Here is a 144,179-nt window from a genome sequence, read left to right as displayed (position 1 = left end):
CTACGCCAGCAAAAACAGTCAAAACTGGGAGGGCAAAAAGCAGAAACTCAGGGGAAACACGCCAAAGATGCCAAGTTTAACACAGGTGCACAGGGGTTCTGGTTGCATGGTCCCCACAAGGGATTCTGGTCTCAGAATTGCTGAGAGGACAGATCAACCTGAGGGACGCTTGTGAACCCACCTCCTGTGTTGCAGAAATCTCCAGAGTCCTCAGGAGCTCGGGAGATGCAAACTGGTCAGATATGTTTAGGTGCCTGCTGCTGCAGGGGAATAACTCCTTTACTCCAAGGGGGATTCTTCAGTCATCCAGCGTAGTGTAGATCATTGAAGTACTTGGTTTCTGTAGCAGAGTTTAGTCCAGGTAAAATATAAGTTCCTGTAGTCAGGGTTCCTACTTAATACCCAAGGAAGAGGTGGGACAAACTCTGGGGACCCAACTATGGGAGGGTCAGGACATAGGGGTGGCTACACACATGTCCTTTGTCAAGTTTAGCACCAGAGCAGGAGCAAATGGCTTCTGCAACCGGTTTGTACTGGACTATGCACAGGGACACCAAATTTGCCCTTGTGCAGTCTTCAAACACTCTCTGAGTGCAACCACCTAGCCCTAAAACACTAAATCCTGTCTGGGAGGTGATCACACCTCCCTGTGACAGGAAACCTATTGTCAAGTCTGCCCTTGCTCGATCTTGGCTCAGCAGCAGGATGGCAGACTCGTGTCTGTGGCTGGCAGCATCCATTTTGTGATGCCCAGGTCGAGAAAGCTGGTACCGGGTGTACTGGTGTTTCATATAAATCCCTCTAGAAGGGTGGATTCATACCTCCCCCGCCAGTTACTGGCGGGGGATATGATTCCAAGGTGTTTTACACTAAACACAACATGTGTCTAAGCAGCCGTTTTAAAGTTAGCATTTACCGCAAGGTTAGAAGGTAATTAAATATATATGGTTGGCTGCATCACAGACAACCCTGGAAAATAGGTTCCGAAGGCTGCAGAGGGGCTCATGCATGGGCACTCTCTCACATAAAACCCAGCAACCTACCTTCAGGATTGATAAGGCCTGCCATAGGGGAAACTGATAGGTTTATATGTGCAGTTATGTAGAATAGATATAGTGAGCCTATATTTAAGTAAGGGGTGCCTGCACCACCTTACACAGGCAGCAGTAGCAGACCTGTGGTCTCAGTTTGAATGGTCTCTCAGGGGTAGCATAATACATGCTGCAGCCCCTGGGAGGCCTCTGGGGTACCACTGCCCTGGGGACATAGTATACCATACACTAGGGACTGATAAGGGTACCCCAGTATCCGATCTGGAGTGTACCTAAAGTACATGCAATCAATTTAGAGGAGAAATCAGCTAGACTGGGGTCCTGGATAGCAGGATCCCAGTCAATCTAAGTCGAAAACAGTGATACATCATCAAAAAGTGGGGGTAACCATCGGAAGCAGATCCTACTCTCCTACAATCACCAACTACCGGAATGGTTACAAAAAGGAATGTTATGTTCACTTAAGTGGTAGGTATATTTAGATGGAAATTCCTTAGTTAAGGGGGTGCTGTCTTTATTAGCATTAACAACAGCTGTAATATCAGTGTCTATTCTCGTTTAAGAACAAGTAATTGCAGCAACAATGGCAGTAGGAACTAAACATTTGGCTGCTTCATCAGCTAGAGAATTCTTTGCAATGTGTGTCCCACACGCTGATTACTCAAGGTATGTGTAAAATGAGCCTGTGGCAACCTATCTTTGATGTCTGACACTTTAACCCAAAGTATTTTATGCTTGATTGTATTGCCTTTAGAGTCTTTGAATACATTCTATTGTCAATAATATAAATTATCATTAAAGGACTGAACAAATTAATACGAATCACGCACAGTAAGTGTGGGAAATTTGGGATCCGTATGTTCGAGTGCAAGAAGTAAAGCTTTCATATGAGCTAACTGAGCAGTGTGTACGTTTTATGTGGTTGAAACTTTCCATCCAACATCACACCAACAACAGTGGCACATGCAGGTAAATAATGTTCTTTAGAACCTATAGGAGATTGGCCTGAACCATCAATGTAAATGAAATATTCATACTGATAAAGAGGGAACAGAGAAGTTGGCATGAGATATACATGCTCATACTGTAAGAATTCTTGTGTCTGTAAAGACGGGTAAAAGACACAGTCTATATCAACAGCTTATAAGGATGTTGCCCATTGTATGCATGTATGATGAAAGGCTTTAGCATTAGGAATCTAAGCTTTGTGACAGCCTCTAAAGCAGGCACTAGAATGATGACAATAATGTGTTTCACTTGTACAAGTGGCCTTTCTTTAAGGATTACCATCTGTATTGCAGTCAGTATTTTATTCAATGGAAGCAAACTCATTTCCACACTGGAATATAAATGTCATGTACATGCAATCGGCACATTTTCACCTTAATTAAAAGTGATATAGGTAAATCCAATTTCACCCGGTAAAATCCAGATGAGCAGGTTTGTGGTATTTACACATGTATGACTTGTGACTAGTAAATCAGATTGTAATGATCTGAGTGTATCTGTGTGTTCTGATGTCCAATGTGTAGTGGAAAAATCAGAATGAATTAATTTGTGAAGAGGCTTATTGCATTGTGCATAATCTGGTATATATGTTCAGGCATAATTAAGAAATCGTAGCAGGGACTGTAATTGCAATTGTGTACATTTCTCCAAACAATTAGGTGCAGGACTCTTTCCCTCATGTGTAAGTTCATGTCTTAGGAAAAGATACTCATAAAAGTTATATTTGACTTTATAAAAATTGAATTTATAGCCAAGTTCAGCAAATCCCAATAGTATGTGATCTACCCTGGCTAAGTGTGGACTCAATTCATCATCCGTGAGGTAGAGATCGTCTACATAAGACTATTGGCTCCATGTTGGCGGTGGCGATCCGCCCAACAAAAATGCCCAGCCGCCGCCCTTTTCCCCCTGCCACATTACAATGGCAGAGGGGACCGCAACGGAGGGAAACACCGCCGACCACCATTGGGAGCCTGGTGTTTTTAATTTGAAAACCAAATGCGGAAAACACGGTCCAATCTCAACTTGCAGGCACTAGCTTATGGCTTAAAAAAACACGTTGGAAACATCCACGCATGATTTATATTTTAACGGATTATATTGTTTATAAGTGCTATCTTATGTTTGATTTTGTATCACAAAAGTATGTGTATGGCTATTTAAATGTCTACTGTTTAAGACTATATGATAGAAATGATCCGGTTTCAAAACAGGAAAAAGCAGATTATTCATCTGATAGAGGCAGGGTTCAATTCCTCCCTTGTACTTCAACTGGGACAATTTCCCTTTTAACAGGAGCTTTTGCACCCCTTTTAATATAGAATTGTGGGTGCACTTGTGGGCTGGACCTTGTGGGTATGATAAGGGGAGTGCTTATACCAGCTGACATGATTGCTATATAGCACAGGGGATAGTTCAAGAGCCCCTTCTGTTGCATAAGCATGTTTGACTTGGCACCCCGGAAAACAGCACTCTAGACCTTCTCAGGGATTGTGGTAATAGGCCATCACCTTTTGTTCTCTCACACTTAAAAGTCCACGATCAAAATAAAAGACACATGAAGGACACTTACAATATTTATTTTAACTATAGTGCTCTATTTTGTTAGAGTTGCATGTAGAAAAACAACAGCTGAAGTTGTCAATTAAGTGTAGGTGTTAGTGTCCGAGCACAGAAAAAACACAGCCCAGTGTTTATTGACCTTGTGTAAAATGTTCCACCTGAATTCCAGCAAACAAAGTGAATAACAAAACATATGCAGCTCATTTTTAAAATAAATGTGTAGAACATAAACAAGTGTGCTCTTTTGTTGCATGTGTAAAGCAAAAGCAGCCTACTACTTGCTAACATAAGGGGGAAAACACAGTTGGGCTATAGGATATAGATGACATGCTTGTATGAGTAAGTAAGAGGGTGCATGAGTGGCTGTATCAGTGAGTAAGTGAATGCATGAGTGGGTGTACAGGTGAGGGAGTGGGTGTGTGAGTGCCTGTGTGTCTGAGTGAGCGTGTGTGTGAGTGGCTACATGAGCGAGTAAGTCAGTATGTGAGTACTTGTATAAGTGAGTGAGAGGGTACAGGAGTGCCTGTATGGGAGAGTGAGTGGATGCATCAGTGGCTGTATGGGTGAGTGAGTGGGTGAATGCCTGTATATCTGAGTGAGTGGGCATGTGAGTGGGTGTATGAGTGCATGAGTCAGTGTGTGAATACTTATATGATTGATTAGGAGGATGCATAAGTTGCTGTATGGGTAAGGGAATTGGTGTGCGAGTGCCTATATGTCTATATGTCTGAGTGAGTGGTTGCATGAGTGAGTGTGTCAGTGTGTGTGTATTTGTATAAGTGAGTGAGAGGGTGCATGAGTACCTGTATGGGTGAGTGAGTGGATATATCAGTGGCTGTATGGGTATATAAGTGGGTCTGTGAGTGCATGAGTCAGTATGTGAATACTTGTATGAGTAATAGGGTGCATAAATGGCTGTATGGATGAGTGAGGAGATGAATCAGTGGTTGTTTGGGTGAGTGAGGGTGTGTGTGAGTGCCTACAATCTAACACAGAATAAAGGTGCACTCACTTTTTTTTAAATGTGTATGTGTGGTATATCTTTAAATTAGGCAATTAAACAGGTGCTACAGTACTGTATCCGCTGTCAGTCCGGATAGCAGAAACAAAAGAGAAATGGAAGCAGGAAAACCTACTAGGTACTGTGCACTGTTCACAGGTTACGAATCTAGCAAACCAAAATAATGAATGATTCATCATAAATCAGCATATACTTTTACTGTCAGTATATTTTCCAATTTTGTGCATCAGAATTTACATGTACATAAATCCAACTTGCAGTACAGTTTCAAAAAAGAGAACAAAACAGAGTATATCAACTTGTTCTGTTTCAATAGAATATCATATGTAAATCATATACACTAAATTAACAATTTGAACATATAAATTTCAAGTCTTCATCTGTTAATTGTGTGTGGCCTGATGCATTTCGGGACTATACAGTCCCCTCGTCAGGGGAGCCTACAAATGAAAATTAGTCAAATTACTCAGAATCAGCATGACATTATGTATGAAGATCGCAGTGGATCATGTGTAACACGACAAATGGGTGTTGGTAACATGCCAGATGTAAGAAAATGTGAATGCCACATGCTTAGTATGTGTTGAAGATATGGAAAATGAAGTTACCCCAGTGAAAAAGGAAAAGACCATGATGCCAGAAGCCCTAATACAAAATAATCAGGCACGCGTGTGTGTATATCGAGTATCACTGACATACAAGATGCTAAAAACTATAAGGGACTCACCATGACACATAAAAACACATGGGGTTGAACAGGTCGGAGGAGTAATCGGCAGTACACGCTAAAAATACAATAACGTAGCTGTATGATAAAGTCATCAGGTGAAAGAAAACTAAAAGTAAGCCCAATCTTATATATTAGTAGTTAACCATTGGTTAATGCTAATATATTTCATTCTACTCATTAGTGAGTCTTTATTGGATGTTAATTTCTGTAAGATTGAGCTTACTTTTAGTTTTCTTCCACCTGAATACGTTATCACACAGCTACGTTCTTGTATTTTTTAGTGGAGCCTATTCGGTTGAATTCTTTTTTTTCTTTCAGTTTTTTTATTTGAACATAACCATAGTGCTTAAAGGACTGCTTTAAGATACAGGGTGTTATGTTGTGCTTCCTTATCTTGCATCTTCCTCATTACATTCTAACCCCACTTGCTTAGAATAGGAATGATTCCATGTTCTTAGAATAGGAATGTACGTGATATTCTAGGTCAGTTACGACCTGAAGCTGTTGGTGGATGAGGCGATTAAACTGGACTCCTGAACATCTACCGTTTCCCATTTGTTTTATTACAAATACACCACATTAATACTGGCGACGATCCTACCTCGGGAAGCCTCCACACGCAGCTGTCTCCAACTTGATTTACCTCCCCAGCGGCTGTACTTCAAAGAAAGGAAGCGAAGTCTTCCCAGCGGCTGATGAGTGTGGGAGAAGAGGTCAGAAGAGGGATGAGTCTGTGGAAGACTATGTATCTGCCCTAAGGAAACTGGCTTCTTCGTGTAAATTTGGACAAACATTAGAGGAAAGAATAAGAGATCAGTTTGTTTTAAGGTGTGCTCATGACAGTATTCGAAAGGAGCTATGGCTAAAGGATGAACCACCATTAGAAGAAGTGCTTGTGATAGCAAAACAAGTAGAACACATGACCAAATGTGTAGATGAACTGAAAGGAGAAAAAGAAAAGATGGTGGAACCTGAGAAGAAAACTGAGTCCAAAGTAGAAGAAGTTGTGTGTCAAGTTCAGAAAGAGGGAAAAGAAGACAATGGGAAAAATGACAATGGGATGAATAGGTTTAACCCGAGTTTTAATATGTCTAACAAATTTTCTTGTTTCAGATGTGCAAATCCTGGTCATTTAGCTAATTCACCCAACTGTCCTGCACTGAAATCTATTTGCAATGAGTGTGGGAGAAGAGGTCACTTTTCAAAATGTTGTAGGACAAAAGGTAATAAAAGGGATAATACGTACAAGAAATGGTCACAACCACAAGTGAAAACAGTTACGTTTCAAATTAGCAGTGGGGTATTAGAACATCCCACACATTTAGTTAAAGTGGATGATGCCATGATTGAATTTAAATTTGATTCATGTTCACAAATCACTATGATTGATGAGGAGTTATTGCACAAAACTTTTGGGAAAAATGTAAAGTTGTTCAAGAGTGACATCTTACCGTTAGGGTATGGCAGTAAACCCATTAAGATTTTAGGTTATTTTATGGCCACTATGGAATTAGGATGCAGAATCATTCCTGGGAAAATTTATGTTACCAACTTTGGGGATGCACTAGTTAGTTGGAGGGACCAACGTGACCTTGGAGTTACACTTGATCCAAATGCCACACCTCAGGTGAGAATTCAGGAAGTAGAAAATCTTGCTGACATGTTTGCTGAAAAGTTTCCCTCTGTGTTTAAGGATAAGTTAGGATGTTTAATTGGCTATAACCATTGTATCAAGCTTAAGAAAAATGCAATCCCTGTAGTAGCGAAGGTTAGAAGGATTCCACTTGCAGAACAGGTAAAGGTACAAGAAGAGATAGAGAAGTTAATTGCAAATAACATTATAGAACCTGTAGAAGCCACAGAATGGTTGGCTCCCATTGTGGTTGCAAAGAAGCCAACTGGTGAGATTCGTTTGTGCATTGATCTAAGAGCGTTAAACAAGGAGGTGGTGGTAGACAGATTTCCGTTACCCAACATAGATGAAATTGTAGGCACATTAGAGGGAGCGAGATACTTTACCACTCTGGATCTGGCATCTGCCTACCACCAAGTTGAACTGGATACTTCTTGTCAAGACTTAACTGCATTTGTAACACCGATGGGTACCTTTAGGTTCAAAAGAATGCCATTTGGATTGATATCAGCTGCCTCGGTATTCCAGCGAATCATGACACACATACTTAAGGGTCTTCAAGGGGTAAAATGTTACCAGGATGATCTTCTAATATATGGGTCAGACTTGCAGGAACACAATGAACGTGTGTGTGATGTTTTGAGAAGATTGGCTGACTCTGGTTTGACTCTTAAGAAGGAGAAGTGTAAATTTGGCTTAGAAGAAGTAAATTACCTAGGGCACTGTATTAAGAGTCAAGGGGTTTTTCCAAAATCTGATCTAGTTGCTTCCATCAGTAATGTTGCAGAACCTATCAATAGAGAGGAGTTGTTATCCTTTCTAGTGATGGTAGAATTTTATGGGAAATGTATCATACATTTTGCGGACAAGACAAAGAACATGAGGAGACTCACTGGGAAAAGTGTCACTTTTGTCCGGTCGGATGAGTGTAAGAAGGAATTTGAGGGCATAAAAGAGGAATTGAAGAAAGCTCCATGCTTGCATGCATTTGTTCCTGGTTTACCTACGTTCATATTCACTGATGCAAGTGAAAAGGGATTAGGAGCTGTGTTAGTGCAAAATAAACATGACCATGACTCTTTAATTGCATGTGCTTCCAGGTGTCTTCGTGGTCCGGAGTTAAACTATTCTGTAATTGAAAAGGAGTCATTAGCGATATATTGGGCGCTAAAAAAGTTCAACATTTTAGTTTGGGGGACTAAATTTATTGTCAAATCTGACCATAAGCCATTAAAAGAAGTGTTTAGTAAAAAGGGACTAGATTCTATCTCTTCTCGAATTAGAAGGTGGATCATATCTTTACAGGAATTTGACTTTGAAGTGCAATATTTACCTGGTGTGTCAAACAAGGCTGCTGATTGCTTTTCTAGGTTGGTGAAAAGCGATGATACGGGGTGTGAAGATGACTATGTTGATGAAGATGATTATTTTAATGTTTGTGAGGTTACAGAGGGTGTAGTAAGTAAAGAAGAGTGGAAAGAGGAATTGTTAAAGGATGAGGAGTTGGTTAAGGTAATGTCTCTATTAAAAGATAACAAGCGTCTGGACAAACCTTGGTCCCTGGTTTCTCAGGAGCTTTCAATTTCAGATGACATGCTAACTCGTGGGTTGAGGCTTATACCTCCTTTCTCTTTAAGAAAAAAGTTGTTGTCACATGCACGCTCTGGACATTTGGGAATAGTAAAAACCAAGGAGATGGTTCGTACTCAGTTTTGGTGGCCAGGAATGGACTTAGAAATAGAACGCTTGGTTAGAGAATGTGTTGAATGCTGTGCAAGTGACAAGATTCTAAAAGTCAGGCAAATGCCTATGGTATGTAGAGAGTTACCCAATCATCCTTGGGATGAATTAGCCATTGACATTTTAGGGCCTCTTACTGGAGTTTCTGATACCCCCTACCTGATAGTTTTAATTGACTTGTATTCACGGTGGATCGAGGTTCGCGCAGTTAGTGAAATTACATCAAGTTCTGTCATCAAATTTTTATCTGATATATTCTTGAGAGAGAGTTTCCCAAATAGCTTACTATCAGATAACGGTCCACAGTTCTGTTCTAGCTTCTTTGAGGATTATCTTAAAAAATGTGGAATATTACACAAGAGAACATCCCTATATCACCCTGAAACTAATGGTGCAGTTGAGAGGGTCAACCGTACATTGAAAGAATGCATTCAGCTCGCAAGAGCTAGTGGCTTGAATTGGAAAGATGCACTAAGAGAAAGAATAGACGCTTATCGTTGCTCCCCTCACTCAACCACTGGAAAATCTCCCTTTGAGCTATTTAGGGGTAGAGTTCCGACCACGATGTGGTGTCCAGGTTGGATGAATCTGAAGAAGGGGTTTGTGGACAATCGTGTGGGTGCTTGGAGGGAGAGAGAAATAGAAAAACAAACTTGCAGGAAAGCATATTTTGACAAAGTTAAATGTGTTAAATTTCATGAGGTAAAGGTAGGTGACCTTATAAGAATAAAGGCACCTGTAGGGAGAAGGCCTTGGTCCAAGTATACCAATGTTAGGCCTGTCATTAAAGTTTTTGGTAATGCCGTCAAAACACAAGATGGGAGGATTTGGAACAAAAGTCGAGTAGTAGTTGTTAGATCGAAGAACCTTACTCGCTCTGACTCTGATACCATATCTAATCTTTTTGGCATAAGCAACTCTTCTCGCTCTTGTGTCAACTCTTCACCCAACTCTCGCGTGAGGAGTCAAAGGTTACGCAGTGCTCCAATGTACATGAAAGATTATGTGTAAGCAATGTTCATTTTTTCCTGCTTATTTATTAATTTCTTTTATCCCTCTCTTTTGCTTATTCTTCTGTTCACTACTTTTTGTAAAGAAGGGAGATGTGTTATGTTGTGCTTCCTTATTTTGCATCTTCCTCATTACATTCTAACCCCACTTGCTTAGAATAGGAATGATTCCATGTTCTTAGAATAGGAATGTACGTGATATTCTAGGTCAGTTACGACCTGAAGCTGTTGGTGGATGAGGCGATTAAACTGGACTCCTGAACATCTACCGTTTCCCATTTGCTTTATTACAAATACACCACACAGGGCTTTTTATGTCACAATGACTTTTGCTTCCAACTTTTCAATTTTTAATCTTCAACTGCTAGATTGGTCTCTAGTGTCTTCTTTAGATCAGACTGTCATGACGTTTTCAAATACCAATGGAAGTTGGGGGCCGGATCTAGCTTGCGACTAAGATGGCTGCTTGATCCCGGCTCTCCGCTGCATCGGTAATATATCCTTCATTTATCTGTCAGTATTCCCCGGCCTAAACGCCCCATACCTGTGGAGACACTTGCGGAAGGTGTACGGGTGCAGCGGAGCCGTTCTGCCTGGAAATCCGTAGCCCACAACTGAAGTTGCAGCATGGAAGGGTGCGTCACTTGACGGGCCGAGCACTGGGCTCGATTACATGCTGAGGCGGAGCGACGTTGTCCGACGTGCGGAGTCTAGCGGCACGTGCGGCTGGAGGCTGCTGCGCTCTAGGACAGACTACTGCGGGACACTTCAACACAGGCTGGAGCGAGAGGTACGGTTGCTGGCAACAGCCTGGAGGGGTTCGGACATGCAGCAGTGGCTGTGCGCGAGGTCCGATCGCTGAATCCTGGGCGGAGTTCCCCTGTGCAGCGAGTCCCCTTATGGTGAGGACAGCGCTGGCCGGCCAAACGAGGGCAGTATGGAGGTGGATAATGCTGTGCACGCCTGGAAGACTCCCTGAGCCCAAGGCGGCGGCCTGCAGCTGTCTGGGCGCTGACAACGGAGGTCCCATACCCTGCGACCAGGGAATGAAACGATAGGTACCTGGAGCCCCCTAGGAAATAGCTAGAGACAGGTGTGCGTGACAGAGACTGGGAGAGGCGCACAAGGCCCTTATCACAGTTACAGCGCCCCAGAGGCCTCCTAGAAAGCTGGCATAGATCGTGAAATCGTAGGCCCTGGCGCGCGCGTGTCCAGAAGCAAGGCACTGAGAAGTGACAGCCACTGCGGTAGGACACAGTTACGAGGGAACGAGTGGAGGACACAGGAGTGATTGCTGACTCACCAGGTGGAGTGAATACAAGTGCGCCTGCCTGCCTGCGCTGCATAATGTACACAGTGGATTTTTGTCACGCTGTGGGGGACAAATAAAGACGTAGGATTCGACTGAGGGTGGTCACGCTGTACTCCCAAGAAGGTGTATCGGGTCGCTAGGACAGACTCCCGGTGCTGTACTGACGTTCATTGCTGAGGGGGTGCAGTAACGCCCACATCGAACCGCATATAGCTACCGCAGGCCCAGCCCGATGTTGAGAAGAGAACTCTGGATACCCCTTTACGGGTAGGGCAACTCCACAGTAACGATGGGCAGGGGTGATAAGACCCAATCCAAACTTACTTTAGAACAGAAGAGATCGAAACCCCTCAACGCTATTCCAAGCGATGACGCTAGATCATTACCCCCAACAAGTATGTACAGAATGGACAGAATGGTGGACCATCTCGATAAACACGCGGATAGGCTTGACATGTCGGAAAGGCAAATAACAGAGGTGGAAGAAACACACACCTCCCTAGATGCGGATCAAAAACAGCTTGGGAAGGTGTTGCGTGCACTGCAAGACAAGACGGACGACTTGGAAGCGCGTTCGCGACGATGCAACCTGCAAATCACGGGCTTAGGGGAAACAAACTCCACGGGCAACATGGAGCAAATTGTGGAGAAGCTGTTTGTGTCTTTTTGGGGTGAAGGAGTCTTTTCCACAATGTTCGTGGTGGAGAGGGCGCATTGCTCTCTGGGACCCCGGCCGCCAGAGGGTACCCCTCCAAGGCGGATAATTGTTAAGATACTTAACTACCGCGACAGAGATGTGGCCCTCCGCATAGCCCGAGAGAAGAAAGTTCTGAGATTTGAGGGCTCTGAACTGTCACTCTACCCGGATTTCACTGCCCGTGTCCAGGAGGCACGCAGACACTTTGGGACATATATATGAACAAGCCCTTTTGCGATTCCTTAATAGCGAATTGCTATTAAGGAATCGCAAAATGCTATGTATGTAGGAATCGCAATAATAATTGCAAATCCTTAATATTCCTTATTTGCGAATAGCAAATTGTGAATCGCAATTAAAGAATACCTTCCCATTCATTCCTATGGGCTAGGAGGCCCATAGGAATGAATAGGAAGACATTCTCAATTTGCGATTCACAATTAGACAATCGCAAATTGAGAATGCAATTTCAAGGGTACCAGGGTGTCAAAAGGACACCCTGTTCCACCCCTGAAATATGTATGTGTACACATGTGGCGCACATACATGCCCTAAGGACATGTATGTGTGCCACATGGCACTTTGAAAAATACAAAAAAGTGTATTTTTCACAGAAATCGCAAATTACCACCAACTTGAAGTTGGTGGTAATTTCCGATTTCTTAAGGCCAAATTGCACTTTTTCTGTGCATCATACATTCCTTTCAATGCAATTGCAAAACAGAGAATCGCAAATTTTGCGATTCTCTAATTTACGATGCCCTTTGGGATGAAGGCCTTTTCCCATTCGCAAACGGGCCGATTCTCGGCCCGTTTGCGAATGGGAAAAGGGCTTGATACTTATGCCCCTTTGTCCCCCTGAAGAAACAGCATTGAGACCTGGACGTTGATTACGCCATGCTCTATCCTGCAAAGCTAAGAGTAAACAGACAGGGTTGCTCGAACATCTTTACTGAACCCAAATTGCTGCAGCAGGCAATCAAGTCCAGGGTGAAGGAACACCGAAGCAGTCCGGAGAGACGGCAGTTGGACGCAGCTACAGGCGGCGCACTGGAGGAACAGGACTGACACAGGAAGACTATGAACACAAGATGAGAAAGAAGGTAAAGGCGGGTGGAGGCGGGTAGGGAGGTTGGGGGTTCCTCTGTGCAGCTCACAAGTGTCTATAGCAGGGACTGACAGCCTGGTGAGTGCCGGGGATTACTACCATGAGGGAGAATAGACATTGTGGACTGGACCGAGTCAAGTGTCTGGAAGGCCTGCCTATACGTATGGTGATGCTCGGGCGCAAGGGATGTCAGTCCTTGCATACCATCACAGTGGGGGAACTCATTCTGTGGGAATGGAGAAGTGAGCGGCGAACTGATGAGTACAGTCCTTAGTGGAATACTGTTAACTAGAACTGACGACGCTTGTGTGTCAAGGCTGGGTTGATGTGCGCATTGTTTGGCAATTGAGTTTGGCATACGGAGCTACCTCTGCCCACGAGTGCCTTGCACAATGGTTGTTCTTGGGGAAGGGATGGGGGGAGTGAAGGGAAGGGGGGTTGCTTCTGGATTTTCATGCAGCCAAGTTGGGCGTGGTTTGCTGTGGGCGGGAGTGACGACGCAGGGGGGGAAGTTTAAGACAATCGGATGTTTGGGAGGTTGTTTTTCTGGATTATTTCCTTTGGTACACCGTGCACGCACACGCAACGCATCACGATACACGATGAGGGCAGACATCAGTGACAAAGGCACATGATGCAACCACCACCCGTAGCCCGATAAATTCTTTGCGAGCCATCTCATGGAATGTTAGGGGGCTGAATGATCACCCCAAACTACGTAAAGTGCTCAGTTATTTGAACAGACAGACCATTGATGTGGCCCTGTTACAAGAGACTCGCCTCCTACAATCGAGCCCAATGGTACGCAGTAGTGGACTGCTGGGGAACATCAACTCAGTGGGGTTCACTTTGCATTCCAGAGGGGTACTGACTTGGGTTAACCACAGATCACAATTCAGACTTGCGCTACTTCACACAGGTGTAGAGGGGCGTTTTGTAATGTCTAACTGCCAGGGACATGGCCTAGACCTAACCATAGTGAATGTGTACGGTCCCAACTATGATAGCCCTGACTTCTTTTCAGCGTTGGCTGACACCGCTAAACAGTATCGTAACACGCAGTTTATATGGGGGAGTGACTTCAATCTGATACGCAATCCAGAGCTTGATAGGTCGCTGGGCCCCCCAGAAAGCCGTTGGCAGCAGCGAGAATGCTGGACAGCATAATGATCCGTCTGGACCTCTGCGATGTTTGGCGAGTACGTAACAGTGGTAGGAACGGCTTCACGCATTACTCGGCTTTTCACAACATTTATACACTTATTGACTACTGGATGATTTCCTCCCCCTTACTTGATCAGGTTTGCAACTGTGTGATACTACCTCGTACGCTTTCTGACCACTCCCCATTTCTGTTGGTGCTGACCACTCCGAAGACGACTATACCCCCGTTCACGTGGCGCTTTTCTTCCTACTCTCTGCTTGATCCGTTATTAAAGGTGGAATTAGCAGAAGCCATAGAAACGTTTTTTGACACTAATGTGGGCTCCGTAGATAGCTTCCAGACAGTTTGGGAACCATTTAAAGTATACATAAGAGGCATTGCCATGTCAAAGCATTCAGGGGTACTTAGAGCCATAAGGAAGAGGTTGTAGGATCTAGAGCAGAGCTGACAGTGAAGTGAAGCACATGGGCAAGTATGCGTTAGCACGTACGTATGGGGAGTGTGAGAGACTGGGCTTGCTGCTAGCCCAGATAAGGAAGCAGAGGCAGGGGAAGACGCAGATTTCAGAGATCAGGTCTGCGGAGAGTGCGGTGTTAACGGATGAGGCAGACATTGCAGACTGCTTTAAACAATTCTACTCTGGGCTGTATACCTCCCGCTTAGGCGGGCAGACAAGCAGATACTTGATTACCTGGAACATATCAAATTGCTGGTACTCTCTGATACTCACAGGGAGTTCCTAATGCACCCCATCAAAAAGGATGAAACTTCGGAGGCCCTAGCGGGAATGAGAGCCACGAGTGACCCACAGACGGACGGATTAACTCTAGCTTTCTATAAAACCTTTCTAGACCTACTGCTGTCACATCTATCTGCCCTATTTGATGATATGTGTGTTACAGGTTCCAAGCCCCCAACTAAGAGAGAGAGGATTTATTGGTCGCCATCCCCACACAGGGAAAAACCCCAGATGAGTGTGGTTCGTACCGTCCCTTGTCCCTGCTAAACGTCGATACCAAGATATACGTTAAAGTACTGGCTAACAGACTAGCCCTACTGTCCACAGTCTTGGTGGCCCCGGAACAAGCCGGATTCATTCCAAGCAGGAATCTTACATATAATGTGAGACTGTGTTCTGTACTTTGCAGCATGTGAAACAAGAAAACAAGGCTATAGCGGTTTTCCTGGACATGGAGAAGCCTTTCGACTCGGTGGAATGGGCCTTCATGCGGCAGGTGCTGAAGAATATGGGACTGGGGATAGTTTTCTTACAACTAATAGGGGTATTATATCACCGACCCACGGCACGCATTCGCCTAGGTGACTTGATCACGGAGCCAATTTCCATCTCTTGGTGAACCAGGCAAGGCTGCTCCCTGTTGCCTCTACTATATGCCCTGGTGGCGGAACCGCTGGCGTGTGCGTTGAGTGAGTATCATGCCAACAAGGGAATTGGGTTCCCGACGTACTGGATAGTGGTGTCCACCTATGCGGACGACACACTGCTGTATGTGCATGACCCGGAAAATAATTTAAACTCAGTCATTAGAGAGGTTTTACATTTTGGATCTCTGTCGGGGCTGAAAGTGAACTGGGCAAAGTCAATAGTATTCCCCCTTACTCCCATTACGTCGGAATATACGAAATGGAGTGCCCATTACAATGGACTACTGACTCTATTAGATATTTGGGTGTTAAACTGCATACGGATTCAGAGATAGTGTTTAGGGAGAACTATGGCACTGCCGCATCCAGACTTGAGGACGACGTGGAGCGATGGTCTAACCTCCCACTGTCATTAATGGGACGCATCTCTATTATGAAGATGGTGGTTCTACCCAGGATGCTGTTCCTATTCATTAATATCCCAATAGTCTTGCCCCGCACCTTCTTTCACAGGCTCCAACAGTCTATGATAAAACTGGCATGGGCTGGTAAGCAAGCGAGAGTACAATGGAAGGCCCTTACACTGCCGTATCATATGGGCGGACTGGGTGCCCCAGATTTTGAATTATATTATAGGGTAGCGCAGGGGGTCCAGGTCCACTAATGGATTCATGTTGGAGCAGATGTCCTGTTTCTTCGAATGGAACACCTGTTCTCAGACCCGAACCCGCTCCCAGCCACAATATTTGAACCTGTAGACCGCAGGACAGGCATCTCAGACTCTATAAATTCGACCCATCACGCCTGGCACTGTATTCTGCAACAACAGGTGGGTGCATTACTATATTCACCGGACATGCCGATTGAATGGACACTGTGGCTAGGTCCATGCAGGGACGAAGGGGTTATGCAGGCATTTCGTTCATTGTCAAAAGAAAAGACAGGGGACCTATTCCATGAGGGGGTGGTGAAGACATGGGAACAAGTTGAAGAAAAGGTGAGCGCAAGCACCATGTTGGGTAGATTCCAGTATCACAGAGTGCGTAGGGCTCTACGAGAACAGCTGGGGGAAGACTTATCAGAACCCCCTGAAGTGCGGGAATGAACCCACGTGATTGGGACTGATTTCCCACACAAGTTGATTACGGCCCTCTACAAACTTACCATTTCACACAGGGAACATAGCTACACTACGGCTCAACTAGCCTGGCAAAGGGACTTACAGATTACAATAGACGACTCCATGTGGCCATACTGCTGTCTGAATACTATAAAGATCTCACTCCACAGCAGGCACCGGCTCATTCACTTTGAATACATTAACAGGACTTACTACACCCCAGAGCAGCTCTGCAGGTATGGTCTCCATGAGGAGGCAACTTGTGAGAGATGCCAAGCTCCGTCGGCGGATTTTCTGCATTTGGCATGGTTATGCCCGGGTATCTGCACTTTGAGTGGATATTTTTAGAGAGATGGGGTCGATGATAGAGACGGAACTCACGTCAGATCCTGCGATGGCTTTGCTGGGTTTTTCCAAGAAGCTGCCTAAAGAGGTACATCGAAGGGTGGATATGGGGCTCCTTATGGCCAAACGCAGAGTGGCATTGTGTTGGATGAGATGCCCTGTGCCGACACTTAGGCAATGGTCGCACGATATGCTGTATTGCTGCATACAATCCGAACTTTACAGTGAGTTGCTCTCGCCCCGGAATCGTCCCAAAATTTTCTGCCAACTATACACAGCATACAGGTTGGGCAATGCCATCGAGCTGGAATGGGAGGGGGGATAGCCTCTGAGGAGGCGGGGACTCAGGCCACTGATACTGTAGGGGGAACAGGGGATTCATGATAGCAGGCGATTTCTTTATTGACATAAACAAAGTAGAATCCACTCTAGTGGTGGTAGTGATCCCTACAGTGGTGGGGAGCACACAGTGTTGTGTAGAATACCCCTCACACACCAACATGCCCCTTGGTGTCATGCTTCATCATCGGGGTCTTCACACCCCTCTACGGGATGCGGCGTGCTGCGACTTACGACTACGTAGGAGCACTTGAAGTGAACTATGTGTTAGTGAGTGTGGGGGGGTTTATTGTGTGAGTAGTGAAGTGGTGAGAGGTGAAAGTTAAAAAATACCTGTCTCGTAGGGTAAAAATAAAATGTATTAAGCCCTCGGCTGGTATTGTTAAAAGGGTGCAGGGTGAGGTTGTTACTGTATTTTAATGTACATCAACCTCAAAAAGTGCGTCGACATGACATGTTTCGGAGTGTGGAAACTCCTTCTTACTCACATGCAGTGTAGATGTTAAAGTGTTAGTTACGAAAATAAAATCTACAAAAAAAAAATAATAATTAGGTGTAATGTTCCTAATTATGTTTTTATGATCCAGAGGTCTGTTGCACCCAATTGGCGGTAATAGAACAAGACCTGTGAAGATAAAGCGCATAATAAATCAAAACATCACATTAGGATATAGATTATCATCAGAAATGTCTGTTCAAAAGATAGGGTAATCTGTGACCTATTGTGGTCTGGAACCCTGTAAGAAAAGGACAAGGACACACATGTAGACTGATACACACACATTTACAAATGGTAAGTCATAAGCTTCTCCTAAGTTGTTGTATTCTGCGGCTACCTAGAGGACATAGGAAGCTAGAGTCAGGATTCGTAGTTTTTACTCGTGGGAAAAAAATGGGGTAGGTTCCCTGCATAACAAACTCACGGTTACAGCATGCTTAGATGGACTGTCATCCCCTCAATGCGGCTCCGACGGTATGCCGTGTGTTCAGAGGTTCGTACCTAATATACTACCCAGAGTGCCCTGAATTGTAGCCTGATTGGAATCGGATAATGCCCATAGAAGGAGAGAAACCCCAATTGATTCTCCGGTTGTGCGCGGAAGAGATGGGCCTAGTTGCTAGTGAAACGCGCATTCGTGCGGGAGTAGTGACAACAGCGCCTCTCGGTGCAGAGAGGGCGTGTTGCCGATCAGCGCGCATGCGCCAAGAAGTAGCGTAGGACCCTGTGTGAGTTCAGCGCGCTAGTTGCATATCGTCCTGTGGACCTCTTTAAATTATGAGAGTCGCGCTGATGCCCTGCTCGTTTGTAAAATGAATATGATGTTCTGGTATGGGCCATAGTTTTATCGTTCAAAAATTTTTGCAACAACTGCCTGGATGGGTTTTATGAACCTATTTGGCATGCACAGGGTCACTAGATTACGAATGGGACATGGATAAAGAAGGTTATTGTTCAATCAGATATGCTGGGATAGAATGACAACCCCTGCATATATTCATCCATTACATACATGCTCCTCAACCAAGCCCCAACTTTAGTTGATAAATAGGGGGTTATGAACTGCGTTTTTTGTGAAACATATGAACCGATAAGTCAACGTAGTTGGCCCCATAGGATAGAGTCATTGAGTCCGTTGGTGCCGGTGCCCAAACGGAAGACCCACCTCTGTTCCTTCTCAAATAGTCCCACATCAGTGGGGAGCTGTTCAATTACAGTCCAGTGCAGTTCATTGACACAATGTTGTAACTCCAAAAAATGTGCTGCCATTTTTGTGGTAGATTTTTTGCATCTCACGTTACTTTTATGTTCGTTTATTCTGGTTTTAACTGCCCGGGTGGTCATACCCACATATTCCAAGTTACAAGGGCAGGTGATTAGATAAACAACATTTGAGGAGGTACTACATTCAAAACCATGGAAATATCAAACCCCACGAGGAGTGGTGATGGAGTGCATTTCAACAGCACTTACTAAAAACTTTTTTGAATACGAAGGCACCATATATTTACAACAGCATGGAACCAGCATGGGGAGCACTTTCTCTATGGAACTTTTGAAAATTCTATGCCTAATAACTTTGGTTTGTGGACGGAATTGGCTGAAATTTTCAGGAAAATGGCACATTTTGTTTCTGAGCAGCTCCTGGAAATTTGGGGGGGTTCGTCAAGGGGGGGCCGAGAAAAAAGGGGGGTCCCAAAACGCGTTTTTCCCATGTTAATTTCCATAGGGCGGTTGGCCTCACTTTTAGCCCGAACGGCTGAATGGATTTCCACGAAACTTGGCAAAATTGTAGGGACTGTTAGCCCGATGTGCCTTTGCTAGGTCTCAATATATGTGCTTCAGTGGATTTTGAGAAATTAACGTTTAAAACAAGATATATATCTGTAACAGCGCTCCGGGTAGCGCTCCGGTTAGCGAACTTTTCGCGTTTCGGAACTTTGCGAAGCGAAGCTGATTGGTTCTCCGGTGTCTGTCAACATTCTAAACAGTCCGGAGCGGCCGCCATCTTGTCTCTCGGTAGGATCGAGAGACAAGAGGAGGCCAAAACAAAGGGGGAAATGAAGGAAAGGGGGCAAGGTAGACCCCTTCTGACCCCCTAGGATTGATGAGGGGGATATTATAGAGCCACGCGGGGCCCCAAAAAAAAAAAAAATCTGATTTTTCGCCGTAGAGACGCGTCTTGGTAAGCGAACCGGGCAGCTAACCGGGCAGCTAACCGGGAAGCTAACCGGCAGTGTAACGGGAGTCTGAGGAGTAGCTGATTGGCTGTCAACATTGTAAACAGTCCGGAGCGGCCGCCATCTTGTCTCTCGGTAGGATCAAGAGACAAGAGGAGACCAAAACAAAGGGGGAAATGAAGGAAAGAGGGCAAGGTAGACCCCTTCTGACCCCATAGGATTGATGAGGGGGATATTATAAAGCCACGCGGGGCCAAAAAAAAAAAAAAAAAAAAATCCGATTTTTTCGCCGTAGAGACGCGTCTTAGTACGCACGCGAACCGGGCAGCTAACCGGACAGCTAACCGGGAAGCTAACCGGCAGTGTAACGGGAGTCTGAGGAGTAGCTGATTGGCTGTCAACATTGTAAACAGTCCGGAGCGGCCGCCATCTTGTCTCTCGGTAGGATCGAGAGACAAGAGGTGGAAAAAAAAAAGGTGTAAATGAATGAAAGGGGTAAGGCAGACCCCTCCTGAACCCCTAGGATTGATGAGGGGGCTATTAAAGTTCCCTGCGGGGCAAAAGAAAAAAAAAATTGCGATTTTTCGCGGTAAAGGTGCTTCCTGGTACGTTAACCGGGCAGCTAACCGGCAGAGTAACGGGAGTCCGACATATTGTGTTTTTTGAACGTTTGTGATATGTGCACGTGTGGATTTTGTCTAATTAAGGTTAAAAGAATATATATATATCTTTAAGCGTGTTCTGGCGTGCTTACGTTTTGGGTTTGGTTTGCGCTGCAGAGACGATACGTCACGGTTATGCGATGCATCATGAGGCGTCTCACGGGCTACGTGATACGTCACTTAATAAAGAATATATTTTACAGCTATAGATATTAGCTTTTAACAAACCATTGAAATTCACAGAAAAAAACATAGGTTATAGACCATATATAGTTAGGAATTTGCATTTACAAAACCTTGAAAATTCACTGAAAAAACCATAGGTTATAGACCATATATAGTTAGGGATTAGCATTTAAAAAACCTTATTTTATTTGCACAAAACCATTGAAATTCCATATATAGTTAGTTGCACTAACTATATATCGCGGACCCGCAATCCACTGCTAATGATGTCACATATTACATCATTCATGACATGGTCAGTGACATCACTGATGACATCACTGATGACATCTCAAATGACATCACTGATGACATCACTGATGACATCTCAAATGACATCACTGATGACATCACTGACATCTCATTTGACATTACTGATTACATCACTGATGATATCATTTATGTGATAATACATCTTCAGACTCTAATATAACCTTAGATACACTCAGTGTAAACAGGCACTCACAGACTGTCACACATCCATGGAGTTACTCACACACCTAGTCAGTCATGCAAAGAATCAATCACATCTCCATTTCCTCAACTATACAGTTATACACACCTTACTTATTCAAACATATAGTAACACATATTTACTCTCTTATACAATCCTTGATACAAGTTCACAATGATTCATACAGCCACTCACACATTCACTGGCTCTTATGTTCAGTTATTTATATATGTCAACTCTCACATGGAGTGTGTTTTACATATGTACTTACTTTGACATGTAGCACTGAGATATCCATTCACTCACCAATATACTCATGCACACAGTCAACTGTCCATACAGCTGTTTCTACATGCACTTTTGAACCCATACACCTAGGGAATCAACTGCTCACACATCTATGCACAGAGTTATACACCTCCCAGCCACCCACACACATACTCAGTCTCCCATACAAATACTTGGGCAACCATTCAATAACCCATATAGTTACTGATATAGCTACTGATTTAAACATGCAGCAGTTTACAGAACAACATAAATAATGATTTCCAAATTAAGACACTTTAATCACTAACCCATACACTCAGTGAGACACATTTAATCATTCTCTCATACAGTCAGTCATGCACCTACTAAATCCTTCATCCAGACACTTATACATCCACTCATTCTTCAATATGTAAGACATATTTTAACTTTACAGAAACATACAGTCACTGGGTGTTGTCATCAGTGATGTCATCAGTGATGTCATCAGTGATGTCATTTGAGATGTCTTCAGTGATGTCATCAGTGATGTCACTGACCATGTCATGAATGATGTAATATGTGACATCATTAGCAGTGGATTGCGGGTCCGCGATATATAGTTAGTGCAACTAACTATATATGGAATTTCAATGGTTTTGTGCAAATAAAATAAGGTTTTTTAAATGCTAATCCCTAACTATATATGGTCTATAACCTATGGTTTTTTCAGTGAATATATATATATATACATATTATTAACAAAATATATACAATATTTTTTCCGGAGGATAGCGAGAGGGTTAAATTTACTATTCACATTCCAGAGAGTGCAACAGTAGGGAAAGGGTTGGATAGCCTAGGAGTAAAAATTACAATTCCCACTCCAGTGAGTGCAACAGTAGGGAAAGCGTTGGATAGTGTAGGGGTAAAAATTACTATTCCAACTCCAGAGAGTGCATTAGTAGGGAAAGTGTTGCATAGCGTAGGGGTAAAAATTACTATTCCTACTCCAGTGAGTGCAACAGTAGGGAAAGTGTTGGATAGCGTAGGAGTAAGAAATAGTATTCCCACTCCAGTGAGTGCAACAGTAGGGAAAATATTGGATAGCGAAGGGATAAAAGTTACTATTCCTATTCCAGAGAGTGCAACAGTAGGGAAAGCATTGTATAGTGTAGGGGTAAAAATTGCTATTCCCACTCCAGTGAGTGCAAAAGTAGGGAAAGCGTTGGATAGCGTAGGGATAAAAATTACTATTCCTACTCCAGAGAGTGCAACAGTAGGGAAAGCGTTGGATAGCGTAGAGATAATAATTACTACTCCCACTCCAGTGAGTGCAACAGTAAGGAAAGCGTTGGATAGCGTAGCGGTAAAAATTACTATTCCAACTCCAGAGAGTGCAACAGTAGGGAAAGCGTTGGATAGCGTAGCGGTAAAAATTACTATTCCCACTCCAGTAAGTGCAACAGTAGGGAAAGCATTGGATATCGTAGGGATAAAAATTACTATTCCCACTCCAGTGAGTGCAACAGTAGGGAAAGCGTTGGATAGCGTAGGGGTAAAAATTACTATTCCTACTCCAGTGAGTGCAACAGTAGGTAAAGTGTTGATAGCATAGGAGTAAAAATTACCATTCCCACTCCAGTGAGTGCAACAGTAGGGAAAGCATTGGATAGCGTAGGGATAAAAATTACTATTCCTACTCCAGAGAGTGCAACAGTATGGAAAGCGTTGGATAGCGTAGAGATAAAAATTACTATTCCCAGTCCACTGAGTGCAACAGTAGGGAAAGCGTTGGATAGCGTAGGGGTAAAAATTACTATTCCAACTCCAGAGAGTGCAACAGTAGGGAAAGCGTTTGGATAGCGTAGGGGTAAAAATTACTATTCCCACTCCAGTGATTGCAACAGTAGGGAAAGCGTTGGATAGCGTAGGGGTAAAATTTACTATTCCTACTCCAGAGAGTGCAACAGTAGGGAAAGCATTGTATAGTGTAGGGGTAAAAATTACTATTCCCACTCCAGTGAGTGCAAAAGTAGGGAAAGCGTTGGATAGCGTAGGGATAAAAAATTACTATTCCTACTCCAGAGAGTGCAACAGTAGGGAAAGCGTTGGATAGCGTAGAGATAATAATTACTATTCCCACTCCAGTGAGTGCAACAGTAGGGAAAGCGTTGGATAGCGTAGGGGTAAAAATTACTATTCCAACTCCAGAGAGTGCAACAGTAGGGAAAGCGTTGGATAGCGTAGCGGTAAAAATTACTATTCCCACTCCAGTAAGTGCAACAGTAGGGAAAGCGTTGGATAGCGTAGGGGTAAAATTTACTATTCCCACTCCAGTGAGTGCAATAGTAGGGAAAGTAAATACTTCATATATAAATATAAATAACATAAATATTAATACCAATTACAAAATAATTAAAATATTTTACAATTTTATCAAATATATTAATTAATCAATTAAATTTACAAATAAAAATTAACTAATATTAAAAATTATCTACTAATACTAATTATTTACCAATTACCAATAAATTAATTTACATTATAAAAATAAATAAAAATAAGACACAAAAAATATTTAAAAAATGAAATTACCTACAATTAAATTACTTCCCAAACTATTCCCCTATAAACACACAACCCACTACAGAAAATAATGTTATAAAAGTAACATATTTATCAATGAATCAATTACAATAAATTACAATTTATATTTCAATTAATTACCAAATTAATAATTAATTAACAATAATTCTAAATAAATAACAATAAATAAAATAACATATTTAATTAATTATAATTAAATTACTTCCCACCCTATTCCCCTATAAACCCCCAACCCGCTACAGAAAATAAATTACTAAAATTACCATATTTATCAATTAATTAATTAAAATTAATTACCAATTATATTTTAATTAATTACAGATTAATAATTAATTGACAACTAATTCTAAATAAATACAAATAAATAAAATAACATATTTAATTAATTATAATTAAATTACTTCCTACCCTATTCCCCTATGAGCCCACAACCCGCAACAGAGAATACATTACTAAAATTAACATATTTATCAATTAATCAATTAACATTAATTACCAATTATATTTCAATTAGATACCAATTAATAATTAATTCTAAATAAATACCAATAAATAAAATACCATATTTAATTAATTATAATTAAATTACTTCCCACCCTATTCCCCTATAAACCCACAACCCGCTACAGAAAAATAAATTACTAAAATTAACGTATTTATCAATTAATCATTTAAAATTAATTACCAATTATATTTTAATTAATTACCAATTAATAATTAATTAACAATTAATTCTAAATACAAAACAATAAATAAAATAACATATTTAATTAATTATTATAAAATTACTTCCCACCCTATTCCCCTATAAACCCACAACCCGCTACAGAATTATACTACACAAAAATTAAAAATTATTATTAACTTACCTTAAAATCGATATTTTTGTTGTCTGTATTCTGTCTAGTCGATATTATGTCCATTCTATATTTTTGATTCGATATTATGTCCATTCTATTGGATATTAAAATTTTCTAGTCGATATTTTGGTAGTCTATATTATGTCTAGTTGATATTATGTCTATTCTATATTTTTTACTCGATATTATGTCTAGTCGATAATTAAAACTCGATATTTTGACTCTATACCTATGGTTGAATGGTTGAATGAGTATCTGTGTTTGTGGCTGTATTGGTGACTGCCAGTGCAAGTGATTGTATGGGTGAGTTAGTGGCTGTGTAGTTGGCTCTATGGGTCTGTGAGTACATATGTGAGTGGCAGAATTGGTTAGTAAGTGACTCTGACCTACTGTTTTGGTGAGTGAGTGGGTGTACCAGTGGGTATATAGGTTAGTAAGTGGGTATGAGACTGACTCTGTATGTGAGTAAATGGGTACATAATGCACTGTATTAGTAACCAAGTGTATATGTGAGTGAACTATGGGTGAGTGAATGGGTGTGTCAGTGACTGAGTAAATGAGTGGGAATGTGATCTACTTTATTAAAAAAATAGTAGGTATGTGAGTGGCTGAATGAATAAGTGCCTGAATGATTGAGTGAGTTGTTGTGTAGCTGACTATAAATCTGCTGTATTACACTGAAAGTTTTAATGTAGAGGATGTAGCCTTATGGGTAGAGTGGTTGACTTTGAAGCGGAGGAACTGGGTTTGCGGCAACAACGCTCAACATTCTGTCATTCTGGGCAAATCACTTAATCTCCATGTGCCTAACAAAAATGAATGTGTCCATCTGTAACGAAACTGGTGTTCATGTGAAGTGCTCTGATACCCGATTTCTTTGGTCTAGTTCGCGCTGTACAAAAAAAACTCTGAGAATTACAAAATAGACAAAATAAACTTATGAGAAGCTATGGCAAGAGCATTTTACATTAAAAAGATCTCATTGGATATCTCTAACCAATATGTCTGCGGTAGAAAAAATGTTTTGAGACATCTAACAACATTCAACCACAGTCGCTGTTCAAAAAGAAGAACATAAAGATATGTTAGTATTTAATCTTCAAAATGACAAAATCATTATACACAATACTTATACTATGACACTGTATTAAAATGTAGTAAAATATAATTTCCATTCTTTATTGTTCTCAGCTTTCATACTTCTTCACCATGAATGGTAGTCTGAAGAAGCACCATCCTCGAACAGTGGGAAAAAAAATCAATTGATGGCAAAAAAAAAAGGTGCACTGTAGATCACTACAATTAAGTGATACTATGCATTGCACTCACTAAAATTCATTATTCAGTTGTTTTTTCTGCAGTTAATACAGTAATCTAAACAAACGTGTGTGAAAAATACCCCTTAAATTATTATATCTGTTACAATACTACCAATAGATATAAAGCACTCTTGAATTTTGGAGATCTTTTTGAAAACATCACCCCTGGGAGGCCAAATGATGGTTAACATGCTGAGGGTCCAATACGGTATTTTTTCCACAAATAGTACATAGACATTTGGTTGATGAAACAAAAGGGGTCATTTTTTGTTTCAAAGGCAGTTTTGGGTTTCAAGTTAAGGTTGCTGTAATTTGATTGTGCCCATCCAGTTTCATACTTTAATTAAAGACTGTAGTATTTAGATGTAGCAGCACTCCTTTCTGAAAAATAAAAGGATTCTTACATTTTGAAGATTTGTTTTAAAGACATTACCCCCAATAGTCCAAAATATGTCTAAAACACTGATCAACCATGTAGAAAAAACATGATACACCACTTTTTATCCAGAATTCCTCCTTAGAACTTTAGTTGAAGAAAGAAAATATCAGAGTTTGGTAGTTTGAAAGGAAGTTTTGGTTTAAATTTTATCTTGATGTCATTAGATTCTGTCCATCCAGTTTAACTCTTTAAATAGACAGTGTAGTATCCAGAGGTTGTATTAATTACTTCATGAAAGAAGTGGAGTAGTGAACTAGGAACCGTTCTTCTTGAAATAGATATTCTCCAGCTTCACTTTGGAACCCTTGCTTTGCATTGGTGTAGGATTAGTATAAGGTATTTTCCAGTTGTTCTTAGGAGTATTGTAGACATAACATCTGATCTACAGTTTTTGCAGGTCATATTTTTCTTCAACAATTTCTCAGAAGGCACAGTTTTGAAATCTGGTAATGTTAAATTTAGAAAACGCTCAGAATTTATTTGAGTGGTAGATAAATAATCAAAGTCTTCACTGTCCTGGTTCCATATGGAACTCAGTTTGAATAAATCAGCAATATTTATATCTTCTTCTGCTACAACTCCAAACATAAAAAAATTCTTGTGAGCATGTTGAGTGATGAGAGTAAACATTACTGATCTGGCACATATATCTAAAAGATCTTGAATACCTGAATCAGAATGTATCACCGTTCTGTCAGTCAGTAGACACTGGAGCAAGTGATACCGTGCAGAACACAATCTCTTATCTGTTTTTTGTTTAATTTGGTTCACTAGATGTGGCAAATGAAACAGTACATTGAGATCAACATTTGCATAATCAAATCAAATCAAATCCACTTTATTCGATTATTTTAAAATCATAAAAGTATGCTATACAAATACATGATGAGATCAGAATAAATTAATACAGGAAGAATAAAAAACAAATTACACAAAATGTAGATGTATACAAAATACACAGTGGTGTCAAAATATTAAATTTCGTAGAAGCTTACAAATTGCACATGGAAGTCCGCAAGTCAATGCAGGTTTAAAAACAGCAAAATTTACTTCATGTGCGATCTCCATTAATTGGTGGTGTCAATTACAATTTAAGATAGTACATAATCCGAGGATGTTTGCCCCAATAATCTGTTCTTCTTATTGCGGATGGATGCAACCAGGAAGTTTGCTACCCTAAACATGACGGAAGGGGATTTCATTAATTGGAGGTAGAGTAATGCAGGTTTTACCTGCAAGAAACCCCTGTCTTTTAATAGTAGGATGATAAACTTAATCCTGCTTCCCATATAAAATGGGCAAAAAAACTAAAAATGCATTGAGTCCTGATATGAATGGTCTTCACACTTGCAAGGAGCAGCGTCCCCAGGTTTGCACCACCCGCTAAAAATTCCCAATAACAAATGCAACTGATTAAAACGAAATTTTGTTATCAACCATCGGTGGAAAGGTTTGGTGACAATTGTCAAGTAAGGTTGAATGGATATGGACAATATCAACATATAATGAGCCCTCACAGTTGGTTTACCTATTTCTGTGACTTCATGATCCAGTTCTCTGGTCCTTAAAAAGTTTGTTTTGACCCAGCTGATGTCAGCTTTGGTTAGACCTTCTGGGTTGGTGTAAATCTCTGGTCGTCCCAAATAATTAGATGTAGATTTAATAAAGGACAGCCATTGTATTTCCTTCGCTTTATTAAGTAACATACAGTCCCTGATGATTTTATGGTTCAGTGTGAGATGGGGGTTCAGCCAGGTTCTGTGATCCATAGTAGGATGGGGGCCATGTTTAATATATCAGAGATGTATCCCATCCCAAGCTCCAGGTGTACTGCATGTGTAGCAGTAGATTGGGGGAGACCTAATAGGGGTCACAGGAATTTGTTTTCTTCTCTCTGGATGAGAGCTGTATCTTTATAGCCCCATATTGCTGCCCCATACCTTGCAATGGCCATAGTTTTGGCTTTGTAGATGGACAGTATTGCCTCTCCTGGTTTGCCTCCCATTCTCTTAGCGAACCCTAAAATAGCAGCTGAAGATCTTCTCACGGCTGCTACTTTATTCAAAACTTGGGGGACCCATGAGCCTATATCGTCAAACACGACCCCTAAGTACGTGAAGACTTTTACTCTAGATATTAATGAGTCATAACAAAAGGAGGTTTTGAAGCTATTCCTCCTTTTCCCTAGAGACATGACATGCGATTTCTCAATGTTAATAACTAGGTCCAGTTTTTTCATAAAGTCCCCGAAAGAGTTGAGAAGACGTTGTAGGCCAATGGGGGTCCTTGCCAATAACACAGTGTCATCCGCGTATAGGAGTACAGGAATGGACGTTCCTCCCATACGCGGAATATCCGCTGTTGCAGTTACCAAAGCATTTTTCAGGGAGTTTATATATAATGTAAATAACATTGGGGCCAAAATGCACCCTTGGTGCACCCCTATCAGATTTAAACCCAGCCGTACATCTTCCCTCCTGCGTCATCCTTATAGATGCAGTCAGGTCTCTATGTAATTTAGCCAAAAAGTTCACCAGGGCCTGGTCAAGTCCTAGCTCCAGGAGCATAATCCACAGCTATGACCTGTTTACTTGATCAAAGGCTGTGGATAAGTCCATAAAAGCCAGAAAGATTGAACCCTTAGCCGCAACCGTGTATTTGTTAATTATAAGATGTAAATTTAGGCACTGACCTTCGGTGCCTCTCCCGGCTCTAAAGCCGCATTGTGCGTTACTTAGGATGCCAATTTCAGTGGCCCAGGCTGTTATCCTGGCTAAGATTACTTTCCCCAATATTTTAATTGAGGAATCAATTAAAGAAATTGGCCTGTAGCATCTTGGGTCCCCCCTTTGTCCCTTTTTAAATACGGGGATTATAATGAAGCGGACCCAGGAGGCGGGGAAGATGACAGGGGTAGAGAAAGCTGCTCCGTTAAAAACATTAGTAAGGATTACTGACCAATAGTTGGGGTTAGCTTTATACACGTACCCCATCTGGCCGGGTGCTTTTTGTCCAGCCGTATCTACTATAGCTTTCTGCACTTCCTTTAAAGTGAATCTCAGGGAGGACTCCGATGGCTCACTGTTAAGTGGCTCATAAGTAACAGGCTCTAGGTTACTCCCATATATGTTTTCAAAATGATTTAGCCAATCCCTTTCTGTAATGTTAACTTCTAACGGGGCATTCTCCTTACCGTTGAACAATGGGGTATTAACAATTGACCAAAATTTGGTGCTATCCCTCAGGGTGGCTTTCTCATATAGCGAGTCCCATGCCTCTTTTTTAACTTCGTTTTTAGGTGTCTGCAGGTTGGTTTTATGTTTTTTCCTTAACAAGGACACTTCTTGCTTATCTCTGGGGTTCTTATTGAGTGCCTTCAGGAGCTCACTATGAATTTTAGTGCATTTGTGGTCAAACCATCCCTACGCTGGTTTTACTCACTGTAAGATCACTTGAGACCTGGTAGCAAATTGCTTTGTATGAGGTGATGACATCCCCACCATATCTGAGCGGATCCCTTCAGGTATTAAGTTCTTTCTCGACCTTAGTTCCAATTGTGTTAAGAAAGTCCTCAGGGGTAATGTTGTTCCATTTTAGTCTTCTCCCCTGATCCTTTGTTACAACCTCAACTACAGCTTCTGTGGTTACTGATTTATTAAAACAAAGGAAGTTATTATCAAGTTCCAGCACCACTGGATTATGATCACTAAAAATTGATTGTATAGCATTATAAAAAATAACTGAGCTTAACAAGCCAGAAGATATAACCATATAGTCTATAATGGTTTCACTGTCCCTAGCACTATACATGGCAACCCGTTCCTTCTTGTCAGCGAACCCTGGCTCGAACAGGTCAGTGTCCGAGAGCAGGTCTTCCAGGGCAGCCCCCTTTGCGCTGTGTTCAAAGTGTTGGTAAGACGAGTGATCCGGGTAATTATAATCTCTATACTGGCAAGTTTGGTCACATAGATGAACGTTAAAATCTCCTATCAAGATGAGGTGAAAAAAGTGGTTTGAGCTTCCTTATAAGTGATTACAAATGTGACTAATGATTGGCGGTGCTCATTTGAGTGCTCTCCCTGCATTGCATTATAAAAGTTAATATATAGGATTTTGTTATTGTTGGGCAGGGTTACTTCAAGTACTAAGTAGTTTGGGGAGGTAGTGTTAAGCACCTTCACTGTGCCCTTTACATTAAGAGAGATCAGAAACATAAGCCCTCCTCTGTCTCTCCCTGACGTGGACATGCGGGCAGCTACAAAATGCATAACAATTGACACCTGTGCTGATTTCCTACTGGTAACCTACAATATCTCCGTCATTTTCCAGCTTTCTCTTCTTAACAGTGTCTACATTGTCTTTGTGTCCTTTCTTTTCTTCACCATACGTACACTCTTTTGTAATCTTCCATTTTAGAATTATTATTAATTTATCGTAAACAGGGTATTGGCCTAAATGAGGAGTGTATAAACTTTTTAACTGATAATACTCTCTTACACAGCTTGCATCGGCACTAACGTTCTAATCATCAAAATCAATCCCCAAAAAACTGGACAATATTCTTAATCGTGACAATGCTACATATGGCATTCCGTCTTTAAAGATAGTACCACCAATGTTAACAAAAGCTGCATCTACACTTAAACCTCGCATATAAGTCTTTCACTAGCGAAAGACGTACAACACATCAGCTAATCAATCTGCTTCACTCCATTAATCCAATCACATTTTATGGCCAAGTATTCAACCTCATCTGTGTTTGGATAATTAATAAAATCAATAACTTCCCATTGCACCATTTACTAACCCTTCTTTAACATTTAAATTGCACAGTAAAATTACTTGACACTTCTTGCACACACGTAAATGCTTTTCTAATCCTGCAGGTCTGGATATATGTTTCTCCAAAGTATTTAATTTGGCTTGTAGTTTTTCTGTTAACAGTATTGTTACTCCCCTATGTTCCATTTTATCGACTGCTGTAATTTCCAAAATCTCTTCTTTCTCCAGTTTTAGTAATTGTTTGTTGAAGTTAGAACACTCTTTCAATGTAAGTATTATACAGACTATAGATTTCTCTTTTTCAATGAAATTGTACAATACATCTGCTTCAGTAATGTTATATGCAAATACTTTCTTGAGGAGTTGACTTTCCAACGCATATTTCCTCTCTTTTTCCAGAACTCATACTCGAATATCCTTAAGATATCTGCATAATCCACATCAGATGCTTGATGCAAATGTTTCACTGGTGCTTTGTATTGAAAGTGTAACAATATATTGACATTGTGTTTTGAAACCAGGTTGTCCTTTTATGGGGGAAAGCTGCAGTAGATCACCAAATATAATCAAATGCTTCCTTATAAAGAGCACAAGGTAGTTTGTTCTTATAATATGCTGCAGTCTTAAGTGTATGGAAGCAAGCATAAAGTTGGATACCATGCTGACCTTATCAATGATTAAAAGCTTCAGTGTCTTCAATACGTTTGATACCTCATGGCAAGTGATTGTCATGATCAACAGGTAGTATGAGTAGGACATGTAAAGTAATACCTTTAATGTTATGAGCAGCTAATCCAGTTGGTGCTGTTGCTACATATGACAAATTTGACTGTGTAGCCTTCTTTAGATAAACAGTAAGAACTTTAATTAGGAAGATTTTTTCAGTACCGTCTTGACCACTGATGTATAGTAATATTGGTTTGTACAAAGCACAATCACACTGGTTCTGCCCGTGGAGGAATCCATGCTCTATTTTGTTATTTGCTATTTGCTATTTGGTTTATTGTTTGGTTGTTCTCTGGAGTGTTTGAAATCCACAGTTTCCTCTCTTGCTACCTGCATTGCAGTCTTTGCTTCATTCATAGTTATAGTTGCTTCATTTTGCATATTTGGTTCTCCAAGAGGATCTTTACTCGTTGGTGCACAACTTTGGCTGCTTTGTTAATATGGCCGGGATACCCGTCACCCCCTCCCAACACAATCCCCAAGAATGGGAAGACAGAAACGGTTCTGGAACTTTTGGAAGGCGGGAGGGAGTTACCCTCCCGGCCGTATTTATTAAAAATATGAAACAAAATTAAAACATTAAAATAACATTACGATGTTTATTGGCTAACCTTAACATATCTCTAATACAAATGTTCTCCTAGCCGATTCTAAAACATCCTGTAAATGCATTTCTCAAAATTCAAATTGTACATCCTAACATTACGGGCCAACGGCAAGGTCGTAACCGGTGTCAGATCCATAATACCAGAACTCCCCCCCTTACTTGTGAGGGGCGGGCGCACAGAGGACTGTACCTCTGTGACAACTTCCAATTTCCCTTGTCTTAGCGGGGGCCCCATATTTACTCGACGCCATCTTGGTGGTCGTCCGAGGACTCGTGTGAGGTGTCTAGAAGGTAGCGTAGACCCCCCTCCCACCCCACACTGCTTACCACATCCGCCGTCGCAGATGTCCTGGCCCCGGGAAATTCCCAGGAGGGGCCCGTAGCCCCTCCTCCCCAGGGAGGGGCCTATGACCGCCTTCCCTTTCGGCGGCCCCATCCTTAGAGGGTACCGCCTCCCCGTGTGAGGGGCCAATGGCCGCCTCCCCCCGGGCGCTCCCATCCATAATGGGTGGCGCCCCACCTCTAGGGATCTACCAATTACTGCTCACCGATCATGACCTTACCGCCCGACCAAAAATAAATACGACATTTTTTAACCTAATGAGAACGGAATAAACAGTTATACTGGGCATTTCAAAGTATAAACTTCTAACTATGCAATAACACCTCTTTCAACTCAGCTGCGATACTTCGCCTAAAAAGAGCAACCATTTTATTGTCACATCAAACAATCCCAACTTTATTAGAAACAACCTGAAAAAGAGATAATATCCTCGTTAATCGACTTTATTGCAATACAAATCGCTGCCATCAGGGGCTGGTGGGTGGGTCAAAATTGGCTCCTTGTTCCGTCTCGGGCTCACGTGCAACGAGGAGGTGCAGCTTCCAAGCACAGGAACAAGAGGATGCTTCTTTGGATTGTTGCTCCTTTTATTCTTCCTCGGGAGGGCGTGGACCCTCCTCCAACCGCCTACGGGGCGTGTCCAACGGTGTAGGTGTCTAGGACAACCCCTCTTGGGCGGGAAAAGGCGCGCCCCGGCTACGCCACTTCGGGCATACCAGCCGAGACACGCCTCCCGCCCAAAATGGTTTCCCGGGGGGATCGGGGCACCCAACCATACGTTCCGGGGGACCGAGTGGTCACCCCTTTCCATATGGCCAGGATACCCGTCACCCCCTCCCAACACAATCCCCAAGAATGGGAAGACGGAAACGGATCTTGAACTTTTGGAAGGCGGGAGGGAGTTACCCTCCCGGCCGTATTTATTAAAAATATGAAACAAAATTAAAACATTAAAATAACAGTTTCATATCATGTACAATTTAATTTACACATTACGATGTTTATTGGCTAACCTTAACATATCTCTAATACAAAGGTTCTCCTAGCCGATTCTAAAACATCCTGTAAATGCATTTCTCAAAATTCAAATTGTACATCCTAACATTACGGGCCAACGGCAAGGTCGTAACCGGTGTCAGATCCCTAATACCAGAATTTCCCCCCTTACTTGTGAGGGGAGGGCGCACAGAGGACTGTACCTCTGTGCCAACTTCCAATTTCCCTTGTCTTAGCGGGGGCCCCATATTTACTCAACGCCATCTTGGTGGTCGTCCGAGGACTTGTGTGAGGTGTCTAGAAGGTAGCGTAGACCCCCTCCCACCCCACACTGCTTACCACATCCGCCGTCGCGGATGTCCTGGCCCCGGGAAATTCCCAGGAGGGGCCCGTAGCCCCTCCTCCCCAGGGAGGGGCCTATGACCGCCTTCCCTTTCGGCGGCCCCATCCTTAGAGGGTACCGCCTCCCCGTGTGAGGGGCCAATGGCCGCCTCCCCCCGGGCGCTCCCATCCATAATGGGTGGCGCCCCACCTCTAGGGATCTACCAATTACTGCTCACCGATCATGACCTTACCGCCACAGGCCAGATAGTTGACCGGCTATCCGGACCCCCTCCCGGGTCAAATGGACCCCATCCTCCAGATACATATGGTCCCCCCGGATACATCCATGTGGAATACAATGCAATTTTCCTGTACGAAACAACCTACCCAGTTTGTTATTAACCTTCTTTACCGACTGATTCAAGGCTGACACAGAGAGGGCCCCCCGCCACACCTTCCGAGGAATCATGTGTGACCATGCAATCGTGCACCCCGGAACCCTTCTCGCCACCCACCTTACTGCGGATAAAATTAACTCGAGAAGTACTCGTCGACCAATGGTCACCAAATCATTGCCCCCAAGATGCACTATGATTACAGATGGCGGTGACCTCGTCCGCCCTAACAGTCCCTCCATAAAACTTTGAAACTGGTCAATACAGAGCCCGTCCCTTCCGTGGAAGGTCACCCTGTACCCGTATTCCCCAGCCACGTGAATCATGTCACCTGCTTTGAATACGTCTGCGGCGCGCCTCACGTATGAGTGGCCAACGACCCACACCACTCTTCCCTCAGCCGGTGACCTTTGACCGCTGGTCCCCAGGTGTCGGGTCAACTGCACAGTCCGTCCCGCAAAGCCTGCTCGCGAAACTGTAAACCAAACAGAAAACAAGAAGCGTGAGTGCATGACATTAGCTTCACAACATGTGCAACCGCACATACCTTTTATAACAATTCGAGGACCAACGCCCCAGCTGTTTCACCTTTTCAACACTCAGACCCCTGGCTGTAGCCTCTGTAGCAGCCCCTATCCAGAAGGAATGGGTCCCAAAATCGCTCGGGTTCAAGCCCGCTGCCGCGATTGCCATTGTTAACACCTGCTGAAACTGAAACCTAGTCAGTGGGGTGGCGTCGGTGTGCCTCAGCAAGCTTCCCCCCCATGATGCCGCCCTCTGCGCTAAATACTCCTCCACGCATTTTACCGGGCACATGGGAGACCCCGGAATCCGCTGGACTACCACACTGTCCCCGATCGCTCCCTGATCGGTCTTGGACCTGGCTATTGAGACTACCATCGTCTCCCCTTTAATTTGAATGTGTTCTCGACACAGACCTCCCCCCGTATCCTGCTTATTCCTCGCTACCAGCTCGCTTACCCGCATAGCCCCATGGAATGCTAATGCGAAAGCGGCCCGGAACAGCACCGTCTCTGATTGAGATGAACATGTCGCAGGGAGTACGGACATTAGCAGGGACAACCTTGCTAGACCTATCGGGTGCCTCTCATCCACTCTACGACCCTCAAGGCATTGCCACCCACGCAGTGCCTTCCTTACGAGAAAGGATGATGTGGGGTCCTGGATGCCATGAGCCTGCGCCATGAAGGCAATGGCGGCCCTGTGCCTATTGGCTGTTGCCAGTGATCGGCCTGCCTGATGTAGTGATACCAGAAATTTCAGGACATACTTCTCCTGCCCCCAATGCTCCCCCCTAGCTGAACCCAAAATTGACCAATAGGAACGGAACGCTCCTTCATATGCCTTCCTTGTCCTGGGTGCTAGACTCTCTCCCACGAGGTTTTGTAATCCGGGGCACCGAGAGACCAGAGAGCTTCGGGAAATGGTGCCGCCACCAAGTCCGCTGAGGGCAGAAAACCCCGGAAGGCCTGCATATGGGAACGAGAGAGTGCATCAGCTGCCTGGTTCAGTACCCCCGGCACGTGTCTTGCCCTAAAGTGGACGTTTAGTCTCATACATAGCAGGACCATTTCTTTCAGTAATCTCAAAATCCATTTGCAGCGTGCTGCCTGATTATTGATACATTCAACAACGGTCATATTATCAGACCAGAACACCACAGAGCGATCTCGAAACCCCTCTGGCCATGTTTTCAAGGCCACCAAAATGGGGAACAGCTCAAGAAACCCAATGTTACCTGTGAGCCCACTATCGTGCCACCACGCCGGCCATGTTCGTGCCGACCATTGATTACCAAAGATGGCGCCAAAACCCACACTCCCTGCCGAGTCGGTCCACAACCCCAGCTCCTCGGAGGAAGCTGGCGGTTTGTTCCACACGACGCGACCGTTGAAATCCGCCAGAAATGCCAGCCATATGCGCATATCCTGGCGAACCTCTGCTGACAGTCTTGTGGGGTGGTGCCCTTCCTTGAGGCCAACCATGGCTTCTGCGATAGAGCGGGAAAAGGGGCGAGCCATCGGTATCACTCTAAGGGCAAAGTTAAGCTGACCCACAGCTTGTTGCAACTGATGGAGAGTTACTTTTCTCTCGCCGAGGCACATTTCAAGCGAGGCCTTAAATTTCATTACCTTCTCCTTGGGCAAACGGAAGCACCCTTCTACAGAATCGAGCTCAATTCCCAGAAACTCGAGTGAAGTAGATGGCCCCACTGTCTTGCCTGGTGCCAGTGGCACTCCAAATCTTTTCATGAGTTTACAGAATTCCCTCAAAGCCTGTGCACATTCCGTGTCCCCGGCTGCCCCCAGAAACAGAAAATCATCAAGGTAATGCATAACCTGCGTGAAGCCCGTGGCTCTGGTGAACGCCCATTGCAAAAAAGTACTGAACTTCTCAAAATACGCACAAGAGATGGAGCAACCCATCGGCATACATTTATCCATGTAGTAGCGTCCTTGAAACACAAAACCTAAGAGACACTGATCCTGTGGGTGTACCGGGAGCAACCGGAACGCTGACTCGATATCTGATTTAGCCATCAGCGCTCCGGGCCCCAGGCGATTCAACATGGCGACGGCCTCATCAAAGGATACATACCGCACCGAACAAACTCCCGGGTCAATCGCATCGTTCACCGAAAGACCCCTAGGAGCGGACAAATTATGGATTAACCGAAACTCACCTGGGTCCTTCTTGGGGACCACTCCCAACGGTGAACAAACAAAGTTAACAACTGGCGGGTTCCCATATGGTCCCGCAACCCGACCTCGGGCACCTCCTTTGCAATCTTTGCCTGTACCACCGCCGTATTTTGTTGAACCGATAGTTGGTTTTTACACTGTGCTTCCCCCCGAAAATCCCCCGCCGGGAGGTGGAAACCATATGAGAAACCGTCTCGCAACACCCTGGCGGAGACATGATCAGGGTATTCGTTCAGCCAAGGGATCAATGCCATGATGTCAACGGGAGTAGGTAATGGTGCCCCTCGGTCGATATTAGACCTGTTTGGCCCCTCATCTACCTCCTGTATCACCATTCTTGGCTCTGCACGAACTCTCGGGGTGTGAAGACTGTCCGCACCCTGCACACTCATGCCTGAACTTGCATGCCCCTTGTGGCCTAGTGCACTTGCCTCTGTTAAAGCTCCAACAGACCCCTTTTCAACCCGAGTTCCCATTATTCTTTGTGTGCTGATCACCGTTGGCGCCCGCCCGAAAGGGCGCCGCCAAATAATGGCGGGAAGGCTCCGCCCCATTCCCGCCAAGAGAAGACGACTTCGTTGTGTTCGGCATAACCTGCTTCTGCCAGGAAATGGAGTCCAAACAATCCCACGTCAGGGATGAGTCGTGCTCCTTGGCCTTACGAAATTTGTTATCATAACCCATCCATTGATTGCCTTCATACGTTTCATAAAATTCCATAATACGTGTCTGGTAACAGGCTAATTCCGACAACACTTCAGGCCTACGTTCCCCCATGATTGCAGTGAACATTCCAAATGCCCTGGCCCAATTAGCGATCGTTTCATCTACTCTGAAACCCGCCATTTTGGCACGCCATACACTCGGATGCAACAACTCCTTCTGATTTTTAACGTGCTCTATCTCATAGTGATCGGTCAACAGTGAAAACATGTTCACATATTTATCCGCCCAAATCCTTTCTTTCACATTCATCGGGATATGTTGGACCACCTTTTCCCTCCCTGAGGGTAACGATCCCTCCCCCGCCATTGGCAACGGCTGCTTACCCGAACCAGTAGCTGGATCTGTTATCGCTGCTGTTCCAACGCTCGACGCCGGTTTTTCCGAGGGAACCTGCGGGGACACAAGAGGACAAGGTGCCTTCGCAGCATCTCTCGATTGCCGCAACTGCTTCATTATTAACCTGGCCTCCTCGGCCGTGTCTCCCGGTGCCACAGCACCCTCGTTGTTCTTGCCTAACCACGCCGCCAACTGGGCGGCCAGCTCGGGAGGCATATCCCCCTCGTTAACAGGTGTAACTACCACAGGGATCAACTGTCCCGCGTTCGGGATCGGAACTGGGGCCTCCACCGGACTGACCGGGCTCGCCAGAGGTGACTCGGGAACCGGGGCCTCCCCTCCTGCCGCCCTATTCCTGGCCCTTTTACCTCTCCCGGCAGGGACTACTCCCGGCAATGCTGGTCCGATGACTTTCTTCGGTCTACCCGTACCATTCATTGCCGCCATCTGCTTCTTCATGTTCGCCATGTCCTTCACCAGCATGCAAAGCATTTGTTCGGTCCCAACCTTCTTTCCGACCTTCTTGCCAGGCATCGTTCACGGATATTCGACTCGAGGTCCTGGATCCAAAGCTTCGGAATCACTGAAAGGAGAAACAGAAAAAATTACAAGTTCTCAAAATTGGCTCCTTGTTCCGTCTCGGGCTCACGTGCAACGAGGAGGTGCAGCTTCCAAGCACAGGAACAAGTGTATGCTTCCTTGGATTGTTGCTCCTTTTATTCTTCCTCGGGAGGGCGTGGACCCTCCTCCAACCACCTACGGGGCGTGTCCAACGGTGTAGGTGTCTAGGACAACCCCTCTTGGGCGGGAAAAGGCGCGCCCCGGCTACGCCACTTCGGGCATACCAGCCGAGACACGCCTCCAGCCCAAAATGGTTTCCCGGGGGGATCGGGGCACCCAACCATACGTTCGGGGGGACCGAGTGGTCGCCCCTTTCCACTCTCCTTGGCTATCTCAGCAGCAATGATTTCTTCCTGTTCAATCTCAATCTTTTTAAATTTGCAAGTAGGCTGGAAAGACTGAAAACTTAATGCTGTCTTTCACAGCGTTGAAAGAGTATTTGTAAAAGCCAAAGTGTCCAAGAAAATCCATTTCAGCACGTCATTGGTTGAACAACTGCAAAAATGCTAGGTAGAAAAACTCTGTTATCTCTGAGGTTTTACTACTAAGCTTTCAGTGGTTAATTAGATTAACTTTGTTGCATCTCACTAAACAACCATCACATCGAAGTACTGCATATATTCCTTCATCTATGTTTTCAGTTAAATTACTTCTATATCTGTAGTGCTGAAGTGCTTCAAAGAGACATATGTTTTGAAAATGAGGACTCATTCTTGGGTAGTATGTATCCAGCATGTTAGTTTTCAGAATGTTTTCAGAATGTCTCTACCTTGAGGATCAAATTCTGAGAGGTACTATGTTTCTGGGAAAGACTTTACAACTCTATTTAGACTGCTTGCAAGGCCTAGGCTTACCCACACAATTCATCTTGACTTGGAGAACAAACTAGCCAAGCTCAACCTGTCCGAGCATTCATATGATCCTATGTCTCTGTGGGAAAGCATTTTCAAACGAAAACTGTACAATTTCTTCTTAAAACTCTTTTCTAAATAAATCTTCTCCCACATCTCTTTCCTCTCTCTTCTCTGAATTAAGTATATATGAAGACACATAGCAAGCAGCAGCAATTGAATTGTCTGCAACAAATTGTAGATCCATATTTGCATTCCACATCTTCAGGCTGACATGATTGTAGTCACCCTTCTTACTCTTGTTGTTGCTGCAGGAAAACCCGTGTGGAGTACTGGCCGGGAGGAGTTTGGAAATTGCCGGGATTCACTGCCACTGCTTGCCGCACCCGCAGCGTGGGTGGCCCGTCGCCGTTTGACATCCCGTGGAGACCGGAGGAGCTGTGTGTTTGCGAGGCCAGGCAGGCAGGTAGAGCAACGCTGCAGGGACTCGCTCTCCCAGGAGTCCCTGCTTGACCTGCTACACCTGGTCGGCGCTCCCTGCCCACCAAGCCCACGGCACACTGAGGTGATAAAACTCCGCCCTTTATTTCAATCAGTGGGACTCCCTTCTTACTCTTGTTGCTGCAGGAAAACCCGTGTGGAGTACTGGCCGGGAGGAGTTTGGAAATTGCCGGGATTCACTGCCACTGCTTGCCGCACCCGCAGCGTGGGTGCCGCAACGCTGTTTGACATCCCGAGGAGACCGGAGGAGCTGTGTGTTCGCGAGGCCAGGCAGGCAGGTAGAACAACGCTGCAGGGACTCGCTCTCCCAGGAGTCCCTGCTTGACCTGATACACCTGGTCGGCGCTCCCCGACCGCCACGCCCACAGCACGGCACACACCCTATTTATTGATCCCAGCCTACCGGGAGCACCCGGGGCTTCGCCCGGGCAAAGGGCGGGCCCTCTGAGGCCCTCAGAGACTGTATAAGACTGGGCTGGGCACCCCGTATCGCCGAACAATCCTTTAATGACTCCTTGCGTAACACTGTAGTACGCTGGTTTACTCATAACATTCTCCTTGGCTGCCTAAAGTGTATAAGAACTGACCTGCATGAGATAACTTTTGTAAGGGTAGTTCAAACACGTCCCTACAGTGATTAGTTACCATCAAGATGTCGTCTCTGCCTAAGGAAAGGTCTTTACTGGCAGCAGGAGCGAATCGAGGTACACTCGATAATTATGTTATTAGGGCCACTACAGGAACGGATAGGGAAATTACGCTTGCAGAAAGGCGGGCGGAGAGACGTCGCTCTATGGAAATTTTTAAGAACAAACGCTCATCTTTGGGCATGCTACAACTAGCAATTTCACCACTAGCTACTATTCATTGTGAAAATGAGGGCTGTGAGGCATCCTTTAACGATAGTATTCCGTTACTCTTGCAAGATAGTACCCCTCCACCAGTGGCAAACAACGACTTAACTATACATGACGTGGCCTCTTTTTGTAACCTGACACCAGAGGTAGAAGTCTTGTCGAAAACTCAATCACCACGAGTAGATCCAGTCCACAAACTAAAGGAAACTCTTAATAGCCCCCGAGCTCAAGGCCCACTACTGAAAAAAAGGAGAAAGAGGTGGAATGCGTCACAGAAAAATAAGATTACACATATTAACTCTGGGCACCCCAAAAGTTCCTCACCTAATGCACTTATAAGACCCTCAATAGTTATTTCGCCACACCCATCAACAATAGACTCACCTAGCACTGATCTAATGGGCATTATGGAAAAATTAATGAGATCACTCACACTGCCTTTAGTAGAGAGGCTAAAAAGAATATCTCATCAATTAGGGAATTTAGAACAGGCTATCGGGGAAATTAAAGGGGCACTTAATGACTTACCAAAGTCAATATCATTGCCTCCAAACCCTGCATCTCCCAAACACTCCAAACCCTGCATCTCGAGATAGCCTTCCAAAACTTAAAGAAATACATAGAAGGACCAAGCCACCAACAAAAATTGTCATTACCAGATGACACACTTGAAACTAATGACCCTAATACGAGAGACACCATTCGAATGGAGGACCAGATCAACAAAATCGATAACACCGGAGATTCAACTGAAAACGCGAAGGCAATACCAGAGAACAAGATAGGAAGGACAGCGCTGACCACTAACCCTCGAAATAAAGAAAAGAACCAGGCCCCAAGGAAAGAGCCGTTGCCGCTAACGCACAACTCCGCCGCGCTTGAAGATGGTACCCCAGCTCCAATCGAGTCCCCTTATGAAGTTAACAAAATGAATAAGGTTGATGATATTGACCCTCTCCATCCTACTCCCTCGAAGATGAGACTTGAGCCCCAGAGACCTCTAGCCACAAAAACACCCCTTACATCCCATAACATTAGAATTAATGGGGACACCTCTCTTAGAACCTCTCATAGAACCAGAACCCATAACCAAACCAAGGTTACTAAGAAAAGATTTGGGGCAATCAGAACTAATTATTCACGAAGAAGAGCATACACTAATACCAATCCAGCCACGGCTATCTCACATACAAAACCATCCCGAACACAGAAACAATTCAATGAACTTCAGAAACTCGTAGACAACCTGGGACAAGACTCGTTGAAAATCTCACAGACAATCGGAAAAATCTGGGAGATGGCGATAAGTACGCACACCAAGGTCTCACACATCCAGAATCTGGTACTCAGACCCAACAGACCGAACAGGACCAAGCCCGTGTCAAATGAAGAAGCTCTGGCTTTACTCCGATCCTATGAACAACCGGCCCGGAGTAAAGAAGAGAATATCAAAGTAGTACCTACTGACCCTAATAGAACATCCAGAAAGAATGACAGGATAGCAATTCACCAAAATTTACAACAAATTCAGCTAACCGCACCCGAATCTGATAATGGAAAAGGCGTAAAATCACAGAAACCCCTGAACTGTCTACTACTTAACTGTCGTTCGGCAACTAAACATGCATCAGACATAGCTGCCTTCATCATCAATAAGGAAATTGACTTGGCCATCCTCACGGAAACATGGCTCAATGAATCATCATCTCCTACCATGGACCTCTTAATACCACCACAATATAACATCGTCAGATTAGACAGACCAAGGAATGTGGGAGGAGGCATAGCTTGCATCCACCGCTCAGAGATCGAGGTCTGCCAATTCCAATCTGACCCCCTAGACTCCTGTGAATACCTTGGTATCAAGGTAAGAACACCAAATAATCAAAGCTGCGCCTTGCATGCATTCTACCATCCACCAGGTGAAAATGCAAAATTCACAGAGCAACTGATGGAGATCATAACGACCAACTCTAACGCGGATGCCAATAACATATTCCTAGGCGATTTTAACCTCCACTGGGATGACGGGAATGACAAACTGGTCAACTCGCTTAAAGAATTCCTCAGTGAGTTAAAACTTATACAAGCATGCAACCAACCCACTCACTCACAAGGAGCGACCTTAGACTGGATTATTGCAAGAAAAGATGAGGCATCAATCCTCGCTATAGACCCATGTGACTGGTCCGACCATCACGCCATAACATTTACGATACCGACAATGAAAAAGGGTAGGACCGTGCAACCACGCAAGCTCAAAAAACTGATCCGAGACACAAAAGAGGCTAATATTGAACTACTGGTTGAAAGGTGTGAGAAAGATCTGAAACCACCCTACAATAAGCAAAATGTAAATGAGCTGACGGATCACTACATAACCGCGATTGGTAATATTGTCAATGACACCATGCCCCAAAGAATGAAAAAAGTCTCAGAGAAACCAAAAAATCCTTGGTTTAATGAGTCATTGAACGAGGACAGGCGCAAACTGAGAATGGCTGAAAGGAAATGGAGACAACATCCCTCCTCCCCGGAGTTGAAAGCCCTCAGAAAAACTAGAAACGAATACAATAAAAAGATACTCAGGTCCAAAAAAGAATTTATCAGATCGGAATTGGACAGTGCCACAAACAGACCACGAAAACTTTTTGAGATTTTAAAACAACAATCAAACAAACTAGCCAAAACGGTTCAAGAGAGTACAAAAACTCCTATAGGCTGCGAGGAATTCTCCTCATTTTTTACGGAAAAATCCAAACTGCTTGAGGTTGAACTCTCAAATGCAGCAACAAACCTCATTACCCTTCCTCCACCTAAAAATGAGTCCAATGTCTCAACAGAAAGTCTCCAAACAAAAAATAAGGCAAAATGGGACACATTTGAATTATATGACCAGGGAAAGATCGCCAAAACACTGGCGGAACTCAGATCGAATAACCATTTTCAAGACCCTCTACCGGGAAAGTGTGTAAGAAAAATCAGTCACACTCTAGTTCCGATCTGGACCGAGATAATAAATGCCTCTCTTGCACAAGGAACCCTCCCGGATTGCCTAAAAACAGGACAGGTAGTACCCATCATCAAAAAAACGACAGCTGATGTAACAGACCCGAACAACTATCGACCAGTGACCAACATCCCTCTACTGGCCAAACTCATTGAGAAATGCGTACAGGGTCAACTAAGCCAACATATCGCTAAATTCTCGCTACTTGACGATTGCCAATCAGGATTCAGAACAGGACACAGTACGGAGACCGCGATCCTGCATATTGTTGATGACGCCCTACAAGCCTTAGACCAAAATCAAACATGCCTACTAATCCTCCTAGACCTGTCATCAGCATTTGACACTGTAAAGCACGAAGTGCTAATTACCAGGCTACAAAACAGGATGGGTCTGTCCGGAAACGTGCTGAAATGGTTCAAATCCTTCTTACAAAATAGGACTCAGAGATTCTTGGTGAATCAAGCAATCTCTTCCCCGAGCCCCAACGTAATCGGGGTCCCACAAGGCTCAACGTTATCCCCAGATCTATTCAACTTGTATGTCGAACCTCTCACCGAGATTCTTCAACAATCACAGATATCCTACCACATGTATGCAGACGACACCCAATTATACATAAAGATCGCCTCCCTTGAGGACATTGACCTAATGAACAAAACACTAAAGAGAGCTCTGCAATGGTTAACAATGAACCATCTGAAACTAAATGCTCAGAAAACAGAATTCCTGCTAATCTCACCGACAAGGAGCCAATCGGATGTTAAGGAATGGATTAAATTGGTGACGGCGCTAAATTGCGCCCCGACACTAGTCAACTCAGCCAAATCTCTAGGAATTACGCTAGATGAAAACCTCGACATGAAAGACCATATTAACTCAATGGCCAAGAGCGCCCGCTTCCACTTAAATTACCTAAGAAAACTGAAACCCTTTATCTCAGAATCGGATCTAAAACTGGCTATCCAATCACTTGTTATCTCGAGGATTGAATACGGCTGCACCACATTAGCTGGCCTACCGAAAACATCCACAGCGCCACTAAAAGCCTGCCTCAATGCAGCGGCAAGACTCATCACGGGAACGAAGAAATTCGATCATATATCTCCTCACCTGAAAGCTCTAAACTGGCTACCCTACGAAGCCAGAATTCAAATGAAGATGGCATGTATTACACATAAAGCGGTTCACCACAACACGCCTAGATACCTAGCCAAGAAACTTATGATATCAGGAGGTAACAGAACAACCAGAAGCGCAAGAGAGCTTCTATTGCGACCAGCCTTTTTCCGCAAGAAAAAGACCTACAACAGAGCATTCTCTGGAGCTGCCCCCAGAATCTGGAACTCACTCCCGCCAAGCATCAGGAAGATTCAAAATTCATTATCATTCAAACGAGAACTTAAGAGCCACTTGATGAGTAAATTCCCTACATAGATAAACTTACGGACTACTGAGACAATAATTTACGCTCACAGAGGATTGTCCACTTCATGAATATTAGAAGATCATCTCCTGACATCTGATTGTGTCCATGTTCAAGCCCAGGCTAGATACATACTGCTACCTCATATACTTGTGAATTGATAACTATATCTCACAGATAAGACTTATAACCTCTACCTCACCTTATTTATTACCCACACTATTCTGATATGCACTGGAATACCTTATAACCCTACCTCACAGAGCTTGGTTTGAGACCAATGCTAATTGCACAGACATTAAGTTCTTATATCTCTAAGCATGTACATTCATTATTTTGCCTTCTACCTCATATATATTTTGTTGTTATTACTGCTATTACAATTATCTATTTGTTATTCTCTCCTGTTAAGCGCTCTGATACCCAAGGGTCTTGTACGCGCTATACAAAACACTATAAATAAATAAATAAATAAATAATAAATCAACTATCGCCCAAAAAGTAACAAAAACCACTAATTTGGCCAAACCAAAACCTTTGAAACCATTGCCCCCCAAAACAGCTGCGCTAAACACAAAAAATAAAGAAAAGGAGGTACAGGAGGGTGGAAAATTGAACCCCCCAGGAAAAACCCTCAAACCCAATGGCCAGGAAAAAACTGTTAGGGCACTTCCACCCAAGAGGCACAGAGTAGAACTGCCTCAGGAAGCAGTTCCGTTTGTGGTGGTTCTCACAGGCGTGCCAGTTTTAAAGGAGGATAGCAGAGAACATCAGCTCCAGCTGAAAAATAAAGTTATATTTTGGCTCAGGCAGAATAGTCCATTACAACCAAACATAAATGGAGAAATTCTTCATGTCAGGCGCCTTCAATGGTTGGGACAAAGAATAAAGGATATAATGGGCGACATTATCATAATAAACTTTAGAGATGATAGAGAAGTCAGACACATTGTAAATTGGATCCCTCAAAATGGCAGTAATACAATCGCTGTACGTGATTTGACTTATTTCTATCCCAGAGGTTTAGTGGCCCCGGCACCCAGTTTTAGATTTCCGCTCCATTATCGGAGCAATCCTATTGGGCTCCCACTCCGACACCACAATGCTGGTTTTGGGTTTCAATTTCAAAACCAGGCAGGTCACCTTAGGCCACCCTTTCATTACCAGGCTGAACCCTCCATTCCCGTTTATAACCGCTTTGCGGCTTTAGCGGGCATGGAGGGCGTTGATTGACTCCCTTCCGGGGTCACAGTAGACAAAGATGCTGCTGGTACACAAAAGGGGTCCCCAATGATGATAATAGAATCAGCCCATAATGGTAATGTACATGTCCCCCACCCAAAGCATATAAGTTCCTAAGATAAACCAATTGACCCTGTGGCTGCGGACGACGGGCAAACTGAATCCGCACAATGTTAGGGACTGGGAGGCAAGATAGGGGAGGCAGATGATGACATGGTTAGAATAGTGTCCTGGAATATAGCTGGTCTGGCATCAAAATTTAAGAATAAAGAATGGCGCCAATATATAAGCAGGTTCCATATAATTTGCTTACAAGAAACATGGGTGGTTGAAAATAGCTCCTTTCAACACCAAAGGTTTAAAAGCTTTTTTGTCCCCGCAAAGAATTCTAGATCAGGCAGGGCCATGGGAGGATTGACCTTATATGTAGATCTGAACCTCCAAGGCAAATGGTCAACCTTGAATTGCAACTCACACAATATTCAAGAGGTAGAATTTAATGGCAAGGGTTTAAAATTGACCATCTTTAATGTTTATAATAATGTAGCAGGAGGTGGATGTAGTGAACTAATAAGTGTATTAGAGTTCAGATTGTGCCAGGACTCTGTTGGGGGGATGGGGACCCACGCCCAAAATGTTCTGGTCATGGGGGACTTTAATTGTCACCTCTGTCCGGCTCTCTTCCCAATAAATGTGGACTGGTCACGCTGCCCAGTGGATAATGGGGCTCATTTTGAGCACTCAGTGGAGGGACATGCTTTTACTAAGCTCATGCATAATCTGGACCTGGTTCACACTATTGATATGGTGGATATGCTGCAGGATGGTACCCTCCCACCAACATTTAAGGGTAGAGGGTGTTCCTCATATATTGATTACATTTTAGCCTCCAGGGCTTTTAAAAATAGAATCACCAGAGTTGGGATTGATTGGATTACGTTTAGTGGTCATAATCCCCTAGTGCTAGATGTATTTTACCGAGCTTGCACCAGAGGGGGAAAGCCCGGTGTGGTAATCGAGAGGGTCACCGACCAGGGCAGACGCCTTAGGTGGTCCAAAATAGATGGAGTAAGGTTTTATAGATCCTTGATGGAGAGTGGGAAATCAGCTATTGAGGCGTGTTTAGATATGTCTGTAGAAGGGCCACCGTTACTTCTAGCATTTGAGCAGATTGCCAGTCTGGTAGATGGGCTCTTAAAATCTAGTGCCCCTGAAAAAAGAACTTGCTGTCACCCACGTTGGTTCAACCGGGATTGTTCTAAGGCCTTGAGGGAACTTAAAAAGTGTATAAAAAAAGGCCAAGGGACGCACTACAAGTTGCCTCATGCAGGAAAAAATATAAGTGTGAGCTGAGAAGGAGGAAACTAGCTTTGCAATCAGAAGGATGGGCAGATCTAAGAGAAGCCGGGGGAAAAGAGGGACATGTCAGCGTTCTGGAGACCTACATTCCAGGACGACAAAACCCCTGTAATAGGAACGAACATCATGCCCGAAATGTGGGTGACTCATTATAGGGGTCTGTATAATCACGAAGTGGGAACATCTGACGAACAGGTAGGGAATGCTGACCAGGACCAGCCCGTAGTTTTCTCAATTAAGGAAATTAAGGTCGGGATAGAGAGTTTGACTGAAAATAAAGCCCCTGGTCCAGATGGTATCCCGCCGGACCTGTTCCTAAGCTCTGTAGAATTGTGGGCCCCCATAATGACTAGGGTTATAAACACAGCGATTTGCTGTGGTTTACCACACTCCTGGTCCACGGCCATTATTGTCCCTATTTTTAAAAAGGGTAACAGGGATGACCCCATGTGTTATCGACCGATCTCACTGATTGATGTATCTGCCAAAAATTTGGGTAGGGGGATACGAAACCGGCTGACTGAGTGGACAGAGGCAAATAATATTATCTCAGACACTCAGTACGGTTTTAGGACGGGCCGATCCACGAGTGACCAATGTCTGAATCTCTATATGCTGGCAGCCAAATATACTAAGGCTAGTAATGAAGCTATGTATATGGGGTTCATGGATTTGGCAGCCGCTTTTGATCATGTAAATAGGGACAAGCTTTGGGACATGATGATTAGAATGGGGATAGAGGTCGGGCTCATTAATAACTTAAGAGAGTTGCATAGTTGTACGTGTGGACGCACTGACTCATTCCCCTGCAGAAGTGGGGTGCGCCAAGGATGTATCCTGGCACCTTTTTTATTCTCACTCTATTTTAACAATTTGGAGCAGTACCTCCTACAGTTGAGGTCTGATTGCCCACGAGTAGGGTCGCGTCATGTTCCTGTGTTACTCTACGCAGATGATGCGGTCCTCCTCGCACATACACCAAAGAGTCTACAGATTTTAATTGACGGTTTTGTATCTTTTACGGGCTCATTAGACCTGTCTGTTAATTTGGGTAAATCCTATGTGCTGTTAGCCGGCAATAAATCCTGCACTAAATGCACCTTCATGATAGGGAGCCACAAAATAGAGAAAGTTAAATCATTCTCGTACCTAGGCCTACTATTTGATGGGTCACTAAACTTTAATAGTCTGGTGGAGGAACGTTGCTGTAAGATGAATGTTACTAACGGCGCAATTGCAGGTTATGGGCGCAGGTTGGGGAGATGGTGTCCCGAACAGGTGTTGAACCTGTACAAATCTATGTGTTGTTCTAAAGTCATTTACGGGGCAGAGGTATGGGGCTTCGTGAATATATGCCAACTGCAACGGGAGGAGAACAAATATTTACGATCCGTTTTGAAAGCCCCACAAAGTCTGGCTGCAGTAATCGCACACAGGGAGTTAGGGGTTCCCTAACTTGAAGATCTGGTAAAGGTCAGGCCAATTTTAGCTTCGCTAAAAATGTGGGTTAATCCTGAGGTGACCTTAAGTAGGGAAATCCTGAATGATTGCCTGAGTAGAGATAAATGGATGCGAATCCCGTGGCTCAGTCATGTTATGAACGCACTAGAAAATCTGGGCTTCGGGAATCTCTTTGCTGAACCGGCAGCGATTATCCTCCAGCATAAATTGATTGTAAAAAAAGCGTTCTTGGCACATAAAGTGACACAGAGAATAGAGTTAGAAAGGGCTTAAACCACGGTGTGTGCTTATAACCTCGTTAAACTTTCAGAGGGAATGGAGCCATATTTATACCTAATGTACAATGTGCAGGACAGGTTTTTAATGTCCCGTTTTAGGCGCAATTTATTACCTTATTTATTGGCATCACCACTAGGGTTTTCCAACACAATTGAGCAGAAGGGAACCTGCGGCTGCGACAATAGGTCTCCGCAGGATTCCCTTCATTTTGTATTGTTATGTACATTGTATTCAATGCCTAAGCGTAGATTCTTGGTTGATATTTTAAAACAAGCTAATATGAAATGTGCTCAAGAGGCCCTGGTCTATCTCCGACAAGCGACTGACCCTCTTACACTGTGTTGTATTATTAATTTCATTAAAGTGGCGGCTCGATTAAGGGCAACTAGGGGAGGGGGTGGAATGTAATTTCTTAGTGATAAGTTTTGATGATCACGAATCATATTTTTTAAAATATTTAGTGACCTGATTGTATTATTAATGATCACGTTTGTCACTTTAATATTCAGTGATTTGATTGTATTAAGTTTGGGATTCGTACGCTAATTTAATTGTTCTTTTTTTAAAAACAATGTTGTATGTTTGTACTTTTATGGTGATTTTTAATCATACAATAAAGAATCCAATGAAAATGATTGTAGTCATTGATATACTCAAAAGGTTCTTTTCTTCTGAGGTTGTATGTATTTCTCTGTGATTTCCATGTCAGGGTATATTTGACTGTAGACAAAAAGATGTTGACTCTTACTTCTGAGATGACAGGCCATGGGAACCCAAAATGATATCTCATGAAAAATTATCCATTGAATCTGTATTTTTGTCAACAGCATTTTCCACATCAATGAGTTTAAAACTGTAGAACTTGTTGTCTCAAGCACTTGTCTCCACCATCTTTTGGAATGGCACATGCGACATACTGCTCTAGGAAAGACAAGACAGAGTCATCACTGCCTGGTCCAAATTTCTGTGCATCTTTAACCCATAACAGCATGTGAATATGTGGAGCACCTCTTGTTTGGTACTCTTTGCGCCAAAAGAAATCAGTTACCTCACCAAATGAGGGGTCTAGTTTTGAAACCTGTGGTTGAAATATCTGCAAGCATTTTCATTGACACCTTTTATGTTTAAGTTTGCCTCTCACAGGAATTCAAGCAGGTCATCCCCTGCATACTCAGCACAACTGATTGTTAGAAACCAAGTAGGTGCTCCTAGGTTTCTCAACATGCATTTCAGCTCACCATAATAACAATACCAATACTCTTTGGTACCAGGTTTTCATATTTTCCTTGACGTTACTCCACAAATTCCCTTGCTGGGTGATTTTGTAAATTCACTCCTGTTTTGAGAATGTGGTTTACTGCATAAGATAGCCATGAAAAGTTACTTTAAACTAGATGAAATTTGTAGGGAATACACTGGCTAAATGTAGGATCTTCTGAATAAAGTGTAGTTGGTCTGTACTTGGCTGCTTGAATTTGTACTACCTGGTCATATACCACCTACTCCAGTAGGAAACAGATGCAGAAAACAGCGAACTTCTAACCTATTCTCCGAAACACTCAAGGGAGCTCCTATCGCTTTTTTCATTTGAAAGATATCAAGAACATCACCAATAATCTCTTTAGAATGCAGAGGTTGAATATTGCATTGTTCATAAATTTCTTCTGACCTGGATTGATCCACCTTTTCAATCTGACCTCCTAAGGATGATGTGTCATCCTCCATATGTGTTATATCTTATAGAAGATCTATATTTCTATGATAATTATTATTTGTACCAGATGCAATGTTGTTTTTTGAACTTTACTAACATCCACTAACTCTTGCCATGTTTTAACTCTTTGGGCCATAGTACACATAATGCCCTGTGGTGTAACGGGTATTTGTGCTTGCTTTGCACACCCCAGGCCACTTTGATATTACAGAAGGGGCACCAACGCTTTCTTAAGAGTGCTTTTGCTTTTTTGCATGGGGCATGGACGATGCAAATAAGGGAATCCCTTTGCCTATACCCCCATCCCTACTTTAAATGTGCAACAAAAATGACAAAGATGCCAATACTGGTACGCTATTATTACCTTACAGCCCGGTGCATTGAAATAAAACAATGCTACCAAAAAACCTCTTTTTCTGTTTGACCTAGCCAAAATTTATTATAAACTTTACATAGATAAATCACCAACAAAGTACATAATCTTTAAAAGTTCTGAAAACTTCCAAGCTCCCCTTACTCACACACTTTCTTCTAATCCATCTTTTCACCCATTCAAACTTTTCTTCATATACCCCTCTCTGCCAGTCACAACCATTCAGTCATACATTCATTGCAAAACCCTCACATACCAGCATACCCACCCCCATATCCCGATATGAGAAATAAAAGAATTTCTGATAAACAAAAATGGTCAATAAGATCGAGTTCTCAAAATACAAGGCTTTCAAATTTTTAACAATAGTTTTTATTGATGGAGCAGAGTGAAGAGCAAAATTTAGTTTTAACCTGTGAAGTTAATTTCCACAAATATATAACCTGACTAATAAGCATGTGGTGAAAAGTATTAATCAACTTAGTTTAAAATTGCAAACATTATACGCAGGATTATCTAATGTGCTTTATGTTGCATACGCGAAGAAGAAAATAATAAACTAACTTTGTCTATTGTCTTTGTCAGTATTAAATGCGGCTGTTTAACTAATGGCATGTGCTTATTATGTGTGCTTAAGTTATGTCTTTTGTGACAAAAGCCTTTGGAGTTCGTGCAGATCCTGAAGACAAAAAGTAAATATATCACTGCATAAATGTGCTTCGGCTAGGTAACATAATAATCTGGTTAATTATTAGAAGGGGGCCGGGTAACAGAATGGGTCTCAATTCTTTAATTAATTGATGTCTTGTGTTTGTTTAATAATAGTTTCCAAAGTGAGGCCTAAAAAGTGGCTCGGAAAAATATGGCTGACAGAGATGCAGACGTGAAAGAAACCTTGTCCAGAGTGGAGCCTTGTATTTACGCATTGAGATTTTTGCTGCATAAAACATTATTTAAAAAAGGAAGGAAAAAGTCTTCTGCTAGAATAAAATGTGCTCTCGGAGAAAAGGCCCAAGGACAGGATCCGTGATTGTCTGCCAAGGTTAGGAAGTAGAAAGTTCAGTGCTCCATGAGGAAAGATACATATTTGAGGAAGCCAAATGTCACAGAAGAAAAGACAATGGGCTTATGTGAAGGCCGGACTTGGTAAAATTCAAAGATGACCTAATGGTGTACTGACATGGCTCAGCCAATGGAAGACCTGAATTTTGTTGAAGGAATGTAGAATGTAGTGAGTTTTAGATAGGGAAAAGGTATAAAACCTGACATCATGAGCAGGGCAAAACCACTTGCTTCCCGATTCCTGAATGACGTGCTGATGGACTTTTGGCGCACGTAAGGACAGCTGACAATAATTAATTATTTTCTTTTCAGGTTAAGTGAGAAATAGACAGGGAAATAGAATTAGGGTATGGAAACTGTTATTTGCTGATACTTCATGTTTCTGATCTTGCTTCAATAAATGTCAGTTCAATAATTCAATTTGCCTAATAAAATGCTGCTTTCTTATTTGCTTTAAAATAAAGATTTTCTAAACGTAATTGCTCTTTCTTTATGAAGAATAAAGTCAATAAAATTAGATTCGAAAAGACAAGCTGGACTTGTTTATTCATGGTCTACTTACTATCAGTTGATTTAATCGCCATAATTGGTTTGGTTTAATAAATGACAAATGCTTAAATCCAAGGTAAGAGATGAAAACTGCAGTTGTAAATAATATTGTAGAAATAATGTGAATAGTTTATAAATCAAACCATTTTATTCAGTTGCTCAAAAATTGTCTCATTGGTGTTATGGGCCTTTTTGAGTGTTTCATAATAATGGTGAGTATTGAGGTAATAGATAGCGTTGGTGAGACAGTTTTTCTATATGAGCGCTGGATCAATTACTTGGTAGCAGAGGATGGTTACTATGGTAACTGACATGTTACATGAGAATACATTGAATACATGTCTAAAACATGTTAAGTTTGTTCAGTCGTTACATATAGTCGAAAGGTTTTTTCCAGCAGTGTGAAAACTCCTAGTTGTGCCGGCCTGAGTAGTGTGACATGTGAAGTTACACAGTGCATTTGTTCTGTTTCAAAATAGTGGTATAGTCGTATATCACAAGTGTTGTGGACGTACAGCTCAAGTTTATGGATTTTAGGTGCGTAAGGTAGAATGCATAGCAGGATTGTCCATGAAATTGTAGCTTTTGAGTATAGGGATACTTTGATCCTGTTTTCAAACTCACTGTGAAAAGAGTAGTAGAATTTATCTAAGCTTGAGTGAAGGGTAAGGAAGCGTTGTCTATCTTACTGGCGAATGAGTATTTCTGTTAGCAGGTTAAAGTCCTACTAAAGATTTATGTATGAATGGTTAGGGATTATTTTCCGTATGAATGTGCGTGAATCAATGGGTAAAGTAGCCTTACTTTTTCGACGAATTTAAATATTCTGTGAAAATAGTGTAGTCCATTTCACGCAAAAGAATACTTGATTGTTTGAGAAAGCTATCACTTTATTTAGAGAAACAGACAAATGGTTTGTTTTTTGTGGTGTTTCTAACTGAATTAATTCGAAAGGTTTGTAAATATGGCGCTGTGAAATTTTTTTGTAAAGGAGGTGTCAGTGTAAGGAGCGAAGAGAGAAACAGAAGCTGCAGCGGTAGCATACGTCACAAGAGTCGCGCTGTGATTGGCTAACATACGTCACAGTATTCACGCACAGATTGGTTCATGTGACAAGTCGAGCTTACAACTGATTGGCTCATTCTGAAATACAGTAATTCTACTGGTTGAGCAGAACAGTGAAGTGGCTTAACCTGATTGGTTAGTTAGTGAGTTTGGCGCACTGATTGGTTAGTGTGGCGGAATAACAAGGAAACTGCTACGATCTTTACTAAAGCAGGAAAATTTGTTTAAAAGACAAGGATTATTATTATTTGAAAGAGAAAAAGAAACTAACATGGTTTCAGAAGTTGAAAAATAAAATTAAACCTGACAAGAAAATTTCAACGCGAAACGGAAGATTAATTCATAAGTACAAAACACCAGCAGCTAATATGTTAGGTGAATATGGTTATCATACTTGTCTTTGGATTGAAAATTGGATGAAATATACTGAGAATGATGGTATTTTAGCATGGCCGGAAGATGGATCGTTTAACATAGCGGTCTTGAGAAACTTGAGAGAAAGGATGACGGAGCTTGTACCAAAGCCTAGACCTACTCAATTTAAAGCTTTAGTTGAATGGGAGGATGAAATGTTTGAATTAGACCGAGAAAGTAGAGACATACCAAAGGGAATAGGAATTTATGATAGAGAAACACATGAGGATAGAATGGTTTGTACTCAGTGAGACTAATTGATGAGACTTCTGGTAAAAAGGGTTCCCAAAAGAAAAAACATGTTAGAGAGGAAAGTTATTCAGAAGATGCAGTATTAGAAGAAATCTATACCAGAAAGCCACCACCTTATCAACCAGTTTGTACATGGACTTCTCCAAGTTGTGCTCCAAGTGCCCCTCCAAGGGAATTAATTAATGAAACATCTCCCGAAATAAATTCGAATTTTAAAAGAATACCTGAAAGAGTAGAGACATCTCCAGAGATAAATCAAAGCTTCAGAAAAACACCTGAGAGGGTAGAAACAGGATGTAATTAGAGTATAGCGGGAGAAAATAGTAATTTCACTGAAACTCCTATTCAAAGAAAAGAAACCCCAAGAAATGGAAATAGAACAGAAAGATATGAAGGATTGCCAGATACTTCAGAATACATTCGTTCTGCAAATGAAATAATACAATAGTTAACAAAAAGCATGGAAGCAGTAACAGTGCCTGTAACAATTAGACCTGTTCTCCTAGTGTTTGATCAAACAGAAATTAGACACTCAGCTTTAACTGTCCCATTAAATTCAGAAATACAAAAAGTGACTGAAAAATTGTATTCAGATTTAAGTGAAATACATCGAGAAAAGTTGATGTCGGACTTAACTTTTAATCAAAGTTTGTCATGTAAAACCCCAACTGTTGCAGATTCTGATTATGGATCTCCAGTAAAAAGTTTAATGCAAAGCCCAGAATGTAAATCATTTGATGTTGCAAAATTGAAAGCAGACATAGAGGTATTAATAATTGGAACAATTGGAACTGACAGATTAAAAGCATATCAGGATGATGAATTATTATTCATTTGGAAAAGCATAACATGGAAAACGAAAAACAAATATGACCAATTAGAGGAAATGGCTTTTGAATTAGAAATAGATTTAAGCAAGCAAAGGAGTTTGCAAAGAAATGATTTAGTGGATTTTTCTGAAAAGGACATTGAAAATTTGAACACTGCAGGAAGAATCACTCATATAAAAGATTTAATTGTGATCCTGAGAAAATGGGGTGACTTAAGTAAATGGAGAGCAAAGTGGGCAAAGAAAAAAGATGAAGACTCAATAACCTCAGCTTATCCTATCAGAGAAAAAGAAAAAAGAGGCAAACGAGTTTCCTTTTTTTTTTTTTTAAATCTTTTTATTGACAGATTTTTAGATATATTTCCACCCTCTGGAACCCAGAGGGGGGGAGGAACAAATGAAAGTATATAAAAAAAGACAATAATACATAATCACAAAGCATACTCAACATATGGCACGTTATAACCTAAAAATATCCTTCTTCATATCTAAATATTTACAACAACCAATCTTAGAGGAATGAAGTCACTTTCATTAGACTTACGTATTGAAAACAAATATATTACCCTTCTTTATATTTCTTAATAGTACCCTTCCTCCTCCCTTACATCTCGATAATTCTTATACCATTTATACACAATATATACATTATATACACATTATGTACATTATATATACAGTTCACACTTCTTCCTTCCATTTCGTTATTGGCTCCCATATTTCCAATCCTAATTTCCTTGCATTTTTCCCTCTCCTTGAGTAGATCGCTCTTTCTAAATTATATATACTCAACAGCCTGGCTAACCATTGCTGGAATGATGGTGCCAATTGATCTAACCATGCTGAGGCAATACATAGTCTATAGACTGCCATGGCAACAAAGATAAAGTAGTTTCCTGCCTCATTTTCGTTGCTCACGTCTACCCCTAGCAGAATAGTTGCAGATGTTAAGTTAATAGATAGTTTTAATGCCCTTTGTAAGAACATTTCTATCTCCTTCCGTATTGTCAATAAGCATGGACATGTTGCAAAAATATGGATAGCATCTGCGTCTAAACTCATACACCTAGGGCAGTTTATACCGGTAGTCGCCCCCCATTGTGCAAGTTTCGCTGGGGTGTAGTATAGCCAATAGATGGTTTTATAGTGCTGGGCCTGTAAAGACGCGGAGCATAAAATATTCTTCCCTAATTCTACTGATATATTAAAACATTCCTGTTCTATGCCCTGCTTCGCCGACCAAGTTTCCCCCCACTTAACCATATCATCTAGTCTAGAATCAATTAGCTCAGCATAAAACCTTTTAATTGTGCAATCTACTCCAGTATGTATTGTCTCTAGTATATTGTTTTTCTCAAATCCTCTTAATCCCCCCCTTTTATTTTGTAGGAAACTTCTTACTTGTAAATATTTGAAGAAGTGTCTTGTTGACAGATCGAATTCTGTCTGTAAATTTACAAATTGTTTCACCCCTTGTGGAACCATAAAATCCCCCAATTTTATTATCCCTTTTCGATGCCACTCTATATATACTGAATCGGAGAATATATCTTCCGGAAATAACGTGTTCTCATATATCCTCGTGTACCTATTAAACTTCCCCAGTCCAAATTTCTTCATGAAAGCCTTCCATATATTGTGTGCACCAAAAATAGTCTTAAAACGTGTTCTTTTAAAGTAAGCTGTATCAAAATTTTTCAAAAAAATATTTTTAACTTCTTCTCCCATCAGTATGCCATATATCGCTAATGATCCCAAATGATCTTCTCCTTCCACTTCTGCTCCACCTATTAATCCTACCATATATTGCAGGGCTGCAGCCCAATAATAGAGCTTTAGAGAAAAGTTGATGTCTGACTTAACTTTTAATCAAAGTTTGTCATGTAAAACCCCAACTGGTGCCGATTCTGATTATGGATCTCCAGTAAAAACTTTAATGCAAAGCCCAGAATGTAAATCATTTGATGTTGCAAAATTGAAAGCAGACATAGAGGTATTAATAATTGGAACAATTGGAACTGACAGATTAAAAGCATATCAGGATGATGAATTATTATTCATTTGGAAAAGCATAACATGGAAAACGAAAAACAAATATGACCAATTAGAGGAAATGGCTTTTGAATTAGAAATAGATTTAAGCAAGCAAAAGAGTTTGCAAAGAAATTATTTAGTGGATTTTTCCGAAAAGGACATTGAAAATTTGAACACTGCAGGAAGAATCACTCATATAAAAGATTTAATTGTGATCCTGAGAAAATGGGGTGACTTAAGTAAATGGAGAGCAAAGTGGGCAAAGAAAAAAGATGAAGGCTCAATAACCTCAGCTTATCCTATCAGAGAAAAAGAAAAAAGAGGCAAAAAAGTTTCCAATGAGAGAAATAGCAGGAGGAGGCTATGTGTATGTTCCTTGGACAAGGCAAGACATCCTAATGTTCACCAATGATTTTCCCCGATTAAGAGAAAAACCTGTAGAATGGTATCGACAAGTAGACAGATTTGGGAAAGTTTCAAAAGTCCTGTGGGTTGATCTTGATGGATTCTTTGATATAGTTGTCCCATCAGATCTGTGGACAGAATGTAAAATTTCCATAGATTGGCCTAGAGAAGAACCTTCTCGAGATAAGGTAACAGGTGCCCCTTCATCAGATGTAATGAAAATGTATGATAAAGTAAACGTGTTTTTGAAAAACAAGATTTCCCCAAAAGAAGTGGATTAGGTTAAAATAGAAAGAACAACCTAAGAGCCAAAAGAATCAGTGCATTCATTCTATGAAAGATTACTGCTGGCATTTAAACAATACAGTGGTTATGAGCACCTGAGTGAGAAAGATATGAGCCTTTTCATATACAGATTTTTATATGGCTTAAGACCTGAAATTGGTGAGATGATAAGATCTGGAATTGTTGGTTGCAGTCACTCACAGTGGATGATATTTTGAGAAAAGTAAAATACTGTAGTGATGAATTAGATGCGAAACAAAAGAAGCTGAAAGAAAAAGCTATGTGGGCACAGGTAAAAGTGGCTGAACAGCAGATAGCAAATTTAAACAAAAATGTTGATCAGAATCAAGGGAAATTTAAAGGTAATTATAATAAAGCAAAGTTGATGGGAAACATAGAAGAGTTAAAAAAGAAACTCACAAGTTTTAATTGCGGCGAAATTGGACACTGGAAGCGTGAGTGTAAAAATCCGCCCAGAAATTTTGTAAAAAATACATAATTAAATCCACAGATGCAGAATGAGATAAATGAGCAGCAACAGCTACAGCGACACATAGTGAATCAGCAAAGTCAGATACCACAACCGCCACTTCCAAACTGTGTAAATGTGCAGAGATACAATACAGAAACAGGATTCTGCGGAGGTGAACAGGTAAACAGATCACCGAGAGTGAATGTGTCAAATTTGTCTCAATAATTTTGGATGAAAGAGGATGGAAGTGAATCTGAGGATTACTTCTGACAGTGCCTGAGAGAGGAGGAAGAGTGTGTGCTTGGAGCCACTCTTGAGGTAGATCAATCTGGTCCATTTGTAAATGGTAAAGTGAATGATGTAGAAATTACTTTCCTAGTGGATACAGGTGCTACCCATTCTACTGTTAGACCAGTGGAAATAGAGAACCTGCCTCTCTCTGGTGACAAGATCCAAGTAGTAGGTGTAGCTAATCAGCAAATTAAAACAGATTTAACTGAACCAGTTGAGGTTGAAATGGGTAAATATAAAGACATGCATAGGTTTGTTGTTTGTGATAGCAGTCCTGTAAATCTTTTAGGTAGGGACATTCTATGCAAGATGAATTGCAAAGTATACTGCTCACCGGATGGTATAGAGCTGCAAACTTTAGAAGAAGATGGACTTTACAAATTAACAATGTCAATGGTTGAGGCAGAAGAAAGCAGATTATTTCCTGTGTTTGATAAAAACAATTTGCATGAAGAACTAAAAGAGACAGTGAATGTTAAAATGTGGGATTTCACTGGAGATGAAATGGGTTTAATGAAAAATGTAGATCCAGTACAAATAACAGTAAAACAAGGCGCAGATTACCCAAACATTCCTCAGTATAAAATGAAACCAGAAGTAGTTGAAGGTGTTACACCAGTAATTGACAAATTCATAAAACAAGGAGTTCTAAGAGAAATCGAGAGTAGCCCATGTAACTTACTGATTATGGGAATTAAAAAGCCAAACGGTACTTTCAGAATAGTTCAGGACCTGAGAAAGGTAAACAAAATTGTTGTCCCATGGTGCCCAGTTGTACCAAACCCAGCGGTAATTTTATATCAGATTCCGCATGATGCAGAATGGTATAAAGTTATTGATTTATGTAACGCATTCTTTACTGTTCCATTGCATCCAGAAAGCCAGCAAATTTTTGCATTCCAGTTCAAAGAGCGTATATTAGCATGGTGTAGAATCCCACAAGGGTATACTGAGAGTCCATCTATTTTTAATCAATTGCTAAAGAAATCCTTGGAAGATTTAGAGTTACCTGGAAGGTCTACATTAGTGCAGTAGATTGATGACCTTCTTGTAGCTGCAAAAACAAGAGATAACTGAGTAACAGATACCATTACTCTTTTGAATCATCTGGCTGATGAGGGACATAAAGTGTTACCTGCAAAATTACAGTTTTGCAAACAAGAAGTAAAATACCTTGGTCACAGAATTGCAAATGGAATCAGACAAGTGACAACAGAAAGAATACAAATGATTTAAGCAATGCAACCTCCAAAAACACAGAGACAGGTTAGAATGTTTCTAGGAATGGTAGGTTATTGTCGCCAATGGATTAGTGGATTCTCGGTAATTGCAAAACCACTGCAGAGACTGACAAAAGCAGACATAAAAGACCCAATTAAATTAACAAAAACTGAATTAGAAGCTTTTGAACAGTTAAAGAGAAGTTTGTGTGAAGCTCCAGCATTGGGAATGCCTGATTATGAAAAAGAGTTTGAGCTGTATTGCAGTGAGAGAGAAGGTTGTGCATTATCAGTTCTGATTCAAAGACATGGAAGACTGAGAAAGCCAATAGTATACTTCTCAGCAGTTCTTGACCCTGTTGCAAAAGCTTTACCAGGTTGCTTTAAGGCAGTAGGTGCAACAAGTGTGAGTTTGGAACAAAGTGAAGGAATAATATGGTATTTCCAGTTAAAGTTTACGTCCCACATTCAGTTGAGATTCTCCTTACCAGAAGCAAGACACGGCATTTGACAAACAACAGGTTGACAAAATATGAAAAAGTTATTCTGGATCAGATAACGTTTCAATATCAAGATGTGTGAATTTAAATCCTACCACATTGTTACCTGACACTACTGAAACAGAAGTCAGAGATAAGGTTGATCATGAATGTCTGGATGTATTAGATTATTGTACAAAACTAAGGCAGGATATAAAAGATGTCCCACTGCCTGAATCAGATCTTGTTTTATTTGTTGATGGTTCATGTTTGAGAACAGATTATGGTGTTTTGATTGCAGCATATTCAGTGTGTACTGTTGCAGATGTGATTGAAGCTTCCAGTCTCAAAGGAATTCGTTCAGCTCAAGTGGCAGAATTAAAAGCTTTGATTTGTGCATGTGAGCTGGGAAAAGATCAGAAGGTTACCATAGTGACTGATAGTCAGTAGGGTTTTGGCGTAGTCCATGACTATGGCCAGCTTTGGTCTCAAAGAGGTTATTTAACTTCTGCGGGATCACCAATAAGAAATGCTCAGCTGATCAAGAGGCTAATAGATGGAATACAGCTTCCAGGAAAAATTGCTGTGGTGAAATGCACAGCCCACAAAAAGGGAGTGGATTATATAACTTTGGGAAATGCATATGCTGATGCAATAGCAAAATTCTGCGCAAGACAAAATGTGTCTGTAAATCGGGAAAAAAATAATGAACATGTTTTGAACTCACTTATGCTAATATCTGTAGTTGAAACTTGGCAAGGAGTAAAACAGTTACAAGATGAGGCAAATGATGAGGAAAAAGACACATGGATAAAAGCAGGATGCAAGCAGAGAGAGGAAGATGAGATCTGGGTTTACAAAGATAACAGACCAGTAATGCCAGATAGCATGATTTCAGACATGGCACGCATGTACCATGGTCCAGGACATATCGGAAGAGATTCCATGATTAGGTTGTTTAGGCAGACTTGGTACAATCCGAAATTCAGAATAATTGCAGAATCTTTTTGCCAGAGATGCCTCATATCCCAACAGAATAACCCAAACAGAAAGACTGTTGTAAGCATGGAAACCATAGGACGGGAGGGTGGTCCATTTACCAGAATACAGATTGATTTCATTGAAATGCCACCTCGAAATAGACTCAGATATGTGTTGGTAATAGTCTGTTTGTTTTCAAGATGGGTGGAAACTTTTCCAACATGTCAAAATGATTCAATTACTGTGGCAAAATTGCTTTTGAGAGAACTCATACCAAGGTATGGTTTTCCAGTATCGATTGAAACAGATCGCGGCACACATTTTGAACACAGACTGCTAAAACTGATTTGTGAAGCACTAGGAATAAAACAAAAATTGCATTGTGCCTACAGTCCAGAAGCATCAGGAGTTGTTGAGCAAGTGAATGGTACAATAAAAAATCAGCTAGCTAAAATGTGTTTAGCGACAGGAATGAAGTGGACAGATGCACTTCCACTTGTTTTAATGACTTTGAAAAGCACTCCGGACAGAAAAACAGGTCTGAATCCCATAAGGATGAGATCCTTATGGGAAGGGTCATGAGACAAGCATTTGTTCCAGTTGATAAAGTATTAAGTATTAATGACAGTGCAATCATGGATTACTGCAAGAATCTCTCTGACGTGGTGACTTCTGTGTTCCACCAGGTAGGAACTGAAGTACTTTCAAAAGAAAAAGAACAAGCTCATGATCTTTTGCCAGGAGACTGGGTGAGAATAAAGGTTCATCGAAGAAGGAATTGTCTAGTATCAAGGTGGCAGAAGGCAAGACAGGTGATACTAGTCACAACAAATGCAATTAAGTGTAGGGAACTGAAAAGATGGATCCATGCTAGTCATACCATACGAGTCCTCCACCTGAAAATCCTGACGAAGAAGGTGATACAACAGCTGATTCAGATTCAGAAGAGGAACCTGACAGAAATTCAGATACTGAAGATCGACAAGAAAGTCGAGATCTGGAAGATTCAAATGGGAATGAAGCATTGAATGAAGAGAATGATGAAGTTGTGATACAAGATTCTGAAGAAAATGAAAATGATCTGCTAGATCAAGTAGCAGAAGAGCAAACTGAACAAGAAGTGATTCAAATTCAAGATCAGGAGAGTATTGAAAAGCAGATTGGAATTTTTGGAAGAAGGAACGAAAATTCTGAAAATGGTAGATTGGAAGTAATCGAAGAAGAAGAAGAAGATGAAATTCCAAGTACCAGCTATAAGGATGCTGTCCCTAACAAAGTGAAACTGCTAAGTAAAGAAGTACCTGAATCTGAAGAAGAATCTGATACAGAAAAACTGATAATTGATGAATCAGCTAATACCACAGAAAGTGAAACAGATGACAGTGAAGATGAATCAAAAGTGAAAAGATCAAGGAAAAGAGCTTGGAGAGTGGAATATAACTTGACAGAGCCAAAAAGGAGGTTAACAAGAAAAGGAGACAATTGGCCGAGTGAAAACGAAGGTTTGAAATTCAAATTACTGAATAAAGCAAAAGAACAGGTGAATGAGATTGCAAGTCAAAAAGAAGAAGACTTGAATAAGAAAAAGCAAACAGAGAAAAGAATAGAAGTGATTAATAATAGGCCAAAAAGAACAGTTAGACCAAATCAGAAGAATAAGTCACCTGAGTGGTCCTGCATAGTGATTCCACCAGTAATAGAAATTAGAATTAGTCAGATTAAGTTAGATGAAGAGAGTGACAATGACTGATTTTCTTTGAAGTGACACAAGGTCGAAAAAATTGTGTTAGGAGACACAAGGTCGAAGTAATTGTGTTAGCTGGAAAACACATTTGATGAATGACGTAAGGTTGAAGAAAAACTGTTAGGGAAACAAAGTTATCTGATATTAAAAAAAATAGGGGGGTATATTTAGTGATTTATTTAGTGATTTTTCATTTTCATTTTTTTTTTTTTATTAGTAAAGATGCCTTCTTATAATAATAATTCGAGATGCTCAATTCTCAAAAGATGTTGCAAACTGTCTTCAATATGTGTAGTTCTAATAATTTTAGTTTGGTTAATTTTAGCTGTCATTTTCCCTTTCGGAATAGATAAAGAGGTGTATAAAGCTAATGTGACTAGTAAAGCTATGGTCAATCATGAAAAGATTGTTGACCCGAATAAGGTCATTGTACATAAACCAGAGATTCATCAAGATAGATCTGTGGGAGATTTTTCTAGAAATACATTTTCAAGACTTTTATCTGAATATGTTAAGGTGATGAATGCAAAAGACTGTTATGTTTGCGTGAAATTACCAACTTCTGTGTCAGAGGGCGTCACTTATAATATGCTTCCTCTTACTTATGGTGTGACATGTAGTGTAATAGCTCGTTTGTTTTATAACACTGGACGTCAGCAATATTATTATTCAGACTTTGATGAAATTTTTAGCAAATTTAAAAATAGTAGAAAGTTTGAATAAAGTGAAATTTGCTAAACAGATGAGGGAATTTTTCTTAGTAACTAATGAACTCACTTATGAATATGCTTTTAAAAATAATCTGACATGTCAATTGAGAACAGAAGAGAAAACATTTTTAAATATGGTGGAAGAGAGGAGGGCAATTTATAAATGAAACGAGATGATGAAACTGACTAAGTCTAAATTCTGGCAATTAGAAGATGAAAATCTTAATGGTGGAAATGTTAATGTCGCAATTCACATAGATAAACCGGTTAGTGGAAAATTTTGTATAAGAAGAGATAATACTCAATTTGATAACTATTTCGTAAGTGCGAGTCAATGTGAAGATACATATCGTATTGTAGGGGGTTGGGGATTTAAAGGAGGCAAAGATCCAATATGGCTGAGATACCCGCCACCCCCTCTCAACACAATCCCCAAGAATGGGAAACCGGAAACGGTTCTGAACTTTTGGAAGGCGGGAGGGAGTGACCCTCCCGGCCGTATTTATTAAAATATGATACAAAATTAAAACATTAAAATAATAGTTTCATATTAATGTACAATTTCATTTCCACATTGCGTTGTTTGGCTAACCTTAACATATTCTCTAATACAAAGGTTCTCCTAGCCGAACTAACATCCTACAAAACGTTTAACTTGAAATTGTACATCCTAACGTTTAAGGGCCAACGGCAAGGTCGTAACCGGTGTCAAGATCCCTAAACCAGACATATCCCCCTCACTTGTGAGGGGCGACCGCACAGAGGTGTACCTCAAGTGCATTTACCAATTTCCCTTGACTTGACGGGGGCCCCAATAAACTCGACGCCATTTAAAGGTCGTCCGAGGACTCGTGTGAGGTATCTAGAAGGTAGCGTAGACCCCCTCCCAAACCCCACACAACTTACCACATCTGCCGTCGCAGATGTCCAGGCCCCGGGAAATTCCCCAGGAGGGGGCTGTAGCCCCTCCTACCCAGGAAGGGGCCTTGACCGCCTTTCCTTTCCTTTCGGCGGCCCATCCTTAGAAGGGACCGCCTCCCCGTTGAGGGGCCAATGGCCACCTCCCTCGAGCGCTCCCATCCGTAATGGGTGACGCCCACCCCTAGGGATCTTCCAATTACTGCTCACCGATCATGACCTTACCGCCACAGGCCGGATAGTTGACCGGCTATCCGGACCCCCCACAACACTCCTGCCTAAAGGTCATGTCACAAAGTCTTTAGCCAAGCTATCAGGTCTCCTATGAGTAACTCGTTCCCCATCCGGGACAAATGAACACCATCCCCCAAATACATACTATCCCCTTTAACACAACCATGCGAAATAGAATGCAGTGTACTTGAACGGAACAATCTACTCATTTTATTATTAATTTTTCTTACTGAATGATTCAGAGCAGAAACCGAAATAGCCCCCCGCCACACTTTCCGTGGAATCATATGGGACCATGCAATTGTGCACCCTGGAACTCTTCTCGCCAACCAACTTACTGTGGAAAGCATCCCCTCGAGAAGAAGTCGTCTACCAGTGGTCACCAAATCGTTGCCCCCAAGATGTACTATGACTACAGACGGCGGTGACCTCGTCCGCCCTAACAAACCCTCGAAAAATGATTGAAACTGGTCAATACAGAGCCTGCCCTTTCCGTAGAAGGACACACTGTACCCGTATTCCCCAGCCACGTGAATCATGTCACCTGCTTTGAATACGTCCGCGGCACGCCTCACGTATGAGTGGCCCACGACCCACACCTCCTTTTTCACAGCCGGTGATGTCTGACCGCTGGCCCCCCGGTGTCGGGTCGACTGCACAGTCCGCCCCGCCTCGTAGGCTTGCGCAACTGAAAACCAAACAAAAACAAGAAGCGTGAGTACAACAGTACAGCTTCACAACATGTGCAACCGCACGTATCTCTTATAACAGTTTCAGGAACAACGCCCCACACGTTTTATTTGTTCGACATTCAGACCCCTGGCTGTAGCCTCTGTAGCAGCTCCTATCCGGAAGGAATGGGTCCCAAACTCGCCGGGGTTCAGGCCCGCGGCCGAAATTGACATCGCAAGCACCCGCTGAAACTGAAACCTCGTCAGTGGGGTGGCGTCAGCGTGTCTCAACAAGGTCCCCCCCCATGATGCCACCCTATGCGTTAAATATTCCTCCACGCACACCACAGGGCACATGGAAGACCCGGGGATTCTTTGTATGATTATGCTGTCCCCGATCGCACCTTGATCGGTCTTGGACCTGACCAACGAGACAGTCATGGTCTCCCCCCTGATCTGAACGTGCTCTCGGCACAGTCCCCCCATGGCGTCCTGCTTGTTACTTGCTACTAGTTCGCTTACCCGCATAGCCCCATGGAATGCTAGCACAAAAGCGGCTCGGAATAACACTGATTCATACTGGGATGAACACGTTGCAGGAAGTACCGATAACAACAGAGCCAACCTATCCAAACCTATCGGGCGCCTTTCATCTACTCTGCGACCCTCAAGGCGTTGCCACCCACGTAGCGCTTTTTGCACCACGAAAGACGCAGTCGGGTCTTGGATCCCATGAGCCCTTGCCATAAAGGAGATGGTGGCCCGATGCCTCTGGGCCGTAGCCACTGATTTGCCTGCCTGATGTAAGGACAGCAGAAATTTTACCACTAGCTCTTCCTGACCCCAAAGCTCTCCCCTAGCAGTCCCCAAAAAGGCCCAATAGGATCGGAACGCCCCTTCATATGCCTTCCTCGTCCTGGGTGCTAAACTCTCTCCCACGAGGTTCTGTAGTTCTGGGCACCGAGAGACCAGAGAGCTTCGGGAAAGGGTGCCGCCACCGGGTCCGCTGTGGGCAGAAAACCCCAGAAGGCCTGCATACGAAAACGAGAAAGCGCATCAGCCGCTTGATTCATCACCCCCGGCACATGTCTTGCCCTAAATAGCACGTTCAATTGCATACACAATAACACAATTTCTTTGAGCAATCTCAGAATCCATTTGCATCGTGCTGCCTGGCTATTGATACACTCAACCACGGTCATGTTATCAGACCAAAACACCACAGAGTGATCTCTGAATCCCTCAGGCCAAGTTTTCAGGGCCACCAGAATGGGAAAAAGTTCAAGAAAGGCAATGTTACTTGTCAGCCCACACTCATGCCACCATAACGGCCATTTTTGAGCCGACCATTGTGTGCCGAATATGGCACCAAAACCAATGCTCCCAGCCGAATCTGTCCACAGCCCCAGCTCTTCGGAGGACACCGCCGGTTTATTCCAGACAATTCGACCATTGAACTCCGCCAGAAATGCCAACCAAATGCGCATGTCCTGGCGAACCTCTGCCGATAGTCTCGTGCGATGATGACCCTCCTTCAGGCCGACCATGGCCTGAGCGATCGAGCGGGAAAAAGGGCGGGCCATCGGCATTACTCTCAGGGCAAAATTCAGCTGGCCCACCAATTGTTGTAATTGATGCAGTCTGACTTTAGACTCGTTAATACACTTTTCCAGGGAAGCCCTGAATCTCAACACCTTTTCACTTGGTAATCGAAAACAACCTTCCTCTGAATCGAGCTCGATCCCCAGGAACTCGAGGCAAGTCGAGGGACCCACAGTCTTACCTGGTGCCAGTGGCACACCAAAATGCTTCATTAAGACACAGAATTCATTCAAAGCCTGTCCACATTCTGGATCCCCGGCCGCCCCCAGAAACAAAAAGTCATCGAGATAATGCATGACATGCTGAAAACCCGTCCTCTTTGTGAAGACCCATTGCAGAAAACAACTGAACTTTTCAAAATAGGCACAAGATATAGAGCATCCCATCGGCATACATCTATCCATGTAATAGTGACCCTGAAACATGAAACCAAGGAGACGCTGATCGTCTGGGTGTACCGGGAGCAACCAGAACGCTGACTCAATATCTGATTTCGCCATCAGCGCCCCGGGCCCTAGGCGATTCAACATGGCGACGGCCTCATCGAAGGATGCGTACCGCACCGAACACACTTCCGGGTCTATCGCATCATTCATGGAAAGACCACGTGGGGCTGATAAATTATGTATTAACCTAAACTCACCCGGGTCCTTCTTAGGGACCACCCCCAAAGGGGAACAAGCAAAGTTAGAACATGGTGGCTCATCAAATGGACCGGCGACTCGACCTCGAGTAACCTCCTTCCCAATCTTCTCCTGTACCACGGTTGTATGTTGCAAGACCGACAGTTGGTTTTTACATTTTGCTACACCCTGAAAATCCCCCACTGGGATGCGGAAACCATATGAAAACCCGTTCCGCAACACCCCAGCGGAAACATGATCCGGGTAGTCGCTGAGCCAAGGAATCATTGCCATGGTATCAATCGGAGTAGGTAAAGGCGCCCCTCGGACTATTTCAGACCTGCTTGGCGCCTCCCCTACCACCGTTATCACCCGTTTTGGCTCTGCACATGGACTCAGGATGGGATGGCTGCCCACACCCTCCGCATTCATGTCTAAACTTGCATGACCCCTGGGGCCTCGTACATTTACCCCTGTTAAAGTTCCAACAAATCCCCCTTTTACCTGCGTTGCCGTTCGGCTTCGAGTGGTAGTCATTACCTGTACTCGATCGAAAGGGTGTCCCAGCATATTGGCGAGAGGATTCGCCCCCGCTACTCCCTACCAATGGTAACTTCAACATACCAGTACTCTCCATTTTTGACCATGAAACAGAATCGTAACAATCCCAAGTCAGGTTCTTGTCGTGTTCTTTCGCTTTTCTAAAAATATTATCGTAACAAAACCACTGATTGCCCCCATACGATACAGAATATTCCATAATCCGTGACTGATAAATAGGCAATTCTGACAGCAACTCGGGCCTACGTTCACCCATGATGGCGGTAAAAATTCCCCATGCCCTGCCCCAATTGCCAATGTTTTCGTCAACCTTAAAGGCGGCCATCTTTGTGCGCCAAACACTCGGATGCATGAGCTCCTTTTGGCTCTTAACATGCTCCATTTCATAATGATCAGTAAGCAACGAGAACATGTTTACATACTCATCTGCCCACATCTTTTCCTTAATAGCCAAAGGAACATGCTGACCCAATTTTTCCCTTCGTGAGGGTGCAGACTCATCCCTCGCAATCGGCAAAGGCCGCTTACCTGAACCGGAAGCTGCGTCTGCCGCTGGACCTGCTCCTGTCGATTTTCCACCCGCCGGAGACGGCGTGATAACTTGCGATGGTGCCTTCACCGCCTCCCTATTTTCACGCAGTTGCTTCATCAACACCCGTGCGTCGTCAGCCGTGGCGCCCTCGCCATCTTTCCCCAACCACGCTGCCAATTGTGCTGCCAACTCAGGCGGCATATCTTCCCCGGACACGGGGGTGACCACCACGGGAATCAGATTCCCCTCTGTCGGCACCGGAGTTGGCCTTTCGAGTGGGGTATCGGGAACCGGGGTGTCTCCCCCCGCTGCCCCCCGTCTGGGCCTCTTGCCCTTCCCTCCTGGAGCGGCTCCTGCCAACGGTCGTTTCGGTCCCCCTTCCCCGTCTCTAGCCGCCATCTGCCTCTTTAGATCGGTTACCTCCTTCATGAGCATACGGAGCATCTGGTCGGTAGTAACTCGCTTTCCAATTTTCTTAGGCATTCTCGGACAGAGTATCTGCAAGACAAAAAGAAAGATTACCACGCTCAAAATTGGCTCTTCGTTCCGTCTCGAGCTCACGTGTAGCGAGGAGGTGCAGCTTCAGAGCACAGGAACAAGAGGATGTTTTCTTGGCTTGTTGCTCCTTTTATCCGTCTTCAGGGCGGGCGTCAACCCGCCCCTGCCTGCCTCAAAGGGCGTGGCCGGCCGCGTCAGTGTCTAGGTCAGCCCACTCCAGGGCGGGAAAAAGCGCGCCCCGGCTACGCCGCTTCGGGCATACCAGCCGAGGCTCGCCTCCCGCCCAAGATGGCTTCCCGGGGGGATCGTGGTACTCCGCCATACGTTCGGGGGGACCGAATGGTCGCCCCTTTCCATTTTCCCTGAAATTTATTTTATTTGTGGGGATAAAGCTTATTATAATCTTCCCGACCACTGGTACGGGACATGTTATGTGAGTTTAGTTTTTCCAAAATGTTTTTATGTGGAAAGAAATGCAAAAGGTTCATTTGAAATTGGTAATCACCTGAGTAGATTCAGAAGTGAAAGCTTTTCAGAAATTTTAGGAGACATATTTGGTGCGTTAATACCTATGGTGGGAATCACCCTGAATGTAAACAAAATTAGAAAATTGTCCACAATTGTTGACAGATTGTCAACAGATACTGCAAGTGGATTCCAATTAGTTGATACAGAACTTGTTGCCATGAGATCTATGGTAATGCATAACCGTCTTGCATTAGACATTCTGCTAGCTAAAGAGGGTGGAGTCTGTGGGATATTACATGTCCAACACTGCTGCACATATATTCCTGATAAGAGTCATAATATAGAGATGTATATAAGAAACATTACTGAGCTTCATAGTGAAATAGTGCCTATAGAAGATGAAAGTTTTTCAGAACGCTTGGCTAAAAGATTCGCAACAATCAAACGCTGCTTTCAAGAGATTGGTAGTTCAATTATAGGTAAAATAGTTTTTCCTTTACTAGTCTTAGCTATGATAACACTTTTCCTTAAAATTAGTTGCATGATACACAAGAGAAGAAAACACTTAATAGAAAAGAAAAGAATTTACAAACTCAGAACGGAGAAAGAAAAAGAGATAGAATTAGAAGAGTTCCGTAGATCTCAATATGAAAAATGCAGAAAAGCAGATGAGTCTAAAGTTTAGAAATACTAATATTAAGAAAGTCCAAAACACGTTCGAAGGATAAAAATGTATACATTTTTGGGTATTGTTTGGTGACTTTTAAATCACCAGATTAGGGAGTTGATGGAGCAGAGTGAAGAGCAAAATTTTGTTCTAAAATGTGAAGTTAATTTCCCATAATATATAACCTGACTAATAAGCATGTGGTGAAAAGTATTAATCAACTTAGTTTAAAATTGCAAATAATATACGCGGGATTAACTAATGTGCTTTATATTGCATACGCGAAGAAGAAAATAATAAACTAACTTTGTCTATTGTCTTTGTCAGTATTAAATGCGGCTGTTTAACTAATGGCATGTGCTTATGTTATGTCTTTTGTGACAAAAGCCTTTGGAGTTTGTGCAGATCCTGAAGACAAAAACTAAATATATTACTGCATACATGTGCTTCGGCTAGGTAACATAATTAATCTGGTTAATTATTAGAAGGGGGCTGGGTAACAGAATGGGTCTCAATTCTTTAATTAATTGATGTCTTGTGTTTGTTTAATAATAGTTTCCAAAGTGAGGCCTAAAAAGTGGCTCGGAAAAATATGGCTGACGTGAAAGAAACCTTGTCCAGAGTGGAGCCTTGTATTTACGCATGGAGATTTTTGCTGCATAAAACATTATTTAAAAAAGGAAGGAAAAAGACTTCTGCTAGAATAAAATGTTCTCTCGGAGAAAAGGCCCAAGGACAGGATCCGTGATTGTCTGCCAAAGTTAGTTCAGTGCTCCATGAGAAAAGATACATATTTGAGGAAGCCAAATGTCACGGAAGAAAAGACAATAGGCTTATGTGAAGCCCGGACTTGGTAAAAATCAAAGATGACCTAATGGTGGACTGACATGGCTCAGCCAATGGAAGACCTGAATTTTTTTGAAGAAATGTAGAATGTAGTGAGTTTTAGATAGGGAAAAGGTATAAAACCTGACATCATGAGCAGGGCAAAAACTCTTGCTTCCCGATTCCTGAATGGCGTGCTGATGGACTTTTGGCGCACGTAAGGACAGCTGACAATAATTGATTATTTTCTTTTCAGGTGAAGTGAGAAATAGACAGGGACATAGAATTAGGGTATGGAAACTGTTATTTGCTGATACTTCATGTTTCTGATCTTGCTTTAATAAATGTCAGTTCAATAATTCAATTTGCCTAATAAAATGCTGCTTTCTTATTTGCTTTAAAATAAAGATTTTCTAAACGTAAATGCTCTTTCTTTATGAAGAATAAAGTCAATAAAATTAGATTCGAAAAGACAAGCTGGACTTGTTTATTCATGGTCTACTTACTATCAGTTGATCCAATCGCCATAATTGGTTTGGTTTATTAAATGGCAAATGCTTAAATCCATGGTAAGAGATGAAAACTGCAGTTGTAAATAATATTGTAGAAATAATGTAAATAGTTTATAAATCAAACCATTAGATTCAGTTGCTCAAAAATTGTCTCATTGGTGTTATGGGCCTGTTTGAGTATTTCATAATTAATGGTGAGTATTGAGGTAATAGATAGCGTTGGTGAGACAGTTTTTCTATATGAGCGCTGGATCAATTACTTGGTAGCAGAGGATGGTTACTATGGTAACTGACATGTTACATGAGAATGCATAGAATACATGCCTAAAACATGCTAAGTTTGTTCAGTTGTTACATATAGTCGAAAGGTTTTTTCCAGCAGTGTGAAAACTCCTAGTTGTGCCGGCCTGAGTAGTGTGACATGGTAAGTAACACAGTGCATTTGTTCTATTTCAAAATAGTGGTATCGTCGTATATCACAAGTGTTGTGGACGTACAGCACAAGTTTAGGGATTTTAGGTACGTAGGGTAGAATGTATAGCGAGGATTGTCTATGAAATTGTAGCTTTTAAAACTCACTGTGAAAAGAGTAGTAGAATTTATCTAAGCTTGAGTGAAGGGTAAGGAAGCGCTGTCTATATTACTGACGAATGAGTGTTTCTGTTAGCAGGTTAAAGTCCTACTAAAGATTTATGTATGAATGGTTAGGGATTCTTTTCTGTATGAATGTGCGTGAATGAATGGGTAAAGTAGCCTTACTTTTTCGACGAATTTAAATCTTCTGTGAAAATAGTGTAGTCTATTTCACGCAAAAGAATACTTGATTGTTTGAGAAAGCTATCACTTTATTTAGCGAAACAGACAAATGGTTTGTTTTTTGTGGTGTTTCTAACTGAATTAATTTGAAAGGTTTGTAAATATGGCGCTGTGAACATTTTTTGTAAAGGAGGTGTCAGTGTAAGGAGCGAAGGGAGAAACAGAAGCTGCAGCGGTAGCATACGTCACAAGAGTCGCGCTGTGATTGGCTAACATACGTCACAGTATTCGCGCACAGATTGGTTCACGTGAGAAGTCGAGCTTACAGCTGATTGGCTCATTCTGAAAAACAGTAATTCTACTGGTTGAGCAGAACAGTGAAGTGGCTTAACCTGATTGGTTAGTTAGTGAGTTTCGCGCACGGATTGGTTAGTGTGGCGGAATAACAAGCAAACTGCTACGATCTTTACTAAAGCAGGAAAATTTGTTTAAAAGACATGGATTATTATTATTTGAAAGAGAAAAAGAAACTAACATGGTTTCAGAAGTTGAAAAATAAAATTAAACCTGACAAGAAAATTTCAACGCAAAACGGAAGATTAATTCATACGTACAAAACACCAGCAGCTTATATGTTAGGTGAATATGGTTATCATACTTGTCTTTGGATTGAGAATTGGATGAAATATACTGAGAATTATGGTATTTTAGCAGGGCCGGAAGATGGATCGTTTAACATAGCGGTCTTGAGAAACTTGAGAGAAAGGATGACGGAGCTTGTACCAAAGCCTAGACCTACTCAATTTGAAGCTTTAGTTAAATTGGAGGATAAAATGTTTGAATTAGACCGAGAAAGACGAGGCATACCAAAGGGAATAGGAATTTATGATAGAGAAACACATGAGGATAGAATGCGTCGATGGAGAAAGGCAGACATGTGTGATGGTTTGTACTCAGTGAGACTAATTGATGAGACTTCTGGTAAAAAGGGTTCCCAAAAGAAAAAACATGTTAGAGAGGAAAGTGATTCAGAAGATGCAGTATTAGAAGAAATCTATACCAGAAAGCCACCACCTTATCAACCAGTTTGTACATGGACTTCTCCAAGTGTTGCTCCAAGTGCCCCTCCAAGGGAAATAATTAATGAAACATCTCCCGAAATAAATTTGAATTTTAAAAGAATACCTGAAAGAGTAGAGACATCTCCAGAGATAAATCAAAGCTTCAGAAAAACACCTGAGAGGGTAGAAACAGGATGTAATTAGAGTATATCAGGAGAAAATAGTAATTTCACCGAAACTCCTATTCAAAGAAAAGAAACCCAAAGAAATGAAAATAGAACAGAAAGATATGAAAGATTGCCAGATACTTCAGAATACATTCGTTCTGCAAATGAAATAATACAACAGTTAACAAAAAGCATGGAAGCAGTAACAGTGCCTGTAACAATTGGACCTTTTCTCCTAGTGTTTGATCAAACAGAAATTAGACATTCAGCTTTAACTGTCCCATTAAATTCAGAAATACAAAAAGTGACTGAAAGATTTTACTCAGATTTTAGTGAAATACATCGAGAAAAGTTGATGCCTGACTTAACTTTTAATCAAAGTTTGTCATGTAAAACCCCAACTGGTGCAGATTCTGATTATGGATCTCCAGTAAAAAGTTTAATGCAAAGCCCAGAATGTAAATCATTTGATGTTGCAAAATTGAAAGCAGACATAGAGGAATTAATAATTGGAACAATTGGAACTGACAGATTAAAAGCATATCAGGATGATGAATTATTATTAATTTGGAAAAGCATAACATGGAAAACGAAAAACAAATATGACCAATTAGAGGAAATGGCTTTTGAATTAGAAATAGATTTAAGCAAGTAAAAGAGTTTGCAGAGAAATTATAGAGTGGATTTTTCTGAAAAGGACATAGAAAATTTGAACACTGCAGGAAGAATCACTCATATAAAAGATTTAATTGTGATCCTGAGAAAATGGGGTGACTTAAGTAAATGGAGAGCAAAGTGAGCAAAGAAAAAAGATGAAGACTCAATAACCTCAGCTTATCCTATCAGAGAAAAAGAAAAAGAGGCAAAAGAGTTTCCAATGAGAGAAATAGCAGGAGGAGGCTATGTGCATGTTCCTTGGACAAGGCAGGACATCCTAATGTTCACCAATGATTTTCCCCGATTAAGAGAAAAACCTGTAGAATGGTATCGACAGGTAGACAGATTTGTGAAAGTTTCAAAAGTCCTGTGGGTTGATCTTGATGGATTCTTTGATATAGTTGTCCCATCAGATCTGTGGACAGAATGTAAAATTTCCATAGATTGGCCTAGAGAAGAACCTTCTCGGGATAAGGTAACAGGTGACCCTTCATCAGATGTAATGAAAATGTATGATAAAGTAATCGTGTTTTTGAAAAACAAGATTCCCCCAAAAGAAGTGGATTGGGTTAAAATAGAAAGAACAATCCAAGAGCCGAAAGAATCAGTGCATTCATTCTATGAAAGATTACTGCTGGTATTTAAACAATACAGTGGTTATGAGCACCTGAGTGAGAAATATATGAGCCATTTCATATACAGATTTGTACATGGCTTAAGACCTGAAATTGGTGAGATGATAAGATCTGGAATTGTTGGTTGGCAGTCACTCACAGTGGATGATATTTTTAGAAAAGCTAAATACTGTAGTGATGAATTAGATGCGAAACAAGAGAAGCTGAAAGAAAAAGCTATGTGGGCACAGGTAAAAGTGGCTGAACAGCAGATAGCAAATTTAAACAAAAATGTTGATCAGAATCAAGGGAAATTTAAAGGTAATTATAATAAACCAAAGTTGATGGGAAACATAGAAGAGTTAAAAAAGAAACTCCCATGTTTTAATTGCGGCGAAATTGGACACTGGAAGCGAGAGTATAAAAATCCGCCCAGAAATTTTGTAAAAAATACATCATTAAATCCACAGATGCAGAATGAGATAAATGAGCAGCAACAGCTACAGCGACACATAATGAATCAGCAAAGTCAGATACCACAACCGCCACTTCCAAACTGTGTAAATGTAAAGAGATACAATACAGAAACAGGATTCTGCGGAGGTGAACAGGTAAACAGATCACCAAGAGTGAATGTGTCAAATGTGTCTCAACAATTTTGGATGAAAGAGGATGGAAGTGAATCTGAGGATTACTTCTGACAGTGCCTGAGAGAGGAGGAAGAGTGTGTGCTTGGAGCCACTCTTGAGGTAGATTAATCTGGTCCATTTGTAAATGGTAAAGTGAATGATGTAGAAATTACTTTCATAGTGGATACAGGTGCTACCCGTTCTACTGTTAGATCAGTGGAAATAGAGAACCTGCCTCTCTCTGGTGACAAGATCCAAGTAGTAGGTGTAGCTAATAAGCAAATTTAAACAGATTTAACTGAACCAGTTGAAATTGAAACAGGTCAATTTAAAGACATGCATAGATTTGTAGTTTGTGATAGCAGTCCTGTAAATCTTTTAGGTAGGGACATTCTATGCAAGATGAATTGCAAAGTATACTGCTCACCGGATGGTATAGAGCTGCAAACTTTAGAAGAAGATGGACTTTACAAATTAACAATGTCAATGGTTGAGGCAGAAGAAAGCAGATTATTTCCTGTGTTTGATAAAAACAATTTGCATGAAGAACTAAAAGAGACAGTGAATGTTAAAATGTGGGATTTTACTGGAGATGAAATGGGTTTAATGAAAAATGTAGATCCAGTACAAATAACAGTAAAACAAGGAGCAGACTACCCAAACATTCCTCAGTATAAAATGAAACCACAAGTAATTGAAGGTGTTACACCTGTAATTGACAAATTCATAAAACAAGGAGTTCTAAGGGAAATCGAGAGTAGCCCATGTAACTTACTGATTATGGGAATTAAAAAGCCAAACGGTACTTTCAGAATTGTTCAGGACCTGAGAAAGGTAAACAAAATTGTTGTCCCATGTTGCCCAGTTGTATCAAACCCAGCGGCAATTTTATATCAGATTCCGCATGATGCAGAATGGTATACAGTTATTGATTTATGCAACGCATTCTTTACTGTTCCATTGCATCCAGAAAGCCAGCAAATGTTTGCATTCCGGTTCAAAGAGCGTATATTAGCATGGTGTAGAATCCCACAAGGGTATACTGAGAGTCCATCTATTTTTAATCAATTGCTAAAGGTATCCTTGGAAGATTTAGAATTACCTAGAAGGTCTACATTAGTGCATTATATTGATGATCTTCTTGTAGCTGCAAAAACAAGAGATAACTGCGTAACAGATACCATTACTCTTTTGAATCATCTGGCTGATGAGGGACATAAAGTGTTACCTGCAAAATTACAGTTTTGCAAACAAGAAGTAAAATACCTTGGTCACTGAATTGCAAATGGAATCAGACAAGTGACAACAGAAAGAATAAAAATGATTCAAGCAATGCAACCTCCAAAAACACAGAGACAGGTTAGAATGTTTCTAAGAATGGTAGGTTATTGTCACCAATGGATTAGTGGATTCTCGGTAATTGCAAAACCACTGCAGAGACTGACAAAAGCAGACATAAAAGACCCAATTAAATTAACAAAAACTGAATTAGAAGCTTTTGAACAGTTAAAGAGAAGTTTGTGTGAAGCTCCAGCATTGGGAATGCCTGATTATGAAAAAGAGTTTGAGCTGTATTGCAGTGAGAGAGAAGGTTGTGCATTATCAGTTCTGATTCAAAGACATGGAAGACTGAGAAAGCCAATAGCATACTTCTCAGCAGTTCTTGACCCTGTTGCAAAAGCATTACCAGGTTGCTTAAAGGCGGTAGGTGCAACAAGTGTGAGTTTGGAACAAAGTGAAGGAATAATAATGGTATTTCCAGTTAAAGTTTACGTCCCACATTCAGTTGAGATTCTCCTTACCAGAAGCAAGACACAGCATTTGACAAACAACAAGTTGACAAAATATGAAAAAGTTATTCTGGATCAGATAACGTTTCAATCTCAAGATGTGTGAATTTAAATCCTTCCACATTGTTACCTGACACTACTGAAACAGAAGTCAGAGATGAGGTTGATCATGAATGTCTGGATGTATTAGATTATTGTACAAAACCAAGGCAGGATATAAAAGATGTCCCACTGCCTGAATTATATCTTGTTTTATTTGTTGATGGTTCATGCTTTAGAACAGATTATGGTGTTTTGATTGCAGCATATTCAGTGTGTACTGTTGCAGATGTGATTGAAGCTTCCAGTCTCAAAGGAATTCGTTCAGCTCAAGTGGCAGAATTAATTGCTTTGATTTGTGCATGTGAGCTGGGAAAAGATCAGAAGGTTACCATAGTGACTGATAGTCAGTATGGTTATGGCGTAGTCCATGACTATGGCCAGCTATGGTCTCAAAGAGGTTATTTAACTACTGCGGGACCACCAATAAGTAAATGCTCAGCTGATCAAGAGGCTAATAGATGGAATACAGCTTCCAGGAAAAATTGCTGTGGTGAAATGCACAGCCCACAAAAAGGGAGTGGATTATATAACTTTGGGAAATGCATATGCTGATGCAATAGCAAAATTCTGCGCAAGACAAAATGTGTCTGTAAATCGGGAAAAAAATAATGAACATGTTTTGAACTCACTTATGCTAATATCTGTAGTTGAAACTTGGCAAGGAGTAAAACAGTTACAAGATGAGGCAAATGATGAGGAAAAAGACGGTATACAACCCTTACAACGAATCTTTTACCACGCACTACCATTACAACGCAGTCATTACAACGCAAACCATTACAACGCATTGCGCTGGGGGATGCTCTAGGATAGGGAATAAGTTTAATTTACTATCCAACACCTTCCCTAGTGTCCACGGGGACTGGAGTTGGAATAGTAAATTAAACTATTCACTATCCAGCACCCCAAAGCGCTATGCGTTGTAATGGTATGCGTTGTAAAAACCGCTGTGTAATGGTATGCATGCTAAAAGTATGCATTGTAACGACATACATCCGAAAAAGACACATGGCTAAAAGCAGGATGCAAGCAGAGAGAGGAAGATGAGATCTGGGTTTACAAAGATGCAGACCAGTAATGCCAGATAGCTTGATTTCAGACATGGCACGCATGTACCATGGTCCAGGACATATCGGAAGAGATTCCATGATTAGGTTGTTTAGGCAGACTTGGTACAATCCGAAATTCAGAATAATTGCAGAATCTTTTTGCCAGAGATGCCTAATATCCCAACAGATTAACCCAAACAGAAAGACTGTTGTAAGCACGGGAACCATAGGACGGGAGGGTGGTCCATTTACCAGAATACAGATTGATTTCATTGAAATACCACCTCGAAATAGACTCAGATATGTGTTGGTAATAGTCTGTTTGTTTTCAAGATGGGTGGAAGCTTTTCCAACATGTCACAATGATTCAATTACAGTGGCAAAATTGCTTTTGAGAGAACTCATACCAAGGTCTGGTTTTCCAGTATCGATTGAAACAGATCGCGGCACACATTTTGAAAACAGACTGCTAAAACTGATTTGTGAAGCACTAGGAATAAAACAAAAATTGCATTGTGCCTACAGTCCAGAAGCATCAGGAGTTGTTGAGCAAGTGAATGGTACAATAAAAAGTCGGCTAGCTAAAATGTGTTTAGCGACAGGAATGAAGTGGACAGATGCACTTCCACTTGTTTTAATGACTTTGAGAAGCACTCCAGACAGAAGAACAGGTCTGAATCCCATAAGGATGAGATCCTTATGGGAAGGGTCATGAGACAAGCATTTGTTCCAGTTGATAAAGTATTAAGTATTAATGACAGTGCAATCATGGATTACTGCAAGAATCTCTCTGACGTGGTGACTTCTGTGTTCCACCAGGTAGGAACTGAAGTACTTTCAAAAGAAAAAGAACAAGCTCATGATCTTTTGCCAGGAGACTGGGTGAGAATAAAGGTTCATCAAAGAAGGAATTGTCTAGTACCAATGTGGCAGAAGGCAAGACAGGTGATACTAGTCACAATAAATGCAATTAAGTGTAGGGAACTGAAAAGATGGATCCATGCTAGTCATACCATACGAGTCTTCCACCTGAAAATCCTGACGAAGAAGGTGATACAACAGCTGATTCAGATTCAGAAGAGGAACCTGACAGAAATTCTGATACTGAAGATTGACAAGAAAGTCGAGATCTGGAAGATTCAAATGCGAATGAAGCATTGAATGAAGAGAATGATGAAGTTGTGATACAAGATTCTGAAGAAAATGAAAATGATCTGCTAGATCAAGTAGCAGAAGATCAAACTGAACAAGAAGTGATTCAAATTCAAGATCAGGAGAGTATTGAAAAGCAGATTGGAATTTTTGGTAGAAGAAACAAAAATTCTGAAAATGATAAATTGGAAGTAATCGAAGAAGAAGAAGAAGATGAAATTCCAAGTACCTGCTATAAGGATGCTGTCCCTAACAAAGTGTAACTGCTAAGTAAAGAAGTACCTGAATCTGAAGAAGAATCTGATACAGAAAAACTGATAATTGATGAATCAGCTAATAACACAGAAAGTGAAACAGATGACAGTGAAGATGAATCAAAAGTGAAAAGATCAGGGAAAAGAGCTTGGAGAGTGGAATATAACTTGACTGAGCCAAAAAGGAGGTTAGCAAGAAAAGGAGACAATTGGCCGAGTGAAAAGGAAGGTTTGAAATTCAAATTAGTGAATAAAGCAAAAGAACAGGTGAATGAGATTTCAAGTCAAAAAGAAAAAGACTTGAATAAGAAAAAGCAAACAGAGAAAAGAATAGAAGTGATTAATAATAGGCCAAAAAGAACAGTTAGACCAAATCAGAAGTATAATCACCTGAGTGGTCCTACATAGTGATTCCACCAGTAATAGAAATTAGTAGTAGTCGGAATAATTTAGATGAAGAGAGTGACAATGACTGATTTTCTTTGAAGTGACACAAGGTCGAAAAAATTGTGTTAGGAGACACAAGGTCGAAGTAATTGTGTTAGCTGGAAAACACATTTGATGTATGACGTAAGGTTGAAGAAAAACTGTTAGGGAAACTGTTGTGCTTGGGTTTTCCTCCTTTCCAGTTACTCAGCCAGAGTGAGTGTTATGTCTGTGTGGAATGTTGGAGTGCGTGATGTCAGAGAGTTCAGAATGTGAGTGTGCCTGTGTGTCTGTGTGGAATGACAGTTGATGAGTGTGGGCTGAGCAACTAACACCTAGCTCCTGGTGGGACCTTAAATGACTATCATCTGAAATTAACATGGAACTTATATTGATCTGCAAATAAACCTACATCTTGGGTAAACTACCTGGCTTCCTCTGGAGTTATATCTTCTTTTACCCACAACATTTGGCGACGTTTTTGGAAAAGGAAAAGAATTTACAGCGTGCAAAGGATCATGAATAAATATGCAACCACGTATGAAAATGAAGAGAATAGTCATGTCTTCTGCTGAAACCGATATACTGAAACTGAAACGGAAATAAAGTAAAGAACCACCCTGGTAAGTCCCACCAGTGTCTCTTTCCAACGGACAGCCTGCAAACTCAGGGTGTGCTTTTAATTAATATTGGCGAATGATATTGCTGTAAGAACTGCGTGCCAAAGTAACTGAGACTGATGTATCACCATTTCACCATGTGTGAATGAGTTAAATTGGAAAACACCGCTTTGAGCACTTAATTACTGTGTGAAAGTGTTCTGTGAGGCATTACGTTTTTCTGTGCCTTTGTTTTGGGAGCTGTTGAGACCGTGAGTCACTTCGGTGCAGTAAATATTGGTGAAGGAAATGTGCTCATACATCAACATTATTTAAACCCAACTTGAATTTAACTGTGAAGGAAATGTGCTCATACATCGACATTATTTAAACCAACTTGAATTTAACTGTGAAGGCAAAGTGTTCTTACATCGTCTTTGTTTAACCAACATGAATTTAACTGCGCAATCTTTTATTTAAACCAACTTGAATTTAACTGCGAAGGCAAAGTGTTCTTACATCGTGTTTGTTTAACCAACATGAATTTAACTACGCAATCTCTGAAGTGAAGTCATACGGAAAATGAAAGTCAGCAAGTACTTTAAAAATGATGCCAAGGGAAATGAAAGTTAGCAAGTACTTTAAAAATTATGCCATGGAAAATGAAAGTCAGCAAGTACTTTAAAAATGATGCCATATAGGAAGCAATTACAGACAGGTTACAAAAGATGTTGTTGCTCGATTCTAACCTGAGAGTACCGTTTAACTGAGCGTCTGTGTATTTGCATCCGCGCTGTTCTGTTCCTCTCCTTGCCACTTTCAAATGTGATGACGTGGTGGAATCTCTGTGTAGCTCAGTGGAGAAGCGTAGTCCTGTGTTCGTCATCCTGCGTCACCGCCATGCAACGTGGAAGTCCTGTCTTCGTCATTCCGCTTTGCTACGCAACGTGAAGTGTTTTTCATTTCCTGCCTGGTTTCCATGGCTGCGCTTTCTTATGCTGCCTGGTTCGAGTGTACAGCTTGTTCTTGAGAGGACTATCGGACAATTCTCTTCAGGATTGCAGTAGGAGCTTCGATTTCGTAGAAACTATTTTTCTGGGTGATGCTGCCATTATTTAGCTAGTTTTCATGTACACTTTACAGCCAGCTTCAGGAAATGTTTTTGTTATGAATTACACATACGTTTATTGATCTTCTTACGTGAATGTTGATTTATAATGGTTTTGAATTACTCGTAATATGCTTGAAATAATTTATTCAGAAGTTATGCTGAAACTGTATTATATTGGCAATTAGCAGTTTTAGAGTTACACCACAGTTTTATTTGCAAGTCTTATGTTTTTGCAGTTATGTATACTGTGTTTTGCGCTTTTATATATATTTTCTCCATCTCGTAATTGGGTGTTTAGTACATGGTATGTTTTGATTTGGCCAATCTAAACATTTTAAGGGGTACTAAGTTTTATCATAAGGGTAGTTGAGTTGCGAGTATTGGAGCTGGTCTCCTTATATTTGTTTTTATTCAGTGTAGGTGTGCACGCCTACTTACTGTTCCTACCCATCAAGTTCGTTTTAACCTTGCTTCACCCTTTACGCATGTTCATTTGATGTTATTATTTAAGCGCAGGTATTAATGGTATGAAGCATTAGATTAATGATTACATAACAAGTATTTAAATGCATTAGCTTATTTGTTTAGCTAGTAAAGAGGTGCAGGGATCAAAACGCATCAGCGTTATTAGTAGGGAAGCGCAGGTTAAAGGTGCATTAGCATAAATATTAAATAGCGCAAGTAATAAGTCGCATTAGAATAAATAATAAATAGCGCAAGTAGTAAGTCGCATTAGGTAGCGCAAATGGTAAGTCGCATTAGAATAAATATTAATTAGCGCAAATAGTAAGTCGCATTAAGTAGCGCAAGTGGTAAGTCGCATTAGATTAAATATTAATTAGGGCTAATTGTATGTTGCGTTAGATTAAGTATTAAATAGCGCTAGTTGTAAGTTGCGTAGTTTATTGGTAGTGGCTTGCAGGTGTTTAGTTGTATTTTTAATGACTGTAGTCTAAGTTTAGTTTGTAAGTAAACGCTGTGTTTGAACGCAGGTATTTTTGACGAAATGCATTATTATTGATTAGATTAAGTTTTGAGGCTAATTTATTATAAATTGTGCATTCCTTTTATTTGTTTAATGCAGTGGGGTATTTACCCTATGTTTTACATTTTAACCCTATTCATGTTTGCATTGTTTATTATCTCCAAGGGAAGGGGATGTGATCCCTTTATATTGTTTCTTTGGCTTCTACTTATTTTCTCTCTTCTTATTCTGTTCTTCTTTGACGATTTGAACTGTCCATTTATTTGCAAGTGTAATCTCTCTATTTTTTATAATTCTGTTTTTCCTCTGAAGGAAAGGGGATATGTTGTGCTTGGGTTTTCCTCCTTTCCAGTTGCTCAGCCAGAGTGAGTGTTATGTCTGTGTGGAATGTTGGAGTGCGTGATGTCAGAGAGTTCAGAATGTCAGTGTGCCTGTGTGTCTGTGTGGAATGACAGTTGATGAGTGTGGGCTGAGCAACTAACACCTAGCTCCTGGTGGGACCTTAAATGACTATCATCTGAAATTAACATGGAACTTTTATTGATCTGCAAATAAACCTACATCTTGGGTAAACTACCTGGCTTCCTCTGGAGTTATATATATTTTTTTACCCACAACAGAAACAAAGTTATCTGATATAAAAAAAATAGGGGGGTATATTTAGTGATTTCTTTAGTGATTTTTCATTTTTATTTTTATTTTTATTTTTTAGTAAAGATGCCTTCTTATAATAATAATTCGAGATGCTCAATTCTCAAAAGATGTTGCAAACTGTCTTCAATATGTGTAGTTCTAATAATTTTAGTTTGGTTAATTTTAGCTGTCATTTTCCCTTTTGGAATAGATAAAGAGGTGTATAAAGCTAATATGACAGGTAAAGCTGTGGTCAATCATGACAAGATTGTTGACCCGAATAAGGTCATTGTACATAAACCAGAGATTCATCAAGATAGATCTGTGGGAGATTTTTCTAGAAATGCCTTTTCAATACTTTTATCTGAATATGTTAAGGTGATGAATGCAAAAGACTGTTATGTTTGCTTGAAATTACCAACTTCTGTGTCAGAGGGCGTCACTTATATTATGCTTCCTCTTACTAATGGTGTGACATGTAGTGTAATAGCTAGTTTGTTTTATAAAATTGGACGTCAGGAATATTATTATTCAGACTTTGATGACATTTTTAGCAAATTTAAAAATAGTAGAAAGTTTGAATAAAGTGAAATTTGCTAAACCGATGAGGGAATTTTTCTTAGTAACTAATGAACTCACTTATGAATATGCTTTTAAAAATAATCTAACATGTAAATTGAGAACAGAAGAGAAAACATTTTTAAATATGGTGGAAGACAGGAGGGCAATTTATAAATGAAACGAGATGATGAAACAGACTAAGTCTAAATTCTGGCAATTAGAAAATGAAAATCTTAATGGTGGAAATGTTAATGTCGCAATTCACATAGATAAACCTGTTAGTGGAAAATTTTGTATAAGAAGAGATAATACTCATTTTGATAACTATTTCGTAGGTGCGAGTCAATGTGAAGATACATATCGTATTGTAGGGGGTTGGGGATTTAAAGGAGGCAAAGATCCAATTTTCCCTGAAATTTATTTTAATTGTGGGGATAAAGCTTATTGTAATCTTCCCGACCACTGGTATGGGACATGTTATGTGGGTTTAGTTTTTCAAAAAAATTTTCATGTGGAAAGAAATGCAAAAGGTTCATTTGAAATTGGTAATCACCAGATTTCCAGTAATCAGTAGATTCAGAAGAGAAAGCTTTTCAGAAATTTTAGGAGACATATTTGGTGGGTTAATACCTATGGTGGGAATAACACTGAAGGCAAACAAAATTAGAAAATTGTCCACAATTGTTGACAGATTGTCAACAGATACTGCAAGTGGATTCAAATTAGTTGATACAGAACTTGTTGCCATGAGATCTATGGTAATGCGTAACCGTCTTGCATTAGACATTCTGCTAGCTAAAGAGGGTGGAGTCTGTGGGATATTACATGTCCAACACTGCTGCACATATATTCCTGATAAGAGTCAGAATATAGAGATGTATATAGGAAACATTACTGAGCTTCATAGTGAAATAGTGCCTATAGAAGATGAAAGTTTTTCAGGACGCTTGGCTAAAAGATTTGCAACAATCAAACGCTGGTTTCAAGAGATTGGTAGTTCAATTATAGGTAAAATAGTTTTTCCTTTAATAGTCTTAGCTATGATAACACTTCTGCTTAAAATTAGTTGCATGATACACAAGAGAAGAAAACACTTAATAGAAAAAAAAGAACTTACAAATTCAGAACGGAGAAAGAAAAAGAGATAGAATTAGAAGAGTTCCGTAGATCTCAATATGAAAAATGCAGAAAAACAGATGAGTCCAAAGTTTAGAAATACTAATATTAAGAAAGTCCAAAACATGTTCGAAGGATAAAAATTTATACATTTTTGGGTATTGTTTGGTGACTTTTAAATCACCAGATGAGGGAGTTGATGGAGCAGAGTCAAGAGCAAAATTTTGTTCTAACCTGTGAAGTTAATTTCCCATAATATATAACCTGACTAATAAGCATGTGGTGAAAAGTATTAATCAACTTAGTTTAAAATTGCAAATATTGTACGCAGGATTAACTAATGTGCTTTATGTTGCATACGCGAAGAAGAAAATAATAAACTAACTTTGTCTATTGTCTTTGTCAGTATTAAATGCAGCTGTTTAACTAATGGCATGTGCTTATTATGTGTGCTTATGTTATGTCTTTTGTGACAAAAGCCTTTGGAGTTCGTGCAGATCCTGAAGACAAAAAGTAAATATATTGCTGCATACATGTGCTTCGGCTAGGTAACATAATTAATCTGGTTAATTTTTAGAAGGGGGCGGGTAACAGAATGGGTCACAATTCTTTAATTAATTGATGTCTTGTGTTTGTTTAATAATAGTTTCCAAAGTGAGGCCTAAAAAGTGGCTCGGAAAAATATGGCTGACAGAGTTGCAGACGTGAAAGAAAGCTTGTCCAGAGTGGAGCCTTGTATTTACGCATGGAGATATTTGCTGCATAAAACATTATTAAAAAAAGGAAGGAAAAATGTGCTCTCGGAGAAAAGGCCCAAAGACAGGATCCGTGATTGTCTGCCAAGGTTAGGAAGTAGAAAGTTCAGTGCTCGATGAGGAAAGATACATTTTTGAGGAAGCCAAATGTCACGGAAGAAAAGACAATGGGCTTATGTGAAGCCCGGACTTGGTAAAATTCAAAGAGGACCTAATGGTGGACTGACATGGCTCAGCCAATGGAAGACCTGAATTTTGTTGAAGGACTATAAAATGTAGAGAGTTTTAGATAGGGAAAAGGTATAAAACCTGACTTCATGAGCAGGACAAAAACTCTTGCTTCCCGATTCCTGAATGACGTGAGGATGGACTTTTGGCGCACGTAAGGACAGCTGACAATAAGTAAATATTTTGTTTTCAGGTGAAGTGAAAAATGGACAGGGAAATAGTATTAGGGTATGGAAACTGTTATTTGCTGATACTTCATGTTTCTGATCTTGATTTAATAAATGACAGTTCAATAATTCAATTTGCCTAATAAAATGCTTCTTTCTTATTTGCTTTAAAATAAAGATTTTCTAAACGTAAATGCTCTTTCTTTATGAAGATTAAAGTCAATAAAATTTGATTCGAAAAGACAAGCTGGTCTTGTTTATTCATGGTCTAGTTACTATCAGTTGATCCAATCGCCATAATTGGTTTGGTTAAATAAATGACAAATGTTTAAATCCATGGTAAGAGATGAAAACTGCAGTTGTAAATAATATTGTAGATATAATGTGAATAGTTTATAAATCAAACCATTAGATTCAGTTGCTCAAAAAATGTCTCATTGGTGTTATGGGCCTGTTTGAGTGTTTCATAATTAATGGTGAGTATTGAGGTAATAGATAGCGTTGGTAAGACAGTTTTTCTATATGAGCGCTGGGGCAGTATACTTGATTGGCCCCACAAACAAGGTTGACGTATTTCAAACCCCTTCGCATACGGGGTTATCTTCAGCTTATTCTGAACTGTGAGATCAGCCGATCCCTTTTAGGTTCTTAACACCCAATCACTTGTAGGTTTGTTTTAACTGGTAGACTGTAAGCCAGTAGGTCAAAAAACCTGATGCACATCCAGATGTGATTCCTTAAATGCCTGGTATTTTAGATAATATTTTGGCCCACAGTTATTTCTTCAGGTTACATTTTTCACGGCTCGCTGCACGTTTGTCTTTTGTGATAATCCTGTGCCGCCACCATGTTACACTTCCCGGGCCGCCAGGGAGCTTAGCGGTCTAAAATAGATGTGGGTGCAGAGCCAAAGAAGCTTGTCAGGGGGTACACTGACAGTGTATCACCTAAATGGTGGCGCACTCTCAGTGCACCCCCTGATAGCAGCCTTCTGGAGGGGGAAAGAGGATCCTATGGACACCCCAGACATCCACTTGCAAGTGGGGGCTACCACATACTGCACCCGCCTGCAAGGGAATCTTTAAACCCCTTTAAAAGTGCTGGTGGGTTGCCACCTGCACAGTGAAACACAGAGCAGCTGCTTCAAAGCTACTCTGTTTTTCTCATGAATGTGCTGCCCCCCAGGGCAGGGCAAATTGGTAGCTGCCCTGGGGGCAGCCCATTCTACGCAATAGGGTGCACATTCGATTTTTTCGCACGGCACACAAGTTTTTAGGTACGCCAGGCACAAACAGGGAAAGTGGACCCTTTACATAATAGGGCCCTTGGTGAGGATCCCATTGTCTAAAAGAATTCATGGTTATTTCAAATCTCCTAGCACCCCTACAGTTCTAGTTTTCTACTTGAAATTTAAAGTAAAAAACTCTACCTTTAAGACTTTTCTGGAACTCAATTGGAGGTTACTTTCCCGTCTTTATCGTATACAAACTATAGCTTGGAATGGATGTATAACAGACAAAAATTGAATACTTTGAAGAGAACCAGCCCAAGAGATTAGCGATAGGATACAGAGTGAATCTGCTGCAATCGCTTACTAGAAAATATTATTTTTTTCTAGAGACCCCTCACCTATCAGGGTTACCCCTAGGTGGAATGCTTCATCATTGGGGTTCATCCCAATCCTATTAGGTTTGAGGTGTCCTGCGACTTAGCGATTGCACACAAGCACATGCTGGTGTAGACTAAGTGATGTAAAGGGAGTGTAAAAGGGAAATTAAAAATACCTAATTAATGGGCCACTATTTCATTCCCACCTCTAGTTGGTAAGGTTAAAATCATGGGTTATTACTAAAACAACCAGACCATATGGAGTCCCCATGTCAAGAAGTAGGTGCATTGGTCTGAGGCAGCTTCAATGAAGGTTTGACTTTGTAGTGAGTGCATCGAGAAAATATACAAACACAGTTCAGTTTATCTGAACAGACTGTGGTAAATGTTGTAATCTTCTCTTGAAAGTTATCAACAGTAATACTTGTGTCCTTCCTGTTCAACCACACTTGCAAATACCAAGTCTTTCTTTTTGTTAGCCTCCTTTTCAGGACAAAAGAAACAAAACTGAATATCATCACACACTTTTTCTGCCTGTACTACTGTACCATGCAAAAAAGCTATATTGATTTCTCCTAAAAATAGGGCATCGATTTTGACATAGTAAAGTCTCCTTACTAATGTTTGCTTTTGCGAATGGTGTACAGCTAAGATTCTGTAATGATGAAAGGTGCTTTGCCATACTTTCTTTGACAGACTTGCTAGTGAGTGTTCCTGTACATTTGTATGCTTTCTTACCTTGCATGGATCTAATCCTTGCAGATCACAATTTTCTGTTTAAGACTTCTGCATGGAAAGGAAGGACATTTTTCAATATGTCAATTGATTCCTACCAATAATGCAATTACTACTACAGTTCAATTTGTATACAGGAGTCTGTCTATGCCTTCCCTGTACCTCTTTAGCTATCAGTTCTTCAACATTCCTAGGTACCATCTTCTCTTTCGGAATGGGAGTTCCATCCTTCACCTTATACATCGACCAGTTGTTTCAAGTGCATGCACATGTGTTCTCTTGCAAGTAGCTTTCTTCCTTATAGAAAGGCTCAGTACTGGAAGTATGCTTCCATTCACCATTGAAAATTTTACAGAAATTATTTAAATTCATTAGTATTTTCTTTTGGCTTCTTCTCCTCAAAGACAACACTATTTTATCCAGTGTTCTAATTCTGATCAGTATTTATAGATAACTTCAATTTAGCCGAACCAATTTTTATTTGAAAAACAGTTGTGTAATTTCAAGGTATTCATCAAAAAATACTTTTGAGTGATAAGGATGTTTTAAAAAAACAAAACGAAAAAAGAGAGAATGAATAGACCTCAAGTGTAAAGAAAATCAAAACTGAACAAAGAAAACACAGTGAAAGGAAAATGTGAGCATTAACTGTACATTGATTATTTTCTACCAAAGACAACCAATTTATATTCAGCACAATCAAGGACACAGGGGATTAATGTTTTTTTTAATGAATACCTTGAAATTACATAACTGTTTTTCAAAACAAACTCAGTTCGGCTGAATCGAAGTAATCTATAAATACTGTCTGTGCATCAATACTTTTTACACTCTTCAACTACATATCAATGTTGATAGAAAATGTTGACATAAAGATTGATTCTAAACAGAATGTTCTGTGCAACTATAAAGTGCTATATGATCGATGTTTGTTAAAAATCATAAGTTTAGTTTTATCTGCTTTTATCTCTAGCCCTCTGAACTTACAGAAGTCTTTGAACAGAGACAACGCACACTGTAATCCGCTAGGTGTTTTTGACATAATAAGCGTGTCATTGGCAAACATTTGGATCAGGACCTTGGAGCCAGCTATAGTCGGGGCATCAGTGGGAGTGAAAGATAAGAATTTAGCAACCTCATTAAGAAAAGGGAGAACAACGTGGGTGCCAGAACGCACCCCTGGCACACACCCCTCTTGACCTTCTAGACACCTCACACGAGTCCTCGGACGACCTTAAAATGGCGTCGAGTTAATTGGGGCCCCCGTCAAGACAAGGGAAATTGGTATGTGCACATGAGGTACAGTCCTCTGTGTGGCCGCCCCTCACAAGTGAGGGGGTAGTTCTGGTTTAGGGATCTGACACCGGTTATGACCTTGCCGTTGGCCCTTAACGTTAGGATGTACAATTTCAATTTAAGAATGTTTTGTAGGATGTTAGTATCGGCTAGGAGAACCTTTGTATTAGAAATATGTTAAGGTCAGCCAAAACATCGTTATATGGAAATGAAATTGTACATGATATGAAACTGTTATTTTAATGTTTTAATTTTGTTTCATATTTTAATAAATACGGCCGGGAGGGTAACTCCCTCCCGCCTTCCAAAAGTTCAGAAATGTTTCCGTATTCCCATTCTTGGGGATTGTGTTGAGAGGGGGTGGCGGGTATCTCAGCCATACAACGTGGGTGCCAGAACGCACCCCTGGCACACACCCCTCTTGACCAGGAAAGGATCAGTGATGTTCCCTTGTGAGTCCCAGCGTATATGTGAGCAAAGTTGTTATCATGAAGACGCACTAAAAAAGTTAACAGGTCCACCAAAATACCATGGTCCCATAACACCACCCATAACTTATTGTGGGACACTAGATCAAAAGACGATTTTAGGTCGACAAATGCTGCACACATGCTGCCTTTGCCGAACACCACTGTTCACCAGAATATCAGAATACATCTAAACCTGATCTATTGTGCTAATGTGCGCACAGAACCCTACCTGAAGAGGGGTTACAATGTTATCTTCTAACCATTCTTGTACCTTTCCTAGGCGAGGCGAGCCTCCACTTTTTGAATAGAGTTGATAAGACTAATAGGCTGGTAGTTCTCCGACCATGATCGGTTCTCTTTCTTGTGGACTTGATTAGTCTCTGCCCCTTCCACGAATCTTTGATGGGGCTCCCTGGATGGGGCCATGTTCTAACAGCGTTATATTTATTTTATTTTCAGGTTTGTATAGTGCCTGAATCACCTCCGAAGGGTAATCTCTGCGCTCGTGGACTGACATGAATATACTGGCACTTTGGGAACATCTAGAACACATGTGTTTTCAGAGATTTTCTGAACTTAAGATGGTCCGGACACTGCCTCATTGGGACAGGGAGCGAATTCCAGTGATGAGGGGCAAGATACAAAAAAGCTTTTCCCCTTGTCCTAGACTTGTTAAACCAGGGGACCCTAAGGAGGGATTAAAGCTAGATCACACGTCTCTAAGGGGATTTTATTGCTGTACTTTCTGCGCGAGATAGGCTGGACCATTGCCAAGCACCGCCTTATGAATGATGCAGCAAACATTAAATGTTATGCTTTTGCGTACCAGCAGCCAGTGAAGTTTCTGCAGCAGCGGGAGCGACAGAGATCTGTGAGGGACAGTCAGTACCAGCAGTGCTGCTGTGTTTTGGCCTACCTGCAATCGATCTAGCGAGGCCTTGGTAGCCAAGATCAGTCGAGCATTACAGTAGTCGAGTCGACTCAAAACTAGCGCCTGAATAAGAGTCTTCCGTGTGTGGTCCGGTAGAAAAGGAAATACTCGCCTCAACAGACTCAGCACATGAAAGCATGTGCCCACCATATGGGCCACCTGCTCCTTCATGTTCAGGCTTTGCTCAATTCGCACCCCCAGATTTTTCACTGATGACTTTGGGGTGAATCTCGGTCTTCCCGGCATTCAATTGTAGATAGTTGTTATGCATCTACTGAGATATTGCTAGCATGCCGGTGGAGAAGGTGGTCTGGGCCGTCTTAGAAGATTTGCCGAAAGAAAAGGTAAGCTGGGTGCCATCTGCATTCGATATTGGCATAAACCTGTATGTTCTCAGGATGTAGGCCAGGGGAGCAACATAGATATTAAATAGGGTAGGGCTTAGACAGGAGCCCTGTGGTACTCCCTTGGTCAGCCTTTTGGTCCTAGATCTGTAGGGTCCCAGGTTTACTGTCTGATGAAGGTCTGAAAAGAAGCTAGTCATCCACCACAAGGCCTCTCCTTTTAAACCAGATTCTTCTAGTCTCCTCAGCAAAATCTTGTCATCAACCGTGTCGAAAGCCGCTGAGAAATCTAACGGCACCAGCAAGGTGGATTGCCCTCTATCAAGTGCTAGCCTGATGTTGTCTGTGACAGCCACTAGGGCTGTTTCCGCGTTATGTTTAGGTATGAAGCTTGACTGCGACACATCCAGGCTACCTGACGCTTCGGCGTGAGCTGACAGATGTTCTTTAACATGTTTTCCCAAGATTTTGCTCAGTGACGGTAAGAGGGATACTGGGCGCAAATTCAAAAGGTCTTTCATAGCGGCCTTGTTATTTTTGCGGTATGGGATGACCTGTGCTACTTTCCATTCTGATGGTACGTGGCCTTCCTTTAATGACGCATTCAGGAGGGAGCAAACTGGGGTGGACAGTTGTTTAGCGAGGCCTTTATACCTAAACCACTTCTCTTTATCACATGAGAAGGCATCTGCAGGAATGCTGTTGATGCTCGGGACTCTTCCCCGTAATTGCATTGAGAGCAACCATTACTTCTGTTTGCTCAAATACCGAGCCCGACGGCTGGCTAGGGGCCAGTACTAGTGGTTCGTACATCTCACTAGTACTAATGCAGTACTGAAGGGAGAATGATTTTACCCAAGACTCTGGGGCAACATGATTTTCTGGAGGAGGAGGATGTGCACCCCTTGCCCATTTTATAAGGACTCAGAAGTGTTGCAAATTGCTTCTTGAACATGCCAGTTTTAGATCCTTACTCTGTGGGATTCAACCTGTATGTGGGAATCTGCATGGATTTCTTGCTGGCTATGTCAGTGAGTATTGGGGAAGTTAACCTAGTGTGCTCCCAAAAGATAGAGGGGGACTGGCAATGCCCAATTTTAAACTGTACTACTGGGCCACCGTATTAAGATAGTGTGCAGCAGTCATCTCTACAGGGCCTAATTGCGATAATATACCTACTCCACAAGAACTTATATTGGGAAGGGGCTGTGAAGATTGTCATATATTGATGACAGCTACTTCAAGAAGGTTAAATTCAAGACCATCTCTGGCATATACAAGGTTTTGGGTAATGCCCGAAAACTACTGGGACTTGGACGATATTTACATTATACTCCTGTATTTAAAAAATATGACCTTGCAGAGATATTCAATGACAGTTGTATGGATCTGTGGATACAGGCAGGCATTGTAGAGCTTGGCTGTTTCTACGCGTCAAACGAGTTGAAGACCTTTGAGGAATTACGTACCGAGTTTGACCTTAGCCATAGGAACTTCTTCAAATTGCTACAGGTGAGAGATTTTTTGACAAAGAAAAGGGGGGGTTGGGTCAAGTTCCGATCAATTCAAATTATAGAGAATATACGTAAAAAATCAGTTTTAACTATTGGGGAGATTATGAATCTTTGAATTCTCAGTGCCCAGATGATATGGAGAAACAGATGGCTAACTGGCAGGCTAAACTAGTAGTAGTGCCGCAAGCCTCCCTACACTCTTATAATTCCACCGACCCAAACAGGATTCTGCAGAGGACAAGGTACTTCCACAAATATCATGGCTCTATCCCTACTTACAGATGCGGCAAAACTAGGAAAAAACTCGCTGTTCCTGTGCTTCATAGACTACAGTTCAGCCTTTGACCATGCGGACCGGGGTAAATTATGGCAAAAGCTTGAAAAAGGGGGGATACCCCACCCCCTCTTGAGGCAACTCATCCTACTCCACACCAACTCGTGGCTCAAGATCAAGCTGGGAGACGGAACGCACCTTTCAAGGCGAATTATCACTTTCAAAGGCCTGAAACAAGGGTGCGTCCTAGCCCCGACCCTGTTCAACCTTTACCTGGCAGATCTACCAGGGGAACTGAACAGTACCATTACGCTGACCAATCTCCTCTATGCCGACGATATTGTCCTAATAAGCCGCACTCCAACAGGCCTCCAACATCTTTTGAACACTACTAGCTCATTCTCGCATCGTAACGGTTTAACCATCAATTTGAAAAAAACAAGAATCACGGCTGTGAATTACAAGAAGGCCAGGAAGAACACTTGGCTCCTGGATGGTCACAAATTGGACCAAGTGATGTGCTACAAGTACCTGGGTGTCCTACTGGATAGCAGAGGGTCGTTTAACCCTCAATTAGAGTCGCTACACCGAAAAGGAACTATGACCTTCCTCGCGATGAAACCCTTGAAAAAGCTTCTGCCTGACCACACGCTCGACCCTTTTCTGCAGGTACTGAGAGCTCGTCTCCAACCGACACTAACATATGGGAGTGAACCAACTTTTGGAAAAGACGCTAAGACAATAGACAAAGTAATCGCCAGAACTTATAGGTCAATCTCCCAGCTTCCTAATTATGTCTCACCAGCACAAATCCGTCTGGAGTTCGGGGTACAAAAGCAAACTGTGGAAAGAAGGAGCAGCTTCATAAAATGCTGGCACTAGATCAGAAACGCAGAGCCAGGCACCCTAAATTCCCACCTCTGGACTGAACTGCAAAGACGTGAACGATCACACGCTAGAGAGTATCTGACGGAATCTCTACAAAATCTCGAGCTGACTGGCAATTGGAACAGCCCAGTAGACTACAAACACTTTAAAAAGCTGGTAACAAAAGTAACTAAAATAACATCCCTGCTGGAAGGCAAAGAAACTCTGGCAAAAAGGGCACATGGATGGATAGTCTTAAACAACTATAAAACTCTAAAGCCTCAAGTGTATTTAGATCAAGGATTTAAACAGAAGATTAAGGAAAAATTTCTAAAGCTGCGGTTAGGCATTCTTCCAATTATCCCTCATCTGGCTCCATGGAAGAGGACTCAGGACGACCAAATTTGTCGACTCTGCAAAACAGGTCCTGAAGATCTAGTCCACACAATATGTATTTGTCCCAGTTTAACGGACCTAAGGAGAAAACTATTACGTGCAATATGGAATCAGAAGGGGATTAGATCCTGCCAGTCAGTCAAACTGTGTTTCAATCCGCAAGAGATCCAACTAAACTGCAGAATTACAAAATACCTTGACGCAGTGGCAAAAAAAATTAATGAAGCACAAAAAGATGTAAATGTGCAATAGCCAGACATTGCCCTGAGCATCTCTGAGCTCACGATCTAAACGAAGTACATTAACTGACTAATCGACAATACGTACTACGCAAATTATTTTAAATGTTTGATAACCAATTTTTATGTATTTTAAATTGTGAGTTTTAATTAACTGAGCAATAAATTTACTTACTTACTTACCTACACTCTTATGAACTGTCACAGACCTGCTTTATGTTGATAAAGCTACAAGCCCAATATTATAAAACTTTTTTTCCACTGTATTACACCACGAATAAGATAGCAATATGGGGGACCGGCAAGGGTACAACACATCCACGATGCACACTGTTTGAGGCTAATAGTGTGCATATATTCGCCTCTTGTAATGCACTTCCATGTTTGATAGCAGAAATCTCTGACTTTTTATCAGAAATATTTAAATCAGGAGTTAGTATCATGATTGAGGAAATATTATTGGGCACAGCGAATGTTACCAGGCCGAAATATATGCAAGGACTGATTTTTGTGGCTATGGCCATTTTAAGGTTATGTATAGCTTCAGCCTGGCTAGACCCAAATCCACCAGCATTTCAGCAATGGAGAGCCCGTTTGTTAGCAATATGTGGCCTAGAAGTGGCCACATATGAAAGAAAAGGGCGTATCAAACCTAAAAGAGGTTTGAAGATTTGGGATCCACTGTTGCAATGGATACACAATCATACTTAGGATGTATAGATGGTAATAAGGAGAAAATGTTAGTCAAGTAAGAACTATTTATTTTTAGATTTATCTTTACTGTATTGTATATAAGCTCAACTGCTCTGCATTTTTGAATCCTATGGGGTGTTTTGATTAACTATACAAGCTAAAAACTGTGTCTTTGTTCGGGTATGGGTAAAATTTGCAGAGGTGGGGGGTTGGGGTGGGGGGTTGTGTATGTGTAAAAAAAAACTTAATAAAGATATTTAAAAAAAAAAGAAACTACAAAGAATACAAAGAATAGCTACAACGTTAGCTTTAAAGAAGAGGCGAGATGATTCTGCATCCATGGCTCTCAATGACCTCTACTAGCTCCCTTTAGCCCAGAGAACCCAGTTAAAATCATTATGTATTGTTTCCAAGGCCCTTCATGGACTTGGAACTCTGCCACTGCAGAAAAAATGTGTCTGGCACTGTCCATCACAAAATCTTCATTCTTCCATCGCTCACCTGGTCCCCACCGCCAGAACAAGAACTTCCAGATATGGAGGGAGAGCCTTCAGCTGTGCAGCGGCACAGCTGTGGAAAAATCTCCCACCCAACATCAGACAAATAGAGGAGCTCCTTCAGTTTGGGAAAAAACTTTAAACCTACCAGTTCCCTAGGTTGTAGTTCTTGCATTGCACAACTTTGGCAAACTATGTGCTTGTAGAGGAACCTCTGTCATTTTCAGCACCAGGATACCCGTGGGGTGATAGTGCACTTTAGAAATTCTGGTTACATTACATTACATTACTTCGGAGATGACTTTAAGCAAACTCCTTGGAACATAGGAGGTTCTAAGGCCAGCACCCTTGAGAGTACTGAGATACCTGTGTTACCTATCCCAGAGGAGCTGGGTGCATAGGGGTCAAGTAGTGTTGGAAACCTTTGTTGTTTCAATGGCGAGATGCGAAGAAGTGCTGCTGCTGGGAAGATGAAAAGCGTCCAGTAGAATCCAAGCCTGGATCATAGGTGAGAAGAACCTGAAAGCAGAGGGGACAGAGTCTGGGTCACTTCTGGGTGACCTGGGGCTCAGTAGACGAATGCCCACCGATGTTGGGTGCTTCAGGTGAGATGATAGGATGCTTAAATCTGCAGCCACAGGGACCAGGAGATGTCGACGACAACCAAAGTCCAGAGGCAAGCTGTCCCACAAAGGATGTTGAGTGCTGGGGGGTCAGTGTCCAGATCAAACACCAAAAAGCCTTGGCAACTGCAAGCCACGTGGGTGAGGAAACAAGCTACGGTGAGGACCAGCAAGGTCCAGGGTACTCTCCATGCAATGGAGAGTCAGGGCACATCTGGAGCATCCAGGAAATACCAAGAAAATTCAAAATAACCTTCACAGGGACCCACAGGCCAACGGAACAGGGATCGCGAAGGGACCTTGAGCTGAATCACAAAATACCAGCCCACGGAACACTTGTGGAGCGTAGGCCGGAAATCTTCAGTGCTATTACTGCTCGGGGTCAGGACTACAAGTAACCCAAAGCACAGCCTCAGGGATCGCCAAAAGGCATATGCTGCTGCAAAAATACACAGTTGTTAGAAATGGGGTTCTCTAGGTGGCAAGGGCTTGCACCTTTGTCCAAGTTGGGACCCTTCTTCCTACTCAGGGTAAGGGAGTTACACTCCTAAAATAACTCCTGCTCACCCCCTTGGTATCTTCTCACAAGCAGTCAGTCTTATCTTAGAGGCCGTTTGTAAAGCATTTGCACATAACCGACAGTAATACAGTGTAAGCACTACAAAAGGATACCACACCAGTTTAGAAAAATCGGCAATATTTTTATATACAAGACCAAAAACGATCAGAATCCACAATACAGTACTTAAAAATCTACAGTGATCAAAATACGCTTTAAAATCAGTTTTTTGATGTTGATAGCTTCGTCTGGGGCTATCAAGAGCAAACAAATCCAAACAGTTCAGGCTGATCGTGGCATCGCGGACCAGCTACGGTGTCTGGAAGACCCGCAAACAGTACATGTTAGGGATGTAGGGCACCGAGGCCCTTGAAGTCACTCGCTTTGCAGGTCAAGCTCCTTTCTGTTGGGATCAGGAGTGATGGCGTTGGGAGGCTTCCGGTGCTGTGATGCAAAGTGCAACGGTGCGGTGTGCAGTGCCCTCAGGTCACGGTGCGAGCAGCGGCTCGTGGCAGCGACAGATGGCGTCGTCGGTGAGACCAGGGTCGCGATGCAAGGTGAAGGCTGTGCTCGTCACGGTGCTGGCAGGTCACGGTGCAAGCAGCTGCGTTGGTGTTGCTAAAGCGCTGACATCGACTGACGAAGGGGAGTCAATGGTGCCGATGTTGGTAGGCCCAGGCTGTGGTGTGGGATGAGGGCGGTGCATTGTGTAACTTTACGAGCGGTGCACTCGAACCATGGTGCAAGCAGCGGTATCGATTTTGGCATGGAGCGGCGGCATTGGAGAGGCCAAGGCATCGTCGTGAAGTGAGGTAGTGTGGAGTGCGGTGCCCACAGGTCGTGGTGCGATCAACGACTCGGTGGCAGCATCAGTAGGCGTCGTCGGTGAGACCAGGTTTGCGGTGCGGCGGTACTCTCTGCACTGCCAAGGCTTCAACATGAATGGGTGGTACCGATTGTGGTACCCACAGGTAGCGGTATGAGCTGTGGCTCGGTGGCGGCTTCAGCAGGCGTAGTCAGTGAGACCAGGGTCAGAGTACGAAATTGCGGCGGTGCCCTCTGTGTTACCTTCAGGACACAGATACGGCAGCGGAGTCGTAGAAATCATTCAGTTGCTTTTCTTCTGTCGCAGCACAAAATATAAATGGGCAGATTTACAATAAATGGCACATCCCTGCATATAAGCAGGGATGCGCCAGTTATTGTGCGCTGCTGCTCCGCCACCATGAATGCGCCGCATTTACAATGCAAAAACAACAATTGATGGACGGAATGTTGCACAATGGCAAAACATTTACCCCCCAGTCACAGATCTAGGTTTAATCCATCGTTATTTTGCTCACCACACCACCCCAGTTCCGACATGGCCATATGCAAATCAGTCTTGACCTTGTGCCTCAGGGGAACAGTCCAGCCGAGAACTGCCAAGCCATGTCTTCCCTGGACCAAAATCAAGCATCCTAGGACCGGTTTCTGGCTATCAACCTTCATCAGCCAGGATAGCTTGATTCCAGTGGCATGGAGAGCACGGGACTCACATCTGAGCATACCCGTCCCACTCGGGATGACAAATGCAAAAACAACAATTGATGGACGGAATGTTGCACAATGGCAAACCATTCACCCCAGTCACAGATCTGGGTTTAATCCATCGTTATTTTGCTCACCACACCACCCCAGTTCAGACATGGCCATATGCAAATCTGTCTTGACCCTGTGCCTCATGGGAACAGTCCAGCCTGTACTGCCAAGCATGTCTTTCCTGGACCGGAATCAAGCATCCTAGGACTGGTTTCTGGCTATCAGCCTTCATCAGCCAGGATAGGTTGATTCGAGTGGCATGGAGAGCACAGAACTCACGTCTGAGCATACCCGTCTCACTCGGGGTGACAAATGCAAAAACATTTTTTGCATTTAGAATGTGGCGCACCATGGGGCAAAAACGGCACAGATGTGTGACGCATCTGTGCCGTAAAGGCGGCACATTGCTGAAGATGCTCTGGGGGGCCCTATCTGTCCAATGAGCTTCAATCCTTACGCCTGCTTCAAGCAGGTGCAGGGTTTTGAAGCAACATGGGCTCAAAAGTGACTAAGTGAAATCTTGTAGATTTTACTCAGCCACTTTTAGGAGGCGTTCCTGCGCCGGAACGCCCCTCCCTGCACAGGAATGCCTACTTCTGGTGCAGGGCTTTACAACATGACGCATCTTTCAGATGTGTCACGTTGTAAATAACCCGCACCATGGTGCATCTTTTGCACCGCCGCTGCATCAAAAAGTGACGCAACGGTGGCGTTAAAGAGGCGCAAGAGGATTGTAAATATGCCCCACAGTCCCCAGTGCTGAGGGCAGAAGAGCTTGAAGTCTGTGCTGTTCCTGAGACTTCTTGAACAGGGGACATGCTCTGCCTCAAGCCTTTGGAGAAACTCACAAATGTAGATTGAAGAAAGTTCAGTCCAGTCCTTTCACTGCCCAAGACAGAATCAGCCACTGTAGCGCAACACAGCAAAGTAAACAGCAAAGTGGTAGTCCCTCCTCACAGCCTCTCCAGCTCTTCTTTTTGGCAGTCTTTTTGATCCAAAAGAGTTCTAAAGTTCAAGGTTCTGGGCCCCAGTATTTGTATCCAAACATTCCTTTGATCCTCTAGGCAGAGGGTGTCAGTGCCCAGCCAGAACCAGTTCTGCCTTCTCTGGTGTGATTTCCCAGCAGGGGGTGGAGGCGGCATTGTCAGAGGCAGACCAGGCCCTTTGGCGTGCAAGGAAATTTCTTCCCTCTTCCCGTATCACAGCCAGGGTCTATTCAGCCCTCTCCTGACCTACCTAGACCATCGGGAGCCGCCCTTGCTTCCTAGCCACCTGTCGTCTAAAACCCAGACAGGCAATCCACATTTCAGCAGAGACACACAGGATGACTGAGTAAGAAAATACCTACTTCCTAAAGGTGGTATTTTCAAACACAGAATGTAAAAATCACCTTTACTAAAAGATGCATCTTTAGATTCTGAGTTCAGGCATACTAAATTCTATTTTCCCACCGAGTTCCCAGGGCCAGTTATGTTTATAAGATGTTATGAACAAACTTCCCATTCTGTCCTATGGGGAACAGGTAGCCTTGCAATAGTGAAAAACGAAATGAGCTGTAATTCACTATCAGGACATGCCAGGGCATGTCCTACCTTTCATATACACTGCACCCTGCCCACAGTGGTACTTTGGGCCTACCATAGGGGTGCCTGACATGTAAGAAAAGGGAATGTTAGGGACTGGCCAGGGTGTGCTTGGGCCATGACAACATGACAGTTACAAACTGCACGCAGGCTCACGTGGATGGCACAATCCGTGCTGCAGGCCCACATGTAGCATTTGGTTCCCAGGCCCTGGCACACTCAGTGCACTTTACTAGGGGCTGACAAGAAAACCACCAAACAGCCAATCATGGAAACACGAATCCATTACATACTTTACCACAGGAGCACTTGCACTTTACCACTGATCAGCAGTGCAAAAAGTGCGCAGAAACACTACGCCAGCAAAAACAGAGTCAAAACGGGGAGGGTAAAAAGCAAAAAATAATTACCATACTTGACCAGTTCTGTTCTGTTCGAAATTATTTGAATGTCTTATTTTTAAAATTGAACTACATCCCCAACAGAGTTGGAAAGGAGCACTGGTTTATAGGCCCCCTGGACAATAAACGACTTTAATGGTCGCCTTTTAGAATTTATCGCTCCCCATATTGCTGCTACCCGAAATTTCCTACTTCTAGGAGATTTTTTTAATATTCATAGTGAGGACTTAAATAACTTAGACACCAAAACTTGTCTATGCGACTGGGCCTCCCAGGGGCTTCTCAAGCTCAACAGTGATCCCAATCATCTAGCAGGACACCCTTGATTTAATTCTTTCCAACTCTCAATTCATTGAATATAGAGATACTCTACTGCTTACTTGGTCGGATCATTATGTAGTTAATTTACATCTGACAAGCCCCCCTATCTCACCTTCTTCCCTACCCCTTACAGGTAGGTGGTACAGACCCTGGCATAAAATCAAAGCTCATCACCTTGCCTCTTCTTTTTCGACATGGGACATTGACACCCGCAATTTCAATGTCAAACAACAACTAAACCATTTTAACAACACTATCTCCAGCGTACTGGATGAAGAAGCACCTTTAAAGCCGGCCACTCACCCCCTCAAAAGCTCTACTGCTACTACAGAATGGTACTCCCCGGCCCTACGTACTGAAAAGAGTGAATGTAAAAAACTGGAGCGCACCTGGCGACTTACACATCGAGAACAAGATATAACTAAATACATATCCACATTAGCAGTTTATCATATTAACATTAAAACAGCGCTCAAAATGCACATTACTCATCTATTGGAGAAGGCTGGATCCAATTCCAGGGAACTATTTAAAATAGTAAAAGCCTATTCTAGCCCATCAGCTTGTGACACTGTGGAATCCCTCTCACAGTCCATATGCAATGATGTCGCGGAGCATTTTATCCTCTAAATTGATGCCATTCACCAGAAAATCATTGCTGCTAACACTCCTTCCCTTCCCCCTATGGTCTGCCCTCCTGACACTTACACCACATCTGCCCAACTCCACACCTTTCCCTAGCTTCATATGAAGGAAGGGATATCCCTTTCAGAAGCAATGAAATCTGGCTCACCATTGGATACAATCCCAGCCAGGATATATGCTAAATTTGCGGAACAACTAGCTCTCCCGATCTGCTCTATCCTGAATTGCTCCCTTAGGGAGGGCCGCTTTCCATCGGCCTGGAAAGATGCGCAAATTAAACCCATATGTAAGGACTCCAAGGCCCCAACCACCGAAATCACTAATTATCGACCCATATCTCTTTTACCTTTTCAATCCAAACTCATTGAAAAGTACATCAATAGACACCTGTCTAATTATCTGGAAACTCACCAACAGCTGGATATTTCTCAGTCTGGGTTTCGGGCTAAACATAGTACTGAGTTCGCCCTTATTGAGGTTACCGATAATAGACCCATGGCTACTGACAACGGTCAAGCAGCACTTTTGGTGCTGCTTGACCTGTCAGCAGCATTTGACACCATTTCACATCACATCCTTCTGGAAAGGCTCTAAGACATAGGCATTCAGGGGCTAGCACTAAGGTGGATCACCAACTTTCTTACAGATAGAACTCAAACAGTTACCATGGGATCTTTTACATCTGCCACTACCAAAGTGAGCAAGGGGGTCCCACAGGGATCCTGCCTAAGCCCTACCCTTTTCAATATATATGTCACCCCCCTGGCCAGACTCATGAGATCTTTGGGGTTCACTCCAATCTCATACGCAGATGACACCCAGCTCCTTCTAACATTTGATAAAAATACACCTAACACTGACCTATTGTTTTCCGAAGGCATGAAATCTATCGCTGGCTGGATGCGTAACGACTTTTTACAACTAAACGGGGGCAAACCAGAGATCATGTTGTTTGGAGGAGCTACCACTCTCTGGTCACCTACTTGGGGGCCAGAAGAGCTGGGAACCGCCCCCTCTCCCAAAGAAGTGGTTAAGAACCTAGGTGTCAAGATTGATCACAAACTCCCACATAACGCACATGCCAATACCACCAAAGGTTCCTGCTCTTATGTTCTTTGCCTTCTGCGTAGGATTTTTCCACTTTTGCCCTCCTCTACAAAAAAAACACTCATGCAGGCCCTAATATTGAGTAGGCTTAACTATTGTAATGCCCTCCTGTTTTCGGTCAACGAAAGTGCCATTAATAAACTCCAGGTAGTGCAGAATACTGCTGCCCGACTCACCAACAATGCCCTATCTAGAACACCCTCTGGACCCCTACTCAATCAACTTCACTGGCTCCCCATAAAGAAAAGGGTAAGTTCAAAATAGGTTGTATTATTCACAAAGCCCGTAATGGCAAGGGCCCCATGTATCACATCAACAAGCTCTTCTCCTATATCCTGTCACGAACTCTCAGGTCTAGCACCGAACATTTGCTCACCATTCCCTGAATCAAAAAGGCTCGCAGTGGTGGCAAGGCATTTTCTTATCTTGCCCCCGATTCTGGAATAGCCTGCCTCCTCAGTTACGTTCAGGAAACAATCTGATTCAATTTAGAAAGATGTTAAAAACCCACCTCTTCTAAATTTCTTCCCTCCTGTTCTGATGTTCCTCCGTCCCCAGCGCCAAGATACCCTCATGGGTGATTCAGCGCTATACAAACCAATAAATATCAAAATATCAAATATCAAAAACTCAGGGGAAACACACCAAAATATGTCAAGTTTAACACAGGTGCACAGGGGTTCAGGTTGCATGGTCCCCACAAGGGATTCTGGTCTCAGAATTGCTGAGAGGACAGATCAACCTGAGGGACGCCCCGGAACCCACCTCCTGTATTGCAGAAATATCCAGAATCCTCAGGAGCTCGGGAGATGCAAACTGGTCAGATATGTTTAGGTTCCATAGTAACAACAGAGGGTCCCTGAAAAACTGATAAAGTGAGGGGGGGCAGGGAAAAATGGACAAAAGCAAGAACAAGCCCCCTCACTTAAAAATATTTTCAACTAGGTGGTACATCCTAGATGCATATATTAAGAAACATTGTCCCACAAGCAAAAGTTATTCAAAAAATATTGTCACTTTTTATTTACATATTTTTCTAATATTTTGAAACATAATAGCAGTATACATTCATATTCGTGACCACAGTCCACAACAAATTATCTATATATACATATTTATACTATATACACACAAAAGAACCCCCAAGGATCATGAACACAACCAGACATACTCAGTCAGTCAAAACCACTCAAACACTCCTTCTGCACAAACAGTTACAACACAATTACAAACTCACTACACACAAAATTCAAAAGGTAAATTGTAAATAACAATCCATTTCAATCAATAATACAAAAATATAAGAAAGAGCAAAAAGAGGCGCCGACGCGCGTTTCGGAAAAGGAACTTAATGGTCCTAAACTCCTTCGTCAGGGCGCAAATAGATCATGGGTTCCATATAAGGGTTTCTTGTTCTGGATATTAGGATACCCGGTCCAAATTCCAAGTAATTGGTTATGCGGGGGTACACTCCTTATATAGAGGAGTAACCTGAATTAAAATCCAAATGAATGGGGGAAGGGCACAGGTCACGAACAACAGGTCTTGAACGTTCAGATGTTCGGTACAAAGAACAAATAAAGAGCTCCCAGATTTTGAGAGCGCACAGCCCAATTGAAGATTAGGCAGGGCAAGTGTAGATTCACAATAGGGGAGCCCTCCGGGCCGGCTCTGGCGTCCCACCGAGTAAGTTCCACAGGGTCAGGACAATAAAGTGTCCGTCCTCTACCGAGTCAAATAATTTCAATGCTGGATACGGCATAGGCGATCCGTCACCGGGGCAGCCAAAGAGTCGGAACTTTTGCTTGTGGGACAATGTTTCTTAATATATGTATCTAGGATGTACCACCTAGTTGAAAATATTATTAAGTGAGGAGGCTTGTTCTTGCTTTTGTCCAGATATGTTTAGGTGCCTGCTGCTGCAGGGGAGTAACTCCTTTACTCCAAGGGAGATTCTTCAGTCATCCAGTGTAGTGTAGATCATCAAAGTGCTTGGTTTCTGTAGCAGAGTTTAGTCCAGGTAAAATCTAAATTCCTGTAGTCAGGGTTCCTACTTAATACCCAAAGAAGAGGTAGGACAAACTCTGGGGACCCTACCATGGGAGGGTCAGGACAGAGGTGTTGCTACACCCATGTCCTTTGTCCAGTTTCGCACCAGAGCAGGAGCAAATGGCTTCTGCAACCGGTTTGAACTGGACTATGCACAGGAACACCACATTTGCCCCAGTGCAGTCTTCAAACACTCTCTGAGTACAACCACCTAGCCCCGGTACACTAAATCCTGTCTGGGAGGTGATCACACCTCCCTGTGACAGGAAACCTATTGTCAAGCCTTCCCTTGCTCAAGCTTTGCTCAGCAGCAGGATGGCAGACTTGTGTCTGTGGCTGGCAGCATCCCTTTTGTGATGCCCAGGTCGAGCAAGCTGGTACCGGGTGTACTGGTGTTTCACATAAATCCCTCTAGAAGGGTGGAATCATACCTCCCATGCCAGTTACTGGTGGGGGATATGATTCCAAGGTGTTTTACACCAAACACAACATCTTTCTAAGCAGCCGTTTTAAAGTTAGCATTTACATCAAGATTATAAGGCACTTAAGTATATATGGTTGGCTGCATCACAAACAACCCTGGAAAATAGGCTCCGAAGGCTGCAGAGGGGCTCTGCTCATGCATAGGCACCCTCTCACATATAACCCAGCAACCTGCCTTCAGGATTGATAAGGCCTTCCATAGGAGTGACTGATAGGTTTATAAGTGCAGTGATTTAGAATAGATGAATAGATATAGTGAGCCTATATTTAACCCTTTCGATGCTGATGACGAGCTCAGCTCGTCATCACCCACGGGTGTCGTGTGCTGATGACGAGCTGAGCTCGTCATGGGAACAGCAAAATGGCAAAATCCAGCACAGGAGGGGGAAAACGCCTAGCAGCCAAGAGGTTAAGTAAGGGGTGCATGCACCACCTTACACAGGCAGCAGTAGCAGACCTGTGGTGTCAGTTTGAATGGTCTCTCAGGGGTGGTATAATACATGCTTCATCCCCTGGGAGGCCTCTGGGGTACCACTGCCCTGTGGACATAGTATACCATACACTAGAGACTGATAAGGGTACCCCAGAATCCAATCTGGAGTGTACCTAAAGTACATGCAATCAATATAGAGGAGAAAGCAGCTAGACTGGGTTCCTGGATAGCAGGATCCCAGTCAATCTAAGACGAAAACAGTGATACATCATCAAAAAGTGGGGGTAACCATAGGAAGCAGATCCTACTCTCCTACAATCACCAACTGCTGGAATTGTTACAAAAAGGAATGTTATGTTCACTTAAGTGGTAGGTATATTTAAATGGAAATTCCTTAGTTATGGGGGTGTTGTCTTTATTAGCATTAACAACAGCTGTAACATCAGTGTCTATTCTCGTTTAAGAACAAGTAATTGCAGCAACAGTGGCAGTAGGAACTACACATTTGGCTGCTTCATCAGCTAGAGAATTATTTGCAATGTGTGTCCCACACGCTGATTACTCAAGGTATGTGTAGCTTGAGCCTGTGGCAACCTATCTTTGACGTCTGACACTTTAACCCAAAGTATTTTATGCTTGATTGTATTGCCTTTAGAGTCTTTGAATACATTATATTGTCAATAATATAAATTATCATAAAAGGACTGAAAAAATTAATACGAATCACGCACAGTAAGTGTGGGAAATTTGGGATCCGTATGTTCGAGTACAAGAAGTAAAGCCTTAATTTCAGCTAACTGAGCAGTGTTTTTTGTGGTTGAAACTTTCCATCCAACATCACACCAGCAACTGTGGCACATGCAGCTGAATAGTGTTCTTTAGAACCTACAGCAGGTTGGCCTGAACCATCAGTGTAAATGAAATATTTATACTGATAAAGAGGGAAAAGAGAAGTTGGCATGAGATATACATGCTCATACTGTAAGAATTCTTGTGTCTGTAAATTTCTGAATATTCACATTAGCAATATCATTTCTTTTTCTACGACATATGTTGCGAAGAAAATACTTAATTGGCTACCAGAAGCTTTTCTGGTGTTTTTTGAAGCAGTTGTTGTAGAGGATGCCATAAACTCTGTTGTTCATGTTCTCCTTTTCCGTATGGTATTTTTGATAATTCTTTGCCTTGAAGGCATTTTTGCTTGCTTTTCAGAAGTTGATTTGAATCTGTTGTTCTGTGAAAAAAACACATGAAAGACCACTATTAGCAAACAACAAAGTAATGTCAAAAAGCAAACAATATAAACAATAAATTGCAGCATATTTAAGTTTATACAATAGCAACTCAGGGCTTTATTTATAAAGGCCTTGCGCCACCAGTGCGTCACTTATTACCCATGTTTAAAGTGATGCATCAGCTGCACAAGGCAATCATAAAAAAGGGCCAAATGCAAATACCAATCAATTGCACCCATAAATCCTGTTTTCAATAACATTTAAGAAACACTGCGCAGAACCTATGTACAACCACTCAATATCAGCAAACAAAGTCAGGGCCTTATTTATGAAGGTCTTGCGCCACAAGAGTGTCACTTATTTCCCATGTATAAAGTGATGCACCAGTTGCATAAGGCAATAATAAATAAGGGCCAAATGAAAATACCATTCATTTGCACCCAAAATCGTTTTTTGAATAACATTTGAAAAACACTGCGCAGAACCTATGTACAAGCACAGAGTATCACTTTTGAAACGTCACTGTTTCCCCAAATACAAATCCTCTATCTTTCAAATGTTGATATCAAGCATTATCAAAAAACCAAAAACAAATCAACAGCAAACAAAGTCAGGACCTTATTTATGAAGGCCTTGCGCCACCAGTGCGTCACTTATTACCCATGTTTAAAGTGATGCATCAGCTGCACAAGGCAATCAGAAAAAAGGTTCAAATGCAAATACCAATCAATTGCACCCAAAAATCGTGTTTTCAATAACATTTAAGAAACACTGCGCAGAACCTATGTACAACCACTCAATATCAGCAAACAAAGTCAGGGCCTTATTTATGAAGGTCTTGCGCCACAAGAGTGTCACTTATTTCCCATGTATAAAGTGATGCCCCAGTTGCATAAGGCAATCATAAATAAGGGTCAAATGAAAATACCATTCATTTGCACCCAAAATCGTTTTTTGAATAACATTTGAAAAACACTGCGCACAACCTATGTACAAGCACAGAATATAACTTTTGAAACGTCACTGTTTCCCCAAATACAAATCCTCTATCTTTCAAATGTTGATATCAAGCATTATCAAAAATCCAAAAACAAATCAACAGCAAACAAAGTCAGGACCTTATTTATGAAGGCCTTGCGCCACCAGTGCGTCACTTATTACCCATGTTTAAAGTGATGCATCAGCTGCACAAGGCAATCATAAAAAAGGGCCAAATGCAAATACCAATCAATTGCACCCATAAATCGTGTTTTCAATAACATTTCAGAAACACTGCGCAGAACCTATGTACAACCACTCAATATCAGCAAACAAAGTCAGGGCCTTATTTATGAAGGTCTTGCGCCACAAGAGTGTCACTTATTTTCCATGTATAAAGTGATGCACCAGTTGCATAAGGCAATCATAAATAAGGGCCAAATGAAAATACCATTCATTTGCACCCAAAATCGTTTTTTGAATAACATTTAAAAGACACTGCGCAGAACCTATGTACAAGCACAGAATATCACTTTTAAAACGTCACTGTTTCCCCGAATACAAATCCTCTATCTTTCAAATGTTGATATCAAGCATTATCAAAAATCCAAAAATAAATCAACAGCAAACAAAGTCAGAGCCTTATTTATGAAGGCCTTGTGCCACCAGTGCGTCACTTATTACCCATGTTTAAAGTGATGCATCAGCTGCACAAGGCAATCATAAAAAAGGGCCAAATGCAAATACCAATCAATTGCACCCAAAAATCGTTTTTTGAATAACATGTAAGAAACACTGCGCAGAACCTATGTACAACCACTCAATATCAGCAAACAAAGTCAGGGCGTTATTTATGAAGGTCTTGCGCCACAAGAGTGTCACTTATTTCCCATGTATCAAGTGATGCATCAGCTGCACAAGGCAATCATAAAAAAGGTCCAAATGAAAATACCATTCATTTGCACCCAAAATCGTTTTTTGAATAACATTTAAAAAACACTGCGCAGAACCTATGTACAACCACTCAATATCAGCAAACAAAGTCAGGGCCTTATTTATGAAGGTCTTGCGCCACAAGAGTGTCACTTATTTCCCATGTATAAAGTGATGCACCAGTTGAACCTATGTACAAGCACAGAATATCACTTTTGAAACGTCACTGTTTCCCCAAATACAAATCCTCTATCTTTCAAATGTTGATATCAAGCATTGTCAAAAATCCAAAAACAAATCAACAGCAAACAAAGTCAGGACCTTATTTATGAAGGCCTTGCGCCACCAGTGCGTCACTTATTACCCATGTTTAAAGTGATGCATCAGCTGCACAAGGCAATCATAAAAAAGGTCCAAATGCAAATACCAATCAATTGCACCCAAAAATCGTTTTTTGAATAACATTTAAAAAACACTGCGCAGAACCTATGTACAACCACTCAATATCAGCAAACAAAGTCAGGGCCTTATTTATGAAGGTCTTGCGCCACAAGAGTGTCACTTATTTCCCATGTATAAAGTGATGCACCAGTTGCATAAGGCAATCATAAATAAGGGTCAAATGAAAATACCATTCATTTGCACCCAAAATCGTTTTTTGAATAACATTTAAAAAACACTGCGCACAACCTATGTACAAGCACAGAATATCACTTTTGAAACGTCACTGTTTCCCCAAATACAAATCCTCTATCTTTCAAATGTTGATATCAAGCATTATCAAAAATCCAAAAACAAATGAACAGCAAACAAAGTCAGGACCTTATTTATGAAGGCCTTGCGCTACCAGTGCGTCACTTATTACCCATGTTTAAAGTGATGCATCAGCTGCACAAAACAATCATAAAAAAGGTCCAAATGCAAATACCAATCAATTGCACCCAAAAATCGTTTTTTGAATAACATATAAGAAATACTGCGCAGAACCTATGTACAACCACTCAATATCAGCAAACAAAGCCAGGGCCTTATTTATGAAGGTCTTGCGCCACAAGAGTATCACTTATTTCCCATGTATAAAGTGATGCACCAGTTGCATAAGGCAATCATAAATAAGGGCCAAATGAAAATACCATTCATTTGCACCCAAAATCGTTTTTTGAAATAACATTTAAAAAACACTGCGCAGAACATATGTACAAGCACAGAATATCACTTTTGAAACGTCACTGTTTCCCCAAATACAAATCCTCTATCTTTCAAATGTTGATATCAAGCATTATCAAAAATCCCAAAACAAATGAACAGCAAACAAAGTCAGAGCCTTTTTTATAAAGGCCTTGCGCCACCAGTGTGTCACTTATTACCCATGTTTAAAGTGATGCATCAGCTGCACAAGGCAATCATAAAAAAGGTCCAAATGCAAATACCAATCAATTGCACCCAAAAATCGTTTTTTGAATAACATGTAAGAAACACTGCGCAGAACCTATGTACAACCACTCAATATCAGCAAACAAAGTCAGGGCCTTATTTATGAAGGTCTTGCGCCACAAGAGTGTCACTTATTTCCCATGTATAAAGTGATGCACCAGTTGCATAAGGCAATCATATAGAAGGGTCAAATGAAAATACCATTAATTTGCACCCAAAATCGTTTTTTGAATAACATTTAAAAAACACTGCGCACAACCTATGTACAAGCACAGAATATCACTTATGAAACGTCACTGTTTCCCCAAATACAAATCCTCTATCTTTCAAATGTTGATATCAAGCATTATCAAAAATCCAAAAACAAATGAACAGCAAACAAAGTCAGAGCCTTATTTATGAAGGCCTTGCGCCACCAGTGCGTCACTTATTACCCATGTTTAAAGTGATGCATCAGCTGCACAAGGCAATCATAAAAAAGGGCCAAATGGAAAGGGGCGACCACTCGGTCCCCCCGAACGTATGGTAGGGTGCCCTGACCCCCCCGGGAAACCATTTTGGGCGGGGGGCGTGTCCCGGCTGGTATGCCCGAAGTGGCGTAGCCGGGGCTTGCCTTTTCCCGCCCAAGAGGGGTTGTCCTAGACACCTACACTGTTGGCCACGCCCCGTAGGCGGATCGGAGGAGGGTACACGCCCTCCCGAGGAAGAATAAAAGAGTAACAATCTAAGGAAGCATCCTCTTGTTCCTGTGCTTGGAAGCTGCACCTCCTCGTTGCATGTGAGCTCGAGACGGAACAAGGAGCCAATTTTGAGAACTTGTAATTTTTGTGTTTCTCATTTCAGTGATTCCGAAGCTTTGGATCCAGGACCTCGAATCGAATAGCTGTGAACGATGCCTGGCAAGAAGGTCGGAAAGAAGGTCGGGACCGAACAAATGCTTCGCATGCTGGTGAAAGACATGGCGAACATGAAGAAGCAGATGGCGGCAATGAATGGTACGGGTAGACCGAGGAAAGTCATTGGGCCAGCATTGCCGGGAGTAGTCCATGCCGGGAGAGGTAAAAGGGCCAGGAATAGGGCCGCAGGGGGGGAAGCCCCGGTGCCCGAGTCACCTCCGGCGAGCCCGGTCAGTCCAGTTGAGGCGCCAGTTCCGATCCCGAACGCGGGACAGCCGATCCCTGTGGTAGTTACACCCGTGAACGAGGGGGATATGCCTCCCGAACTGACGGCCCAGTTGGCAGCGTGGTTAGGCAAGAGCAACGAGGGTGCTGTGGCACCGGGAGACACGGCCGAGGAGGCCAGATTAATAATGAAGCAGTTGCGGCAATCGAGAGATGCTGCGAAGGCACCTTGTCCTCTTGTTTCCCCGCAGAATCCCTCGGGACAACCGGCGTCGAGCGTTGGAACAGCAGCAACAACAAATCCAGCTACTGGTTCGGGTAAGCAGCTGTTGCCAATGGCGGGGGAGGGATCGTTACCCTCAAGGAGGGAAAAGGTGGTCCAACATATCCCGATGGATGTGAAAGAAAGGATTTGGGGGGATAAATATGTGAATATGTTTTCGCTGTTGACCGATCACAATGAGATAGAGCCCGTTACAAATCAGAAGGAGTTGTTGCATCCGAGTGTATGGCGTGCTAAAATGGCGGGTTACAGAGTGGATGAAATGATAGCTAATTGGGCCAGAGCATTTGGAAGGTTCACTGCAATCATGGGGGAACGTAGGCCTGAAGTATTGTCGGGATTAGCTTGTTACCAGACACGTATAATGGAATTTTCTGAAACGTATGAAGGCAATCAATGGATGGGTTATGATAACAAATTTCATAAGGCCAAGGAGCACGACTCATCCCTGACGTGGGATTGTTTCAACTCCATTTCTTGGCAGAAGCAGGTTATTCCGAACACGACGAAGTCGTCTTCTTTCAGCGGGAATAGGGCGGAGCCTTCCCGCCATTATGTGGTGGCGCCCTTTCGGGCGGGCGCCAACAGCGATCAGCACACAAAGAATAACGGGAACTCGGGTAGAAAAGGGGTCTGTTGGAGCTTTAACAGGGGCAAGTGCACTAGGCCACAAGGGACATGCAAGTTCAGGCATGAGTGTGCAGGGTGCGGACAGTCTTCACACCCCGAGAGTTCGTGCAGAGCCAAGAATGGTGATACAGGAGGTAGAGGGGGGGCCAAACAGGTCTAACATCGACCGAGGGGCACCGTTACCTACTCCCGTTGATATCATGGCAATGATCCCTTGGCTGAACGAATATCCTGATCATGTCTCTGCCGGGGTGTTGCGAGACGGCTTTTCATATGGTTTCCGCATCCCGGCAATAACGGGAACTCGGGTAGAAAAGGGGTCTGTTGGAGCTTTAACAGGGGCAAGTGCACTAGGCCACAAGGGACATGCAAGTTCAGGCATGAGTGTGCAGGGTGCGGACAGTCTTCACAACCCGAGAGTTCGTGCAGAGCCAAGAATGGTGATACAGGAGGTAGAGGGGGCCAAACAGGTCTAACATCGACCGAGGGGCACCGTTACCTACTCCCGTTGATATCATGGCAATGATCCCTTGGCTGAACGAATATCCTGATCATGTCTCTGCCGGGATGTTGCGAGACGGCTTTTCATATGGTTTCCGCATCCCGGCGGGGGATTTTCGGGGGGAAGAACAGTGTAAGAACCAACGATCGGTTCAACAAAATACGGCGGTGGTACAGGCAAAGATTGCAAAGGAGGTGGCCAGAGGTCAGGTTACGGGTCCATATGAAAACCCGCCGGTTGTTAACTTTGTTTGTTCACCGTTGGGAGTGGTCCCCAAGAAGGACCCGGGTGAGTTCAGGTTAATCCATAATTTGTCCGCTCCTAGGGGTCTTTCGGTGAATGATGCGATTGACCCGGGAGTTTGTTCGGTGCGGTATGCATCCTTTGATGAGGCCGTCGCCATGTTGAATTGCCTGGGGCCCAGAGCGCTGATGGCTAAATCAGATATCGAGTCAGCGTTCCGGTTGCTCCCGGTACACCCACACGATCAGCGTCTTTTAGGTTTTGTGTTTCAAGGACGCTACTACATGGATAAATGTATGCCGATGGGTTGCTCCATCTCTTGTGCGTATTTTGAGAAGTTCAGTACTTTTTTGCAATGGGTGTTCACCAGAGCCACGGGCTTTACGCAGGTTATGCATTACCTTGATGACTTTCTGTTTCTGGGGGCAGCTGGGGACACGGAATGTGCACAGGCTTTGAGGGAATTCTGTAATCTCATGAAACGTTTTGGCGTGCCACTGGCACCAGGCAAGACGGTAGGGCCATCTACTTCACTCGAGTTTCTGGGAATTGAGCTCGATTCTGTAGAGGGGTGCTTCCGTTTGCCCAAGGAGAAGGTAATGAAATTCAAAGCCTCACTTGAAATGTGCCTCGGCGAGAAAAAAGTAACTCTCCATCAGTTGCAACAAGCTGTGGGTCAGCTTAACTTTGCCCTTAGAGTGATACCGATGGCACGCCCCTTTTCCCGCTCTATCGCACAAGCCATGGTTGGCCTCAAGGAAGGGCACCACCGCACACGACTGTCAGCAGAGGTTCGCCAGGATATGTGCATATGGCTGGCATTTCTGGCGGATTTCAACGGTCGCGTCGTGTGGAACAAACCGCCAGCTTCCTCCGAGGAGCTGGGGTTGTGGACTGACTCGGCAGGGAGTGTGGGCTTTGGCGCCATCTTTGGTAATCAATGGTCGGCACGAACATGGCCGGCGTGGTGGCACGATGGTGGGCTCCCAGGTAACATTGGGTTTCTCGAGCTCTTCCCCATTCTGGTGGCCTTGAAAACATGGCCAGAGGGGTTTCGTGATCGCACTGTGGTGTTCTGGTCTGATAATATGACCGTTGTTGAATGTATCAATAATCAGGCAGCACGCTGCAAATGGATTTTGAGATTGCTGAAAGAAATTGTCCTGCTATGTATGAGACTAAACGTCCACTTTAGGGCAAGACACGTGCCTGGGGTACTGAACCAGGCGGCTGATGCGCTCTCTCGTTCCCACATGCAGGCCTTCCGGGGTTTTCTGCCCTCAGCGGACTTGGTGGCGGCACCATTTCCCGAAGCTCTCTGGTCTCTCGGTGCCCCGGATTACAAAACCTTGTGGGAGAGAGTCTAGCACCCAGGACAAGGAAGGCATATGAAGGGGCGTTCCGTTCCTATTGGGAATTGTTGGGTTCAGCTAGGGGGGAGCATTGGGGGCAGGAGTAGTATGTCCTGAAATTTCTGGTATCACTACATCAGGCAGGCCGATCACTGGCAACAGCCAATAGGCACAGGGCCGCCATTGCCTTCATGGCTCAGGCTCATGGCATCCAGGACCCCACATCGTCCTTTCTCGTAAAGAAGGCTCTGTGTGGGTGGCAACGCCTTGAGGGTCGTAGGGTGGATGAGAGGCACCCGATAGGTCTAGAAAGGTTGTCCCTGTTAATGTCCGTACTCCCTGCGATATGTTCAGCTCAATCAGAGACAGTGCTGTTCCGGGCCGCTTTTGCATTAGCATTCCATGGGGCTATGCGGGTAAGCGAACTGGTGGCGAGGAATAAGCAGTATACGGGGGGAGGTCTGTGTCGAGAACACATTCAAATTAAGGGGGAGACGATGGTAGTCTCAATAGCCAGATCCAAGACCGATCAGGGAGCGATCGGGGACTGTGTGGTAGTCCAGCGGATTCCAGGATCTCCCATGTGCCCGGTAAAATGCGTGGAGGAGTATTTAGCGCAGAGGGCGGCATCATGGGGGGAAACTTGCTGAGGCACACCAACGCCACCCCACTGACTAGGTTTCAGTTCCAGCAGGTGTTAACAATGGCAATCGCAGCAGCGGGATTGAACCCCAGCGATTTTGGGACCCATTCCTTCCGGATAGGGGCTGCTACAGAGGCTACAGCCAGGGGTCTGAGTGTTGAAAAGGTGAAACAGTTGGGGCGTTGGTCCTCGAATTGTTATAAAAGGTATGTGCGGTTGCACATGTTGTGAAGCTAATACCATGCACTCACGCTTCTTGTTTTCTGTTTGGTTTACAGTTTCGCGAGCAGGCTTTGCGGGGCGGACTGTGCAGTTAACCCGACACCTGGGGACCAGCGGTCAAAGATCACCGGCTGAGGGAAGAGTGGTGTGGGTCGTTGGCCACTCATACGTGAGGCGAGCCGCGGACATATTCAAAGCAGGTGACATGATTCACGTGGCTGGGGAATACGGGCGCGGGGTGACCTTCCACGGAAGGGGCGGACTCTGTATTGACCAGTTTCAAACTTTTATGGAGGGACTGCTAGGGCGGACGAGGTCACCGCCGTCTGTAATCATAGTGCATCTTGGGGGCAATGATTTGGTAACCGTTGGTCGACGAGTACTTCTCGAGTTAATTTTATCAACAGTGAGTTGGTTGGCAAGAAGGGTTCCGGGGTGCACAATTGCATGGTCACACTTGATTCCTAGAAGGGTGTGGCGGGGGGCCCTCTCTGTGTCAGCTTTGAATCAGTCGGTAAAGAAAGTTAATAACAAACTTAGCAGGTGGTTTCGTTCAGGCCAGTTGCATTGTATTCCACATGGATGTATTCGGGGGGACCATATGTATCTTGAAGATGGGGTCCATTTGTCCCGGGAGGGGAATGTCTTACTCATAGGAGACTTCATAGCTTGGTTAAAGAGTTTGTGTAGCCATGACCTTTAGTAGGAGTTTGTGGGGGGTCCGGATAGCCGGTCAACTATCCGGCCTGTGGCGGTAAGGTCATGATCGGTGAGCAGTAATTGGAAGATCCCTAGAGGTGGGGCGCCACCCATTATGGATGGGAGCGCCCGGGGGGAGGCGGCCATTGGCCCCTCACACGGGGAGGCGGTACCCCTCTAAGGATGGGGCCGCCGAAAGGGAAGGCGGTCATAGGCCCCTCCCTGGGGAGGAGGGGCTACGGGCCCCTCCTCGGAATTTCCCGGGGCCAGGACATCCGCGACGGCGGATGTGGTAAGCAGTGTGGGGTGGGAGGGGGGTCTACGCTACCTTCTAGACACCTCACACGTGTCCTCAGACGACCACTAAGATGGCGTCGAGTAAATATGGGGCCCCCGTTAAGACAAGGGAAATTGGAAGTTGGCACAGAGGTACAGTCCTCTGTGCGCCCGCCCCTCACAAGTAAGGGGGGGAGTTCTGGTATTAGGGATCTGACACCGGTTACGACCTTGCCGTTGGCCCGTAATGTTAGGATGTACAATTTAATTTTGAGTATATGCATTTGCAGGATGTTTAGAATCGGCTAGGAGAACCTTTGTATTAGAGCTGTGTTAAGGTTAGCCAATAAACATCGTAATGTGAAAATGAAATTGTACATGATATGAAACTGTTATTTTAATGTTTTGATTTTGTTTCATATTTTAATAAATACGGTCGGGAGGGTAACTCCCTCCCGCCTTCCAAAAAGTCAATAACTGTGTCCGTCTTCCCATCCTTGGGGATTGTGTTGGGAGGGGGTGACGGGTATCCCGGCCATATGGAAAGGGGCGACCACTCGGTCCCCCCGAACGTATGGTAGGGTGCCCTGACCCCCCCGGGAAACCATTTTGGGCGGGGGGCGTGTCCCGGCTGGTATGCCCGAAGCGGCGTAGCTGGGGCGCGCCTTTTCCCGCCCAAGAGGGGTTGTCCTAGACACCTACACTGTTGGCCACGCCCTGGTGGATCGGAGGAGGGTACACGCCCTCCTGAGGAAGAATAAAAGAGCAACAATCTAAGGAAGCATCCTCTTGTTCCTGTGCTTGGAAGCTGCACCTCCTCATTGCACGTGAGCTCGAGACAGAACAAGGAGCCAATTTTGACCCACCCACCAGCCCCTTATGGCAACGATTAGTACTGCAATAAAGTCGATTAACTGTGATATTATCTTTTTTACAGGTTGTTTTAATAAAGTCTGGATTGTCTTTTTTGAGGATAATAAAATGGTTGCTATTTGGCATGTTCTTAGGCGAAGTATCACGGCCTAGTTGAATGATGTGTTACTTGAGTAAATAAAGGTTATTGTGGAATTTCCATTCTAACCGTTTGTTCCGTCCTCATTAGGTTAAAAATGTCGTATTTATTTTGGTCGGGCGGTAAGGTCATGATCGGTGAGCAGTAATTGGAAGATCCCTAGAGGTGGGGCGCCACCCATTATGGATGGGAGCGCCCGGGGGGAGGCGGCCATTGGCCCCTCACACGGGGAGGCGGTACCCCTCTAAGGATGGGGCCGCAGAAAGGGAAGGCAGTCATAGGCCCCTCCCTGGGGAGGAGGGGCTACGGGCCCCTCCTGGGAATTTCCCGGGGCCAGGACATCCGTGACGGCGAATGTGGTAAGCAGTGTGGGGTGGGAGGGGGGTCTACGCTACCTTCTAGACACCTCACACGAGTCCTCGGACGACCACTAAGATGGCGTCGAGTAAATATGGGGCCCCCATTAAAACAAGGAAAATGGGAAGTTGGCACAGAGGTACAGTCCTCTGTGCGCCCGCCCCTCACAAGTAAGGGGGGAAGTTCTGGTATTAGGGATCTGACACCGGTTACGACCTTGCCGTTGGCCCGTAATGTTAGGATGTACAATTTAATTTTGAGTATATGCATTTGCAGGATGTTTAGAATCGGCTAGGAGAACCTTTGTATTAGAGCTGTGTTAAGGTTAGCCAATAAACATCGTAATGTGAAAATGAAATTGTACATGATATGAAACTGTTATTTTAATGTTTTGATTTTGTTTCATATTTTAATAAATACGGCCGGGAGGGTAACTCCCTCCCGCCTTCCAAAAAGTCAAGAACTGTGTCCGTCTTCCCATCCTTGGGGATTGTGTTGGGAGGGGGTGACGGGTAACCCGGCCATATGCAAATACCAATCATTTGCACCCAAAATCGTTTTTTGTATAACATTTTAGAAACACAACACAAGACTTATATACTAGCATACAATTTGACTTCTGAAACATAACTATCTGCTTCCAAATATTCTCCATAGAGCAAACAAGTCTCTATCTACATTAAATAAATCATTACTTACCTTTACAAATGATTTGGCACCTTTCACATGGTGCTTTTTCCATGTGAAAGGACACATTACTGGAGTTGCGTCACTTTTGTGACGCACTCCAGCAATGCGTTACTTTTGTGTTTACAGATACGTCAGAAATACTGACATATCTGTAACTCCTTGCGAATTGATTAGTCATATATTAAATATGACATATCTGGAATGTCATAAGGAGTGCGTCCAGAAAAGTGACGCATCGCTGTTTTCACGTAGCGATGCGTCACTTTTCAGAAATGAGGCCTCCAGTTTATTCACTGTGTCATAACTTTCTTTTCTAAAACTCACCTTCTTTCATTCCTCCTACTTCACTTCCTTTCACCTCTCATACCTTTCTGTTCTTTCTTACTCATTCTCCTTTCAATTATCAATGCACTATATTTCACTTACTCTTCATTTTTTTAAGAATATAGCTCTTTGATGAGAATTGGAGGTAGTTCTGAAAAGAACTTTTGGTTTTCTTCTTTTAACTGAACAGGAACAAAAACAGGGAATGGAAACTGCTCAACAGGAGCAAAAAGAAAAGAAAAAAGTTAGGGGTGGGAAGGGCAGCGATGGTTCTCCAATGCTCGAACCATGAGCAGGACACTTTGCTCCCCATAGGTGAGGAGTTGATTGCAGTATCTGCATTTGACGACCCCATGGTTAAATGCAGGTTGTATGTTTGCCACCTGCTCCTGCGATTGCTCTCTCCCAGAAGAAGTTGCTCCTCCTGTTGATGTAGAGGCCCCATCTCTGGGAACCTCTTGTGCCAGAGCCCTGACACTTTCCCGGGCAAAATTCTGGGGGTGCCTCCTCTCCACATGGCGAATCATGGTGAAGTTGCCAAAAGAATACTTTTTTGGGGGGTTACCCCGTGACAGGACCTGTTTGCAGATCCTGCACTCTACTTTTGGTGCATTCACCTTTTTCTGGTCTGCTGGAAACTTAAAAAATTTCCAGATGAAATGTTCTTTGACCTTCGGCTGAGGAGGCTCTTCATCAATGAAATCATTAGAGTCATCTTCACTGCTGGATGGTCTGGCAGCCATGATTAATCAAGAAATATGCAACAGCAAAAAAGGCAGGTCTTTCAGTCACAAAAGTGAAAGAAGAAGTGAAGGAAATGGGTGGGGATTTCATTCATTGTAAAAAAAAAACTGTTAGCAACCAATGAAAAGTGTTATTTTAGGGTCACATGACCCGACGCGTTTACGCTGCGCGCTCCGGAGCACTTTCGGTGCGTTTACGCAGCGCGATCGTAGGCGCTTCCGGGGCGCAAACGTGGCGCGATCGTAGGCGCTTTTGCGTGCGTTTATGCGCCGCGAACGTAGGCGCTTCCGAGGGCACTTACGTTGCGCGCCGAAGTGACGTCATCAAACTTTTACAGAAATGCATAATCATTTTCCTTATTAAAAAAAACTAATTTTATTTGTATGGTACGAAATGTTTTGCATTATTATTAACTTTTCATTCATATTTTTTTTCACGAACGACAGTTGCGCTCTGGGTGCGCTTTCAGATGAGCTCACGGAAAAGCTTACCGGAGAGCTTAGCTGAAAGCTTCCCGGAGCGCGCACCCAGAGCGCAAAAGAAAAAAATTATATAAAAAAAACATGAATACTTTAAAAAAAACAGCAAATTGTAAAAAAAAAAAAAGGTTAGAAACTCGATATACAAAGGAATTAGCATTTAAAAAACCTATGAAATTCACTGAAAAAACCATAGGTTTCACACCAGTTATAGTTAGGAATTAGCATTTAAAAAACCTATTAAATTCACTGAAAAAACTATAGGTTTCACACCAGTTATAGTTAGCTGGAAATTTTACTGATATAAAACCATTGAAATTCCCACGTTATAGTTATATGGACTCACTATAACTTGCGCGTGCAATGCACTGCTGATGATGTCTTATTAAGCCAGTTAACCAATCAATTTTTAAAAACCATCCATTTAGACACTTATTTAAACATTTATTCTTCCATCAACTTTTACATATACATATATAAAATATATTTATTTTTCAGAAAGACACACATTCACTGGATGGTGTCATCAGTGATGTCATGAGTGATGTCACTGACCATGTCATGAGTGATGTAATATGTGATGTCATCAGCAGTGCATTGCACGCGCAAGTTTTAGTGAGTCCATCTAACTATAACGTGGGAATTTCAATGGTTTTATATCAGTAAAATTTCCAGCTAACTATAACTGGTGTGAAACCTATGGTTTTTTCAGTGAATTTAATAGGTTTTTTAAATGCTAATTCCTAACTATAACTGGTGTGAAACCTATGGTTTTTTCAGTGAATTATATATATATATATATATATATATATATATATATATATATATATATATATATATATATATATATATATTCAATGAAAAAACCATAGGTTATAGACCATATATAGTTAGGAATTCGCATTTACAAAACCTTATTTTACTCGCACAAAACCATTGAAATTCCATATATAGTTAGTTGCACTAACTATATATCGCGCACCCGCAATCCACTGCTGATGATGTCACATATTACATCATTCATGACATGGTCAGTGACATCACTGATGACATCACTGATGACATCTCAAATGACATCACTGATGACATCTCAAATGACATCACTGATGACATCACTGATGACAACATCCAGTGACTGTATGTTTCTGTAAAGTTAAAATATGTCTTACATATTGAAGAATGAGTGGATGTATAAGTGTCTGGATGAAGGATTTAGTAGGTGCATGACTGACTGTATGAGTGAGTGATTAAATGTGTCTCACTGAGTGCAAGGGTTAGTGACTAAACTGTCTTAATTTGTGCATCATTATGTCTGTTGTTCTGTAAACTGTTGCGTGTGTTGATCAGTAGCTATATGAGTAACTATATGGGTTATTGATTGGTTGCCCAAGTATTTGTATGGGAGACTGAGTGTGTGTGTGGGTGGCTGGGAGGTGTATGACTCTGTGCATTGATGTGTGAGCAGTTGATTCACTAGATGTATGGGTTCAAAAGTGCATGTGGAAACAGCTGTATGAGCGGTTGACTGTGTGCATGAGTGTATTGGTGAGTGAATGGATATCTCAGTGCTACATGTTAAAGTAAGTACATATATAAAACACAGTACATGTAAGAGTTGACATATATAAATAACTGTGCATAAGAGCCAGTGAATGTGTGAGTGGCTGTATGGATCATTGTGAACTTGTATCAGGGATTGTATAAGAGAGTAAATATGTGTTAGTATATGTTTGAATAAGTAAGGTGTGTATAACTGTATAGTTGAGGAAATGGAGGTGTGATTGATTCTTTGCATGACTGACTAGGTGTGTGAGTAACTCCATGGATGAGTGACAGTCTGTGAGTGTCTGTTTACACTGATTGTATCTAAGGTTATATTAGAGTCTGAAGAGGTTCATCGTATTATCACATGAATGATATCATCAGTGATGTGATCAGTAATGTCAAATGAGATGTCATCAGTGATGTCATCAGTGATGTCATTTGAGATGTCATCAGTGATGTCATCAGTGATGTCATTTGAGATGTCATCAGTGATGTCATCAGTGATGTCACTGACCATGTCATGAATGGTGTAATATGTGACATCATCAGCAGTGGATTGCGGGTGCGCGATATATAGTTAGTGCAACTAACTATATATGGAATTTCAATGGTTTTGTGTGAGTAAAATAAGGTTTTGTAAATGCGAATTCCTAACTATATATGGTCTATAACCTATGGTTTTTTCAGTGAATTTTTAAGGTTTTGTAAATGCGAATTCCTAACTATATATGGTCTATAACCTATGGTTTTTTCAGTGAATTTTCAAGGTTTTGTAAATGCAAATTCCTAACTATATATGGCCTAAAACCTATGTTTTTTTCTGTGAATTTCAATGGTTTTTTAATAGCAAATATCAAAAGCTGTCAAATGTCAAGTACGTGATAGGTAAAAACTTTTTCGTGTTTATGCACGCTGATGTGCTTTGAACGCTGCCCCCCTCCCCTCTTTTCTCTTAGTAGTACTCTCTCTTTGCAGATAGTGAAGGGTAGTTAACGCAGGCCTTTGCCTCGTTGTAATCCGTCGTGCCTGTTTCCCTCTCCATTTGATTGATTGTTATCCAAGCATTCACTGTTTTACAATTGATTCTCTTTGGTTCATTCTCTATTTACAAACAAGCACAAAGTCGCAATTCTCTGTTTAGTCTTTGCAGATAGTGAAAAATCGTGTAAAAAAATAAAAGTAATCGAGCAAAATCAGTAGGCCACTAATTGGATCTCTTTTTGACCTCACTAAAATAGAAACATTAGGAACAACCCTTCATGAGAAATGAACTGAGCTCCACACCATGAGGGCTGCAAGACAGCTCGGCTCCGTCACCCACCCCGCCCAAAATAACGACAAACCCTATGCAAATATTAAAAATATATACAACACACCAGCAACGTAACAGGGTAAAACATTTTATTAAATAACTATTTACATAACTATTTTATACTTTTTGTTGCCCGATCCGGCTAGCTCAATCGATCGAGCATGAAACTCATGCACTCTGATAGCAAGCGTTGCTGCTGATGCTATGCAGACCAAAACTGGTTTTCAGTTTGTACATTCTTCTAGATTTTTCCATCCAAGGTTGGTTGAGTTTGTAGAACGATGGCTTCAGATTTTCAACATACGGTGTGGTGGCGCGGACTGGGAGGGGGCGCTTGGCTCCTGCCCCCTCCCCAAGTAAGATTTTCATACGTGAAAGTACGTTAATGGTTTTGGTCCCTGAGTTGCTTCGATGTCACTGCCATTCTCAAATGGCATAAGTTCTGGATGTTGGGAGCCATAGTTCAGAGTTCTGAGCAGCGCTTGTAACACTGTCTGAAGCTTATTTGCACCTACTGCAGCTTCACTATTCTCAAAGTAAGTGAGGGTCGTTTGTGGACCTGACTGCATTTGAAAACAATGTGATATGGTACCTCCCTAAACCGCTTGACGGAGGCCCCCGAGGGGCGGTGTGATGGCACGGACTCGGAGAAGACGCTTGGCTCCGACCCCCTCCCCAAGTCTTATAGCACTGGTGTAGCCTGAGATCGCCCCCGACATAGGCGGCCGGCTCCCCGGGTCCGGCGGAACTTTTTGCCTTTTGATGACTCTTCTATTCTGGACCTTGTCCCACAATCCGTTTGACCTGAAGACACGCTGTAGTGGGGCGCCCCTTTACCGTTTTAGTTGCCATTCCGCCCGCTTTTGCTACACTGTGCCTCTTCCGCCATTCAGCTGTTTACCGCCCGCTCTTGCGAGTACAGCGTCTCGCTCACCATGTAGTTGAGTTGCTCCCGCTCTTGCAAAGCAACGATAGGCGGCTGCCACAGGACTCTCAAAATGGCGGCCGGCTCTTCAGATTTGGGCGTGGTCCACTAAAATGGCCCTGGGACACCTTAGAACTCGGACGCTTGCCTGCTAGGACTTGGGTCCCATTCTCGAAAGCGTCCCCTCAGCCGTGAAGATTCTACAAAAGTCTTGGGGGCCCCCGACTCCCGCAGGCTTCTGGTGGGGAGCGGCTGCCATGATTGCTCGTGGAATGGCCACGACGGAGCTACGAGATGGTGGTGCTCTCATGCTGACGCCAGCTTCTGTCTGAAACATCCAGAAACACTGTAGACTACCAATTCGATCAGTTCCGGTAGCGCCCCAACATGACCCGGTAGAGAAGAACTTGCCCTCCCCTCTTTGACTGATGGTTCTTGTTGCCTGTCCCCTCTGTTGTCATTTAACAGAACTTTTTGGACTGCTGAAAGGGGTTGTGTTCCGAACGCTGGTTGGTGGAGACATTTTGACTATATTCTTGACCTACGTTGTCGCGTAATGCGTTATATGACACGCCGCGTTAGCGCACCTGGAAGTGCTCCGGTGCGCGAAGCGCAGCTTCCCGGAAGCGATCCAGGGCGCAGCGCGTAACGTAAGCATAACAGGTCATGTGACTTGTTAATAAAACTTTTCATTGGTTCATTTTACTTTTGTTATTTTAATGATGAAAAGCTTGGTCATATGACCTAAAAATTACGCTTTTTATTCGTTTCGAACATTATTTTTTTTTAAACATATATGTTATAATGTTCCAGGCTAATGTACTTTCCCGGAAAATTTACAACTGTCCTGCAAGTAAAATATATTCCTTTTTCGAGAAAAAGGGCGTTTCTTTGTCCCATGACGGAGCCGTTGAGTAAAAGAGGCTCGGCCTGCTGTCTTAGTCGCCGATACGCCTGATTATCAGCTTCTTATCGATCACTTTATGTTGCAGGAGTGGAAAACACAACTGCCCTTGACCATTTATCTTTACTGCGTTCCTACGTATTATACCTTTTATCCGTCATGTAATTGGACTGCTTTATTTCACTTGCCTTTTACTGATTCGAAAACAGTGACTAAAAGTAAAAACTTTACCAATGTAAATACTACTACCATGTTTTGTTTTAAAAACCTTTATTGTGAAAATGTCAGTATACAAATACGGGCCTATAACCACGTGGGCCGGCCACGGAGCAAACTGAAATCGTATATGATAAGGAGACATTTACATTGTAGAGGAACGTAACGAGCGGGCCATTAGGTTGCAAGAACTAAGGTGTCTAACAGTTGCGGAATCGGTGGACGTACATTTTGTAATTAAAATACGACAGGGCCACTTATAAAAAAATTATCTAGATATACATTTGCGGGCAAGTACCATGGGTGACGTTAATTCGAACTTTCAATAGTACAGTAATCAATAACACATCAGAACTTAATATCAATAGGGATGTCGAAATATTCAATCAATTCTCGTCCCCGCCCGCCATGAGCATCAAAACTGCATTCATATCTCGTGATATCAAGGTTGTTCAACCAGTACACAACAAGGAGTTACGAGTCCCATTTATACCGGCGCCATTTTGGGCGAGGCCGGGCAGGTCCAAGATATAGTCAAAATGTCTCCACCAACCATCGGCCAGACCAGAACCCCTTTCGGTCCTTTATGCTACAAAATGGTGTCTTCCATTCAGAAAATATTGTTGGCAGCATTTTGAAAGGAAAGATAAACAGCCGTTCTCCTAGTGAGTCTCACATTGTTACATTTAGGAAGAATGTTGAAGAGTAGTATGTTGAAAATCTGAAGCCATTGTTCTACAAACTCTCAATCAGCCTTGGATTGAAAAAAAAATCCTGAAGAATGTACAAACTGAAAACCAATTTTTGTCTGTATAGCATCAACAGCAACGCTTGACTCAGCTTTGTGTGAAGCCGCCATTTTGATTCAATCAATAGCGTCCCCCTGCACACATTCAGGGACCTGGTCGTGTCTTCAGGTCAAACGGATTGTGTGACAAGATGCAGAAAGGAAAAGGAAAAAAGTTCCGCCGGACCTCGGGAGCCGGCCGCCTATGTCATGGGCGATCTTTGGCCACACCAGGGCAATAGTGAAGCTGCAGCAGGTGCAAATAAGCTTCAGACAGTGTTACAAACACTGCTCAGAACTCTCATCTATGGCACTCAACATCCAGGACTTGCCATCCGGATCTTGGCGCCTTGTGCTGGTTCCGACCTATTCACACATCGGTCCACTACTGACATCACCTCATAAGCCAACGGGGCACCCCACGCCGACTTTCGGCGCAGCATTGTAGGATGGCCACACCAGTGCAGCAACTTGCTGGACACCACCTCGGTGTCATCCGGATCTCGGCGCGTTCGAGTCACTGTACCGCAAGAGCAGGAGAAACTCAGCTGGTCACGCCGTCTTTCGGCGCAGCATTGTAGGATGGCCACACCAGTGCGGCAACTTGCTGGACACCACCTCGGTGCCATCCGGATCTCGGCGCGTTCGAGTCACTGTACCGCAAGAGTGACCGGAACTCAGCTGGACACGCCGTCTTTCGGCGCAGCATTGTAGGATGGCCACACCAGTGCAGCAACTTGCTGGACACCACCTCGGTGCCATCCAGATCTCGGCCTACTGTAGCCGCAAGTGCGGACGCAACTCAGTTGGACGGCGAGTGAAACGCTAAGGGGCGCCCCACTGCAGCCGAGGAGCCTCCATCTTGGGGGAGACGCACAGCCCCCACTGACTGACGCGACCTCACAGGCCAACGGGGCGCCCCACGCCGACTTTCGGCGCAGCATTGTAGGATAGCCACACCAGTGCAGCAACTTGCTGGACACAACTCGGTGCCATCCGGATCTCGGCGCATTGTGCTACCTTCGGCCTATTCGCACATCGGTCCGCTACTGACGCCGCCTCACGTGCCAACGGATTTTCTACGCTTTTTGTAGCCCTATGCCGCATAACAGGTCATGTGACTTGTTTATAAAACTTTTCATTGGTTCATTTTACTTTTGGTTTCCTAATGACGGAAGGCTTGGTCATATGACCTAAAAATAACACTTTTCATTGGTTTAAAACATTTTTTTTTCCCAAACGATGAAAGCCCCACCTTGTTTCTGGATGTTTCAGACTGAAGCTGGCGTCAGCATGAAAGCACCACCATCTCGTGGCTCCGTCGTGGTCATTCCGCAAGCAATCATGGCAGCCGCTCCCCACCGGAAGCCTGCAGGAGTCGAGGGCCCCCAAGACTTTTGTAGAATCTTCACGGCTGAGGGGACGCTTTCGAGAATGGAGCCCAAGCCCTAGCAGGCAAGCGTCCGAGTTCCAAGGTGTCCCAGGGCCATTTTAGTGGACCAGGCCCAAATCCGAAGAGCCGTCCGCCATTTTAAGAGTCCTATGGCAGGAGGAGGAGCTTCGCCGGCGATCAAGATGGCCGCGTGAGCTCGGAGCTCCGAAGACCTCCCAATCCTCCGCAATAATCCTGCTATCTATCCTGTCCCACGACAGTGGGAATCGACTGCTGAGTGGGTCCTGATGCGGCGCCCGCTTTCGGAATGAAAATCGGACATTCCTGGACTTAGTTAGCTCGACGGACCCCGGAGGCTCCGCCCGCGTCATTGGCTATGTATGTATGTATGTATTTAAGCTTATATAGCGCACAGCTACCCGCAGTGGGTGTCCCGGCGCTTGCTTAGGGAGCCCGTCCTGGTATTCCCCTGTGAGATAGCCCCGGCAGGGTATCCACAAGGTGAAAGCCAGGCATCCCGCCGCGAGGGGCCATTGTGGAGATTAAGCAAGCTATTGCCCAGAGTCGCAGAGTGTGAACCCGTGAGTCGAGAAGGCACCGGAGCGAGAATTATCAAGTCCGTGGAATTTTTAGCCCAAGACCCGCCGAGGCGGGGAATTGAACCCTGGTCCAGGGCCGATCTCAGCTTTCGGGTCTGCCGCCCCTAACCCCTGAGCCACACTTCTCCACTATCGTCGCGGGGTACAGCGGTGCTTCCGCACGGGCGCTTCTTTGTCTGTGCCTTGTCCCACCGATGAGCAACTTTGGTATCTGCACGCCCTGCTACTCGGCCTAAGTGCCGGACCCTGGCAACATCATCGTGTGTGTGGCGCACCTTCCAAGAGGCTTCTTTGCCCCTGTTGGCCGTCCGACCTGGGAGTGCCAACATGGCGGGCAGAGGAGACCTGGACAAAGGCAAGTCCCAGCGGGTCAACAGAAAACCGTCCCAGTCCCAGTCCACTATTCCGGAGCGCTTTTCCCAGTCGAAGGGCTCGCCGGTACAGGCGGGCCGCACTAATGACTCGAAAAGGGATGGATCACCGGACGATTCTGCCATAACGCTTCGGGACGTTAGGGGCGCGATCACGGGAGTACAGACGGAGATGCACGCTCTCCGGGAGGAACTGTCCAGCAAGGTCGACTCCCTGAAGATTGAGTTGAACCTCATCAGGACTGACCTCGGGAAAACCAATGACCGGGTGAAGTCGTTGGATCTCAAGACGACTAGCCTGGTCACTGATGTGTCTGATATCCAGACGGAGGTGCGTGACCTGAAGTTGGCGAACGGAATGCTGGCGCGCCGACTGGACGAGTTCGAAGGCCGTGCCCGGCGCCAGAACGTCCGCATTACTGGAGTACCGGAGAAGGCCGAAGAGGACTCGGCTGAACTTTTCGTGGAGGATCTGGTGCTTAAGAACTTGGCGCCCGGGGGCCTGAGTAAGTTCTTTTCGGTGGAACGGGCCTACAGGATACCGGGGGGACCACCGAAGTCGGGCGCTTCCCCTCGCCCTATCATCGCACGGCTCTTTAACTTTAGGGACAGAGACGCTATCCTGCAGGCATCGAGGACCGTGGGTCCTCTGCGCTTCCAGAACTCTGACGTGAACTTTTTTCCGGATTTCACTCAGGCCGTGCAGAAAAAACGTCAGAGCTTTACCGGGGTGAAACGGAGACTGAGAGAAATGGGACTGCGGTACTCCATGCTCTACCCCGCCAAGCTCCGCATCGAACGGGACCACCGGACCTTGTTTTTTGACTTTCCGGATGAGGTGGGGCACTGGCTGGATACCCTGCCACAGGAACGACGTGAACCGGCTGACCAGACGGAGGAGACCACCGGGGGCGCGGAGGCGCAGGAATGATTATTCATCGTTTGACTTTCCGTGAGCTGAGTAGCCGTATGGGACTACTACTTAAGACATTGCTGCTATTGGTTTGACTCGTTTTGTCAATAATATGGGGGATGACTGGGGGTGATAGGATGTCTCCTTTCTCCTCTGTGGGCTTTTTGTAGATTAGTTAAGGGGCGACAGGCACACTGCTAGTTGGGGTGGATTATAGTCTAATGCAGGGGTGCAGGGTGGTGGGTAGTTGGGGTGTGTTTTTTCAACTTCTTTCCTTGTCTTATTCTTTGTCCTGGCTGAGGATTCATTGCGCTGCTATGTTGCTGTTGTGGGCGCCATTGCGGGTGGGGGGGAGGGGGCGGAGCGTCCTTGACGATGGGGGGTAGAACTCTTAACTTGTTGAGCTGGAACGTCAACGGGTTGGGGGACCGTATTAAGAGGGGTGTTGTGTTGCAGATGCTCAAACGTTGTTCGCCTGATGTGGTTTTCCTGCAGGAGACCCACCTAGTGGGGCACACTTGTAAAGTTTTGACTAGACGTGGTTTCAAAATGGTGGCACACTCGGGGTTCTCCTCGGGATCACGAGGGGTGGGCATCATGGTGCGCATGTCCCTCCCGTTGGAGGTGGAGTCGGTGCTTGCGGATGAGAGAGGCAGATATGTGGCTGTGGTGGGCAAATGGGAGGGCCGTACGCTAGTTTTGGTTTCGGTCTATATTCCCCCGGGGCTACAGGAGACTACTTTCAGGGATCTAGCTGGCGCCATTTTAGGTCTCCCCGAGGGACTGTTGCTTGTGGGTGGTGACTTTAACTCTGTCGTTTCCGGGAACCTGGACCGCTTCCCATCCAGAGATCTGCGTCCTTCCCAGTCCTGGCTGTCTGATTTTCTGAGTTCCATGGGGATGGTTGATTGCTGGCGTCTGTTGCACCCCTCCCAGAGACAGTACACGTTCCTCTCCGGCGCCCATGGTAGCCTTTCTAGACTAGACTACGTCCTCACCCCGGCTGCCCAGGCGCAGTCCGTGTCCACTGCGCGTCTTCTGGCTAGGGGCATTTCGGATCATTCCCCAGTTTGGGTTTCCTTTGACTTTCAGGTCCCCGCGTCCTCGCGGGTGGCTCCCATTAACCCTTGGTACTTTCGCGACCCGAAGACCAGGTCGCTCCTGGCTAAGGCTATGGATCGGTACTTTGTCGAGAATACAGGCTCAGTTGACTCAGCCGTCTCACTTTGGGAGGCCTTCAAAGCCGTGCTTCGCGGCGAGGCCTTCTCCTTGATTGCGGAGGTCCGCCGTCGGCGGGACGAGGACGTAGTTCGACTGGAATCCGACATTGCTGAGTTAAACTCCCAGCTGGCGCTGGGCCCATCCCCCGAACTACTCCACGCTCTCTCCCTCAAGCAGTCTGAGCTCCGGGCGACCGCCACTGATGCGGCGAAAGCCCTGAGCAGGGAGCAACAAGGCAGGATTTATGATGCGGGAGACAAGGCTGGCAAGCTCCTGGCGTGGCTAGATAGAAGGGAACTCGCGTCTCGGGTGGTCCCGGAGTTGGTGAGTGCGGATGGCTTATCCTTAACAGACCCGGCGGCTATAGTTGGGTCCTTCGCAGACCACTTCGAGGAGGTTTACGCCTCCGCGGACCCCCTTCCGGAGTCCGCGTCGGCTTCCTTCTTGGAGGACATTGAGCTTCCCTGCCTCTCGGATCTCGAGCGTGACGACATGGATCGGGACCTGACGGTAGATGAGATGGCCTTGGCTATTAAATCACTACGCTCGGGCAAAGCGCCGGGGCCCAACGGCATCCCGGTTGAGCTTTACAAACTCAGGGCCGACGCGCTTGCCGCACCTTTGTTGAGCATGTTCCTTGAGGCCCGTGAGGCGGGAGAACTCCCCCCGACCAGCGGCTGGCCACCATTGTGGTGATACACAAGGAGGGGAAGCCGCGAGATCTTTGCCGATCCTACCGACCCATCTCCCTCTTAAACGCCGAACCTAAGATTCTGGCCAAGCTATTGGCTAACCGGTTGGTGGGAGTGATTTCGGACCTGGTACACCCAGACCAGTCCGGCTTCATACCGCACCGGAATACGGCGCTCAACCTGAGACGGCTTCACGCAGTAATGGCACGCATACATCTGCTTCGTGAACCCACTGTCCTCGCCTCTCTCGACGCCACTATGGCCTTCGACTCGTTGGAGTGGAACTACCTATGGGCAGTTCTGGCCAAGTTGGGGTTTGGACCCGCTTTCATCTGCTGGGTCCGACTACTGTATTCTGCTCCACTGGCCAATGTGGCGGTTAATGGTCGGTTGTCGGCCTCTTTTGCGCTGCACAGGGGCCCTAGACAGGGTTGCCCGCTTTCCCCGCTCCTGTTCGCCCTGGCACTTGAGCCTCTGGCGGCCTGGATCAGGACGCACCCCGATATCTCCGGGATAACGTGGTCCCCGGGTTTCGAAGACCGGGTGTCGCTCTACGCGGACGACATCCTTTTGTATCTCACCTCTCCCTGCCACTCGCTCATAGTGGCCTTCGACCTCTTGGGGACCTTCGGGGCCCACTCGGGCCTGGTAATCAACTGGACTAAGTCCTCGTTGTATGTACTGTCCGGAGACACGCCGCGCCTTCCCCGTGGGTGCTCAATACAGGTGGCCCAGCAAGGCTTTCGGTATTTGGGCATTTATGTGTCGCGGGACTCCCGAGCCCGATACTCGCACAACCTCCTCCCGCCATTGGAGCGGCTGCGCCGGGACGTCGAGGGCTGGAAGAAGTTGCCGATCTCTCTGATGGGTAGAGCTGCCCTGTTTAAAATGATGGCGTTGCCTCGCTTCCTGTATGCCCTGCAGAATACTCAGTATCCCGTGCCGGCGAAATACTTTGCGGATATCGAATCTCTGCAGCGAGCGTTGCTGTGGGATGGTAGGCCACGAATCTCGCTGGCTAAGCTGACTATACCAAGTTACGATGGGGGCATTGCCCTGCCTGATGTGAGGCGCTACTACTGGGCGTCCCAGCTCGCGGCAATCAATCATGGCCTCTACGGCCCGGCGATCAACCCGGGCTACGCTATGGATCGGTGGCTCGTGGGAGATGGGAACTACTATAGAGCGTTATACTCCGGGTCTCTGGATCGGAAGCTGACAGGTCCCACCATGACGATGGTGCGTATATGGCGCGCAGTCACTAAAACTTTGGGCTGGCATAACAGGGTTACTAGGGCCACCCCGCTGTTTGATTCAGACGTGCTGGGGAAGCTGTGGCATACTAAGGGCTTCGACAGGTGGGACACCATTGGGATATCCAAGGTCGGGGACATGGTGGCCAGGGGACGGGTCAAGTCGTTTGAGGTGTTGCAATCTGAGTTCCAACTGGCGGCAACGGAATACTTCCGACACGCCCAGCTTAGTCATGCCCTCTCCCCCTATGTATCGGAAGGGGAGGCGATCCCCGAATCATCTCCCCTGGAAGATCGGGTGCTGGACGGTCATATGCCGGACAGCGCTATCTCCCTAACGTATAAAAAACTTATTAATGTGAGAGTTGATTTGTTGGTGCGATTGAGAGAGCTCTGGGTGCACGACGGTATAGAGGTGGATGACGAAGAGTGGCAATCGGCGGTCTCCTCACCTAGAGAGGTGGCCATATCGGCGCGGCTCCGCCTGGTGCAGCTGAAGATATTGCACAGAGTGTATGTCACCGGCCCCAGACTCCTACATATGGGACTTTCTACGGATGGCGCGTGCCGGCGGGGGTGTGGTATGCTTGGGACCTTCCTGCACATCATATGGGAATGTCCAGGTGTGGCCCGGTATTGGACGCGTGTGCATGATGTTATGAAAGAAGTGACTGGTGTGACCCTACCGGCTGAGGCCCGGCGATGCCTCCTCAACATTTGGGGCCCGACTGATTATAGCGTTGCGCAGACCCGTTGGGTCACCTTGGGCAACATGGTGGCTAAGAGAGACATCGCTCAGAAATGGGGTGCGCCTGCTCCTCCCTCACTCAGCCTATGGGAAACCAATATGGACTGGTGCATGCTGCGTGAGAAGACGGTGTATGTGGCCAGGGGCAAACCTAAAATGTGGAGGTCTGTGTGGGGTGCCTGGAACTCTCATAGAGGTGACATTTGCGACCCCCCCGTGGAACTTGATTCCGAGGTCCAGCTTTCCCCGTAATGCCCCCTACCTGTGGTTCCAGATTGCATATCCTGCTGTGCTACTTCCCACGTGACTTACTGTTGTCATTCTCAGTTTGCTGCCTTGGGTGTACAGCCCTCGACCTCCTCCCGCTACGCAAGTCCGCTGTATCTGTACTGTCCTCAGCCTACCCTCTCTCTCCTTCTTTTTCTTTCGTGCTTACCGCACACCTCTTTCTCTTGGCCTTTTTAGGCCTTCCTACCTCATGGTTTATTTATTTCTGAGTTTGACGTTATTTAAAATTAAACCTGATTGCTCCTGCTTATGGTATTGTACATGACCTTTCCTGCTGCCTCAATGCTGCCTGGCCTCCGGGATGTATGGCTGAATAGCGGTGTACTTTTTTCTACAAATAAAGGTTTTCCCAAAAAAAAAAAAAAATAAATAAATAAAAAGAGTCCTATGGCAGCCGCCTATCGCTGCACCGCAAGAGTGGGCGCAACTCAACTACATGGTGAGCGAGACGCTGTAGCCGCAAGAGCGGGCGATAAACAGCTGAATGGAGGAAGATGCACAGTGTAGCAAAAGCGGGCGGAATGGCAACTGAAACGGTAAAGGGGCGCCCCAGTACAGCAGACGAGCCTCCACCTGGGGAGGCCCGTTCACGCCGCCTCCCCCACGCCCCCCCCCCCGGGGCGCCCCACGCCGTTTTTCGGAGCAGCATTGTAGGATACCAAAACCAGTGCGGCAAGTTACTGGACATCACCTGGGTGCCATCCACATCTCAGCGCGTTCTGCTGCCTTGGGACTATTCGCACAACAGACCGCTACTGACGAGGCCTCCCCCCGCACCACCCGGGACGCCCCACGCTGTTTTTCTGAGCTGCATTGTAGGAAACCAAAAACCAGTGCGGCACCCAGGTAACATCACCTGGGTGCCGTCCAGAACTCAGCACGTTGTGCTGCCTTGGGACTATTCGCACAAAAGACAGCTACTGACCATTGTTGCTTCTTTTTTCCAAAAAATGTTTAAATGTATTTACAGTTTTTGTTGCGTTCTATATATTTATAAGTTAATAAAGTTTTATAATCCTACTACTTTCTTGGAGTGCTATATATTTTTAAAAAATCGGGTGAATGGGGCCTTGAATCGGGTTATTGTCATGTGTGGGCTTTGGAAGTGTGCTGCTACAGGATCGTACATTTCAAACTCAAATGCACGTTCTTTTTCTTACCTTTCCGAAGCATGGAGCGCAATAGCAGGCAGAGAAAGGGTGATGCAAGTGTTGAACACTGCCTGGCCTGGCAAGTTGCTGGCAGTGCCCCCCCCCCGCCCGCTCCTGAAAGAGGGCACACACACACCACCTCCCCAAGTACTTCACAGATCTTTAAAAGACCATGCGCTTGTTAATGAGACTTAAATGGTTTATCACCCCTTCTAGAGCCCCTGCATCGGCCCTCTGACGTTTCCTGGAAGAATTAGCACGTAACACAATACCAAGCCCTGTCAGCTGAAACCCCCGAGGAATCGGGTTTTTGCTTGCAGGAATCGGGAGGCGGGAGACTAGCACTGAAATCAGTAGTCTCACGCCTGAATCGGGAGGGTTGGCATGTCTGGATTCTCTACAGCTAGGGCCATAAACTACATCCGCAGGGCTAGGTGACAGCCTGGGACCGGCCTGGACAATCGGACACAGAGGAAGAGGAGTGTCAGAGTGTGCAGTAGTGAATAGGGTGAAAGGGAGGTGTCGGGCAGGCACAGGGTGTGATTCTCAGGGAAGAGCAGCGCAGATGTGGGGAAGTTTATGGCCCATGCATGAGAGAGAGAGCGGGGGTGACCAGTGCGTGGGGGAGATGATTGCGAGGGTGGGGAGCCGTGCTGAGAATCGACGGCGTGCAGAGAGTGGGTCTGGTCAAGGCATCTAAAATGGCTGCCGTGCACGACAAAATTGTGGCATTGGAAAAAAGGCAAGATGGCGCAGACAATGTTTATCAATAAGGATTCATTTATAACAAAATATTTTATCGCAGTGACAAATTGGTGGTCAACACTTCCTGATTTCCATCGAATCGAACGTTAACAGACGTCACGCAGCAAAAAAAAAAAAACGCTCACGCACAGCCGCTGGAAGACATGTATCAACATATATGAGCCTCCTCGGCCACCCTCAGAAAACATAAGGGATCAGGATACGTCTCCCGCACCCCCTTATACCTAGTAATTTAATTAAAACGAAACACAAAATGGCGAATTCCCGTTTCGCTACCAGTTTGCGGCCCAGTTCGCGGCCCGGGAAGCGCTTCTACCGTGAAAAATCATTTTTTTTTCCCCACGGGACCCTTTAATAACCCCAACATCATTCCTAGGGGGTCAAGAGGGGTCTACCTTGCCCCCTTTCATTAAATTCCCCCTTTGTTTTTCACCTCTTCTTCTCTCTCGATCCTACCGAGAGACAAGATGGTGGCCGCTCCGGACTGTTTAGAATGTTGACAGACACCGGAAAGCCAATCAGCTTCGCATCGCAAAGTTCCGTTTCGCGAAAAGTACGCGAACTGGAGCGCAGCCCGGAGCGCTGTTACAGATATATATCTTTTTTTGAACGTTAATTTCTCAAAATCCACAGAAGCATATATATTGAGACCTAGCAAAGGCACATCGGGCTAACAGTCCCTACAATTTTGCCAAATCCATTCAGCCGTTCGAGCTAAAAGTGAGGCCAACCGCCCTATGGAAATTAACATGGGAAAAATGCGTTTTGGGACCCCCCTTTTTTCTCGGCCCCCCCTTGAGGAAACCCCCCCAAATTTTCAAGGGCTGCTCAGAAACAAAATGTGCCATTTTCCTGAAAATTTCAGCCGATTCCATCCACAAACGCCAAAGTTATTAGACATAGAATTTTCAAAAATCCCATAGGGAAAAAATCCAAACTATATATACCTACTGGCGACATATATATATATATATTCCCTTTGTCACAAGGATGTTGTCATCCGTGATGTCATTTGAGATGTCATCAGTGATGTCATGAGTGATGTCACTGACCATGTCATGAGTGATGTAATATGTGATGTCATCAGCAGTGCATTGCACGCGCAAGTTATAGTGAGTCCAACTAACTATAACGTGGGAATTTCAATGGTTTTATGCGAGTAAAATTTCCACCTAACTATAACTGGTGTGAAACCTATGGTTTTTTCAGTGAATTTAATAGGTTTTTTAAATGCTAATTCCTAACTATAACTGGTGTGAAACTTATAGTTTTTTCAGTGAAATATATATATATATATATATATATATATATATATATATATATATATATATATATATATATATATATATATATATATATATATATATATATATATATATATATATATATATAATTTCTATGGCAAAATGAAACCCCTCATTTTGTTCCTTTGCAAATTGAATGTTTTAAGTGTTAACACTTTATTCCAATCAAGTTGACTTCAGGTGTGCCATACTTTTGTCATAAGTAAGACTGTTAGCGCTCTAGCTGTTCTTTAGAACACTCTGGGTCATTCTGTCATTGGGCTATAGTTCGGCTACATCTGGCTGATATTTGGGCTACATTTGTTTTTTTTGTCTCTGGTGGCCATCTTTGGGCTACATTGGGCTACATTAGGCTACATTAGGCTACATTGGGCTACATTTGGGCTCTAACATATATATAGCCCAATGTAGCCCAATATATATTTTTTCAAAGTTAATTTTCGTAAAAACCACTGGAGCATATATCTTGAGACATAGCAAAGGCACATCGGGGTACCAGTCCCTACAATTTTGCCAAGTTTGGTGGAAATCCATTCAGCCGTTCGGGCTAAAAGTGAGGTCGACCGCCCTATGGAAATTAACATGGGGAAAACACGTTTTGGGACCCCCCTTTTATCTCGGCCCCCGCTTGATAAATCCCCCCCAAACTTTCAGGGAAGGACCGGGGCACCACGAGGCAAATTTGAGGAAATTATCAGGCAGATTCCTCAACCGGCGCCAAAGTTATTCACAATAGAATGTTGAGATTTTGCATTGAAAATAATCCTAACTATAACTACCTACTGGCGCCCGCCAGTAGGTCATATATATATATATATATATATATATATATATATATATATATATATATATTCACTGAAAAAACCATAGGTTTCACACCAGTTATAGTTAGCTGGAAATTTTACTGATATAAAACCATTGAAATTCCCACGTTATAGTTAGATGGACTCACTATAACTTGCGCGTGCAATGCACTGCTGATGACATCACATATTACATCACTCATGACATGGTCAGTGACATCACTCATGACATCACTGATGACACCATCCAGTGAATGTGTGTCTTTCTGAAAAATAAATATATTTTATATATGTATATGTAAAAGTTGATGGAAGAATAAATGTTTAAATAAGTGTCTAAATGGATGGTTTTTAAAAATTGATTGGTTAACTGGCTTAATAAGACATCATCAGCAGTGCATTGCACGCGCAAGTTATAGTGAGTCCATCTAACTATAACGTGGGAATTTCAATGGTTTTATATCAGTAAAATTTCCAGCTAACTATAACTGGTGTGAAACCTATGGTTTTTTCAGTGAATTTAATAGGTTTTTTAAATGCTAATTCCTAACTATAACTGGTGTGAAACCTATGGTTTTTTCAGTGAATTTCATAGGTTTTTTAAATGCTAATTCCTTTGTATATCGAGTTTCTAACCTTTTTTTTTTTTTACAATTTGCTGTTTTTTTTTAAGTATTCATTTTTTTTATATAATTTTTTTCTTTTGCGCTCTGGGTGCGCGCTCCGGGAAGCTTTCAGCTAAGCTCTCCGGTAAGCTTTTCCGTGAGCTCACCTGAAAGCGCCCCCAGAGCGCTACTGTCGTTCGTGAAAAAAATATGAATGAAAAGTTAATAATAATGCAAAACATTTCGTACCATACAAATAAAATTAGTTTTTTTTAATAAGGAAAATGATTATGCATTTCTATAAAAGATTGATGACGTCACTTCGGCGCGCAACGTAAGTGCCCTCGGAAGCGCCTACGTTCGCGGCGCATAAACGCACGCAAAAGCGCCTACGATCGCGCCACGTTTGCGCCCCAGAAGCGCCTACGATCGCGCTGCGTAAACGCACCGGAAGTGCTCCGGAGCGCGCAGCGTAAACGCGTCGGGTCATGTGACCCTAAAATAACACTTTTCATTGGTTGCTAACAGTTTTTTTTTACAATGAATGAAATCCCCACCCATTTCCTTCACTTCTTCTTTCACTTTTGTGACTGAAAGACCTGCCTTTTTTGCTGTTCCATATTCCTTGATTAATCATGGCTGCCAGTCTATCCAGCAGTTAAGATGACTCCAATGATTTCATTGATGAAGAGCCTCCTCAGCCGAAGGTCAAAGAACATTTCATCTGGAAATTTTTTAAGTTTCCAGCAGACCAGAAGAAGGTGAATGCACCAAAAGTAGAGTGCAGGATCTGCAAACAGGTCCTGTCACGGGGTAACCCCCCAAAAAAATACTCTTTTGGCAACTTCACCATGATTCGCCATGTGGAGAGGAGGCACCCCCAGAATTTTGCCCGGGAAAGTGTCAGGGCTCTGGCACAAGAGGTTCCCAGAGATGGGGCCTCTACATCAACAGGAGGAGCAACTTCTTCTGGAAGAGAACAATCACAGGAGCAGGTAGCAAACATACAACCTGCATTTAACCATGGGGTCGTCAAATGCAGATACTGCAATCAACTCCTCACCTATGGGGAGCAAAGTGTCCTGCTCATGGTTCGAGCATTGGAGAACCATCGCTGCCCTTCCCACCCCTAATTTTTTTCTTTTCTTTTTGCTCCTGTTGAGCAGTTTCCATTCCCTGTTTTTGTTCCTGTTCAGTTAAAAGAAGAAAACCAAAAGTTCTTTTCAGAACTACCTCCAATTCTCATCAAAGAGCTATATTCTTAAAAAATGAAGAGTAAGTGAAATATAGTGCATTGATAATTGAAAGGAGAATGAGTAAGAAAGAACAGAAAGGTATGAGAGGTGAAAGGAAGTGAAGTAGGAGGAATGAAAGAAGGTGAGTGTTAGAAAAGAAAGTTATGACACAGTGAATAAACTGGAGGCCTCATTTCTGAAAAGTGACGCATCGCTACGTGAAAACAGCGATGCGTCACTTTTCTGGACGCACTCCTTATGACATTCCAGATATGTCATATTTAATATATGACTAATCAATTCGCAAGGAGTTACAGATATGTCAGTATTTCTGACATATCTGTAAACACAAAAGTAACGCATTGCAGGAGTGCGTCACAAAAGTGACGCAACTCCAGTAATGTGTCCTTTCACATGGAAAAAGCACCATGTGAAAGGTTTGCTGTGAAGCAGGCGCAAGATTTTGGCGCAACAGCATCCTAAAAGTGACGCACTGCGTCATTATTACCAAGCTTTTTGCAAGGAACACCCCCTCTGCATGCATTATACCTGACACTATTTTTTAAAAAGTGACGCATCTAGGTACATGGGTCACTTTTTAAAACTCTGCGCCACATTGTATCTGCATCAGGTATAATGTATGCAGAGGGGGCAATCCCTCGCAAAAAGCTTGGTAATAACGACGTACTGAAATCTATGAGATTTCTCTGCGTCACTTTTAGGATGCTGTTGCGTCAAAATCTTGCGCCTGCCTCGCGTCACTTTCATGTTTACAGATATGTGAGAAATACTGACGTATCTGTAACTCCTTGCAACATGATTCGTCATACATTAAATATGACACATCTGGAATGTCATAAGGACTGTGGACAGAAAAGTGACGCATCACACCAGCAGTGTAATAAAATGTGCCTCGTTGCACTATATTTAAAGGATGCAACAGCATCCTAAAAGTGACGCAGTGAAATCTCAAACATTTCACTGCGTCGCTATTACAAAGCTTTTTGTGGGGGAACACCCCCTCTGCATGCATTATACCTCAAGCAGATATAATGTGGCGCTTGATTTTAAAAAGTGACCCATCTACCTAGTTACGTCACTTTTTAAATATAACGCAACGAGGCACATTTTTTTACACCACTGGTGCGATGCGTCACTTTTCTGTGCGCACTCCTTATGACATTCCAAGTAACGCATTGCTGGAGTGCGTCACAAAAGTGACGCAACTCCAGTAATGTGTCCTTTCAAATGGGGAAAGCAGCATGTGAAAGGTCTTGCCTCAGTCTAACACCTGCTGTAAAGCAGGCACAAGATTTTGACGCAACAGCATCCTAAAACTGACGCAGTGAAATCTCAAAGATTTCACTGCGTCGCTATTACAAAGCTTTTTGCGGGAGAACACCCCCTCTGCATGCATTATACCTGACGCTATTTTTAAAAAGTGACGCATCTAGGTACATGGGTCACTTTTTAAAACTCTGCGCCACATTATATCTGCGTCAGGTATAATGTATGCAAAGGGGGCATTCCCCCGCAAAAAGCTTGGTAATAACGACGTACTGAAATCTATAAGATTTCTCTACGTCACTTTTAGGATGCTGTTGCGTCAAAATCTTGCACCTGCCTCGCATCACTTTTATGTTTACAGATATGTCAGAAATACTGACGTATCTGTAACTCCTTGCAACATGATTCGTCATACATTAAATATGACACATCTGGAATGTCATAAGGAGTGCGCACAGAAAAGTGACGCATAACACCAGCAGTGTAATAAATTGTGCCTCGTTGCACTATATTTAAAAAGTGACGCATCTAGATAGATGCGTCACTTTTTAAATATTGCATAACAATGCGCATTTTTTTACACCGCTGGTGCGTCACAAAAATTGACGCACAGGAGGCGCAAAACTAACAGCGCAAGGCCTTCATAAATATGGTCCTGGATTTTCCCCGTGCTTCGCCGGTGCGCGTACCATGCGCTTCCCCCGCGCAAAACGAAAAAATTTTTTTAATGCCCTGCAGGACCCTATTTTAGTCCCTACATCAAACCTAGGGGGTCAGAGGGGGTCTACTCTTCCCCCTTATGGTCATTTGCCCCTTTTTTTTTCAAACCCCTTGTGTCTCGATTTTACCGAGACACAAGATGGCGGCCGCTCCAGACTGTTTAGAATGTTTACAGACACCCAAGAGCCAATCAGCTTTCTGCGCGCCAGTCGCGTGTCGCGCCTGGAGCGCACTCCGGTGCGCGCACCGGAGAGCGCCTATAGATATATATATTTTTTTGAACCTAAATTACTCAAAATCCACTGCAGCACATATCTTGAGACATAGCAAAGGCACATCGGGCTACCAGTCCCTACAATTTTGCCAAGTTTGGTGTAAATCCATTCAGCCGTTCGGGCTAAAAGTGAAATTGACCGCCCTATGGAAATTAACATGGGGAAAATGCGTTTTGGGACCCCCCTTTTATCTCGGCCCCCGCTTGATAAATCCCCCCCAAACTTTCAGGGAAGGACCGGGGCACCACGAGGCAAATTTGAGGAAATGATCAGGCAGATTCCTCAACCGGCGCCAAAGTTATTCACAATAGAATGTTGAGATTTTGCATTGAAAATAATCCTAACTATAACTACCTACTGGCGGCCGCCAGTAGTTCATATATATATATATATATATATATATATATATATATATATATATATATATATATATATATATATATGTATATATATGTATATATATGCCACATTCCCCTTCCACAAGAAAAGAGACGTATCCCAGAAGAGAGACATTCAGGAGCACTTTATTACACGTCAGACTCGGGCGGATGCATTTCGGCACTTGCTGCCTTCCTCAGCGCCCCTCTCCAACTGCTCCTTGTGCATCGAGGCATCGTCCAATCACGCTATTGTAGATGGTTACCTAGCTCCTCCCACCAGGTGTAGCTCAGCTTTCAGGTGCAGTCCCGTGTGGCGGAACTACATCTCCCACAAAGCTCGTGTAATGCCTTGTGGGAACGTGAAAGTGCTGTGGGTTATACTCTTCGGAGCCGGATTCCGTGATGAGCGCAGCCTTCAGAGTTCCTTGGGAGGTGAGGCCAAAGTGCAGTTCAGTGCCCCCTCGAGTCCCCCTTCCTTTTCACGCCGCAACCTCTCTGCCTGGTTCCCTTCGCGGGGGTTGGCACAGGAATCCCGGTCACCCATGAGAGGATAAAATACCCTCTGACCGCGTTGTGTCACCAAGCGTC

This window comes from Lissotriton vulgaris, chromosome 4_1 (genome assembly GCF_964263255.1).
Source record: "Lissotriton vulgaris chromosome 4_1, aLisVul1.2, whole genome shotgun sequence".
In the NCBI taxonomy this organism is placed as follows: Eukaryota; Metazoa; Chordata; class Amphibia; order Caudata; family Salamandridae; genus Lissotriton; species Lissotriton vulgaris.
This window is presented reverse-complemented; position numbering follows the sequence as displayed.